At 46.0% G+C, this 144,179-nt stretch overlaps 1 protein-coding gene across 2 annotated transcripts; it reads right to left on the bottom strand.

Annotated features, from left to right (window-relative positions):
- Positions 1–77,538: 77,538 nt before the first annotated feature.
- On the bottom strand, positions 77,539–143,368 carry ATXN1L (ataxin 1 like). 2 transcript variants are annotated; one of them, XM_085639366.1, is made up of 2 exons: positions 143,226–143,368; positions 77,539–89,436 (listed from the first exon to the last, which is right to left on the bottom strand). In XM_085639366.1, exon 2 carries the CDS (start codon positions 89,314–89,316, stop codon positions 87,157–87,159), a length of 2,160 nt encoding a protein of 719 aa, XP_085495492.1. In that variant the 5' UTR covers positions 89,317–89,436; positions 143,226–143,368; the 3' UTR covers positions 77,539–87,156. The 2 variants fall into 2 exon arrangements, with proteins under 2 accessions (XP_085495492.1, XP_085495493.1); XM_085639367.1 differs by lacking the exon at positions 143,226–143,368 and adding an exon at positions 143,020–143,163.
- Positions 143,369–144,179: the final 811 nt, after the last annotated feature.

The following is a 144,179-nucleotide window of genomic DNA, read 5'->3' as shown; positions in this document are numbered from 1 at the left end:
AGTCACAGTTCGCCTGTCAGCTCAGATGAGGATATATCCCTTACTATGGCTGTCGATAGAGAAACTTCGCGAAAGGAGACGCAAGGGGTACAATTGAACACCAGCCTGGAAGGGGCTATCCCTGTAGGTCAGACCAACCAAGATCTCAGCACTGGGGGGAATGTGCAAAATGAGGTGAAAAAATTCCCTTTATTTGCTAAAAACCAAATTTTATTACCTCCTCACTCTCCTATACTTTTACAGCCTACTGATCTCGGCGTGTTTTCTCCAGCAGCTGGATTGGATCCCACTGGGACGGGGCGAGACGCATTTGGCCTTGAGCACCCTAAATTGGTACAAAAATCAAAAAGTCTTCAACCTCGTCCCATAGGGGAGACTGGGTCTGGTGGGCAGGCGAATATCTGTCAAGAATTCCTGTCATACAAGGGAAACACGCCCTTATGTAAACAGGAGAGCGGTTACATAACTCAAGGGAAACACGCCCTTATGTAAACAGGAGAGCTGTTACATAACTCAAGGGAAACACGCCCTTATGTAAACAGGAGAGCTGTTACATAACTCAAGGGAAACACGCCCTTATGTAAACAGGAGAGCTGTTACATAACTCAAGGAAAACACGCCCTATAAAGGGAGGAACCGGGAGGTACAAGGCTGTCGGATATTGTGTTTACACCGACGTACCTGCTTCGTGAAGAGCAGTGTTCCGGAGTGGTGCTCCAGTAAGGCAAGAACGGAGGTAGGTCGAGTCGTTACTCCCTGGGCCGTGTCTTGCCCCATCGTCACCTGTGAAGGACCCGGAAGCTCTACCGGTCAACCATTGAGCTTCGCTTTTTGACTCGGCTGAGTCCAAGCGCAGTGGCGCTTTTGCTGGTTGGAGTCGTAACTCCCAGCCCGACCAGAGACACAGGGACTGCCAGCTGTAACGCACACCAGGAGGTGTTTGCCGCGTTACAGACTCGGAAGTCCACAGGATCGATCGAGCGGCTGCTCTCGGTTCAGTCTTCTTGCTTGTGATTGGGGTATCGGTGACGCATCACCAGGAGGTGACTCCGCGTCCCGGTGCAGTCTGAGGAAGAGGTTGAGCGGCTGCTCCCTTCAGGTAGAGACCCCGGCTGGGTGTTTCCCTGACTCCTCGATTCTCCCCAACACTCTTCGTGCCCCTCACAGCCTACCGATTGGCATTGTCGGCCATTTCATTTCTGCCCTCTGTTGGCATACGCCGGGATCGGCGTATATGCAGAGGACGGTTAGGACCATCCGTGCTGTGGGCTGGTAACGTACTTAGCCTGGAGGATTCCAGTGACTATAACTTTTGTTTGTTCTTTGTATTTTATTTGCCTTCATTAAAAGAACTAACCCTTCACAAGTGGTTGCGTCCTCATTGTCGTGTCTGTTAAACGATCCTGAGACGTTCAGGGCGTTACAAAATATCCGACCTTAATAACACTAACTGTCTCCCGGTCGATAACAGACATGGCAACACTTGATGATGTGCTGGCTGCTTTAGCGGCCATGCAAGTTGAAGTGGCTGCCTCTAGGCAAGAAACAGCCGATGTAAAAGCCAGACTGGATGCTATCCAATTGGACCCGCTCACGCCCAGCACCTCCCTCACGAACCAGACCCCTGCGGTAGTAGTGGAAATGCCGGTAGCCATCCCCTTGGCAACACCAGAGAGGTACAGTGGGGATCCTAACACAGTGCAGGTATTCCTCACACAAGTGGCGCTACATTTATCGTGCAAACCAAAGGCGTTCCCCACGAGTCAGGCTCGTGTGGCTTTCCTTATATCCTATTTGGCTGGAAACGCGGCACAATGGGCCGTTCCTCTGGTGAGCAGGGACGACCCCCTCTTATGTGATTGGGGTGCTTTTCGCGAGGAATTCCTGAAGGTATTCGACAGAAGGGCTGACTCGTACACGGCGGACCGTGAAATGCTTGAGTTGAGACAGGGATCCAACGACCTGGTGCAGTATCTCAACGCGTTCCGAAGGCTGGTTGCGGAAACCAAGTGGCCTGTTGCTAAACAGACGGCGCTCTTCCATCAAGGGCTGTGCGATGAGCTCAAGGACGCCGTGGCTCATATTGACCCTCAACCCAAGACATGTGAGGGCCTTATCAACCTGGTATTACGGCTGGAACATAGGCTAAGTGAAAGAAAGGGGGATCATGGGAGAAAAGGAAAATCCCTTCCATCCTATGTGACGGTGGGAAGTCCTGAAACTTCCACCGCATCCAAGGGAGAACCCATGGACATCAGCGCAATACGAGCGAGCCTCACAGCCACGGAGAAAGAGTCACGCCGTAAACAAGGATTGTGCCTATATTGTGGCAAAAAAGGCCACTACGTACGTGAATGCCCTGCCAAACCGAAGACGTCACGTTATCGGGCCAACCGGTCGGTAACAGCCGTGGTGGACATACCGGCGGAAAACTAGAGGACTCCAAGACCAGAGAAGGGGCATCTCGGAGTCACTCATCCATCCCTTCACTTTCCAACTCGGTCACTAAGGGACAACGACACCTGTTTATCACGGTGCACGTGGGAGTGCATGACCAGTGGATACCCGTTGTGGCCATGGTGGATTCAGGGGCCACTGGCACGTTTATGGACCACAACGAGGCATGCAGGCTAGGGCTAGTGCTTCTTCCCAAAGCAGTACCCGAAGACGTCTATGCGGTAGACGGAAGGCGATTGGTGACGGGGCCCATCGGACAGCACACGGGGTCCTTCCGATGAGATATGGGAGGAACCATTTGGAACAAATCGATTTTAACATCATCCGAGCGCCCCAATATGGCGTCATATTGGGATTGCCGTGGCTACAGAAACACAACCCCTTTGTGGATTGGCCAACACATCGCATCGAAATGACGTCACCGTATTGCATCCTGCATTGTGGAATAAGAACGGAATCCCTTGACGCAGATGAGAGCGGGAGTCAGACGGTGGCTACAGCGGCAGAAAAAGATGTGGCTCTCCCCCAGGCTTATCACAGTTTTGAGGATGTATTTGATGAGGTGAAGGCGGAAGTGCTACCACCACATAGACAGTTTGACTGCCAGATCGACCTGGTGCCAGGGGCCAGCGTTCCCAGCGGCAGGCTGTATGCCCTGACGGAGCCTGAAAACGTGCATCTCCGGGGGTACCTGGATAAACTCCTCAAGCTAGGATTCATCCGCCCGTCCAAGTCTCCGGCCGCCTCGCCACTCTTCCTCATCCCGAAGGCTAATGGGGAGCTGAGAGCCTGTGTGGACTTTAGGGCATTGAATGCGATAACCATAAAAAAATCGGTTCCCCTTGCCTCTCATCAGTGTACTTCTGGAACAGGTCAAGAAAGCTCGTATCTACACCAAGTTGGATTTGAAAGGGGCATACCATCTGGTGCGCATGAGGGACAGAGACGAGTGGAAGACCGCCTTTAAGACCAGGTTCGGCCTTTTTGAGTACCTCGTCATGCCGTTCGGTCTGTGCAACGCCCCGGCAGCCTTTCAGTACTTTTTGAATGAGGTATTCAGAGAGGAGTTGGATATCTACGTGGTCGTATATATCGACGACATCCTCATCTATTCGTCCAGTGTGGAGGAGCATGTACACCACGTCAAAGCTGTGCTCCAAAAGCTGAGGGAAAACATGCTGTTTTGTAAACTCAGCAAGTGTGACTTCCACGTCACATCCGTGGAATTCCTCGGAGTGATGCTGAGTCCAGAGGGACAGGAGATGGCAGAACGAAAGATCAAGGCGGTGAAAGAATGGCCGGTGCCCCAAAGCGTGAAGGACGTCCAAAGTTTCATTGGCTTCGCCAACTTTTACAGGCGGTTTATAGATGGATTTTCAGGAGTGGTGGCCCCAATCACACAGCTACTGAGGAAGTCCAAGGAGTTTGTCTGGTCCCCTGAAGCGAACAAAGCCTTTGAGGCCCTGAAAAGCGCCTTTGGTAAGGCGCCGGTGTTGGCTCACCCCGATCCGGATCTCCCCTACGTGGTGGAAGCGGACGCGTCGGATGTGGCGCTGGGGGCTATCTTGTCCCAACGCAACCACGACACAGGGGTGCTTCATCCCGTTGCGTACATGTCCCGCAAACTCAACGACGCCGAACGCAACTACCATATTGCGGAGAAGGAGCTTCTCGCAATCAAGGACGCCTTCACCGAATGGAGGCATTGGTTGATGGGGGCAAGACATGTGGTATCGGTGTACACGGACCATCGGAACCTACAGTTCATGACGGCCACTAGACACCTTTCTCCCAGGCAGCTGCGGTGGATGATCTTCTTTGCGGGGTTCAACTTCCGCATCACATATCGGCCGGGGACGGAAAACCGGAAGGCGGACGCCCTGTCCCGTCAATCTGCAGTTAAGGAACCATTGCCTGCAACCGAGCGTTCCATCATTTCCCCGAGGATGGTATTGGGGGTTATCCAACCGGATACTTTCCTGAGGGGAATAAAGAGAGGGATCAGGTCATTCGCATGGCGGAGTTGGCTCCTCAGTCACAGAGAATGGCAGCTGAAGGACGGGATACCCCTGAAGGGCAGGTGCCTATTGATACCCACGCCTAGGCTAAGGAAACAAGCATTCATCTGGTGCCATGACTCTCCATGCGCAGGTCATTTGGGCTTTGAAAAAACGGTGGCTAGCATGGGACGGCATTTCTGGTGGCCAACCATGAGAGTGGATGTCAGGAGGTGGGGACAGGAGTGTCCTACGTGTGCTACCATGAAGGCCGACCATGGCCGAACCCAAGGGCTCTTACATCCACTTCCGACCCCGGATAGACCATGGGATAGCATATCACTGGACTTCGTGGTGGGCCTACCGGTAGACCAGGGGATGACGGCAATACTGGTGGTGGTGGATTACTTGACGAAAATGGGGCACTTCATCCCCTGCAAGAGAGTCCCTACGGCCGGGGAATTGGCGTCACTACTCCTAAAGAATGTGGTACGACTGCATGGATTACCTGGGGTGATCGTGTCGGACCGGGGGTCGCAGTTTACTGCGCAATTCTGGAAGACTTGGTGCACTGCGCTGCATGTTAAGACCGCCCTGTCCACCAGCTACCACCCTCAAACGGACGGCCAAACCGAGCGCCTGAACCAAACGCTCAAACAGTATCTGCGATGTTTTGTGGACCAGGGCAGGGAAGAATGGGTCGACTTGCTATGGGTTGCAGAGATCGCCTATAACAACGCCACTCACAGCTCCACACAGTCATCTCCGTTCTATAGCAACTATGGCCAACATCCCAGGTTCTTGCCATTTCTACATCCGTTCAGAGAGAACAGGATTCCCGCCACAGCGGACAGGGTGGCACACATAAAAGACACGTTGATGCGCTCAAGGGCTGTCCTAATAGAGGCCAAGAGAAGATACAAGGCTGCGGCAGATAGGAAGAGAAGGCCCGGGCCACTGTACCGCACTGGAGACTACGTCTGGATATCCACAAGAAACATGAGGTTTCGAAAGAACAGTGTGTTCCATCCCAAGTACATGGGCCCCTATCGAATTACCAAGTGTATGGGTCCCGTGAACGTGAAGGTGTGCTTGCCCCAGTCATTGCGGATACACCCTGTCTTTCATGTATCATTGCTCAAACCAGCACCCTCCAAGCCGTCTGGGACACCTAGGCCGGTATGCGTGGAGTCGGAGATGGAGTATGAAGTGTCGGGCATACGGGCGTCCAAATGGCGCAGGGGGAAGCTGTGGTACCTGGTTGCGTGGAAAGGCTATGGCCCGGAGGAGCATTCATGGGAACCGGCTGAAGGGGTTCATGCTCCGCGCTTGGTCTCCTTGTTCCATCGGCGTTTTCCTGCCAGCGCTGGACCCGTGGGGAGCCGCTGAGAGGGAGGATGTACTGTCAAGAATTCCTGTCATACAAGGGAAACACGCCCTTATGTAAACAGGAGAGCTGTTACATAACTCAAGGGAAACACGCCCTTATGTAAACAGGAGAGCTGTTACATAACTCAAGGGAAACACGCCCTTATGTAAACAGGAGAGCTGTTACATAACTCAAGGGAAACACGCCCTTATGTAAACAGGAGAGCTGTTACATAACTCAAGGAAAACACGCCCTATAAAGGGAGGAACCGGGAGGTACAAGGCTGTCGGATATTGTGTTTACACCGACGTACCTGCTTCGTGAAGAGCAGTGTTCCGGAGTGGTGCTCCAGTAAGGCAAGAACGGAGGTAGGTCGAGTCGTTACTCCCTGGGCCGTGTCTTGCCCCATCGTCACCTGTGAAGGACCCGGAAGCTCTACCGGTCAACCATTGAGCTTCGCTTTTTGACTCGGCTGAGTCCAAGCGCAGTGGCGCTTTTGCTGGTTGGAGTCGTAACTCCCAGCCCGACCAGAGACACAGGGACTGCCAGCTGTAACGCACACCAGGAGGTGTTTGCCGCGTTACAGACTCGGAAGTCCACAGGATCGATCGAGCGGCTGCTCTCGGTTCAGTCTTCTTGCTTGTGATTGGGGTATCGGTGACGCATCACCAGGAGGTGACTCCGCGTCCCGGTGCAGTCTGAGGAAGAGGTTGAGCGGCTGCTCCCTTCAGGTAGAGACCCCGGCTGGGTGTTTCCCTGACTCCTCGATTCTCCCCAACACTCTTCGTGCCCCTCACAGCCTACCGATTGGCATTGTCGGCCATTTCATTTCTGCCCTCTGTTGGCATACGCCGGGATCGGCGTATATGCAGAGGACGGTTAGGACCATCCGTGCTGTGGGCTGGTAACGTACTTAGCCTGGAGGATTCCAGTGACTATAACTTTTGTTTGTTCTTTGTATTTTATTTGCCTTCATTAAAAGAACTAACCCTTCACAAGTGGTTGCGTCCTCATTGTCGTGTCTGTTAAACGATCCTGAGACGTTCAGGGCGTTACAATATCCCAGTGCCGGTCCATGACTTGCCAGAATTAAGACGAACTTTGGATAACCCACAGGCCTCTGTGCCGTTATTACTAGATCAGTCTCCGAAATCACGAGAATTACTCTTAACTTTACCATCATGCTACGCCGAAACCTTACCGTCAGCAAAATTTGGCATGGAGAATCCTGAAAACTTTCAAATTGATATCAGAGATATGCTGAATTTAATTTTAGGAGTTTTGATTAACTCAATAGGTTTTTTGGGACGATGTTTTGCCTGGTCTAGTTGGTAGCTGAAGAAGTCTTCTTTAGTGCGATTGATCTTTCTGTGATATGCATTTCTCTTCTTCCTTGGTATCTTGAGGTGATTGGCGGATGGAGCTGATCTGCATGTGCGCTCAGTTGTTCTGAGAGATCGTCTGTCCTCGTTGAGTTTTCCATTGTGCCAAGGCTTAGAATCTTTTGTGGAGACTCTCTTTAGTTGAAGGGGGCTACCTCATTTAGTATCAAGTTCATGCAATTGAGGTAGTGATTGGTGAGATCATGAACTTCGGAAATCCCTTCAGGGGGAAGAAGTAGGTTATAGCTGGAATTTGAGATTATGTTAGGGTTAATGTTTTTCAAATCCCTCTTCCATAACTGAATGGAGTCGACTTTAGAAATTATTATATCGAGGATTGACCCTTTATCGTGTGTAGGGCTGTTACAAATTTGGGTGAGGTCGAGGTCAGCGAGGAAGTTTTTGAGACTATTGACCACTGCATCATTGTGGTTGTTCCAGTGGAGATTGAGGTCTCCTAGAAATATTTGGGTATTTTGATGTCCGGTATTAGAAGAGACAATATCCAATGAGTGTTCGGTAAAGGTGAGGTTGTCACCTGGTGGATGATAGAGGGTGTGTAAAGAGCATACTGGTTTGCCATTACTAGTAATGTCGAAGCATATGTATTCGCAAGAAGGGAATACCAGGGATATGGATCTGTTTACTGAAATATTCTTACTGTGTATGCAGGCGATACCGCCCCCTGTCTTATCAATCCTATCTGTATCTTACCTAACCAGATCAATCTGGGTCATGTTCTAATCATAGAATACTAGCTGTTTCTTTCTAAATGAAGGAGAGAGATACAGAAAGACCCATACAATTAATACAGAGGGGTTTAATCCCCAAAGAAATGTTCAAAGGCGAGGCATGCTGAAGATTAGGCCACACATACAGGTCTAGTTTCCTGATGCACAAGGCAATCACGCCTCTTCAAATACGTCCTCTCCCTGACTCACTCTGTCAGCGTGGGTGGGACCAAGTGCTACGGACTTAGCTGTTGCTTAAAATATGGGAATCTGAAATATAAAAAACTCCTGGTGAATATAGGATACATGGTGGCAAAAAGGGACATAGCTCAGAAATGGGGAAGTGAGGCTGTCTCCCGACTTCAGGAATGGGAAACAGGCATGGATAGGTGTAGGCTATTGAAGAGGGAAGTATACAAAGGTAGGATTTGCCTGTAGAAATGTGACAAAATATGGGGAGGATGGGGCTCGGGTGGTGAGAGCTAAGGTCGTCAAGAGTGCACAAGAGGACATTACCATCAAGTTAGGGGTGGGGGGCACAGGAAGACTCTGGTATAGAAGGGACGTGAAGGAACACATAATCTATTCAGACGAGGAGAAGACTGATACAAACTGTATGCTCAGTGAAGTGATACCGGTATTGGACACAGACTGAATTTAATCAACGGATTATTCACTCTCTGCAGGGGGGCGAGAAGGTGGGCCTGGTACGTGGGGATTCTGTGTAAGTTGTGTCAGTGCACGGTTTATGACTGTTGCTTACTTCTGACAAAACAATTTGTTGTTTGCAAGGTCTATTTAAAAAACAGACTGATTGATGTAACACGGTTCGTCCTCCATCCAAGCAGAATTCAATGATAATAGGGTAGGATGGAATCATTTTGCTTTGTTTTTCTCCAACACCTCACAAGTCCACCAGTGCTAAAAGGGGGTGCTGGTGAACAAGTTACTTACCTTCGGTAATGATGTATCTGTAAGAGACATACATTAGTTATAGATTCCTTACCTTAGAATTACCACCAGGCGTTAGTCTGGATCCAGAGAATTTTTTTTGTAGCAGTACCCCTACGCGTTGGTAGGTGGCGTCGGTCGACTCCGCGTTCGTCATCGTGGTCGCCGGGATGACGTCACGATGTCCTTCGATGCCGCCCCTGCGTGCTGACGTCAGTTCGGACACGACTTTCCATGCCTGAAGCGCAGAGCCATGCAAGACACTGACCAATGGTGCACAAAACTAGGGCCCAGGAACGAAGTCTCTATCCCTAGAAGTCAGTTTGCAGAACAGGGAGGATGGGTGGGGCGGTAAGGAATCTATAACTAATGTATGTCTCTTACAGATACATTGTTAACAAAGGTAAGTAACTTGTTCATCTGAAAGAGACCATAAGTTATAGATTCCTTACCTTAGAATAGATACGCCAGTAATAACAACCCCCGAAGACCTGAGGAACAGAACGGCCGAAAAAGCCTTCTCTCCGGACTTGGCTGTCGAGGCAGTAATGCTTAGTAAACGTGTGCAAGGATCAGTCGCGGCTCGCATGACTCGCGGGTGGGGGGTTTGCGCGGGGGTGTAAAATAAAAAACTTACCATACTGGATCCAGCGCCGCCTCCGCTCCTGGCCGGGTCCCGAGTTTTCCTGCTGCTTTCCTGTTCTCCTGCCTCCGGCAGGCACAGGAAGCAGATAGCCTCCCTCCCCTCTCCTAAGCCAATCACAACGCTGCAATGCGTTGTGATTGGTGGGGACAGCGCCCAGCCGGGTGCCTATGGGGAGGCCATTTTCTCTATGTAGGCTGCATGCAGCATACATAGAGAAAATGCAGAGTACGCTTGACTGGGCCGACCAAACTGTCAGGGCCCACAGCATTGGGCAAGCCACTCCCCCCGACCCGCCCACCCACCAGTTATACCCTTCTGCTTTCTTGCAGTGCGAGAAGCAGAAACATAAAATGGTATTTAAAATACCATTTTATGTTTCTGCTTCTCGTACTGCAAGAAAGCAGTGGGGCGACTCTCCTCCGCCCTAATGGAGGAGCCGCCCCTGGCAGGATGCCCACGTGGCTGCCTAGCAGAAGTCAACTAGTGGAACTCCACATCCCAAAGCAGTAGTGTGCCGTCACCGTTGTAGAGTGGGCGTGCAGTCCTACTGGAGGTTCCTTTCTAGCCAAAGAATAACAGATCTTAATGCATAGGACGACCCATCGAGAGATGGTACGTTTGTGCACTGCCCGAACTTTCTTGGCACCCACATAACCCACGAAGAGATGATCGTCCACCCGGAAGTCTTTAGTGCGGTCAAGGTAGAAAGACAGCACATGTTTTGGGTCCAGACATGGAGTCTCTCCTTCTCTTTGGTAGGGTGCGGAGGCGGGAAGAAGGTGGGCAATGTGATGGTCTGGCCTATGTGGAAAAAGGTAACCACTTTGAGCAGAAAAGAGGGCCTAGTATGGATGACTACTTTGTCCGGAGGGACAGCAAGAAAGGGAAACCTGGAAGATAAGGTTTGAAGCTCCCTCACCATGTTAGCAGAGGTGATGTCAAGCAAGTAAGCAGTCTTCAAAGTAAGAAGAAGAGGACAATTATGTAGTGGCTCAAAGGGAGCACACATAAGATAAGTGAGGACAAGCTTCAAGTCCCACTGGGGCATTATGAAAGGAGAAGGAGGGAAGAGAGGAGTAATGCCCTTCAGAAATCTATTAAAAATAGGGGACTTGAAAAGAGAAGGCTGATCAGGAAGGTGAAGAAAGGCCAAAATGGCCGAAAGAATGAAGAGAAGAACCTCTGAAGGAGGGGCAGAAAGGGGAGCCACAGCCTTTGCTGTGCACCATGCCTCAAATTTGTTCCATCTACAGGCATATACCGTTTTAGTGGAGGGATGCCTGGCCGCCAAGATGACATTACAGACTTGGGGAGGATGGTCGAAAGCTGTCAACTGTCGCAGCTCAATCTCCACGCAAGGAGGTGCAGACTGGACAGGTTCGGGTGGAGGACTGTCCCCTGCTGCAGCAACAGAAGATCCTCCCAAAGAGGCAGTCTGATCAGAGGATCGATGGCCATACTCAAGAGCTCGGGGTACCAGACTCTTTGTGCCCAGTAGGGACCCACAAGAATAACTTGGGCCCGGTCACGCTTGATCTTCTTCAGCACTCTGGGTAGAAGTGGTACAGGCGGAAAGGTGTACAGGAGGCCGCAAATCCACTTGTGACGAAAGGCGTCGCTGAGCGAGTGCCGCCTTGGAAACTCCAACGCCCAGAACTGCTGACATTGCGCGTTTTCTTTGGTGGTGAATAGGTCTAACCAAGGCTCTCCCCACTGCTGAAAGAGACCTTGGACCACCTCCGAGTGAAGACGCCATTTGTGATCCATCATGCACAGGTGGCTGAGTTCGTTCACCTTGGCATTCAGGGAACCTGCCAGGTGTTGAACCACCAGTGATACGCCCTGATGTTCCAGCCATGTCCAAAGGCGAAGAGCCTCTTGACATAGGGTCCAAGACCCCGGCCCGCCTTGTTTGTTGCAGTACCACATGGCGGTGGTGTTGTCCGTGAACACCTGCACCACTCTTCCTTTGATAGAGGGAAGGGATGCCTTCAGTGCAAGACAAATCGCCCGAAGCTCCAGGAGGTTGATGTGGAGTCCGGACTCTGCTGGAGACCAGAGGCCTCTGATCTCCATCTCCCCCATGTGTCCGCCCCATTGCAGAAGTGACGCATCCGTCACTACTGTAAACTCCGGTTGGGGAAGGGAGAGGGATCTGCCACTGACCCAATTCTGGTCTGTGAGCCACCACTGCAACTGACTAGCAGTCCTCTCCGAGATCTGGATGACATTGGAAAGATTCCCCTGATGCTGTGCCCACTGGAACTTCAGGTCCCACTGCAGAGCCCACATATGCCATCTAGCATGATCCACCAGCAGGATGAGGGAGGCCAAGAGGCCAAGCAGCCTCAGGGGCATTCTCACCAAAATCCAGGATAGAGGCTGAAACATCGGTATCATAGCCCGAATATCCAGGACTCGCTGCTCGGGAGGATAGACCCGAAACTGTGCTGTGTCCAGAACTGGTCCGATGAAAAGGAGCTTCTGAGAGGGAATCATATGCAACTTCGGCACGTTGATAGTGAACCCCAGCGAATGCAGGCGATCCACCGTGGTCTGGAGGTAGGAGACAACAGACTGGGGCGAGCTCGCCTTCAACAGCCAGTCGTCGAGATAGGGGAAGACTGGAGCCCCTGATCTGCGCAGATGAAAGGCAGACTGCGTGGGACGAGAAGTGGGTGCGAGGCCCAAGGATCTGGCTGTAGCCCTCGAGTCCTTGAAATGCTCAAGCGCATTGTCCGCCTTGTCACCAAACAGGCGAGGGCCATCAAAGGGCATGTCCAAAAGGGTAGATTGGACATCCCCAGAGAAGCCAGATGTTCTCAGCCAGGCATAGCGCCACAGGGATACTAACGTGGAAAAGATTCTACCCAGCGAGTCGGCAGTATCCAGCCCACACCAGATGGGGAACTTTGCTGCATCTCGACCCTCAGCAACAGCGCTGTGATCACGGCCCGAGCCTCCTCCGGGCACTGTGGCAGCACTTGCGCCACCGTATCCCACACTGATTGGGTATAACGGCGCAAGAGACATGCAGTGTTCATCGACCACAGTTCTAAGCTGGTAGAAGAAAACTTCTTCTTCCCAAGATGGTCCGTCTACTTGGATTCCCTATCTGGGGAATGCTCCCTTTGAGGATGAGGCTTGGACCACCAAGCTCTCAGGTGTAGGGTGTTGGGAGAGGAAAAGTGGGTAGCCCGGGGCTGGCCGGTGGCGTCGGGAATTCATCCTGTGCGGGGCTTGGACCAAGTGCCCAGAAGGATGTCAGTGAGGGCTTCATTAAAAGGCAGCAGGGGCTCCGAAGAGGCTGCTGCCAGCTGAAGCACCTCAGTCAGGAGGTTAGTCCTGACAGCCACCGTAGGAAGCTCGAGGCCCAAGGCCTTTGCCGCATACGCAACACCACAGCGTAGGAAGCTCCCTCCTCTGTAGCCACCGTAGGGGGGGAAGCATACCAAGGTCTGGGGAGGTATCCAGACCACTGGCATCACCCAACTCCTCTCTCCAGTCCGGTTTCTCGAGTTGATCTGCTAATGGGTCAACCGACCCCACCCAGTCCTTCTTACCCTCCTCTGTTTGCCACTCAGGGTAGTAGGGAACACCAGGAATGAACAATGGGACAAAAGTACCCTTCAGCACCGGTACTGACATCGGTCGACATTGGTTCGGCGTCATGTCCACATCGGGAGTGAAGCTGGGATCGACACCGGGTGGGGGCACAAAGGTGTCGGGGGCATCGTCACCGGAATCGGAACCCGGGAATGTACCGTGAGGTTGACTGCCACCGATCTGGATCCAGGCTTGGATCCATGGGGGCCCTGTGGCACCGAGGCCGGAGCAGCTGTCATCGAAAGCCCAGGGCCCCCACCCGAGTTCACGGGGCCCGAAGGCGCGCCGGCGGAGTCAGGCTGGCCAAAGATGCTGTGAAGCTCTTCGAATAAAGCTCAAAGCGTGGCATGTGACGCTCCAGCTCCGGGAAAGGGAGAGAAGCGCGGAGCCGTCCCAGCGGGCTCTGTGGAAGGAGCCGGAGAGCGACGTCGTTCCAGTTCCGCATCGCGTCGGCCCAGCGACGGTGTTACTTCACCTTCTTCTTGTGCTTCGACTTACTCAAGGAGTGCGAAGACTTCGATGACGAGTGGTGATGGCTCCGCGACCAGTCCTGCGACCTTCCCCTCGAGCGGCACTTTCGGGACCGCTCCCGCAAAGACTTTGGGTTTAGGGCCCGGCAGTCAGAGCACGACTTCGGGTCGTGGTCGCACTTCAGGCACCAAAGACACACAAGGTGCGGATAGGTGACAGACATCAACTTGTGACAGGAGGCACAAGGCTTGGAACCGGGCCGACAGCTGGACATCTCTCGTGCACCAGGAGTCGTAAGACTTCAAAATACGTCGATAAAAAGTCGAAAAAGGTTAGTGACTCTCCGGATCTGCGCTGGCTGGTGTGGAAAAAGAAAGAACTGACATCAGCGCACAGGGGCAGGGGTACTACTACGACAACATTTCTCCGGATCCAGTCTGATGCTTGGGGGTAATTCTAAGGTAAGGAATCTATAACTAATGGTCTCTTTCAGATAGGGACACTTACCTTTCTGTTTATGTCTTAGGATAGCAGAATGATCCTATAGCAATGTCTCCACATTGGCTGACTTTTCCTAAGCTGTGTGTACCATTTTCCACTGCTGTTGAATATGTTCTGAGGTTTGATAAACATGAGGAGATGGTCTAGATTAATTAGTATATTCTGATGGATACGTCTACCTACAGATTCCTTTTGAAGAACCCCAAGCTCTAGCTTGGATCGGAAACTTGTCAATAGCTTTCTCATGCCGATAGGTGATGCCAGTATAAATGGCTCTGCACGCGGCCTCACATAAGGTCACTGGACCCATAAAGTGCCCCTGTCGCCATGATGCTGTCAGCTAGCATTTTTACATAACTTTGAAGCATCACGGAGCCCTTCAACTCTCCCTAGGAGATCTGTCAATATTTTGAAGTTTTCCTCAAGAAGAAATACTTTAGGTGCAGTTTTCTCTAGTCATGTCTTCACCAAGAAAGTGAGGCTTAAACCATGTTAAAATTGTGAGAGTCAAATGTCCAAAATTGGCTCCCACGAAAATTTGTTTAGTGGGTCAGCAAACATCTCATTCAAAATCGAAATATTCTTTTCCTCACTCTTCTAGATCTTTCAAGAAAAAGCACAAGAAGTGACACCATGCATCCTGTCATCGATTCTCCAAAGACAGGTCTCTGAAGTCGGTGACTCTTCTGCCACATTCTGATGAAGATCAAGAAGAGGTCACCCCGGTATCGACTCTGATGACCCCACCTCGACCGATGCCCTCGGAGCTAATGATTCTGGTACCAGAGACACCACATCCCATCTCCAATAGATCCACTTAATCCTGTGGCATCAGTTCTTTGACCCCAGGAACACATTGTGTACCCTTCCTTTCCAACTCCAGGTAAAGATCTGAGCCGACTCATAAGTGTTATGTCCCCTATATTTAACAGAATCATGGTGCCATCTGGTGAGCCGTGAGGCCCCATGGGTCCCTTGGCCTATACACTGGGAGGCATAATGGCACCATACTAGCAAGCACCTTTATTTGGCCTTTATGCTGCTGTCCCAGTATCCTTGGCTGACTCCGGCACACGCGTCTCTGATGATGCCTCAATTGGTTCTTCCTTCATCAGTGGAGGGAACCTCTCTGCCTGCACCGCTCACACAGCCGCCGACACCGCAATAGACTCCACTTGCACTGAGTTAGATGCCGCCAGAGCCACAGCCTTTCTCATCGACATCATTGTTGACACCGTCCGTTGACCCTCCTCAAGGAGCATTGCCAATCCATATATCCCAGAGAGAAGCAAAAACATTGTTCAAAGAGGAACGTTCCCTTCTTGAAGATGAAATTTCCCAATAAGGTGAACATGACAACCAATTTTCCATTGATCATTTTCCAGATTTTGGGTGTAAGGGAAACTAGCGGTCTGGGCACATCATTTTCCAGATTTCGAAGGTGTAAGGGAAACGAGCGGTCTGGGCAAATCCCAAGAATGGGAACCTTTGTCCCCAACTGGTCTTCCACCTCCAGAGTTGACTTTGTATCATACAGTGGTAAAAAAAGCAACTCAGATGGTAGACTTACCTCTCCCAAATACAGAAGTAAAGTCTAATAAATTGACGGAGATTTTACATTTAACATAACATACCTCAGAACCTTTGTTACCTTTTAATGAAGCCTTGACCGAACTCATCCTAGCAATGTAGGACAAACCTACCACTACTACAGCAGTCTTCAGATCAATAGATAGACGCTACTTACCTGCCTCTGGAGACCCAGTATTTCTCTCGTCACATCTGTATAGAGAGCGCTTGGTAGTTCAAGCCTCTTACTCATCAAAGCGGACTCCTGGTTCCTTCCCATCAGCTCCCTCTGTCAGAGAATTCAAGAAAATGGAAGTCTGCAAAAAAGTTATTCTCGTGAGGTAGCTTTGTACTGAAATCTTTAAACATGACATGCCTCTTACACAACTACATTCATGCATGGCTAGACTCAGCACAGAACATCATTCCAAAAATATCTCCAGAAAACCAGGCACATTTTTCTGAACTAATTAGTGATTGTCAAGCAGCGCCTGGTCAAGTTAGGCCTGACACCGTTAACTCAGTCTCGAGGACTATGGGCATATCAATATTAGTCCAGCACCAAACATGACGATGAAACTCTGCTTGTTCTCAACATGTCCACTCTCATGGATTTACCATTTGATGGTTCCAAACTTTTTGGAGCAAAAGAAGATTCTGTGTTGGAACGATTTAAAGAGTGCAGAGCCATAGCATGCTCACTTGTCCTTCAAACACAGACAAGGCTTCAGCAGAGGGGTTCTCATTTTAGAGCCAACAGCAATATTCAGCAAAACAGCCGACTTCAAATCCCTTTATAAAGCTTACAGAGGACGTACTAGAGGTCGACAGAGAGCCCGCCAACCTCCTCTGTCTTCTACTGCCACCTCCTTTACCAGTGGGAGGAAGGGTGTCTCAATTTCAACATCTATGGAAACCTCCAGGTTTAACAAATTTTGGAAAATTAAAATGCCCTACCCTTCCAACAATTTCCCTTCCTTTTCTCCCCCAATCACATCCACTGCCTCAGGAACATCTACAGCTTTTACAACAGGATGTCCATCTGAAAAAACTGGAAATCAGAGGCCTTTGCCTCCGGAAGAACAGATTTTACACATCAGCCTGTTGGAATTGCAGACAAGCTGTCTGGCTCTCAAGGCTTTCTCCTTTCACAGTCAATTTGTCAATGTTTGAACGAACAATATGACAGCGATATAGTACATCAACAGGCAAGGGTAAATGGGGTGGTCTCTTCTCTGCAGATAAGCCCTGTGACTCTGGTCCTGGCATTAGGACTGTCAGATTTGAGTAGTAGCAAATTATCTAGCCATAGTGCTCAACATATGTGCGGACAGTCTCAGTCGGCGTTACTTTGCCCAATCACGAGTGGCGTTTCTAACTGGAAGTGGTGTTCTACATCTTCCAGCTATGGGGGACTCCCCAGATAGGCCTCTTTGCCACTCGAGACACTGTGCACTGCCCATCATTCTACAACCTCCAGTTTCCGATGCATTGGGAGACGTGTTTCAATTGAGCTGGAGCCCTTGGCTTCTTTGTGCGTTCCCTCCAATAGCCTTGATTGCTAGAGTGCTGAGGGAGATTCGCCTAGACCGGGCACAAGTCATATTAATTGCAGCGTACTGGCCAGGAAGGGTGTGGTATGCAGACCTTGTCCATCTGTCCTCTTCTTGGTCTCCCTCATAGGACTGACAACCTCTTGCAGATGCAGGTTTTACACCCTCGCCTCCAGAGCCTGCACCTACATACCTGGAGATTGAATGGGGGCAACCTGAGTTTTTTTTCTCTAAACCCAAAGTGGTAGTGATTATTTATGCTTCCGAAACACTCAATAAAATCTATTTCTGCCAATAGATGGGCTAAATTTGTCAAGTGGCCTGAGGATAATTATGTACATCTTTTTAAAACTCATCTGATATTCTTCGTTTTGCTCTTTCATTAGCACAAGAGCTGCGCCTCACAGTTGCTACAACTAAAAGGTTATTTGTCAGCTCTTTCAGCTTTTATTTGTTTGCCTGATCAAACTTTACTGTTCAAATCTCCTATTGTTCTGCGATTTATTAAAGGACTTACAAATTCCCTCCTAAACTACTTATAATACCTCAGTGGGAACTTAGTCTTTACATTTCATATGTGTTCATCATTTGAACCTCTTCACAGTTGCCCTTTAAGGATACCCACTTTCAAGATAGTCTTCTTAGTAGCCATCACCTCGGCCAGATGAATTAGTGAACTCCAACCCTTAAGTGTAAAAGCTCCTTTCACCACTTTTTTCCCCAAAGATGTTGGTGTTGAGAACCAAGGATGCTTTCTTACCACAAAGTGGTCACTCTGTTCCACTTAGGTCACTCTATCCAGGTATTACCTAGGTTTTACCTTCCTCCATGGTCTACCAAAAAAGAATAAAGGCTTTGTCTTGACCCCAAGAGGGCTGTAAGCTTAATGTGGATAGAACTTGCAAATTCAGAGTGATCAACTCTTCATTGGATATGTTGAGAAAATGAAAGGCAAGACAATACACAAACAAACCATTTCAGATATATTATTCTTTGCATCAAGATCTGCTATGCTATGGCCCTCAAGAAACCTACAGTTGATATTCGTGCACATACTATTAGAGGAAGGTCATCTACATCTGCTCCTGCAAGAGTTGTACCAGTAGTCAATATTTGCAAGGCAGCGACCTGGTCTTCCCTTCACACTTTTGCAAAACATTATTGCCTGGATTCTGAAGTGTGGAGGGACATACACTTCGCACGTTCTGTATTACAGGACTTATTGGTATAGACTGCCAGGCACCCACCTCCGAGTGTGCAATTGCTTGAAGAGTCTATTCAAAAGGTGAGGAATCCGCAGGTAGACATATCCATCAGAAGAACCAATTATTTACTTTTGGTAACGCTTTTTCTGGTGGATACACTGTCTTGCAGATTCCTCGTGACCCACCCTCCTCCCCATTGGATGGCTGGCAGTCCCAAAATAATGCTGTACATAAATTCATCTCTTTTTATGCGTCTGTTTGATACAATGAAAACTGCACCTACACATTTGATGATAGTTGCATTCTTTCACCTCGAAGGCATGTTAATAAATTAATAGAAACTGACATATTCATCCAACAGGGGAGCTTTATAGCTCCAGCTACGTCACGCAAGGCTGTATCTTGAGCAGTTTGAGACTGGCACCCCCTATCGGCATGGGTAACTATTGAAAAGTTTCAGGCTCAAGCTGGCATATAGAAATGTTCAACAGGTGAGGAATCTGGAGGTAGACCGTGTATCTACCAGAAAATGAAACAGTTACCGAAGGTACGCAATTTGTTGTTCACAATATCCAAGTTTCCCAAATGTTTTACTGAAAACTCAAATTTTTCACTATAAAGTTGTAAGTTGCTAGGATGCCAATAACTCGTTTTTAACACTGCTAAATTTTCTGACATAATTGCTGGATCTGGTACCACAAGGTGATTTCATCATTATAGCCTTCTGCAAATCTCACTGGGTTATGACTTAAGAAACCTTCAAGGATGAACGGTCAACATGGCAGGAGCAATCTAGAGCAGCTTCATGTTGTCCCCACCAAACAACTCATATTCTTCTATAATCCTACCTCACCAAGGCTGTTAGAACGGCTGCCTTAGTCCCGCGATCCCCGCCAGTGCCCTTTCTGGTGGAGTGGCCCCACAGAACCACCTGTGCCGGACACAAATACATTGATACACTCTTATCAGAAAGGGTTTATTCCACGCCGCAAAGCACATTAACCTCGGTTGGCTCCTTCAGTTAACCGCTGCTGTGGCCTTTCTCGATATAGAAATGTTCTTCTGACATGATTTTATGGCCTTTCCTCTTTGCCGTACTCCGCAAAGTGGAGGTAGAGGAGACATTTTTGCGATGGATTTAATTATTATATATGAAACCGCTAGTGTGGGTTCTAACTAGGCAGATGTACTCACGTCACTAAGAAATCCAAAGGGGCATGTGGCATGGATGTCCCCTCTAGCCGATACTTTTCGCTGTGGTGATGGAGCCCTTGATTGTATGATGAGATCGAAGGCCTGAGAATAAGTGTGAAACCACAAAACACAAGACCTGGTTACTAGAGAACACTATTCTTCTTTAAGATACCCGGGGCAGTCTGAAACTAACTCTGCCCAGAAAAGCTGGCTTTGCCAGAATGCCAGTCATATATCATTCACAGGGCTCACATTTTTTGATTCTTTGTCAAAACACCAAAGGAAACTAGAGACAGGTAAAAAAAGGTGTGAAAGGAAAGGTCAGAAAGTATCTCATATAAGCATCACCAAGGGAGCTGCTGGTTGGTACTCACCAGTTTGCTCATGCTATTATCACTGGTAACTTTCATGACCGTGAAAAAGAACCAAAGATAGTGTCCTAATTTTGAAGGTGAAGAAAAAGAAAAGAGGTGAAGGGTGAAAGAGAATGCAGTATTATTATTACTGTCATTCTTAATCAATCGGGACCCCGTAGTGAAAAAGAAAGAGTTGCTTCTCCAAGCTAAAATGAGTTGTGACTCACTTGCAGGTGTACCTACTTTATTGAGCGCAGTGATCACACTCAGATTAAAAGAACAGCATTTGTTAGATCATTTCACTTAGAAAGGCCGACATGTTGCATTGCCACTTATTTCTGGCAATTTCATCAGGGCTAGGGGACCAGTCTCCACCTTACTGATATTCCATACACCTGTGGTGAATGACAAACAATAAAAGAAAGATGGTGCCAACCACTTAGACACACATTCGAATTGTGGTCTGCTAGCAATATACATATGGAGCCATATTTACCCGGTGGTTGCTACCAAAGTTCGTACCAGCAACCCACCAATAGGGAAATACGTCCAACTGTTAGCCACGCATCCCTTGTAAAACAAAGCAGTTGCCACTTGTCAACCTGTGAGGACACGTGCACACACTTTACTAAAAAAATCTCATTTATACTACGTGAGTGCCTACCTCACATTCACAAGCCCGTCCGGCTAGGAAATATTCCAACTTTCACAACCTCGCGGTGTACCGCATTCAGCATTAAAAATTACAAGTTATTGCCTGTGTATTTCACTGATCCAATCTCTATAATGAGTGAGAGCCCACCTTACATTCATAACCCATCCTGCTGTGAAATATTCCCATCTTACATGGCCACACGGTGCATCGAGTTTAGCATAAAAAATTGACTGCGTGTTCCAATCACTCAATTTCTGAAGCTTTCACAGTTATGGTCTCCAAGCACTCTACCATCCTGTACCATGCCCGGTAACCTTTTGTTAGTTAACCGGACCGGTCAACGCACTCACCACAGTCACGCCACCATACCCTTACCACACTACAGGTCGTCTCTGTCGGCAGCTCGTCCAGGACGCCGGAATCCTTGTGCGCTCCTTAATGAGCATGCCATGGGCAATGAAGACCCCGCCTCCTGACTTCAAAAAGCACATCTGTCCTGTGATGTGAGACAGGACGCTGATACAGGTCCTGCTCACACACAGTCACCACCTTAGAATGGTCATACTTGGACGCCCTAGTTCCTAAAGTGTAGCGTTTTCAAATCCTTCTCATGGTTTAAGAGTTTTTGTAATTGTTCATTATTCTTATTCTAATATACGGTGCTGTTGTTTAATGTAAAGATGGGTGCTTTTGTCACACCGGCCCATCAATGTCAGGCAGATGCACACAAACGTGACAGACTACCATGCCATAGGAGCACCTACTCTATTGTAAAAGGGAGAGGGGTTGATAATATGCCAATGTGGCAATAAAACATGTCAGCCTTTCTAAGTAACATAGTCTAACACATGCCGTTCTTTTAATCTGAGGGTGATCACTGCGCTTAGTAAAGTAGGTACACCTGCAAGTGAGTCACAACTCATTTTAGCTTGGAGAAGCAACTCTTTCTTTTTCACTGTGGGGTTCGATTGATTAAGAATTACAGTAATAATAATACTGCATTCTCTTTCACCCTTCACCTCTTTTCTTTTTCTTCACCTTCAAAATTAGGACACTATCTTTGGTTCTTTTTCACGGTCATGAAAGTTAACAGTGATATAGCAGGAGCAAACTGGTGAGTACCAACCAGCAGCTCCCTTGGTGATGCTTACGTGAGGTACTTTCTGACCTTTCACACCTTTTTTACATGTCTCCAATTTCCTTTGGTGTTTTGACAAACAATAAAAAAAAAAATTGAGCATTGTGAATGAGATATGACTGGCATTCTGGTGAAGCCAGCTTTTCTCTGCAGAGTTAGTTCCAGACTGCCCCGGGTATCTTAAAGAAGAATAGTGTTCTCTAGTAACCAGGTCTTGTGTTTTGTGGTTTCATGAGTGGATGGCGACCTTGCTACTTTCCCTCTTTTGCTTCTTCTTGTTTGCAGAGAATAAGTGTGCCTGAGATGAGACATCCATGTATTCTCCAGACCCACTTTAGTTTTTGAGAGACCCAGGCACTAGCATACCAAAGGTATTGTAGGTATTGAAGAGGTTTGGACACCTGTCTGGATAGTGGAAACAATTCTGCCTAGGCACTATTTCTTATTTTTTATTTATGAAGTTTTATAAAGCACGAACAACACCAAAATGTTGGTGTCAGAGCGCTGTACAAAGTAGCAAATAGGATAAAATATACAAGGAGCAAAATATAGAATATGCAGCGTGAAAAGATAATACAAAGAGACATAGTGAAAACACTAGCAATAAAAAACAAATTGGTACGGATAGTGACCTCAGATAGGAAGTAGATTAACCAGTGGTCTGATTTTTACTTTGTTTTTGAAAAGAGCGAATAAGGGGATGTCCTATACACTCGGTATCGGATTTGAAAGTGATGCAGTTGTGCATCTGACTGCTTAGAGTAGAAAGCAACACTTCTAAATACCTCAGAGTACAGGTACCCCTTGACAACACCAGACTGCAGCAAGGTTACTTGATGAAGGTTCTGCTATCTATCAGGGCTTCAATTCTCTTTTAGAACAGGCTCCCTTTCTCACCGTTGGGGAGAAATGCCATTGCAAAAATGTTGATTTTGCCAAGAATTATATACCATTTTGTAGCCTACCACATAGTATTACATAGATTATTCTTCAAAGAAGTAAAAGGTTTCCTGCCTGATTTGATATGGGCCTGAAGTTGGAAGAGGATTGCTATTGATAAAACCATGTGACCTCTGGGGGAAGGAGAAATGGAAAACACAAATCTAGAGGAATATTATATGGCAGCACAGTTTTTGTGGTCAATGTAATAGATGGGAAACAAGTCACATCAGGAGGGCTGGGAGGGGAGAACCATACTTGATTGGAGGACGATTCTCGAGGTGCTGCTAATGAAACTCTGTGCCCTGGTTCATACACTAGGACTCTTTGAGCGGCAACATATTGCTGGAAAGTATATGTGGTTAGGTCAGACTTGGGGCAACTGTATGCCCCAGAGATCCCTCAGAGGTGCTTACGAAAAGGTGGTGATTTGACCAGATCATAAGATAAAATCCCTTGGCAGAGAGACTTGGATGAAGAGGGCCACCTCCTCATTTTTGAAGTAAGAGAGTAATACAGATTAAACGTGTGACTATTTATGGCATATAACGCTAGAACAACAAAAAGACAGACAAGTGCATCGGAGGATGCGGAACCCGCAAGTTCGGAAATACTTACTATATGGTTGATGGTAAACGTGCTGTGAAGATGTTAGTCTGATATTGCACCTGTGTTTTACACCAACCTGTCAAAACTAAAGACAGAATTGGGGACCGAAGTTTGAAAAATTTACTGACAGACAAAGAATCGAATAACACTCTGGAATATACAAACGTGGTCACCACAAATTCTACGTTCCTGTTTACTTAATTGAATCATCTACATCAGACATATCTGTCCCCAGCATGCATAGCAAAAATGTATCCCGGGTGATAGGGATGTGCGGACTTCCATCATAAGGTCTGGGAATGCACATGTATACGGCAATACTGGTCAGAAGTGGCTGAATTGATTACGGAAGTCTCAGGAAGGGTGATGTTGCTTGACCTTGGGGTTTGCTTGTAGGCACAGATGGTGCGAACCAAGGAAACTGAACAGCTTTGTTGAGTCTTGATCTGGCACCGACATTGGCCAAGCGCAATACAGCCATGGGCTGGAAGGCGAGTAAATTCCCGGACGTGCATAGTTGGCTATCAAAAATGGATTGTGAGGTTAACATGGTTTTCACAGGCAGGGTGGTAAGAGGACATCTTCTGATATTTGGGATGTGGCTCTGCTAGCTACTAAAAAAAGTCTGAACCCATCATGAGGCACGGGTGTTGATAGTGGACAGGGTTATCTGCCAGCAAAGTGGAGGACTGGCATCCCCCCTACACCTGTCCCCCCCCTCCCCCCGGAGATGGGAAATCAAAGACTCTTGATAACTTCTCAGCCAATTAGGCATATGTAAAGATAATAATATAAGCTAGAGATCAATATACAGTGATGCAGACTGGTAGACAAAAGTGTGTTTGCCTTTAAAAGGCAGGTCTGGGGCTGCAGGTGTCAAGAAATAACGACAAGATTTACTCACATCGATAGGGGACGACTGTATGCTATAGGGTGAAAATATGTGCTTTTGGGGTGGGTGGGTGGGTTAACTGTTAGCCAGGGAGTGCTGCTGGGAATGGGTGTTGGTTGTTTGTATTATTTGTTGCTGGTTTTTCTTTCATTTATTACCAGCATCTGTCTTAAAACAGCAGAATGCATAACAGATATAGGCTCATGTATCATTAGATCGAGGTTAGTAATTGTTGGTCGCTGGAAGGATCAATGGTATGTATGCCCATATTGTTGAAAACTGAATAAAGAAAGATTAAAAGAAAGAAAAAAAACAAAAACTTGTACTGGGTGTGGTGGGCGTGGCCCAGAAGCTAGTCGGTGATAGGCCAGTGAGGGCAGCATTGGTGTACATAAAGCAGTGCAGGAAGCAGCTATGGAGAAAGCAGGTTGCCAATCAATGCAGGCGACTGTATCTTCCCGGGCTTCTGATTTGGGGGTACCAGCCCAAGCACTGCACACAGTGCAGTAGGGTGCGGCAGCCCCTGAGCTACGGTGAGCAGCATGTAGGCCTTCGCCAAGGCCGCTAAAAACTGCTGGGGCAGTTTGGGTGTTTCAGGGTGCTCTCCGCTTCTCCCCCGCCGGCCGTCTCTCCACCTTCTTCGTTGCGGGGTGGAGGTTATGCATCCACGTCTGGCAGCGGCAACGCAAACAGGCGCAAGATCATGTGCCCGAAATGAAGTCAGCCGAACATGCCATGCTTAGGAGAGACCACACTGGCCCAGACCCTGCAGTCTATGAGACTATGGAGGGGATAGGGAGTCAATGGAGGGGATAGGGAGTCAATGGAGGGGATAGGGAGTCAAAGGGGACAATCAATGGACACGAGCATCGGTGTTGAGGGCATCCTCTGCCTCCCGTTTCCTCCCTTTCTCTCCCCCGCAGGATTCCTTTGCTGAGTGCCTGTTTGAGCCGATACAGGGAAAAATGGGATGCATTATATAGTGACCCACACAGATCTAAGACCTGAGACCCCCATGTGAATCTTTCAGGTTAGAGATAGTTTTAGACCCCTGTAAGTAACACATGCCTGTGCACAGAAGTAAAGACTTGATGAAACCCAATGTGTTCAGCAGAAATTATACAGGTCACATCACACCTTTAAGGTCAGGAAATTTCTTGTGCTTATTTAGCTAAGCTCCTGCACAAAATATCTTCCTCCAGACTCAGGAAACCAGACAAAACATCAGTGATCAGCGCAGATGTCACAGAAATAGGTCACCACCATCCCCATCTGCTAGAAAGACTAGCTGAGGTATGCCAATCACATTAATGTTGGTTTCCTTTCTAGGTGTGCTGTGAACATACAAACACCCCTTGAATAAGCATTCACACAGGATGGAACACTAGATGTGCATCCTGCCATAGGACATAATGACGCACATGCCCGCTTCTGCCGAAGAACCACACTTTTTAATGGCTAGATAACTTTGGTGACAGAAACCTCATGTAAAAGGGCAGATAAGCTTGGCCCATTGGGCATCGAGCAAGATATAATCACTCTCTGTGCAGAAAGACAAATATATCTTTAATGTCGTAAATGTTGCTAAAGTCCAAGAACCAGAAACCCACATATTGGGGCTTCTGCTAATCATGTGAGACCAGGCCCACAAACATGCGCTTTTTCTGAGAAATTGCTACATCTGTTGATATTATCTTATATGTCCTGTTTTTCATTGCTTGAGTCAATAATGAACTTGTGACCTTTTCTGTTGTGGTTTAGCAGTATAAATACGCCTGCCTTTGAACTAAAACTTCAGACATCAGGTTGCATCTTCGCGGAAGTGAACTAATCTCTCCTGCAGTGTCTGATCTTCACTGCAGTATTGCAATAAACCCATGTTACTTTGTTATTGGCGAGCTACAGGCCAGGAATTCTACTTGTTCTCGCTGATTGCCACATCCAGAATAACACCTGTCCCCGTACTCCACTGAATGCGGATTTTAAAAGAAGGGTAGGAGATGCCTATGTTTAACTAAAGTCTCCTCATTACTCAGGAAAGGTAGGACTCTGAAGTTGACACCATTAAGGTGAGAACAGTGCGAACTCTGTTCCTTTTTTCTAATAAAGAAAACAAGGTGAAATTTTGACACTATAATATGTTATATGTTGGTAGTCGCATGCAAGATTGTGTATGGATTTATGACACAATATTTAAGTATTCTGCTGTAAGTCTGGAAGATACAGGGAACTCGACTAAATAGTCAAAGGTGGTCAAAATAGAGTAGGCGATTCGAGTCTGAGTAACCAGTGCAGGTCAGCATATTACCCAGACCATAAGTCTGGAAGCCGCCTTTCTGTAAAACACAGAACATGGAAGAGTATACCCAGAAGGAGGTGACCAGTAGTCTTTTTGCCTTAGTATGTAGTTTAGAATTGATAAAATTATGTCTAGAAATGTGGCCACAGATTAATGTCATTTCATTTTATGTTATGTTATGTAGCGTATAAATTTAGGATTTCCTATTTTGTGAGGAATGTTGTAAAATAAATCTAAGTAACTGACTGAGTTAGGCAAATGTCTCAAGAGTTTGTGAGTGATCTTCTCACAACAGGTCCCTGAATTCATTGTCCATCTTTATAACAGTCTGGTTGTAGATTCCTCCAACAGCACTGAGCCCAGTAGACTACCAATACCAGTACCACCTAATAATCTCTTAATGGAAGAAATTCTTGAACGCCTAGGTATGGACACCACATCACGTTTAGGTCTAAGGACAACATACATGGTTATAATAACGTTAGATACTTTAGAAGATTAGATAAGCGTTCCAAATTATTTAGAAACTGTTTAGAACTTCTTACAGGGACATAGAGGAATATCTTGAGGGTATACAGACACTACAGGAATTATTAAAAAGTATAGACAGGGACCTGCACACTAACAAATATTGACAAAGAAGAGGCACAGCAAGACATTACTAATATTTTTGACATATCTGAAGTAAGAACTAAAACATCTTGGAAGTGGCGATAATCTGCCTGATACACGTGACAGGATAAACACCAAGTGAACCATATTCCAAAACCCTTCATGTGTGACACTGATGCCACCTTGTGACCAGTGACCATGATACTGAGATAATATCTACATTTCATTGGGACCACGGGCAACTGGTACATGATTTCCCTGAAATAATAACAGACCCGTCCATAATATTAGACCTCTTAATGTACGCACATCTCAGGGACCTTCCAGTGTGAAATTTAGGATATGAGTAACCCACGAAACACCACAAATAGTATTACACATTTATGACAGTCACACTAGAATTATCAGAAATAGAAGAATTAGTTGAATTGACTGTGGTCTTTGAATAGCCACAGAGAATTGAGTGGTTCAGGGCCAGCAATAGTAATAAACTTATAAATAGTTAGGGCAGCGTTAATAGCAGCATTATTGACAGATTTATGGATAGCATTCTCCTATCTCAGGACTAAGCAGATCAAAACTACAGTATAAAAGTATGTAATTTTGGGACTGAAATCACATTTTAACAGATATAAAAGTAAGAGAAAATATTTGCCTCATATATCTAAATGTGTAGAGAGCCTAAGACATTAGACTAGTCTCTGCTTATAGATTCACCAGCCAAAAGAAACCGGATTCTTTAGAAGAATGTATGAGAATCAGTGAATTGTAGGGGAACTAAAACTGGATTTATTTTTGGGAAAAGTACACCAGGAGTAGGCGACGGCCAGGATAATGAGAAATAAATGGAAGGATATGGATCATATGAAAGAAATTGAGGAATATAAAAAGTTGAAATAAATACATGTACTAAGTCAACAGGCCTACCCACTTGTCAGAGGTAGGGGGGTTTGGAGGTTAGAGAACGAGAGAGATGGATGATCTATTAATGGAGTAAATATTGATGCATTGTCCAAAGCAACCACCCTATTCAAATTTAAGGGTTTGCCAAGGAGACATGGGGTCCCCTTTAAAACACATAGTAAAGGTGTTCCCTGGAAACAAAGCCAGGATAGAAAAATACTGTAAAAAACAGCATAAGGCAACATTAGAACATGCACATGCCTGGCCACAAGATGGCACATTTGATAACATAACATTAGATCACGACTATCTTCTTGCAAAGTGAATACATAGGGTCTAAATTGGAGAAAGGAAGGCCTCTTTGGCCCTATGGCTGTTTACCAAGACCGTATACCCTTACTCACCACACTAGAGACAAGGCCTGCGAAGCCAAGAACTGTCGCTGGCTCTATCAAGGATAAGAAAAAGGGTTTTGCCCACAACTTGGGAATAGATCGATGCCGCGAGGCTGTATACGAAGTGGCGGAGAGGCCTGGGAATTTACACAGCTGACAGGGCCTTATAGTTTGATGGTGTTAATAAACCAGTTAATACAATGTTCTTTGGAATTATTATAATGTGGAGGGGAATAAGACTTAGAACGCCCAGATTATGCGGATGTACTAATAGAAATGGGGGGCGCCCCCATAGTATCTAAGGGACAAGGAGGTGCCCGCGACCGGATATAAAGTGGTTCACATGACATTGAATTAGGTAGGATACTGCATCCAACAGCCCAAATTTGAATAGGGGTTGGGATATCCCTGCACAATAGTCTCGGTGGTGCGAATCTTCAGATATCAGACTACCTACATAATGGTGACTATTGAGCGTCTTGATGGGGTAACTAGGATGTCTTTTAAATGTTTAGGATTCAACTTTTAAAATTATTTTATGAACATAGACCTAATTCAAAAAGGTGATGTCCGAGCACGGACCATGCCCGTGTCGGAGTGAAGTAATGTGGCATGAACGTCATTAGCGGTGAGCGGGACTTTGAGTTAGGTAGGATAAATCATCTAACTACCTCAGCACGAATAGGGTTATTCATACATAGTAGGCTCGGTACTGTGAAATAAGAAACACTAGACCCCCTATTAAATACAATTTTTACATGTGTTTCATGTTTTATAGGAAATAATTATGTTTTATGGTCTGTAATTGATTAACTGATATATGTTTTTATTCAACTTAGAACGTTTGTATGTAGAATTGTTTTATGTGTTTATGGTTTACTGCCGAATGAAGATGCTTTGACTGATATGGTGAAGATTGAGCAGCACTGCGGGACAGTTGAGATGTTATTTAATTCATTTATGAATGCAAACATAGTTCAGGATGGCGATGTCTACTTTTAACGACGACCACGTCAGAAGGAAGTCATGTGACGCACAAGTCAGAATGGGGGTGAGTGTTCATAGACGCCCACAAACACTTGAGCATTTCACGGTTTCCTTCGATGTGCTGACACGAGACACGTGCTCCTAATTAAGAAGGTGAGTGTGTGGTACAGATAGCTGTAGGGTATGTGGGATAGTGCATTAGCTGTCTGAATAAGAAGTTGCACGCTGGTGGCCCTGGGTTTTTAATACAAGCGGTGCAGAGACTAATGCACCAAATGCATCTAAACTGGGTTGTATTACGGAGTACAGAAGCTGGCGGCATCTACGTTTGGCTTTCCCTGACCTAAATGTGATGAGGGTTCAGCCACAAGTGGGGTTGCGGTAGAAATGAGCATTTAGTCTCCCTCACTCTAAACGTACCGGGACATGCACTTGAGATGTAACTAGACACAAATAGAGTTAGTAACACCCAGTTGTTCTCTGTTCTGTCGTGAATAATCCACGTCGGAAGTAAGCTGATAAGAGAAATAGTTTTATTGTAAAAGTACAAATGGACATACAAGCAAACGCCACACATGCGGTGTTGCACAGGTGAAGTAAAACGAATAATGAACAAACCAGTAAAACATAACGCCTCAAATTAGAATATGAGAACGTTCCGACATTATGACGTTGTTCATGACGCCAAAGGATGAACATCATGAACATGGCTGCAAGAACCTACCCAATACAACACCTCCTTACCTTAATAACAAACAAACACAAATTATAATAAATAAAAATAAAAGAAGAACACTGAAAATATTTAATAGTTCAATACAATATGTAATCATTTAATTTAGCAGGTAAAACTATTTTCCTTCTGCTACTTAACATTACACTGTCTTGAAGTTGCTGTGAATTTTCATTCGTAACATCTTCACCTGTCTCGTGTAACACACTTCTCAACAATATCAGCGTTAGTATTCTCTGGAGTAACATTACTTTGTTGGTTAAGAACATTTTCTCCAGTATGACACAGATCTTCTGGTATTTTTACAAAATTGTGCACATCAAGGTCATTATCTAAGTGTTCCAGGTTATTGAACAAAAGTTCCTGACCGGGTTTAAGTAAAACAACAGCGCTGTTGTTCCACCAGCCTCTATCTTTAGGTAAAACAGCACTTTTTCAGTGACTAATGATTTGTTTAGGTGGATAGAAAACAGAGTTGCCTTTCTGCACTTTCATAGGCTTCCTGACAAGAACCCAATCACCAACTGCAAACTTTTTAGGTCTCGCCTTGCTATCGCGTAAGCGATCGCAAAGCGAGACTATAGAATACGGGTTTGAAAAGTGCTCCCAAAAAGCGGATTGCATGGCTAGCACGCGCACAATCACGCGCATCGCGCCACCATGCAATCCGCTTTTTGGGAGCACTTCAAAGGGTCCGCTCCCCCGCCCCCAAGCGCGCGCCCGCCACGCTCCGCCTGGCTGGTTTCCTCTGCTCCAGGGCTTCTAATTAGCAGGTAACCCAGACCAACGAATAGAAATCGTTAAGCCCCGCCCACCGCTCTTTTAAACGCCGGCGTCTCGCACCACCGTTCTTTTTTTAACTTTAAGCGCGAGGCGCGCGTGCGGCCAATGCTTGTTCCCTCCAGTTCCTACGCTCTTTTTTCCCAAAAGCAATCCCCGTTCCATCTGTAGATCCCTAGTCTGTTTTTTTCCCCTTTCCTTTAGCGGTCCTCCCCTTTCCTCGTCGGTTGTTACTGCCTGTCTTAATCCTTTAGCAGATCCCGACACCCTCTTCTACCGAAAGCAGAGCATTTTATCTCCCACCCTCTTTCCCCGTTTTTGCGTACTATTTTACCCTAAACGCTTCTTGCGGTTAAGTATCGCTACACCGTATCGCTCGCCCGAGGTAGGCCCAATCCCCGTCCTCGCGTAGTGGGTCAGCCCGGCTGAATAAGCAGCTCCCTCTTGAGGTTGGTAGTGGAATACCTCTCTCGTCCCCTCACCCCCTTCACTAACTCACCTGCAGGTGCTTCTTGAGGTTGCTGGTGGAGGTGCGAGCCGTGGAGAGGAGTTTGACCTTGGGTTGGCACAGTCCGCACTGCACCGTGATGTTTTTGCCTTACTCCTCCCAGAAGGTGAAGGCGCCGCGGTACTTCCAGCATTGGAAGGCGGAACCCGAACCGGGAGAGCTGGTGCTGGCGACTCCGGGAGAAGGAGCAGAAGAAGGGGGCCCGGAGGGCGCCTCTGTGGTAGGCGGCTGAGTTACGGGGCTAGTAGCCTGCGGGCTCGGGCTCCCCCCGGCCTCCATCATCGACGCCCCACTCAGTCCCACTCCGGCGATGTGTCTACTTACTCCCCCGTTCCTCACCGCTTTCAGTGCCGGGCCTTTCGCAGTCTTACTTCCGTTCTAGGCAGGGTGTAGATCTCTCTGGCTGTTTTCTACCCGATTCTCGGTCGTTCAGCCGCCACGCTCAGCAGGAAAAGCCGTGGTTTCTCATCTACCTTCTCTGAAAAGGGCCCGGACCCACCCCCAGCGCCGGTCTATTTCTTTGGGATCCCCAGCTCGTCTCCGTGCTTTTTCGGGCAGGACCCCGACTCCGCTGGCTCTCACCGGGCTTGTTATAGGTATCTGGCTTGCAGACGGATTTAGGTTTTGAGGTTAGAGCTTGCCCCAGAATTTGTGATAACTTTGCAAAATATTAACATTGACACAGTGCCTTTTCCTGGTGTGGAACTCTCTTGCCTCGTGTTATCACTTGACGTTCGCTTCTTTTACAGGTCAGCTGGCAGTTTCACTTCTTGTTCAATATTATATACAAGCCATAGTTGCGGCTTAATTATCTTATGCAACTAACAACTATTGTCAAAGCCAATAATCCGGACGTGTTGTAGGTATGATGTTACTTGTTGTATCATATATCTAGAAATTTTAGATGCAATAAAAGAAAAAGAAAAAGTCGGGCGGCGCACTATGCTAAACACAGATTTTTAGGTTAGGTGTTTTAAGCCACGCCCTTAGTTACAAAGGCAACGCCCCTTTGAGCCGCACATCCCCCACCCCCGTTTTTTCGCCCCTCTTAAACCCTGATTAACACACAGTGACACGCACAGAACTAAGTCTAATGTCACAAGATAAGAAGCCTGAAAGACAAAACCTCAGCTGTACTTGTAACTTGCAGTGCATCGGTATTCGAACAAGGCTCGTCCCTGGGAAGAAATTCAATCATCTCATTGTATGCGAACACATACCCAACGTGGAGAAAAAAAGTGCAGAATACATGAAGACACTGGTAACACAACAGACAAAAAGGCATAAACAGGAAAAGACATAGCACAAATGGAAATAAGGCACGAAAGTATTATCCAACCACAGTTATGGTCAGACAAAACATAAAAACACTGCTTGAAGCGCAGGCACAGGTTGCGGCGCTGGCTCAAAATTCTCGAACTTTGTACAGGTATTTTTTTAATGCACTTTCGGGGCCGAACTTCACACTTGACTTCAAAACAGCACACTGTACCTGGGGTTTCAGCACCACTGGCCATAATCGAAACGAGCTGCTTACTTCAAAAGATATTATGTATTTCTCATAGTTTTAACAAAAACAGATGCCGTGCGCGGAAAGGACTCGGCACTACCTCCTACGAGAAAACGCCAAGCATTGCTCGCAGAGCGAGCTCCGCCTACTTAGTGTAAGTCATGTGAATGAAACAACCTAGGATCAACCTGGACGGCAACCGCTCTTAGGAGCCACCCTACCGTGTTAGCACTCAACGAGAGTAGTATTACGTAGATACATACTCAGACTACGGTACACGCTGGACGATTTGTATACTTATTGCACAGAATTGATGCTTTCAATGGAGAATCTACCTGGCCCTAAATCCGTAAAGGAGAGCACTTGGCGGGTCTTTCGGGGCAGCATCTGCGACCTAGAGATGGGCGGAGCAGGAAATTAAGGGGGCGGGGCCGAGCTACAACCTAGGCATTTATATCATGCACCAAACCTAACAGCATTTGCAATGCAATAGATCTCGCAATTGCGAGATTTTGAGCGAATGGCATTGTAAAAGGCAAAGCCTTTTCTTTACGTGCTTAAAAAACGTGCAATAATAAAAGGCATTGTCATTTACAATACCATTAGGTCAAAGTTTCGAAAATGCGAGACCTATTGCATTGCAAATGCTTGTTAGCTGTAGTTCTGTGTAAGCTATCATGGTAGCTTTTTACCTTTAGCTGTTTTAATGTTAACCTCTTCTTAATCTCTAAATCCACATCTTTTAACACAGTGAAACTATCAGATAGTCTCATTTCAGGTGTTAATAAATTGCAACCATTTATCCCTCTCATCAAAAAGAAAGGAGTCTGTTTGGTTACAGAGAGAGGAGCATTATTGTGTCCAGAAACCTTATCTCTCAAGAAACCTAACACAGAAACTTGAAGCTACCACCAATTGAATGCCCTCCTTAAGAAACCTGTTTACTCTCTCAACCAGGCCGTTGGAAGAGGGACTATACAATGGTGTTTTTTCTTGTTTAACACCTACTTTGTTCAGATACTCCAACGTTTTTTAGATGCAAGCTGGGTTCCGTTATCAGATACTATGATGTCTGGGAAACCCTCAACAGCAAAAATTCTACTCAAGAAATCAATTACAGTTTCTGTAGTAATACAAGAGCTAAACTCATGATGTATCCATTTCGAATAATAGTCAGTAAGCACCATCAGATAACGCATTTCTTCCTTTAGCACACTAAAAGGTCCTGCAAAATCTAGTCCAAGTTACTTCAAAGGACTGTCTGGTATTTTCACCAAATGCATATCTTCTTTACTGTCTTTCCAGTGTTTATCCAATCTGAGCACACTCCACACACCTGTCAATCCATTAATCAACCTCAGTGTCCATTCCCGGCCACCATGTTGGGCTAACTCACTAATTTATTTCTTACTGTGGACGTGGTATAAACAAATCATGCCTAACTAGAACTTCACCCTCCATACTCAACTCATCTGCTACTTGTATGTAACTTTTCATAGTTAGATTCAACTTACAGATAGGGGGCCATCCACTCATCACAAGCTCACACACACACTGTAAAGTAGTGTCCTTTTGCATTTCCTCATTCCATTCTTGCTCTGCAATCACACCTTCAGAATAATTAATGGCATCTAAAGCTGCAAAAACATTCTCATCTTCAGTTGTAACTCTTTCCTCTTGCAAGCCAGAAAAAGACGTTCTTGACAGCCAATCTGCGCAGCTGTTCAATCCTCCTGCTATAGGTCTAACCTCAACCTGCAACTTTTAAATTAATCGAATCAATCTGGATGATGCCATATTGGATCCCCTGACACAACCATCAAACATATAAAGTAATGGTTTGTGATCAGTCACAATCTCAAAACTCTTGCCCCATAAGTAACTCCTCAACAGCTCATACACTTGCCACAACCTCCCTTTCTATTGTGCTGGATCCCTTTTCAACATCTTTAAGGGCTCTTGATATAAAAACCACAGTATACTCTTTGCTGCCATCAACAACTTGACTGAAGACAGCACCTAATCCAATTCCGCTTGCATCCACAGTTATATTGTTCCTACTACAAGGATAATATGGCCTGGGTGCAGGTGCGTCCAAAATTACATGTTTTACTTCCTCGAAAGCCAGCTCTTGGTCTTTCCCCATCATGTATTCCTCTTTTTTCTTGAGTAATCTACTAAGAGGCTCCACAAGAAAGGCAAATCTGTGTTTGAACCAAACATAATACTCACTCATACCTAAAAACAATTTTAATGCATCTTTAGTTTTTGGAACTGGTGCTTCCCTAATCGTCTTCACTAAATCATACTTCGGTTTTATACCAGCTGCTGACACACAGTGTCCTAAATATTCCACCTCTGTTTTTAGAAATTTGCAGTTGGACTTGCTCACAGTCATACCTTTTCCCTCAAGGATACTCAATACCTCATCCAACAGTTCATTATGCTCTTTCACAGTTTTAGCATGAAAAAGTTGAACTCCCTGCATACCATCAAATAAAATATCCATTAACCTCTGGAACACACTGGCAGCTGATGCCAAATCAAAAGGTAATTTTAAGTAGCAAAATACATCAAAGGGTGTCACAAAAGTAGTTAAATCCTTTGATTCTCCTATCAATTTTACCTGATGGTACTCAGACTTCAAATCAACAATGGAGAAGAATGACGAACCACTACCCGAATTGAGCATTTCTTGAATTCTAGGTAATGGATGACAGTTCACGACAAAGTTCTTGTTAAGCGTTCTTGAATCGACACATAGCTTGATTTCACCACTCTTTTTTTGGCAATTACAAAAGCCGAAACCCCACAGATAATGTAACCTGCCTGACTTTATGAACCACAGGAGTGGCATTGTCCTTCAATTTGATATGATGCTCAAACCCTTTTACACAACCAATATGTTGTGCAAACACCTTACAATGTTTCTTCAAAATGCCATCCACATTAGTCTTCTCAACCCCCTCCTCTATGCTTAGCACTGGTAAATCTCCCCATATTATCGGTTTCAGTGCACCAGGCTTGAGCAAAATACCAAGTTTTCCAAGGTTCTTACTATGTCCCTAATTCTAACTGCAACATACATTTTAGTTTTTATGCTGCATCCTTTAAATTCAAATATGTCATTGAAATATCCCAGGATATCAATGTTAAACTCTCCAAAAGCCTTTGGATTTACATCAGTTTCAATGAGTTTAACATTATTCCATAATTCATAAAAGGTCTTATCAGCAATAATAGAAATGGGAGAGCCTGAGTCAGCCCTAATCATCGTCTCTTTTTTTCCAATGTGCAAAATGCTTGGTGGTCCTCTAAACCTTCCCTGTTTACTGTCAATAGTAATCACTATGTTAGAGCAAATTTCTTCGTCAAAATTTTCTATTGCGTTAACCTTACCTTTGCTGTACATTTTACCATTTCTACAGACTGCACCAAAGCGTCCAAACTTTTGGCACTTTACTCATTTTTGCTCTTGCGCTGGACATCTTGCAAAATTCCCAACGTGAGTCTTTGAACCACACCTGTAACATACCAAATTATTCTTAAAATCAGGTTTGCTAAATCTATTTGCCGAGGCATTAGTACTTTCATATTTCAAATCATCGTTTTTCTCTAGTACAGAACAAATACTTGCTTGACTCGAAGTGCCCTCCTTTGCCAGTAGCTTGCTCGATACCAGATATCTCTCAATCCCTTTTGCATTGTCCAAAACCTCATTCAAAGTTGGGTTTATACATGCAAGAATTCTTTCCTGTACCTTTTTAGAGTAGCAGTGGAAAACAAATTGATCCCTTAGATATACATCCAGCATGTCCCCCAACTCATATGACAATGCTAAAATGTGCAAAATAGCAATGTACTCCTCTACTGTTTCGTGTTCCTGTTGCTTTCTCATGTAAAAGGTATGTCTTTCCACCATTACGCTGGGTGCTTTTGTACAATGTTTTTCCAACCTTTTAACAGCTTCTTCGTATTTAGTTAATGGCATGAATTGCCCACAGGGCACCTCATATTCTGGCAAATGGTTGAATATTTCTTGTCCAGCAACACCTAGCAAACCATACATCAAAGCAATTTTCCTTTCAGGGTTGAACTTCTTTCTATCTATTGCCACTAAATACTTTTCAAAACATCTATGCCAGTTTTGCCACTTTAAGGTTGGTTGCCCTGGTACTTGAAGAAACAGGTTTGGCTGTTGAAATGCACTAGAGTTGGCCATATTTTCCTAACCACAAAAATATAACCCTTTTTGTTTGTCAGACTATCTGTAAAGTTATATATAATAGAGAGAAAAAAATTATAATAGGCAGTCTCTTGAAGGATAAATGAACTCTCTTTAGCTCTTGAAACAGTGTGCTTCTCAAGCTGATAAGATCAAATTAAAGGTATTCCTCTTATTAACTTTGTACACCTTAAAATGATCCTCTTTAAGGTTTGTATTTGATATTTTTTTCAATTTACTTTGTGCTTGAAAACGTTTTAAACATTGATCATTTTTATTCAAAAATACTGAGTCTGTCCCACTGCCGCTTCACGTAAAGTTGAATCAGCTGCTTTGAGGCCGCACTGGCGTTTCCCTGACGACGGCCGTGGACTTTTCTTCTGCCGCTCGCTCATTAGTTACCATAGAGACGGCAGGGAGACGGCACAATGATTCATAAGCCAGCTGCTCGTAAAGATGAAAGCACGTTCGTCTAACGTCAGGGCGTTAAAAGACTTCGGAGCAAGGGGAATAGTGCACGTAGATGCTTGTGCTCCCTGAAGTCCGTTAAGGAAAACTGTAACTTTCTTTGCTGAAACAGCGGCAAAATCTAATGTGCTTAAACAGAGTAGGTATTCCCAAGCAGCCTCTGTCTTTTGCAAGTAACGCGCTTAAGCACTTGCCTTGGGTGTCAATGATGAAGTCCTTAGGGTGATTAAACTTAGTGGGCCCAAAGCATGGATAGGTTTCCTCAGATCGTCGCCAAACTTGTTGTGTTGTGAAGAATCCACGGCGGAAGCAAGTTGATAAGAGAAATACTTTTATTGTAAAATTACAAATGGGCCCACAAGCAAACGCCACAGGCGCTGTGTTGCGCAGAGGAAGTAAAACGAATAATGAACAAACCAGCAAAACATAACGCTTCAAATTAGAATATTAGAACGTTCCGACATTAGTACATTGTTCATTACGCCAAAGGATGAACGTCATGAACATGGCTGCAAGAACCTACCCACGAATAGAGTTAGTAACAGCCATTCGTTCTCCCCATATATATGATCCCAGATATATTGAGAGCTTGACTTCCTGTGAAGTGACGAAGCAGGAGAGACTCCTGATAAAGAAGAGTACCGTCAGGGTTGCGAGTGATCAAATTATCCCACATCTAGGGTAGTGATTGGTGCGAACTCACCAAAGTTTGGAAGGCAAGCTGTGGATTAATCCCAGGCAAAGGTTAGGATGGTAAAAATAGGGGAGGGAGACGGAAATTGATCCCCCACCTTGTGTTTTTTTCGTCTCTGAACCCCTTTATCCTGACCACTTGATCCTTTATGATTCTGAGTTTATGTAAGACCTGTATCCTGGGGTCTCGTTGAAATATAAAAACTGAACAGAAGTGAAACTAATGAAATATTTGAGATCTGGAGGGTTTATTTATCTAAAAGGATGTGTGGTATAAATCTGACTAGTAAGGAAAGAGTGAGAATAATGGGGATACTGGGTGAATAGGCGACTGAGATGGATGGGTCCTATTAGTTTTGTGACCCGGACAAGATTTATGAATGGCAATGCGAGTGATTGGAATTCTCACCTCGGTTCATGGGTTTGCGCTTACACTTTTTATCTCCTGAAAAGAATATATTCTGTGGAGATCTTTAATAAGGGGATTAATAAGCGACATGTCCATATATGTATATAGAGAATGCTTTTAGGAAAGGAAAGCAATGTGTTTCCATGTAGTAATTTTAGGTCTATTTCTACATAGGGGCAACATGTTTTAATTTACATGTCCTGTGGGAGACTTTAGTTTATCTGTTACCCACCGAAACGCATCGACACACAGTGAAACTAAATCTGACAGGCACCTGGACAGAGTAAATGATGGTTATCTAGAAAACCATATGTCTGCAGGAGTGACCAGAACATATTAGTAATCATAAAGACATATGTTGTTGTCTTATGTGTGCTCCCTGTTTGAGATTCATTGTGATGTATTGCTTACGATTGTTTTTATGAAATATATTCTTTGCATTATTTTTTTAATATATCTGGCACTGTTTTAAATTGCTGTTATACATCGACATAAGTCTGTTTGGATTGATTGTAAAAGAACAACTGTCATTCAAAGTGGATGTGTTTAAGTAAATTGTATTATTAAAGATCTAATCTTTTGGAGATTAGTGTGGCATCAAACTTTTGGTGGACTGAAGTTCTGATACCAAAAATTGAATGAAGTTTAAATGTGTACAAACAGAAGACACTTCCTTTAGAAAATCTTGTCGACATTGCTCCGGAGAGTAGCTCCGCCATGGCGGAAGGCGGGCAAGGTACAGAACAACCAGAGGACGCCTCTACCCAATCCAAAACGTTGCTGCAGGAGATGAAAGAAGGCTTTCGTGCGCTGGATGGTCGATTTGACGCCCTTGACAAGAGTCTTGCAGACATGGGGGCTAAAATTCAGGTTCATGATCGATGCCTGGATTTAGCTGAGGCCAGCATAATCGGACACCGAAGATGGCACTGCCCAATCCCTCAAAAGACTGGAGCGTGTGGAACGTATTCTTAAGGACCTGGCCATTAAAAACGAAGACCTCGAAGCGCGCAGTAGGCGTAACAACATTCGCATTTTGGGAGTTCCAGACTCCACCGCCACTGGCCGTCTGGACACCTTTGTAGAATCACTGTTGGCTGACATGTTTGGAAGAGACTCCTTCACACCAGGCTTTGTGATAGAACGCGCCCACCGCTCGTTGGGGCTGCGTTCCAATCCTGGATGCCCTCCAAGGCCCATCATTGCATGAGTCATGAACTATCGGGACCGTGACACAGCTCTGCACCTTGCGAGGGAGCGTGGCGACACCGTCTGGCAGGGTTCCAAGATATCGCTGTTTCCCTACTTCACTATCATGGTACAGGAGGCCAGCCGCAAGTACACTGGAGTCAAATCCACCCTCAAGAACCTTGGTTTAAAATACGGCATGTTATACCCCGCTAGAATGAGAGTGGATATAAATGGTAAGGCCCGCATATTCGATAGTCCAACGGAAGTTCAGGAATTCTGCCACACATACAGACGGAACAGTCAGACGGCTGCAGATGGTGTTCGTCCCTCACCACCACATAGTGGGTCCGATGCCAGCATGGAACTCTTCTCAGGAACTGGGTCTGGCTGAATACATCGAACATGTCTCTTTTCATCGCTATATAACTGTTTTAGGATAATGATTTTCATTCTTGCGAAATGTTTCAAGTAGCTGGGTAACTGACGTGGTGTTGTCACCCCCGCTTTGGTGTACACCTTGGTTTGGTTTTATGGATGTACCACTTCTGGGTTTTCTTCGGTCCACTGTTAAGCCACTTGGTATTTTGTATACTGCTACCAGTTTTGGGTAGGCCTTGCTTTATTAGTAGTGAGGTTGGGTGGGGGGGGGACAATTGCTTCCACATAAATGTTGTTGGAATTTCACGAGACTGTTCACTGTCACAGATAATATTTGCTTGAGATTAACCTCATCAGTCATACATGCCATAACCTCCAGATGGCCCAGTTAGGTAATGTAGTGGGTCCCTCTGGCCTATCCTTAATGTCCTGGAACATTCAGGGTCTTAATGATAACCGTACGAAACGACATGTCCTACACTATTTACTCCAAAACAAAATTTAAATTGCTTTCCTACAGGAGATGCATTCGCCCCGATCAGACTCCACGCGCTTTGCTTCCAGCTGGGGTGCACATAGGTACTTTGCCAATCATAGCAATGATGCCAGAGGCACAGCTATTCTCATACACAAAATACTTCCCTTTAACTCCTGTTCGATAGTAACCGATAGCGAGGGAAGATACACCATTGCAGCGGGGTCGTTAATGGGACATAAGATGACTCTAGTATGTGTCTATGCCCCGAACACTGACTCCCCGGATTTTTTTCCATACTCTCTGCACTCAGCTCACGAAATTGGGTCCCACATGTTTCCTCGTGGGGGGTGATTTCAATCTACTCCCTGACCCAGCACTAGACAGCATCTCCGCCTCCCCCGATTCCAAACCCCGCGCACGCCGGGCGCTATTAGACCTTTATGAGCAACTTTCCTTACTAGACATCTGGCACTCGCACAACCCCACCCACACTGCATACACGCATTATGCTGGCCAATACAACACCTGGACTAGGATCAACTATTGGTTGATTTCCCCAGGCGTCTTCAGTTGGTTGCACTCTCTCATGACGCTTCCGAGAACATACTGTGACCACTCTCTCATTCTGCTACACCTTAAGGGTTTGAGTGTCAATAGCGCTTCCCAAGTCGGGCCCTTCTTGATGACCTTTTTAACAATGAAGTATGGGAAGCCATTGAAGAATACTTCACCATCAAACCGGTTCGGTAGACACCTGGCCGGTCCTGTGGGAGGGATTCAGAACATGCCGGAGCGCTCAAGGACCTGTGCAACACGCCATCATCGGGCGCTCCCTTGATCCGGAGTCAGAGGGGCGATGTCTCACCCTTCTCGCCGACTACAGGGAAGGGGCGGATCGCGACATTCTCTTTCTGGGCAGACACCAAACCGCTAGGCGGTACGGTGAGGGTGAAAGGTCAGACCGTGTACTAGCCCAGATGCTTCGCCCCCGTACAGTAAGGCCTACATCACTGAACTATGCTTTTCCACTAACCAAGTACTCACCACCACCTTGGACATTCGGGACCAATTCCTGGACTATTTCAAAGCCCTTTACACTGCCAAAATAGGACGTGATCCCACAGACCAAGAAGCCTATTCATCTGAAATAGGGTTAGTATAGCTTGAGAAACACATGCAAGATTTCCTAGCAGAACCAATTTCCGAAGCTGACATACTTGGGGCCATTGAAGCCCTTCGAACCTCCTCTGCCCCTGGGTTGGATGGCTTCACAGGAGATTTCTACAAGATGTACAAAGATCTTTTGCCACAGCAACTCATTGAGGTATACGCGGAGGCCCTAGAGAAACAGATTCTCCCTCCAACTCTGCATGAGGCTGTCATTATTCTCCTTCCTAAACCGGGCAAAGACCCAAGCTATGCAGGTCATATAGACCTCTGTCGTTATTAAATCTGGATTATAAAATCCTGGCCAAGGTTATCGTCATGCGCCTATCTCAATTGATGGAATTCATTATCTCCCCAGCTCAATCCGGTTTTGTTCCCACAGATCTACATCGCTCAATCTGCGGACTCTCTTCTCAGTTCTCCATAGAATCAATCCAGATACCCCAGCTGCTGCCATTCTACTTGACACAGAGAAGGCATTTGACTCCTTGGAGTGGCCCTTTTTTGTGTCCGTCAAGCGCCGTATGGGAATGCTGATGTGTTTCATTGCTACTACTGCATTGCTTTACTATTGCCCTACAGCACGACTCTGACTGAACGGCACACTCTCTCAACCCTTCTCACTATCCTGAGGTACACGACAGGGCTGCCCTCTATCGCCTCTGTTATTTATCTTGGCTACGGATCCCTTAATTCGCCATTTTCAAGAAAAACATTTACAACGAGGCCTACAATTCAACACAGGCCCTCTTCTAGTTTCGCTCTATGCGGACGACACTGTCCTTTACATGAGAGAGCCTCAGGCCAATTTAGATCCTCTCATAAGAGAAATAGTCAGATTTGGTCGACATTCAGGTCTCGGCATTAACTGGCACACATCGGTGATTGTCCCCTTGACTTCCAGCACCAAACCGTGGGAGTGTGGAATGGTGCACAGATTCTGTTAAATATTTAGATATCGACATCCATCTGGACACAGCTTTGATTATACGCCTCAACTGTGGACAAGCAATCAGCACCCTAGAAACACAAATAGAGCAATGGCTGAGACCATCCTTGTCCATCGCTAGCAGAGTTGCGATCCTTAAGATGGTGGTCCTCCCCAAGTTCTTGTATCTTTTTAACAACATCCCGATACCCCTTCCTAATAGCTTTTTCCTGACGTTAAGATTCCTTCTTATTAGATTAGTATTGGGGGGGGGGGGGGCAAACAAGCTCACGTTCGATGGCAGGTGCTTACTCTCCCCTACAAGAGAGGTTGATACGGAGTGCCAGATCTACATTTATACTATCTTTTTGCCCAATGCAGCCACACCTACGCTTGGTATCACCCTGATGCCAGGATCCCATTTCTCAGTCTGGAATCTGATTTTGTCCTTCCTGAGAAATTATCCATGATGCTGCCCAGGGGCGTTCCCAGGGACCCAAATGACATTCAGACTGTATCCACCACCAGCTGGGCTTGGGAGAAGATGAGAAGAATCACCGGAACTGCCACGCTGTATTCCACTTCCCTTCCGCTCCCCAATGCCCGTTGGTTACCAATTACTGTGGAGAGGATTGTACAGCGCACATTAACTAAATTTGATATAACAAAAATGGGAGACCTATACCCCGATGGCCAGGCCTTCTCTGTGCAAGACGATGGCTGCTTCCCTGATGCCACGTTCCTGGATAGCTTAGTACTGAATCGGATACGTTCGGCTCTGCGCGCTATACTGCCTGGTTTTCCAATAGAACCCGAATCATTTGCTCCTTTGTCCCTGATCATAGAAAGTGAACAAGGAGTTCACCTCATCTCTAAACTATATAAAGCTTGCTCAGGTATCACCCCGGTGAATGATGACGATCACCGATGATCAATGGGCAAAATGCTGCGAGGTCACGAAGGACATTTCTCTAAACAGTAGACACAAACTACTACATTATAAATTCTTGCGCAGAATGTACATTACACCGGCCAAATCCCATAGACTAGATCAGTCCAGGCCCAACACATGCCGCAAATGCGCAGCCCCACATGCCGACTTTGCACACCTTACATGGACCTGCCCACTCCTACAGCTATATTGGGAGGCAATGCTCAAGACCCTGGACGAAATGAACAATCTGTCCCTGGTTCCCACCCCAGAGGTGGCGCTGCTGGGCCATGTGGTCAACTTTCCCAAAAAGGTGCGAAAATTTGCAGCCCTCAGTCTGTTATTAGCAAAAAGAGAGATTGCAATCCATTGGGGCCGCAGATCAGTCCCCACATTACAGAGCTGGATGGGCAGTTTGGCATCATGCAACACGAATAGCGAGATATACTCCACCACTTTACCTTCCTCTTCTCTCCCCAGGAACATCCGGGGTCCATTCAGGACTTATATTGAGTCCCATAGGCAGCCCTCTACTACACAACTGGAGCAAGGCATAGTCCCGACTGGTGTGGGTTGATCGGACCGTCGCTTTTCAACATAATTGATTCATGATACAATGAATGTTTTAGTAACAATGATTTATAAGCAAAGTTTCTGCTCTTATGTTTATGATACACCAGGAGAGATGGACAACCGTTGGGCGGGTGGTGAGATCTCCTGCATTGTGGGGTTGACCATAATTATGGGACTTTGCTCTTCGCTATCAGACGGGACTCTTTGATATCAATATGCATGACATGCTTATACATCCTTGAATGCGTGTTATTCAATGTGTGAACTGTGACAGTAGATGATCATGTTTCTATTGTTCTTGTGAGAAAATTCATAAATAAAGTAAAAAAATTAAAGTTTGAATGTGTAGTAGCCGGAATGAATGTATGTTCTTCTGACTGAATGCCAAGGGGAGACTTTTTTGACTCGGTAGGCTTTCTAATGACCACCTGTACACAGCTTTTTTAGATCTGAGGGTCGATTTCGACATGGTCCCCAGACACAACTATGGCCCGACCTGGCAGGAATTGGTATAAAGCTTATTCTACTCGACACCCTTACCAGGTTCCATAAAGGGAACTCTGCCCAAGTAACAAAGTAAGGTGGGGGATGGGGGGAGCTCACAGACTGTATTTTCATCAATCGCGGTGTGTGACTGGGATGTGTGCTCGCACCCACCTTGTTTTCCCTCTAGATAAACGATGTGGTCAACTTCCTGCTAACCAATGTCCACAACTGTGCTAAATTGGGAGGTTTACTTTCTCCCGCATTACTATTCGCGGACAATACTGTGTGAATATCTCACTCTCCAATCGGGCTGCGGAACCTATTGAATAGTTTTGCCAATTACTGGGATTCTGACGGACTGGAAGTAAATTCCTCAAAGACAAAGATATTGGTCTTAAGAGCACATAGATCTTTTACAGGGGATTCCACATGAGAGAGACTAAACTCCAGCAAGTTGAACATTTTGACTATCTGGGAGTTAGAATCGCTAAATCTACCAAATAGAAGGCTCAAATATTAAAATCAGAACTGTCCCTTCTCCATAGTGCTTCTGCTGTCATTATACATTACAAGGCTACCACCCCAAAATCAGTCTCCCCAACAATCTAGCTATATAGGGCAAACGCGTAATCAGCAACCCTTTATGGCCCAGAAATTTGGGGCATAGGGAATTTGAGTGGGTTGATCTCCAAAAAAAAACAGTCAAATAAAATCATTGTGTAAATTGCCAAAAAGTACTGTTCCAATATTCTTTGATACGGGCTCAAAAGGATAGGAGATTTGGCCAGGTTAAAGCTGCTATTCTTGGGTTAGACTGTGGCCTACCCCGGAATTGGCCTCATATAAATCAGCATTGGAGCAGGTTTTTAATATAGGGAAAAGCGGCTCAATTTCTTAAGTCCATTATATTAAACCGAAATTGGGGACGTCAGGAATGGAAATGTCTTGGTCTAACCCTTCTCTAAGAAACAGTCAAATCAAGGCAGTAGTTAAAGAGAAATATTGGTTGATTATGACTCACAGACATCGTGGAGTTATTGCTACTATACGAGCTCTGTGGGACTTGATGAAAGAGTTGATAAGGAGTTACAGGCATGTCATTTGTGAAACTGCTTGTCATCGAAAACAACCCCACATCCATAAAACTTTACTGATCTTCCAAAGCGTTCAAAGGAGAAAATTGCAATTTATTTCTTTGGACCCCTTGACAAAGGACATCATTGACTAGTAATTGTTAATGAATATTTCTGGCTTCCCTCGTGGAAGATCTGTCGTCAACTACTCATGACAGTCATTGAGAGACTAGAAAGTATTTGTGCAACATGGGGTGTTCCTTCGATTTATAAAATCTGACAATATCCGTTTTTCAACAGTCGAGTATTTAAAGATTTTCTCACTTATCTAAATGTCAGCATCAGAATAGTTCACCTCTCTGGCCACAGGCGAATGGCGTTGGTGAGAGATTTATGAGCACCCTTAAGAAGACCGTTCAGCGTGCTGTGCTGGTCAACTCCCCACTCTACAACGGGTGAAAGCCCTGCCACCTTAATGTTTGTGAGAGCCATAAGACCCAAATTGGTACAACGGACCACTGACAGATCTATTGACATTGATAAACATGTGCAACACTAATCACAAACGCAAAATGAAGACCTATGCAGACAGACACCGCTGTGCTTGGAGCACTGAGTTCAAAAGAAGAGACCAAGTTATTGTCAGGCATAAAAGGAAACGCAACAAGAGTTGAGACTAGTAAAGAACACATGGTGACTGCTCACCGTCCCGAAAAGTCTAATCCGCGAGATTCATCACATTTCAAGCACTTCCCTTGACATTCGCCAACTCCAGATGTCGGAAGTAAGACTTATCCACCTGAGAATCCAGACAGCCCAACGACTGTACCAATGTCTCCATTGTGAGAAAGTGCCATCTTTCTTGCATGGTATGTCCCCACTTTTTGCTGAATTTACTTTGACTGAGTGTGCCCTGGGCTCCTGCCAATCAGGTACCCAGGGCCTATGTTCCTACCCTAAAACTGTGCTGAAACCTAAGGGCAGCAGCACTTATTGTGCCATCCTTAGAGGCCCTGTACCCTGACACACACACACACACACACTGCCCTTGCAGCCTGAGTCGACATGGCACACATCCCTGTGTGCCATGCCCACAACACACACTGCTCTGGCATACATCAGCCACCCCTCTAGCTGGGTGCCCTATGCCAGTGGTGTGGGTACAGGTGCATGAGCCCTGTGCCCCTACAGTACCCAGGTCCATTCTTGGGCCCTGTAAGTGCAGTGCTGCCATTTAAGAGTATATGGTGCTGGGAGATCGTCAACACGAACTCCACAGCACCATGATGGCTCTACTGAAGACTGAGAAGTTTGGTATCAAACTTCTCAGCACATTAAAACCGCACTAATGCCAGTGTGGGATTTAATGTACAATGCACAACAGAGGGCATCTTAGAGATGTCCCCTGAGACGAACCTACAATCCACGTCTTGTCTGAGGGGCTGCCTAGGCTGCCACACAGCAGACATGTTGCTGGACCCCTGGGTAGAGAGCCCTCCGCTCTCCCGGGCCTGCAACAATGCACATCCTGGACGAGGTGCTAGGTCTCCTCCCACAGGATGGGCAGGGGAAGCTTCAAAGGCATGCCACCTTTGTGAGCTTCTCCAGACCACTTGCTTTACTCAGCAACTGGCCCCTACCGGTTCTGACCCCCACTCTGGCGGGAAGACTGGCCGGAAACGCCAAGGAAGGAAAGGGGGTGTGCCAGCCTCTGCCAACCCCACCCCTCAGGTGGGGGAGGCGAGGTGAAACACATCTCCGGGCTCTCACCATCTTGAAGATGAGAAGCCCTGCCCAATCAGGACTAGGCTACTGCCCCCCACTCACAGGAGAGTGGCAGGATAGGGGGTGTACCCACCCCAGGGCAGGGACCCAGTGATACCTGCCCTCTACCTACCTGTAACGCCCCTAAATTTAGTATTTAGGGGCACCCTGAACCTTCTTTCCTTAGATCCCGATCCGAAACCAGCAAGAAGATCAAGAAACAAGAAGACCTGCCGTGCAGCTGCTAAGAAGAGGACTACACCAACTGCTTTGGCCCCAGCCCTACCGGCCTGTTGACCCTCGAACCTGCTCCTGCTAAACCCCAGCATCTCCAGTGGTCAGCAACCTCACAAACCCCGGAGGACCTGGCTACCTTGTGACTCTGAGCAACTGGGACTCCCACTAGCAGTGGTACTGCTCAAAGCAAGTAACTGACCCCTGGCATCAGCCGGTGACCGCGAACCCTGCACACGCGGCTCCGGCCAAGCCTGGCCTGTGCTGGAGTGGACAAAGACTTCGAGGACGTCCCCCCGGCGACTGCGACCCCGAATCCAGCACCCAAGGACCCAACTTGACGCTTCTGACGACGCCTGCAGCCTCAGAACCAGGGACCCCTCCAACCGTGACCAGCAGAGGGTAAGATTTCCCGACGCCAAAAGGCATCCCTGCACCCGGCGCCCTGCGGCCCCCTGTGCCCAACTCCTGGGTGCCTACCTATCCTCCAACTACCCAGCTTACCTCTCAAAATGGTGGTCGCATCTGAAGAATCTTCGTCCCCGAGCTTGCAGCCTTTGTTCGTTCTTGAGCTTCTCCATTGCAATCCATTGAGCGCCTGGCGGCTCAAAAGCACCCTGCACCCAGCCGCCCGAGTGGCCCTGGCAGTGCAACTTCTACTCTAACCTACTTCCCCATTTGCCCTGAGCAAGTGACCAGGAGCCCAGCTCCCACAGCCGCGTGGCCTGCTAGCCAGCAGCTACCAACCAAGGGCCCCCTGCCTCCCCTAGGATAACATTGGGCCTAACTCACTCTGCACCCGGCTGCCCCTGTGCCGCTGAGGGTGTAACAACTGTAGTTACCTCACCCTGGGAGACCCCCGAGTCTATGCCCAGAACCTTAACTCTGCCAGTCGAGTACTTACCTGAAAGCCGATAACTCACTTTTCTTCCATAGGGTAACATTGACTGGTTTCACATTGCATTTAACTAGAAATTCCCATTGAGCTCAATGTATTATTGTGTTTGAAATTGTGTTGCCTATTGCAACCACTGTAACTATTATATTCAAAAGTCTATTGCCTACCGAAAAGTATTTATCTAAAGCATCTCAATCTGAGAAAGTATATTTTGATACCTATTGTTGGTTCTAAAATAAAACAACTACATATTTTTATACAAAAACCATTGGCCTAGAGTTCAGTTCTTGAGTGTGTGGGACCATTTGCTGACTGAGTGTGTACAACAAATGCTTTACACTGTCCTCTGATACTGCCTTACTGCTTGACCAAGCTACCACTGTAGAGAGTAAGGTTATATCTAACTTTAGCCTCTGTCAAACCTCTGGGGACTGCGGACTCTGTATCCACTGTACCTATTTGGGAACAGTATATACAGAGCCACTTTCCTACATCCATCGCTAGTGCTAATCATAGTCACGTCTTTGGTATCTCTGGAGCCTCACATGACCAGATCTGAGAGATTGATTCGGGCACCAAAATGACTTACTGAAGAGATGTGATATATATATATGTATTATTTGTACTTTTTTTTCTGTCTTGTGAATTTGAGATGACGGTACCCTTTCAGCTCCTGACGGACTGCATAGAACAGTGATGTTATGTGCGTGGGTGATGGCATTTATGAGGTAGAATGTTCAGTTAACCGTTACACAATGAAAAATAAAGACGTGTAATACCAAGCTCCATGTATGGCAAAGATCATTGGCAAGTACCCGGGCTGGGGAGGATGCTACACCGTACACCTGTTTGGGAAGCTGCGAGTGTTCGGGATTCAATCGGATAGACCTGCAGGTAGCATTGAGCAGCAGCATTATTTTCAGTCTGAAATTTCAGAGTTTTCAGGACCGATCTAGTGGTTGGAACAAGACGATTGGGCCAGGAGGACAGTGTCAACAAGATGGGTAAAGGCTGAGTACAGGGCACAGAGCAACAAGGCAAGATAGTTAAGTTCAAAGAGCCCACTCACGCCAGATGAGAGCACCTCCCGGGAAAACATAAAATGGAATGTGTAACCCAGCCAAAGAGATTTTTTTGCCAGCCACCATCCTAAAAGTCAATTGTGACACTCACCACACCTTAATTGAGAATGTGTGGAGAGATCTTAGAGGAGGTGGTACTTCTTAGGAAGAATTTGCGTGATTTGTCAAAATGTACTAAGGGAGCTGAGAACCGCATTTCTACAGTGGAAGATGTGCTTTCCCTCAGTGATAATAAGAAACCAGCTATCACCATTCAATTGTGCGAAAGGGCCGAGGATGCAGAGGATAGATCACAACTAAATAATTTGAGACTGGTAAGCATCCAAATGGGATTGAAGGTCAAAAGCGCAAACAATTTCTTACATTAGGGTTTCAATCATGGATTCAGGAGGCAAACCTCTCGAAGTGTTTTGTGCTGCGGCCCTCGAAGTGTCTTGCGCCGTAAAGGGTGCACCAAGCACTCCTACACCTCCTCTGGGTACTCCATCACACTGAACGATTGTAAGACTCCTTAACAATGTCGACAAAGATGTCATCCTTAAGCAGACCCACCAAACATCTGACATCTGGTGCAATTCAGTATACAATAAAGGACCTGATCCCACAGTGAGCATTTGGTTCATGTATCCATAGCAGTTGTCATCTGATTTTAGACAAACTGTAGAGCAAGTGTTTTAATGTCATCTATACTCTTTCTAGGTATGGCTCACTATTCAAAGGAAAGACAAAGGTTATTCAAACGAGATAAGAAAAAGACTGTCTTTTTATCCAACAATAATATCTACAAACACCCACATGTGAAAAAAAAAAGAAAGTGTAGGAAAGGAGTGATGGCGCCTCACGGTAGCAACACCACAGAGGATAAAGCAGGAAGGTACTCGCCTGCTACCTCAAGATCTCATCATCAGCTGCCACCACTCCGCAGAAAGAAAATGTGTGTAAGAAAGTGTAGACAAGAGACTGTGTATTGACCCAAAACACAAAAACTGCTAGGGTGTGTAACAGAAAGAAGAAAAAGCTGTGCAGAGAACCGTGCACCGTAATAAACCCCACAGTGTATATACACAGATTTGAGTTGGTTCACACTGGCTTTCTACTTTTTATTCTATGCTGTGTGACCACTCATATATAAAATGCCGACATGTTTCATTGCCATTTGGAAAAACTCACGGCAACTTCTTCAGGGCGTGGGGTATTGTCATTTCACCCTTTAGCCTTGCTTGATCATTTAAAAGCAGTTCGGGATGTTGCCCATCGTGGGCATACCTTTACCCTCGAGCTTGTGTGTATGTGGCGGCGGTCACTCAGCACTGCCATGCCATGCCAGTGAATGCCGGACACGGACGTAACATCGACTCACGATAGGAGTCGAGGGGATGAGCCCTGAACAAGTGACCGCTGCCACATACACACAATCTCGAGGGTAAAGGTATGCCCACGATGGGCAACATCCCGAACTGTTTTAAATGATCAAGCAAGGCTAAAGGGTGAAATGACAATACCCCACGCCCTGAAGAAGTTGCCGTGAGTTTTTCCAAATGGCAATGAAACATGTCGGCATTTTATATATGAGTGGTCACACAGCATAGAATAAAAAGTAGAAAGCCAGTGTGAACCAACTCAAATCTGTGTATATACACTGTGGGGTTTATTACGGTGCACGGTTCTCTGCACAGCTTTTTCTTCTTTCTGTTACACACCCTAGCAGTTTTTGCGTTTTGGGTCAATACACAGTCTCTTGTCTACACTCTCTTACACACATTTTCTTTCTGCGGAGTGGTGGCAGCTGATGATGAGATCTTGAGGTAGCAGGCGAGTACCTTCCTGCTTTATCCTCTGTGGTGTTGCTACCGTGAGGCGCCATCACTCCTTTCCTACACTTTCTTTTTTTTTTCACATGTGGGTGTTTGTAGATATTATTGTTGGATAAAAAGACAGTCTTTTTCTTATCTCGTTTGAATAACCTTTGTCTTTCCTTTGAATAGTGAGCCATACCTAGAAAGAGTATAGATGACATTAAAACACTTGCTCTACAGTTTGTCTAAAATCAGATGACAACTGCTATGGATACATGAACCAAATGCTCACTGTGGGATCAGGTCCTTTATTGTATACAGATTTCTGAGTGGGGGATGACCTGTTCTCTGCCCCTCCAGCTCCTTTTTGTGATTTGATCTGGTGCAATTCAGCCAACATTCTCATCTTTTCAGACTACTTGGCTAATGATCAACAACATTGAAAATACTACAATGAAGTCAAACAAAAACTTAGGGCCATGCAAATTCAATATAAGTTGCCATATCCTGCCAAGTTGAAGGTTCTGTAACAGGTGAGATCCTTCGTTTTAGAAAGCCTGGAATCAGCTTAGGACTGGGTTGAGCAGTGAAAGTCCCTGCATGGGACAGATGGGATCAACCGAAGGGCTGCAAGACCATACAGATCTAACTGCTCTAGGGGACTGAAGAAGGCCCCACAGGAATGAGAAACAACAGGGCTTCAAGAAATGCAAAACAATGAGATGGAGAGACTTCAGCTACAGGGTCCAGCAAAGACAATGACCTGCATCCCTCCATTGTGTAATTCTTTTACTAGTTTCCCAGAAATATTCAAGATAAGTGAGTTGTTTGTAAAACAGAAGAGATCTACCAGCATAGACTGCCCTGTTTCAGTCTCACCTAGGGTCTGCCTCCAAATGACTTGAGATATTACATTGCTAAGGTACTAACATTTAATCGGTTTGGTGGGGGCCGGACCAAGGCTTAGATTGGTACTCCCGAGCCAGTTGTAAGCTTTTATTTTTCTAATTTTACTGCATTATGTGGGCTGCAGATGCTTTATGTTTTAAGTATGGGAGGGGGGGGGGGAGTTGTGGTTGAGACAGGGTTGTTTTCTTCAGTTGCAGCAAAGTACACGTCACCATGAGCAGGCCTGCTAGACTTCCGTTCCCTCCGTAATGACCACACAGGTAACATATTTTGAATAGAAGGGAGTCTCCTGGAATGTTAATGGTTAAAACAACAAATTTACAGGGAGGCAGTCATGATTTTACCTTGAAATAAACGTCTTCAAATGTTATCCTATGGGAAGCATTGATGGAAGTTATACGGGGAGAATAATATCCCACTTAGTGGGTCAGAAAAGAGACTGAGAAAGGGAAAATGTGTCCGTTGAGGAACAAAGTGCTCAGTTACAAATCCAATGTTTGAGTTCCCAAGCAGAAAAAAACTTTGTGTAAGTTGGAGGCGATTAGTTCAGATATGAAGCGTTGGTTGACCAATGTAGCTAGGGCAGCTTGGACTGCTTCCCAACATAATATTTATGAACATGGGGACAAGAAGAGAAAATTAATACATTCACTAGCCCACAGAGAAATTTCAAATCAATTTATACTGTGGATCCAGCAGGAGGGACTGTACATGACTCATGCAGACTTTTATGGAGAAATATAAGCCTCATACCTGCCAGGGCTCCTTAAAGAAACATCCTATAATACGGGGCGTGATGGTGCCAAGATGGTCCGCTGATGACAAAATTGACTTTGGTTACTCAATTACTGAGGAAGAATTGAGCAAGGCCATTCCGAGATGCCTGCGAGAAAATTGCTGGGCCTCAATGGGTTCTCTCTCGAGTTGATTAAAAAGAACGCCTCCTGGCTCGTCCCTCATGTACTGGCTATGTTCGGGGAAACCCTGCAGGGCGACAGGCTACCCCACATTCTCTGCGGAGCCACAATTGTAGCGATACCCAAGCCTGATAAGCGTGTCGTAGAATGTGCCGCTAATAGGTCGATATAAATAATTAATTTACTGGATAAATTGATAGCTAGGCTCATGGCAAGTTGGCTGGTTATGGTAATCCACTCCTTGGTGAACAGAGATCAAAATGGCTTTAAGCCTAAGAGGAATTCAAGGCACTGCCTGTAGAAGCTGCAAGAGGCACGTTTTCACGCACATTGCAGTAGAGAATCAACTTTACTGGTGAATTTCGAATTCAAGGCCTTCCAATCAATTGCGTGGCCTTTTAATCACAAAGTTTATGAAAAGATGAATTTGGGTTATATTTTCCCATTTGTGATAAAGCTCTCTACTGTCCCCCATGGGCCAGAGTTATCGCTGCCCCATCACTCTCCTGCTCACCTTAGTTATTGACCCACTGGCGGAGTGTGGGGTATCCAGTGGGAGATAGACCTGGAAGATCGCTTTTCTTTATATTATTATTTTATACCCTGGAGACCAAAATGTTTAATTCTGCATCTGATAAGGATACTGGAGAAATATGGGAAGAGCTTTAGTCTTTGGGTCAACTGGGATAAGTCAACTATAGTATCAGTTGAGGGTGGGACAGTAGTAATGATCCCAGGGGTCCCCACAATACCGCTTACCACAATTTATTTGAAATACTTAGGTATGTAGATCTCCCAAGACCAGCAAACATGTCTGCATCTGAACACAGTGTAACTGCAACAAAAAAAAAGTTAAAGCACACATGGCCATATGGAGTAAACTCCCACAGTACATAATGGGGAGAAGAGCACTGTTTAGCATGGTAGCACTCCCCCAATTATTACACACTACAAATGTACCCATACAAGCCTCTCCACGTCTTCTCAGTATTGCAGTCCTCACTGGCCAGCTTCTTGAGGGCAGGAGGGCCCCTAGGGTTGCTTTTAAGAAATGTGTACACTCACTTTGTGAGGGTGGGCTAGAGATAGTTTATATGAGATTGAATTACTGGCTGCCCAGCTCCTCACTATCACCGATTGACAGTTTGGGGACAGGGATGACCCGGCCACCAGACTGGAGGTGGTGATCCTGAAAATGGTGATCTGGAAGCACACTACTATCAATGCTGTAGAGGGGCAAAATTCCGTGGAAGATACCACCAATCACGGCCACTCCTTTCGAGTGTGTGTAGGTGCATTAGATTGGATCTCTTGATACAATTACCGGATGTAAGAAACGCTGCTTTGGCAGGGAACTTGGCTTTGGCAAGGGGGGGGGGGGGGGGGTTGTCTCGGCAGGCAAGTTTTCACACTTGAGATAGAATTGGAATATCTAAAATCGAGGACGTGAGGGTGTCGAACCATATGTTATCCTTTGAGCAGTTGTCATGGAAGCTTGAACTCCGTAGGTCACAGTTCTGCTATTTGCAATTAAGGCATGCACTAGAGGAATACAAAGAGAAGCTCAAGCCAGTGCCGGAATTAAAGCCTTGGAGTCAAAATTCATAACAGAAAGGCTAGAAACAAAAGGTATCTCTAGGTTATATAATGTTAAAAATAAATTTCTCAGATCCCCTCCTGACACTTACAGACTGATGGGAGCAGGATGTAGGCACAGTGAAGGAGGAATAACTGACTTCTGAAAAGACAGCTGTCTAATTTAAATATTTCCATAAGGTTGTGTGTGGGCATGTCCTGGGCAACCAAGATGGCGGTCAAGCTCTAGAACCGCTCCCGTCACCCGTTGACAGTCTTGCTGGTGGGGTGCCGGGACTCATTGCGGCAACGAGGGGGCACCTTCCAGGCCTGTGAAGTGTCTCCTGTGAGATGGATGCGACGCAGCGACCTGCTGAAGAGTTGGTCCGCCAGAGTGGTGCCCCACTCCCCCTGACACACCGAGCTTCGCGGTGCCACCAGCCTGCCTCCTGACTTCCGACTGCTCGGGCGTCTGGTGGCAGAGGAGCAGAGATCAGCCTGGGAGCGAGCTCTGCCCTCCCGGGCTTGGTGAGGCTTGGTAGTGGCCTGCGGTGGGCCTGACTGCCAGGCCTGGCTGTGGTCGCAGCGGAAGGGTTCCTGGCTGCTGAGGGCCGACCCTTTGGGGTGGTCCTTCCCCCCTCATCAGTCTGCTGCTAGAGGCTATTGATTCTGCCTGTTGGTGCCTGGCCTGCGGTGCTCCTTGGTGAAGCTGGGTCCGGGGTGGACGCAGAGGAGAGCACTGCTGTAGTCTGGAGCAGAGGTGAGAGAGGCGCTGCAATTTGGCTGGGCGGAGCCCCCCTCCCTTTTCCTTGCTTTTTCTTCCTTCCCGTGTTTTTGAGGTACGTTGGGCCGCTGTGGTGCAATTATTTATGGAGGAAGATTACATGCGAGGGAACCAGTGGCAGTCTGCCTGGCCTGGCCCTTGGGGCTGAGGCCGTCCATCTACTATAGCCAGCAGCGGAGTGACCTTGGGAGCCAGAGGTGGGGAGAGCAATTGGTGACTGCGGTGGTGCCCAGCGGGGTGCCCCAACAACATTCCTGGGAGCTGGGGGAGGTGTGAGCAGTCTCCCTGGTTGACGCTGGTACAGTGGTGGTGAGCTCACTGGAACCTGGGTGTAGCTCCCTGGCTGTAGCGTCCCCTGCCCTCGGTGGTGGGGCTGTGCGGGTTGTGGACCGGCCTCTACCTACACAGCGGATTAGAGCCCTCTGGGGCTGTACCTGGGCGTAGAGGAACAGCAGGGGATTGAGACTTACTTGTGCTTGACATCTCATCCTCCCCTGGACCCCCACGCCTGCTTACCGGTGGCTGGTTGCTGGCTGGGCCTTGGGTGGACTGTGTACCCCCCACGGGCCACCCCATGGCCCTGGCTTGGGACCACGGTTTACTCCCCTCCCTGCCAGACACCCGGATCCCTGGCCCTGAGAATGGGACAGGGAAAAATACCACCGCAAACCCCGGTCCAGACGAAATTGGACCAATATACGGTCCCGCCGATTGACCCTCACAAGAAAATGGAAGGCCCGGTGAACCCTTTGACCACCTTGGTGCAGCGGACTAGGATGTGGTCCTTAAGGCCATGCAGGTCTCCAGAGACGCCGTGAGGTCCAAGGTGGATGGCCTTCGTGCGGATCTCTTCCTGATGATCCAAGACTTCCGGAATGTGGTGGACAGAACTACGGAGGGGGAGACAGGAGTATCTAGTGCTGAAGACGAGATCACCTCCCTTAAGAGCTAGATGTCTAAGTTGTCTGCTTCTGTGTCATCAATAATGGAGAGAGCGGAGGATGCCAAAAATAGATCGCAGCGTAACGATCACCGCCTTATTGTTTTGCCTAAGTCCGTGGAGCAGTGGGTCCTCGCGAGGGTACTGGAGGGTGTTGTAGTCAAAGTCACTATGATACTTGTCAGGTTCAAATGTGTATTTTTATTAAGAGCGTCAGAGAAACATTGGTGTTCCCTGTCCAGACAACTGACAGGCAGGGAACACAGCTATGTCAGGGTGCATAGCAACACTAGAACATAGAATAGAATGTGGTATTTAAAGCACCGGATACAGTGATAAACCCCACATGAGAATACAACATATCCTCTCTCCTTTAAATAAAAATAAAACAAACAAATAAATGCATTACCATATAATTAAAAAAATAACATGTAGATCAACATGAACAAATATGAGATCCTTTGTGAAACAACATGTTTACAACCAAAAGTCTCCACATACGTAGTCTTGAAGATACCTGGGAGGACATCTGGTCGTTTGTGAAACACATCTATTGGTAACGTCTCCTGAGCCATCACCACTATCCCTTGAGTGATGAGGTCTTCTTATAATCTCTTCATCACTCATGAACAAGTGTGGATTGAAATTACTAAAATCCTTAGACTTACCTCTCTTCTCATGGTCACAGTTTTTTTTTAATATAACACAACTCTTCTCAAATTTCAATTTTCACCATTGCATAAAGTAACATACCCTTTATGAACATTTCTAACTTTATATGGACCACGAAATTTGGTAAAACCACTACTCACACGACCAGGTTTAACGAAATCATTAGGTTTTATAGTTCCATCATGTGTTAGAACACGTTCATGATCTTCTTTTCCATGATTTCAATTAGTTAAACCCATAAGATCTTTCATCCATGCTGGAATTAATTTAGTACTCGCACAACGTCCCCTCATGACCATAAAGGGAACCTTGCCAGAAACAGAATTTTCAGTTGTACGATAATCCCAGAGCAGATCATTAACCAACTTTCTAACATCACCTCTATTTGCAACAGCCATCTGGATGACACCCTTAACCATGCGGTTGGTCCTTTCCACTATTCAGTTTCCCTGTGGGTTTTAGAGAGATGTTCTGGCATGTATAACCCCACAAGATTTCAAATAGGAAGTCATCTCTGCTGAAATAAGTTGTGTACCATTATCTGTAATCAACTTAACAGGATAACCCTCTTCTCTGAAGATTTCACTAAGCACATGAATGGTACTCTTTGTAGTAATTTCTTGTACAAATGTTACAATTAACCATTTAGATGTCACATCAACCATAACTACCCCAAACTTCAAATCCAAATTTAAAGAAGCAAAAGGACCTATAAAATCCAAACACACCGTGTGCCATGTTAAACCTGGATCATCAATTTTACCCATCTCCAACCTTTAATCTCTTTTCACTTTCCACACACTCACCACACCTTTCCACCCACTCAGATACTTATTGATCCATGCCAGGCCACCAAAAATGTTCTCTTAATCTTTTCTTTGTAAGTGATTGACCCATATGACCTTCGTGAGCCAATTTAAACAAATCAAATCTCAACCCCTGTGGAGGAATACATTTATCCTCCTTCATTATAACATTCCCATCTTTATCAGATATAGATAAATCTTCCAAAACTTTTCCAAAAGGTCTCACCGCTAAGGGAAGTGTGCTTTCACGCCTATCACCTTTAATAATTAGATCTTTAACCACTTGTAAACCTACATCTTTGGACATACATTCTATCCACTTATTTTTCTCAATTGCTCCATTGCATGCTTCCATTAGTTCCTCAAGCATAGCAACTGCACCTTCACTCTCATAAGATTCCACTTGCGTTTTATCAACTTCATACCAAGGTAAGGGTACTCTTGACAATCCATCCGCTTGAAAATTTTTCCAGCCAGCAATATATTTAACCCTGTATAAATATTCTTGCAAACGAGCAGCCAACCTAGCAAGTCTTGCTGACCCTTTTACTGCCCCACCAGGAGATAAGATTTTGGCTAGGGGCTTATGGTCAGTGCGTAGAGTAAACTGAAAACCCCACAAATACATTCGAAAATCTCCCACGGCCCATGCTGCTGCTAAAGCTTCCCTTTCAATCACCGAATAATTCCTTTCCGAATTGGTGAGAGATCTGGAAGCAAAAGCTACTGCCTTTATGCCTGTTGTGTGTAACTGTGCTAAAACAGCTCCAAGACCTACCTCACTTGCATCAACTGTAAGAATGGATTTTAATTTGGTATCAAACTGGGTCAACACCTTCGATTCACATATCTCTTTTTTGATCTTTGCAAAGGCATTTTGTTGGTCATCAGCCCACACAAATGTGTACCCTTTCCTCAATAACTTCTTAATATGTTCTGTTTTCTCTGCAAAATTATACACAAACTTAGGATAATACTCTATAAGTCCAAGAAAAGACCTAAGTTGGTCTTTGTCTACAGGTACAGGAGCTTTTCTTATTGCCTCAAGAGGATCACGATTGGGTTTAATTCCTCCAGCAGACGTGTAACCTAGGTATTCTACCTCCTCTACACAAAATGTGCACTTTTCTTTTTTTAAAGCTTGTCCCGCATCATTCATTTTATTCAAAACTTCCTTCAGTGCTAAATTATGATGTTCTTTTGTGTCCCCAAACACTAACACATCATCTTGAAAATATACAAAAAAAACTGTACCTTTTAGGACCGAGCCCATCATCCTTTGGAAGACTCCAGCAGCGGACGCTAAACCAAATGCATTCTGTTAAACTGGAATACCCCTTCCGTAGTAACAAATGCTGTTAATGGTTTAGACTCCTTGTGTAATTTAATTTGTTGGTATGCACTACGAAGGTCTAATTTTGAAAAATATCTTCCCCCTTTTAATGACAAAATGAGTTCATTTATGTTTGGTAAATGAAAATTATCAACCACAATGTTTAGATTCAGAGTGCGCAAGTCCACACAGAACCTGTAACTGCCGTCAGGTTTGCCTGTGATCACCACCGGAGAAATCCACCTAAAAGTTTCAATTTGTTCTATTATTCCTTGTTTTACCATCTCCTCAAGCATACATTTTACCTCCTGTCTGGCAATGATGGGAACTTTCCATACCTTACGCTGCATGGGCACAGCATCCGGTTTGAGTACAATTTTGTGCACATATCCTTGGGGCTCACCAATCTCCTCTGAAAATAGATTGCCTACACTTTCAACAACGGTATCAGTGGTGATCTCATCAACAACTATAACCTGATGTTCAGCTCTGGGATTAAAGAGAATATGTAAATCATATTGGTGTGCCAAACCTAAAATTGGAATGAAATTTCAGTTAACATAATTCCAATAATATCAATTTTCTCGCCCGGATACCCTCCAGGATTGATATCTTTGGGAAGTAACTCAATATTTGTCCAATTGTATTTAAACAATTCTTGAGGAATTATAGTATAAAATGAACCTGAATCAACCATCAACACAATTTCTTTTCCTTGTACCTTAAAAGTTGCTTTAGGCCTGAATCTCCTTCCGGGAGTGGATGTCACGTCTTCCTCATCGACACATAGTATTTTTTCTGTACCTTCTACATCATTCATACTCATTTCATCCTCCACGTTTTGTACCACAGCCACCTTCGGCTTATTATATGTTCTACACATTTTAAAGAAATGACCCCTTCTTCCACATTTTTTACACACTTTGTCAATAGCATAACATTTCCTATAATCTGCTGTGTGATAGTTGCTACCACATCTCGTACACATTTTCTCGTCTGATTTGTTATAATCTATATTCTTCGTCACATTGTTATTGTTCTTTTTACTAGGTATACCTTTCTTTCCAAAAGCATCTCCACTTTTATTCACATTAACTGCATTAACATCCTCTTGTTCTATACTAGTGACTCCTGCTGTATTTTCTCCATTTCCTTCATAAACACATCTGATTGCTCCACTACCTTAGCTATTTCTATGGCATTACTCAATGTCGGGTTTTTTGCAGCCCATAATCTTTCCTGCATGTTCTTATTACGACACTGAACTATCAGCTGATCCCTGATCATTTCATCCCTCATCGCACCAAATTGGCATTTGATGGATAATTCATGTAAACGTGTTACAAACTGATCTACTGTCTCATCGCTTCTTTGGGGCTGCGTGTAAAACTTGTGTCTACACATTACAATATTTACTTCCTTCGCAAATTGTTTCCTTAATCTCGCTTTTGCTTCTAAATACACATTAGTAATAGCTCTTCCTTCACAATCTGTATACACTGGTAAATATTTAAATGCGTGCTGCCCCTCCATACCTAACGTACTGAGAAGTAATGCTTTTTTCCTTGCTGCACTGAAATCCTCACCATCTAGTGCTTCAATATAATTTTCAAATATTTCTATCCATTTATCCCATTCAATAGAAGGCTCACCAGCTTGTTGAAGAAATAGAGGTGGTGGAATTACAGCAACATCCATATATTTTTTTTTTTTTAACAATTACCACAAATTCCACAATATATTGTCCTTACTTATAAATGTTTAAAAAAATAAACATAAGGTAAGAGATATAATCACTATAAATTATTGTATGATAACCCCCACACCTTGTATGTCTATTGATGTGCTTATCACCGAAGATTGTCTTTTAGATTAAAGATGATAAACACTTGTGCTCTAGAAATTTGTTTTTCCGATCTGAGTGACGAATAGTGCAAGTAATGTTAATAAAATTTTAGAAAGTCAAATTATTAGTTCCATGCGATCCAAGAGAAATTATTAGTTGTGAAGTTATTAATTGCAGAGTTATCAATTCAAGCGGAATTATTAATTCAATCGGTATGCCTCGTCGTTTACCTCAACACCGTTAATAACTTTTTTTTTTTTCTTCCTTTCCGGTTTAATTAATTTACGCATAGTTGTTGTTCTTCCGATGTAAAACTCGTGAAGGCATCCAAAATGGCTGACAAAGCGTCACCATGTCAAAAACATCATCGCCTCTTGACCTTAGCGTGTGTCACCGTGCCGTTCACCTTAGCGTGTGTCTGCGTCAAGAATTCCAATGCGTGGCAAGCTTGCAGACATCACCACACGTCAATCTTGAAGAAACAATGGGTCCGAGAGAATGGAACGAGGGAACTCGCCCTGCAGTATTTTTGGGAAGGTAACTATTGCCATTTCAAATAACAATATTCTTCGAGTGCCAACTATAGTATGTGTTATGCACAACATACACTTTAAATACCACCAGGTTTACAAAAGAAACGATAATGTTCATCCAAATGTCAAAATGCGTGCACATACGTTCACACTCGTCCTCCCTCTTCCCTTAATACATTTTTTAAGTCCACGTATTCCACTTCAAACGAGCATCCAAGTTGTGCTATCCATCTAGATAGTAAACAAAAAACAAAAAAATTCTATCAGTTCTGTCACACTAAGGTCGATTCCTTACTTTCTCCGTTTTCTTCTTGTAGTCTTTTCATCCCGGTTAACTTCTTATTTTATCCATTTTCTTTACACACGTAGATTCTCGTTGCACCATTGGAAGATGATCTTCTCTCTGCGCTCCTTACTTCTACTAGCTAATCGTCGCCATCTGTTGTAGTCAAAGTCACTACGATACTTGTCAGGTTCAAATATGTATTTTTATTAAGAGCGTCAGAGAAACATTCGTGTTCCCTGTCCAGCCAACAGTCAACTGATGGGCAGGGAACACAGCTATGTCAGGGTGCATAACAACACTAGAACATATAATAGAATGTGGTATTCAAAGCGCCAGATACAGTGATAAACCCCACATGAGAATACAACAGAGGGCAGGTTTAAGACCTGGATGCCTAAAAACAAACTGTCTGGTTTCTTCGTCATTGAAAGAGCACGCCGCTGCCTGGTGCCGAGGTCACTGCCAGGGGCTTCTCCCTGGCCTGTAATTCTGAGGGTGCTTAATTAGAAAGATCAGGACATTATCCTGCGGGAGGTCCGCAATCGCCCAGATTTGCGGTTTGACAATTCTAAGGTTCTTCGGTTTCCTGATTTTGCGAGGGCGGTGCAGCAGAGGTGGCTCTCCTTGGCCGAAGTGAAGAAACTCTGTGCACTTGATCTGCCCTACATCCTTCTGTTGCCAGCTCGTCTTAGGTATTCTTCCAGTCCAGTACTCTCTTATTTGACACACCGGAACAGGCCTGGGAGTGGGCTACGGAGCAGAGGTTGCCTCTTGAACTGCATCAGTCGGGTGGCACAGTGGAGTGTGCCCGGTCGCTGCCCCACCTGCGGCGTAGGGGGTGGCCAGTCCCGCTCTTAGAAACCCCAAGTCGGGGTGGGGGTGGATGTGGAGGGTTCCGGCTCGGCACCAGAGGACACTGCCTCCCCCCGGCTTTCCCAGACTGCCACTGAGAACCTTTTGAATACTCCCATGATCTTCCATTCTGCTGAGGTGGACATAGGTTCTTCCTCTCAGCTTTCCGCAATGCCATGACTCAACTGTTACATATTTTCTCACCTTGCTTTCTTTCTTTTTTATTGTGGGAGGCTGGCCAGGTGAATCCAACTGCTGCGCTGCGGACATCGCCTCTTCCTTGGGGGGGGGGGGGGGCCATAGTGATTGCGGACCTGTCTTGGCTCTCCGCGTTGCTTCTGTTGTGTTCTTCACTGAAATGCCACTCGCATATGTTGAAATGCATTGAAATACGTTGTCCAGTACTAGATTCTCACAAGTGGGCGCATCTAGGTCACAGAATTTCCCCCCTAGTTTTTGCTATTAAGGGTATGGTTGTTTAGGCTGACAGATGCTTCCTGGGGCGAAATGTGAGGGTGCGTTAGCTAGACATACGGGTCTGGATCTTTTATTTACTGTTTTGTCTTAACGATGTTCTTTCTTTTTAGGTTGTTCAAGGCAAGCACACGCATTACTACAGTCATATACATAGGTCATGGCACTGTGGGGTCCCAAGATATCAGGTCTGACCTTGCCTTTCAGCAGGACCCACCTCCTGCTTACTGTCTATGTCATGAATACCCTCTAAACGGACGGTGTTCTCCTGGAGCGTGAATGGCCTGCTGGACAGGATTAAACATTCTGCAGTATTACGGTATATCAAGCGAGACATGCCAGGGGTAGTCTTCTTTCAGGAGACCCATTTGTTAGGCACGAGCTGCCCAGTCTAGGGCCGGTGCAGCTATGATAGAGTTTACCGTTCTAGCTTTATGCGTGGCTCTAGAGCAGTTGCCATACTGCTTCACAAATTCCTCCCCCTGGCTATCATGGCACAGCAAACCACACCCAGGGATGTTATGTGGCTAATGAAGGCTTCCTGGAATCAAGGAATTATAACTTTGTGTCCTATTATATCCGTTCTACTCTGCTGCAGCCCTCTTTGCAATCACAGTAATCCTTCCTCCTGACTACCTCTGGGCTTTACTGTGGTTGGGGAGACTTTAATGCAGTCCCCAATTCTGCTCTGATGCCTCAACTGCCCCATGTCCTGGTAGGCGTTCCGGTCGACCTGTCTGTCCTCTTGGGCTGATTCACTGGCCTCTGCAATGTATGGCGCTCCTGTCATCCTACCCAGCGTACCTACACTCACCACTTGGCGGAGCACGTAGCAGAATCTCGCATAGATATGCTGTGGTTGCCGGTGGCGGATCTCTTTTCGGTCCAATCTGTGCGCATTCTCTTGCGGGGATTTTCCAAACATGCTCTGCTTTTATTGTCTTGGGGAACCCAGCCCACCATCCTATGGCCCACCTGAAGGTTCAATGCCTGCCATCTACAAAGTGCTGAGTGTATTGCATTTGTCGAGGAGGAGCTACAGGAGTTCTTTAAGCGGACGATGTGTGGGTTTTCCAAACGGGTGGTCCTAGCGATTCAGGATTCCTTGGGTGGTCTCTGGGATGAACTCCCAGATTTCGCCCAGGCGTTTGCAGATTTTTTACCAGGGGTTGTACTCACAGCATCCCCTGCCGCCCACAGAGGTCACAAACCTGCTTCTGGATAGCACACCGCTGCCATCTATACCCACTGACTTGACCCAACCAGGACCTTACACTAGAGAGAGTGAATTCCGCAGTGTTGGGACTACAAGCTGGGAAAACGGCTGGCCTGATGGGTATCAAACTATTATAAATGATTCTGTGCCCCCATCTTCTAAATTTCTATGCATCTGCACTACAGCAGGGTTCCTTTCCCCCAGACTTAGACAGCGCCACAATTGTGGTCTTGCCTAAAGAGGGTTTCCCTAGACACCAGTGCACCAAGTATCGTCCGATTTCTTTCATTAACGTCGACATCAAGATTTACGCGAAAGTGCTAGAGGCATGGCTGGTCTGGGGGTTACCATATTTCATCCATTCAGATCAGTGTGGATTCATGTCAGGTTGCAGCATGCTTCATTGTATTAGGAGGGTCGACGCAGTGTTATCCCGGCCACAGGATCTTGAGGGTACCCTGGCACTCTTATTGGTTGATTTTACCAAGGCTGTTGATACATGGTCATGGGAGTTTATATAGTCCTTCGGTGGGCCGGAATAGGAGAGGGGTTCCACTTATGATCAGTCTTCTCCATCATGCCCGACGGCTCGGGTCCATGTAAATGGGGTCCTGTCATCTGAGTTTTCTATTGAGCACGGCACGCGCCAGACGTGTCCACTGTCTCTACTGCTCTTCGCCTTGGTGATAAAGACCCTGGCGTGAGTCATACGCTGTGACGCCCAGGTCTGGGGGTGGCATTGGGGGAGTGGCTTTGAGGACCGCATTGCATTGTATGCGGACGACATCCTTCTGTTTCTCAAGGACCCACAGCGTTCTGGCCCCGTTGTCTGCCACTTCTACGGCTGTACGGCGAGGTCTCCCGGCTTCGGATTAACGAAAGCAAGTCTTGCCTGGTTGAGGTGCAGGGAGACGCTCTGCAGCTGTTTGTTGTCCCAGTATTCCCTTCCGGCATCATTTTTTCAAGCATTTAGGGGTTCACATGTCTCACCTCCCAGATATGGCAGGGGCCCTCAATTTCCGGGGGTTGGACCTTATGGTTGACCAAGACCCAGGCCTTTGGGCTACCCTGCCAATGAACCCCATGGGGCGTACTGCCCTCTTTAAGATGGTGTGCCTACCGCATTACTTGTATATCGAGGGAAGCTATCCATCCCCCATTCACCACAAATTGTTTCACTCCCCGACTACCAAGATTACTAATTTTGTGTGGGCGGGTGGCAGGCATAAATCTGCCTTTCAATCACTGTGCAGATCCCCCTTTGGAGTTGGTTTGGGCCTATCAGACATTTACTTATTCTACCTTGCAATTCACTTGGTACCGATTAATGACTGGTTCACAGGCGGGTGGGATGATCCAGCGTACCATCTGGAGATTTACCTGCTAGGTCTGGATGGTCTGCTCGATCTTAGGTATGGAGTGCATCTGCCCACCACATTATCTTCTTGCACACGGGTAACCCTTACCTGCTGGAGGACGGCTCTTGTGCTAAATGGCTGAGACCGTCGTCTAATGGAGATGACCCTCTTTTGGTAGGGAACTTGGCTTAGTCAAATCTTGACCCTGGAGGGGTTTGTTCCTTGGAACCGTATTGGGATTTCCTATTTGGGGGATGCCTACAGGGGAAGTAGTATATTGACCTTCCAGGACTTCAAGGCTAGATACACCCGTCCAACTTGCAGTTCTTCCGTTACCTCCTACTGCACCATGCTCTGCAGGCCCAGAATATCCCAGAAGGCTCACTACCAGAGTTTATTCTACAGGAAGTGAAGGTTTTCTTTGGATGGACGAGTAAGGGGGAAACCTCTAATCTACCGCTCACTGGTAATCCATGCACCTGGTGGCCTTGAGGGGATTCGGCAGAGGTGGGAGGAATGGGTGGGGGAACTGCATGAAGAGGAGTAGAGGGAGGCCTGCATGGCACTATAAAAGTTGGCAATTTCGTCGCAGCTGCATATGGTTCAATTCAATAGCTTTCATGCAAAATATCTCACTCCTCGTTGCTAGCAGCATGTTCTCCCCGTTAATCAGGCAATCTGCGCACGTTGCGCACTTACAGCAGCAGATTTCTTTCATGTGGCATTGGAGTGTACAGTGCTGAGGCCCTTTTGGGAGGGGGTGGGTCGCATGCTCTCTTCTGTCCAGGGCCACACCCTGGAACTTACACCCTGTGTTACACTGTTAGGATTGATGGAGGAGATTGGGGGCCCAAGGGCTGAGCAAACCTTTTTAAGGGTGGCTTGTTTGGTCGCAAAGCGGCAAATAGCCCGTGACTGAAAGCAGCAAAAGTCACCGACTGTCAAGTTGGCGCAGGGGTATGAACTGGTGCGCTCACCAGGAGCAACTGATATTTGAGGCTCGTGGTTGCCCCCAAAAGCATATCCGTATACGGGGGAAATGGTGTAGCTTGTATGAACTGTTTATTTGACCCTGCAGTGCTATGCACTGCGAATATCTGTGCTTGTTGTACTAATGTGCATGTACATTGAACTTTCTTGCAATGTGTCGAAGCACGTTTTGCTGCAAAACGTTCAATTAAGTTGGTTATAAAAAAAAATATATATATACACATTTCCATAAGGTGTACTATATGCCTGAGAGGTTGTGGAAAATGTGGAGGGGACGTGATCCACACTTTCTGAAATGTGTTGGAAGCACAGACACATTTACGTACACTGTATGGGAGAGTCCAGTTACAAAATCATACAGAACCTGAAAATCTGCGACCTGAGGCCATGATTGGCACTCCAAATGAAAAGGATCCATAACTGTAGATTCTTAATTTACAGCAGGACTGGGATAGTACAAGAGAGCGGGCTTGCTGGCTGGAAGTGTCTTAGGGGTGGACAAGAGGGAAACTGCCCTTCAATGGATGTCCCTTATAGTACCACCAATTCCAGATTGGTTAAGAGGCATGGACTACTGTGCTCTGGCCTAAGAGTCGATTTACACATGGGTCCGTCCTCCCAAACATCTCAAGATTTGCTGTAGATCATGGAACCATCTTGGTAACAGGCAACTGGTAACCAGGGCTACTGACGCGGTTTTCTGTGCTTTGTGAGATGCCAGCAGGCACCTGCAAGGGAACAGAACAAGGGACGTGGTGATGTATGATTCTAATTTTGATTGGTCTGACCAGGTGGGTGGGTGTGCAGTTAACAGTGCTGTATTGTGTTTTTCTTTTCACATTCATTCTTGTTTTTTTTTTAAACGTGTTTCAGGTATGTCTTAATAAAAATGTGAATAAACATATCTTTATTTTTTTTTTTAAACCAAAAAAACCTGTAATTTGACATTGAATTAAACTCTGACGTTGTGTCCCTATCACAGATGCACACAAGAAGTAATTAGCAGACACTATTAATAGATGCTGCTGTAGACATCATGGGACATACGATTGGTCCATGAATTTTACAGCCCCCATATATAATCACAAAGAACTTGAAAACACAGAGTGGGTACAAAAATGTTTATACATATTAATCAGAGAAGAGTACCAACAAGAAAAATACAATTTCAAAAGACAGAGGCTTTAAATGGTAAAATGCCTTGATGGATTTCACCAGAGGTACACAGGTGCAATACAAATTGATTTATTTGAACGGTTACAAAAAGAACAAATAAAATAAATCAATTATTGTTATATTAATGCTTTGTTACAGATCAGGTAGGATAAGAGAATCGGAGGGAGCAGCAAACTAGTTCTAAGGCTTTCTTAAAATGCAATATTAACTATATGTTAGTACATCCTTTACATATCAGGTATAATACACAGAATTGCTGACTCATCAAGATTCAGCTCCTGTCACAGAGCTTTCATATTGCTTCGCCCATACTGGTGAGGCGCTGTTGGTACCCTATATGTGCACTACTGCACAGTAGAGCATCTTCAGAGACAAAATACAGTTGCCACTGCCCCCACCACAAAAGTATGAGCAATTCCCTAGAAGACTCATATGTAAAAACAGCAGCAGCATTAGAAAGGGTCAAAATCATAAAAGTGCTGTAGCCAAAGGAGAGAATAAGAGGTTTCCACAAGGTTGGACAAGGAGTTCTTATCACAGTAACTGGGAGCAAGATTGACCACTCTGGGGCTACAGAAACATGTTTTTACCAAAGAAGTGAGAGGTTCCAAATTTGGTTCTAAACGTAGACAATTTTCCGCAGGGAATAAAGCGCGCCCTGTATGATGCTACAGCTATAGAATTTGGCCATGGGAAGTGAGGTGAGACGTTAGTGGGATTCCATAGGGATGGCTCTGGCCACAGGGATCTAGCAAATCTCGCTTTGGCACTCCAGTAGAATGCGTCCTTTAGTAAATGGATTACCATACAAAACAAACAAACATGGTTAGCTTGCAACAGTGCATTTATGTTCTAATAGGTAACATTTTAGAGGAAGCAGATTAGTGCCCACAGCAACACAGAATGAACTTAAAACAATCCTTCTAGATTTTTCACTCCTTTTGAGGAATGGGTTACGAGCATTAGCTTAAAAACACAGGACATTATTTTGCATCTCTCAAACCTCACAGGTCACTTCTTAGATGGATGTATGGTAAAGATACCTTTATTTTACTTCAGGCATGTCTCATTAACATTATCTCTGATCCCTAAGGCAGATCTCATGGATGATTCTGATGCTGAATTTTTATTAAAACAGCTACTCTAAGATAAATGTTTTTTTACGCATTCTCTTGACCACCCTTGGCTGCCTGCACTTCGGTCCCTCAAATGCAATGAGCGAATGCCTCTAATTTTACTTTCTTAAAATCCTAGTATATTGATTGGCAATTAAATCAGATGAATGTGCCAAATTTGTTTGAAATTTGAATCCTAGTTTGAGAGGAGGTGTCCTCTGAGCACAAGTCCCTGCATTCCTGATCACACCATGAACATCAGGATTGTTGCTCACTGAACAAAGCAACCGTAGCAGATCTTAATGATCCCAAACGGACATCTTCCAACTCGCCTATATGTTGGTACAGCCCAAAACAGTTGGGTTTGCGTCAAGCGTTCCACAAGGAAATGTCCCTGCAACAATAGTTCTCCAAAGAAAGATCCTTCCCAGACTCAGATCCTTTGAATTATTCCCTGCTGCCAACCTGGACCTGAAAATACCAATTGTTTCTTCTGTTTTAATAATTATTTTCCTATGTTTCACATTTAAAATGTAAAGCTACAAACAAAAATGTATCAGAACTTTGGAAATCAAGAAATAGAGGTCTATGTCTTTTAAAATGTTTACAATGAGTAAAGACTATTTTGTGGAAGACAGATCAGCCTCCAGCACTTTTTGTACCTTGCTTCTTTTTTCTGGATTCATGTATGCAGCCAAGCCTCCAATGATGGGAGCATGGGTGTATTGGTTACAAATCTATTACTATGAGGTTAAGTAACATTTCTTTAGCAAGCTAGAAATTGTCTCTAGATTTTACAGCTGTGCCGTTCATGTGTGGTTGGCATTGGATAATCTGATAAAGCACAAATGTTCTTGATAAGCTGCCTGACCTATCTGAGCAACTACTCTAGCATCTGAATGCAAGCAATAATGATCACAAATGTGTGGCTTGATCTTTAAGTGGCCACCTCGGGTATCGTAATCAGAGGGACATTTTGAAAAACAGCGCCTGTTGCAGCCTAGCGTCCTGTAGAAAGAGCTCTCTAATGCACCAAAGTATCTTTTGGGCTTTTTTTAAATAACAAAGCCAGATATATTTCACAATGCACTTTTATATCCACTGTTTCTGGCATCAGTTTGGCATTGGAGGCCAAATCTTTTCTGGGCCTTCTCATATTTAATGATCCCCATGTAGTAATTCAACACTCATCTTTCATCCAGAGTATGGAGTGCTCCATCCTCGAGAGTTTCAGGGTTCAGGAAAAAAGCCAGCAAACTTGCAATCTAGTTAATGGGGAACGAAAACAACCTTAGGTAAGTTGAAAGAACTGTGCCACTTTGTCGTGGAGAAATATTGTACATGGTTGACAGTGTATTCCCCAGAGGCTGCCAGGATGTGCAAAGTTGACATTGGTTTCTTTCTGTAGCAAACAGGTCAATAACAAGTTCCGAACAGGAGTCAAAGAGGAAACGCACCATGTCTAGGTGTAATTCTCTTTTGTGCTCTACTCAAAAGTGCAGGCTTAAAGAATGCACCTGCCCACTGTAAATTTCTGTAAAGTGCTGAACTGACAGGCACACAAAACCTTTTCTCTTTAGTGGCTATGGGCTGATATAACTGATGCACGTCTAGATATCTATTCCATTAATAAGGCAGCCTATTTGGCCCTCATGAGGTTTCCTGTCCTCAGTGTACAGAGCATAAATAGCCAAAATTCTAAGCGTCTGCTCACAATATGTGGCTGCATATTGAACACGACTGTCTGAGAGCAAACTCTGATTTTGCGAAGTTATCTTTGTACTGATCACCATTGCAGTGAGTTGCAGATCGACATCCTTAATGAATATTAATTAGGGAGTTTGCAACTGAGACTACCCCACCCCCATCAGAGGTTGGCTACAAGCACAGAGGTGGTGGCCTGCAACGAGCAGCTGACCAAAGTCCTTTGTCTGCACTCCCAGTAGAACCTTTCTTTGTTCCTTATAGGAACCGGAGCCGTTTTAAAAAGTAAAAGTTAACCATTTGGGAAAACATCAGGGGAAGGATAAAGTGGTCTCCTGGATCACTGCCTATTTCCATAAAGGCTGCAAGCACAATTACCAAAATTCCCAATGGGATCCCTCCTCCATTGCACATCAATTACCACCTCCTTTGTGGTGCAACTGTTCAATGGTTTGCGACCTGAGCTGCTGTTGTAAACCACAAACAAACTGCCTATCGAATGGCAATTTGCAAGGAGCTCCCCTTTTATGCCCCTATGAAATTGTGATTCAGTAGGAATCGCAGAACACATTCTCCGAATCGGGAAAACTTTTCTGGTTTGTGAAATAGGTTTTGTACATTGTAAGAGGGTATTTTGCAGACACAAACCCTACGCTTTTGTGAATCACTGGCTTTGCAACAGCAAAATACAATTGAACATTGGTCCAGAGTCTGCTTCTCTGCTCGGTGAAATTTCATTGTCTGTAGAGGAAACAAAAAGGGTAAATGCCAAAAAGGAATGTTATTTACATGAAACTCAGCCTCAGGTCTGCGCCCCTGCATACTCGACCAGGAATGCCTTTACAGAGAGCCACCCAATGAGCCTCATGCCTGGCCACCATACCTGCTAGACCTGCAGCTCATCTGCTCTGTTGAGATGAAATAGCTTGAACTTCAAAATAAGAGGCTTCTGCCTCTACCCTATTGCCGTTAAGACAATCCTGTAAGAAATCTTCCATACCACTCCACCTCCTCTGGTATAACCTATTTAGGATGTATCTGACTTTGGTGACAAACAACAAAGTGCCTCTAGAAGTGCACTCCTATCTGAAGACACCATTTTGTCAATACTACCCAACAGGAAGGATGTCCTCTGATTCCCTGGAAACCTTGTCCATACAGACCCTTCCCAGAAAGGCATCCTCAAAGATATAATTGGTGTCTTACTTAAGGACCATGCAAGTGGAACCTGCCTCAATGGAGCTTAAGTCAAAGATGCTGATTCGACATGGCCCAAAATACCATTGCACTGGTAGGACACAGCCCTATAGAGACCTGCAGTCTCTTAGATCTGTGGCTTGAACCTTTGACTATCAGTTCAAACTTGCATGCTGTTCTATTCTTTAACTCAGAAAAATATGGCAAAAAGGGGAGGAGGGCTAATCATCTGGGTAGGAATGTGCAATGGCAAAAGGGACATCTTGAGGAACCTGCCAATTGCCCCCAAGAATTATCAACATCTTCACTAGAGCCAAATGCTAAGGGCATGAATCTGAGAAGGATCCCTTGAACAGGAAACATTTACTTTAGAGGAAATAACGCAGCATTAAATACCAAAGTAGCATCACGACTTGGGATCAACATAAACAAGACTCATTTACACCTCCAGAAGGTGTACAGTCTACGGAATCTTCAACCCAGCCTTCTGGACACCTGGCAAGAAGTGCTCCCTGGGAGATACCATGGAGGTGGGCAAGAAAAGATGTGGTCAGACAGGTAGAGCTAACTAGGTGGCACTGGGATAAAACAAGCTCTAATAATCAATAATGGACATATACTAGAGCAGTGCCCCATTGTAGTACAATGAGCATCCAAATGGTGGCAATGATGTGAATTTATAGTCCCGGATGAAAGTCTTTTTCTACAATGGATCATCATATTACATACAGAGGTGATAATACAGACATGTTCCGCCCCATGGCCCTACCCGGCAGACACCAGTAAAATCCGTTCTAAAATTGCTCCTACATTCTTTGCCACACCAGGAAGGCTGTTGCTCAGTGGGAGAGACCAACTTTTTGTGTACAAACATACAGACATAAGGGACACCATAGGAGAGCAACGGTAAATGGCATCTTCTTTCCGACAGGCTACTTTTCTTCACAATGGATTGCCACTTCAGGTTTGGGTGAAAGATCTTCAAAACAATATTTATGTAGTGATACATTTTATTTTCATAGTTAAATACTTCTTCTTGCAAACTGTTATGGCCTGAGGCACTTCCACCTCAGTGCAGCCTATATGTAGGTAGTCAGGGAAGACAGTTGAATGTTGCCAAAGTCTACATCATGTGAGCAACAGGATAGTCTGGAGACTTTCAATCTTTACAGGCATCTGACACTAATATGGTGTATCTGATAAAGCAGTGAAGTTTCTATGCAGTGCTCAAAAGTCACAGGGAGATATCAGTCAGAAGTGAATATGATCAAAGATTCTTCCTCAGTGCAGACAATTTGCTGAAGCGAGTGTCTTTGAGCATAGTTGTCCAGTGGCTCAGTGCATTACTCTTATAGCCAGCGCTACCGTTTTAGCTAACAAAATATTACATTTTGGGACTCGTAGTTTTGCTTTTAAAAATATACATCCGGGTTTGGTAGTCACTGTATGGAAAGTGCTGTTGACTAAAGGGACAGGACAGGTTGATGGTGTTACATACGGCACTGGGACACTTGGCCCATATGAAGAGGACCCTGGACCTGCATTCCCCTTCATGTATTAGTGTGGCAACAGACAGAGTAGGCAGTGCTAAGATCTTTCCATCAGCACAGATAAGTTATGAGATGCAGATGCACAAACCGGAACTAAAGGAACCCATGGGGTTACCAAAGACTTCTGCTTCTGGATAGCACACCGCTGCCATCTATACCCACTGACTTGACCCAACCAGGACCTTACACTAGAGAGAGTGAATTCCGCAGTGTTGGGACTACAAGCTGGGAAAACGGCTGGCCTGATGGGTATCAAACTATTATAAATGATTCTGTGCCCCCATCTTCTAAATTTCTATGCATCTGCACTACAGCAGGGTTCCTTTCCCCCAGACTTAGACAGCGCCACAATTGTGGTCTTGCCTAAACAGGGTTTCCCTAGACACCAGTGCACCAAGTATCGTCCGATTTCTTTCATTAACGTCGACATCAAGATTTACGCGAAAGTGCTAGAGGCATGGCTGGTCTGGGGGTTACCATATTTCATCCATTCAGATCAGTGTGGATTCATGTCAGGTTGCAGCATGCTTCATTGTATTAGGAGGGTCGACGCAGTGTTATCCCGGCCACAGGATCTTGAGGGTACCCTGGCACTCTTATTGGTTGATTTTACCAAGGCTGTTGATACATGGTCATGGGAGTTTATATAGTCCTTCGGTGGGCCGGAATAGGAGAGGGGTTCCACGTATGATCAGTCTTCTCCATCATGCCCGACGGCTCGGGTCCATGTAAATGGGGTCCTGTCATCTGAGTTTTCTATTGAGCACGGCACGCGCCAGACGTGTCCACTGTCTCTACTGCTCTTCGCCTTGGTGATAAAGACCCTGGCGTGAGTCATACGCTGTGACGCCCAGGTCTGGGGGTGGCATTGGGGGAGTGGCTTTGAGGACCGCATTGCATTGTATGCGGACGACATCCTTCTGTTTCTCAAGGACCCACAGCGTTCTGGCCCCGTTGTCTGCCACTTCTACGGCTGTACGGCGAGGTCTCCCGGCTTCGGATTAACGAAAGCAAGTCTTGCCTGGTTGAGGTGCAGGGAGACGCTCTGCAGCTGTTTGTTGTCCCAGTATTCCCTTCCGGCATCATTTTTTCAAGCATTTAGGGGTTCACATGTCTCACCTCCCAGATATGGCAGGGGCCCTCAATTTCCGGGGGTTGGACCTTATGGTTGACCAAGACCCAGGCCTTTGGGCTACCCTGCCAATGAACCCCATGGGGCGTACTGCCCTCTTTAAGATGGTGTGCCTACCGCATTACTTGTATATCGAGGGAAGCTATCCATCCCCCATTCACCACAAATTGTTTCACTCCCCGACTACCAAGATTACTAATTTTGTGTGGGCGGGTGGCAGGCATAAATCTGCCTTTCAATCACTGTGCAGATCCCCCTTTGGAGTTGGTTTGGGCCTATCAGACATTTACTTATTCTACCTTGCAATTCACTTGGTACCGATTAATGACTGGTTCACAGGCGGGTGGGATGATCCAGCGTACCATCTGGAGATTTACCTGCTAGGTCTGGATGGTCTGCTCGATCTTAGGTATGGAGTGCATCTGCCCACCACATTATCTTCTTGCACACGGGTAACCCTTACCTGCTGGAGGACGGCTCTTGTGCTAAATGGCTGAGACCGTCGTCTAATGGAGATGACCCTCTTTTGGTAGGGAACTTGGCTTAGTCAAATCTTGACCCTGGAGGGGTTTGTTCCTTGGAACCGTATTGGGATTTCCTATTTGGGGGATGCCTACAGGGGAAGTAGTATATTGACCTTCCAGGACTTCAAGGCTAGATACACCCGTCCAACTTGCAGTTCTTCCGTTACCTCCTACTGCACCATGCTCTGCAGGCCCAGAATATCCCAGAAGGCTCACTACCAGAGTTTATTCTACAGGAAGTGAAGGTTTTCTTTGGATGGACGAGTAAGGGGGAAACCTCTAATCTACCGCTCACTGGTAATCCATGCACCTGGTGGCCTTGAGGGGATTCGGCAGAGGTGGGAGGAATGGGTGGGGGAACTGCATGAAGAGGAGTAGAGGGAGGCCTGCATGGCACTATAAAAGTTGGCAATTTCGTCGCAGCTGCATATGGTTCAATTCAATAGCTTTCATGCAAAATATCTCACTCCTCGTTGCTAGCAGCATGTTCTCCCCGTTAATCAGGCAATCTGCGCACGTTGCGCACTTACAGCAGCAGATTTCTTTCATGTGGCATTGGAGTGTACAGTGCTGAGGCCCTTTTGGGAGGGGGTGGGTCGCATGCTCTCTTCTGTCCAGGGCCACACCCTGGAACTTACACCCGGTGTTACACTGTTAGGATTGATGGAGGAGATTGGGGGCCCAAGGGCTGAGCAAACCTTTTTAAGGGTGGCTTGTTTGGTCGCAAAGCGGCAAATAGCCCGTGACTGAAAGCAGCAAAAGTCACCGACTGTCAAGTTGGCGCAGGGGTATGAACTGGTGCGCTCACCAGGAGCAACTGATATTTGAGGCTCGTGGTTGCCCCCAAAAGCATATCCGTATACGGGGGAAATGGTGTAGCTTGTATGAACTGTTTATTTGACCCTGCAGTGCTATGCACTGCGAATATCTGTGCTTGTTGTACTAATGTGCATGTACATTGAACTTTCTTGCAATGTGTCGAAGCGCGTTTTGCTGCAAAACGTTCAATTAAGTTGGTTATAAAAAAAAATATATATATACACATTTCCATAAGGTGTACTATATGCCTGAGAGGTTGTGGAAAATGTGGAGGGGACGTGATCCACACTTTCTGAAATGTGTTGGAAGCACAGACACATTTACGTACACTGTATGGGAGAGTCCAGTTACAAAATCATACAGAACCTGAAAATCTGCGACCTGAGGCCATGATTGGCACTCCAAATGAAAAGGATCCATAACTGTAGATTCTTAATTTACAGCAGGACTGGGATAGTACAAGAGAGCGGGCTTGCTGGCTGGAAGTGTCTTAGGGGTGGACAAGAGGGAAACTGCCCTTCAATGGATGTCCCTTATAGTACCACCAATTCCAGATTGGTTAAGAGGCATGGACTACTGTGCTCTGGCCTAAGAGTCGATTTACACATGGGTCCGTCCTCCCAAACATCTCAAGATTTGCTGTAGATCATGGAACCATCTTGGTAACAGGCAACTGGTAACCAGGGCTACTGACGCGGTTTTCTGTGCTTTGTGAGATGCCAGCAGGCACCTGCAAGGGAACAGAACAAGGGACGTGGTGATGTATGATTCTAATTTTGATTGGTCTGACCAGGTGGGTGGGTGTGCAGTTAACAGTGCTGTATTGTGTTTTTATTCTCACATTCATTCTTGTTTTTTTTTAAACGTGTTTCAGGTATGTCTTAATAAAAATGTGAATAAACATATCTTTATTTTTTTTTTTTAAACCAAAAAAACCTGTAATTTGACATTGAATTAAACTCTGACGTTGTGTCCCTATCACAGATGCACACAAGAAGTAATTAGCAGACACTATTAATAGATGCTGCTGTAGACATCATGGGACATACGATTGGTCCATGAATTTTACAGCCCCCATATATAATCACAAAGAACTTGAAAACACAGAGTGGGTACAAAAATGTTTATACATATTAATCAGAGAAGAGTACCAACAAGAAAAATACAATTTCAAAAGACAGAGGCTTTAAATGGTAAAATGCCTTGATGGATTTCACCAGAGGTACACAGGTGCAATACAAATTGATTTATTTGAACGGTTACAAAAAGAACAAATAAAATAAATCAATTATTGTTATATTAATGCTTTGTTACAGATCAGGTAGGATAAGAGAATCGGAGGGAGCAGCAAACTAGTTCTAAGGCTTTCTTAAAATGCAATATTAACTATATGTTAGTACATCCTTTACATATCAGGTATAATACACAGAATTGCTGACTCATCAAGATTCAGCTCCTGTCACAGAGCTTTCATATTGCTTCGCCCATACTGGTGAGGCGCTGTTGGTACCCTATATGTGCACTACTGCACAGTAGAGCATCTTCAGAGACAAAATACAGTTGCCACTGCCCCCACCACAAAAGTATGAGCAATTCCCTAGAAGACTCATATGTAAAAACAGCAGCAGCATTAGAAAGGGTCAAAATCATAAAAGTGCTGTAGCCAAAGGAGAGAATAAGAGGTTTCCACAAGGTTGGACAAGGAGTTCTTATCACAGTAACTGGGAGCAGGATTGACCACTCTGGGGCTACAGAAACATGTTTTTACCAAAGAAGTGAGAGGTTCCAAATTTGGTTCTAAACGTAGACAATTTTCCGCAGGGAATAAAGCGCGCCCTGTATGATGCTACAGCTATAGAATTTGGCCATGGGAAGTGAGGTGAGACGTTAGTGGGATTCCATAGGGATGGCTCTGGCCACAGGGATCTAGCAAATCTCGCTTTGGCACTCCAGTAGAATGCGTCCTTTAGTAAATGGATTACCATACAAAACAAACAAACATGGTTAGCTTGCAACAGTGCATTTATGTTCTAATAGGTAACATTTTAGAGGAAGCAGATTAGTGCCCACAGCAACACAGAATGAACTTAAAACAATCCTTCTAGATTTTTCACTCCTTTTGAGGAATGGGTTACGAGCATTAGCTTAAAAACACAGGACATTACTTTGCATCTCTCAAACCTCACAGGTCACTTCTTAGATGGATGTATGGTAAAGATACCTTTATTTTACTTCAGGCATGTCTCATTAACATTATCTCTGATCCCTAAGGCAGATCTCATGGATGATTCTGATGCTGAATTTTTATTAAAACAGCTACTCTAAGATAAATGTTTTTTTACGCATTCTCTTGACCACCCTTGGCTGCCTGCACTTCGGTCCCTCAAATGCAATGAGCGAATGCCTCTAATTTTACTTTCTTAAAATCCTAGTATATTGATTGGCAATTAAATCAGATGAATGTGCCAAATTTGTTTGAAATTTGAATCCTAGTTTGAGAGGAGGTGTCCTCTGAGCACAAGTCCCTGCATTCCTGATCACACCATGAACATCAGGATTGTTGCTCACTGAACAAAGCAACCGTAGCAGATCTTAATGATCCCAAACGGACATCTTCCAACTCGCCTATATGTTGGTACAGCCCAAAACAGTTGGGTTTGCGTCAAGCGTTCCACAAGGAAATGTCCCTGCAACAATAGTTCTCCAAAGAAAGATCCTTCCCAGACTCAGATCCTTTGAATTATTCCCTGCTGCCAACCTGGACCTGAAAATACCAATTGTTTCTTCTGTTTTAATAATTATTTTCCTATGTTTCACATTTAAAATGTAAAGCTACAAACAAAAATGTATCAGAACTTTGGAAATCAAGAAATAGAGGTCTATGTCTTTTAAAATGTTTACAATGAGTAAAGACTATTTTGTGGAAGACAGATCAGCCTCCAGCACTTTTTGTACCTTGCTTCTTTTTTCTGGATTCATGTATGCAGCCAAGCCTCCAATGATGGGAGCATGGGTGTATTGGTTACAAATCTATTACTATGAGGTTAAGTAACATTTCTTTAGCAAGCTAGAAATTGTCTCTAGATTTTACAGCTGTGCCGTTCATGTGTGGTTGGCATTGGATAATCTGATAAAGCACAAATGTTCTTGATAAGCTGCCTGACCTATCTGAGCAACTACTCTAGCATCTGAATGCAAGCAATAATGATCACAAATGTGTGGCTTGATCTTTAAGTGGCCACCTCGGGTATCGTAATCAGAGGGACATTTTGAAAAACAGCGCCTGTTGCAGCCTAGCGTCCTGTAGAAAGAGCTCTCTAATGCACCAAAGTATCTTTTGGGCTTTTTTTAAATAACAAAGCCAGATATATTTCACAATGCACTTTTATATCCACTGTTTCTGGCATCAGTTTGGCATTGGAGGCCAAATCTTTTCTGGGCCTTCTCATATTTAATGATCCCCATGTAGTAATTCAACACTCATCTTTCATCCAGAGTATGGAGTGCTCCATCCTCGAGAGTTTCAGGGTTCAGGAAAAAAGCCAGCAAACTTGCAATCTAGTTAATGGGGAACGAAAACAACCTTAGGTAAGTTGAAAGAACTGTGCCACTTTGTCGTGGAGAAATATTGTACATGGTTGACAGTGTATTCCCCAGAGGCTGCCAGGATGTGCAAAGTTGACATTGGTTTCTTTCTGTAGCAAACAGGTCAATAACAAGTTCCGAACAGGAGTCAAAGAGGAAACGCACCATGTCTAGGTGTAATTCTCTTTTGTGCTCTACTCAAAAGTGCAGGCTTAAAGAATGCACCTGCCCACTGTAAATTTCTGTAAAGTGCTGAACTGACAGGCACACAAAACCTTTTCTCTTTAGTGGCTATGGGCTGATATAACTGATGCACGTCTAGATATCTATTCCATTAATAAGGCAGCCTATTTGGCCCTCATGAGGTTTCCTGTCCTCAGTGTACAGAGCATAAATAGCCAAAATTCTAAGCGTCTGCTCACAATATGTGGCTGCATATTGAACACGACTGTCTGAGAGCAAACTCTGATTTTGCGAAGTTATCTTTGTACTGATCACCATTGCAGTGAGTTGCAGATCGACATCCTTAATGAATATTAATTAGGGAGTTTGCAACTGAGACTACCCCACCCCCATCAGAGGTTGGCTACAAGCACAGAGGTGGTGGCCTGCAACGAGCAGCTGACCAAAGTCCTTTGTCTGCACTCCCAGTAGAACCTTTCTTTGTTCCTTATAGGAACCGGAGCCGTTTTAAAAAGTAAAAGTTAACCATTTGGGAAAACATCAGGGGAAGGATAAAGTGGTCTCCTGGATCACTGCCTATTTTCATAAAGGCTGCAAGCACAATTACCAAAATTCCCAATGGGATCCCTCCTCCATTGCACATCAATTACCACCTCCTTTGTGGTGCAACTGTTCAATGGTTTGCGACCTGAGCTGCTGTTGTAAACCACAAACAAACTGCCTATCGAATGGCAATTTGCAAGGAGCTCCCCTTTTATGCCCCTATGAAATTGTGATTCAGTAGGAATCGCAGAACACATTCTCCGAATCGGGAAAACTTTTCTGGTTTGTGAAATAGGTTTTGTACATTGTAAGAGGGTATTTTGCAGACACAAACCCTACGCTTTTGTGAATCACTGGCTTTGCAACAGCAAAATACAATTGAACATTGGTCCAGAGTCTGCTTCTCTGCTCGGTGAAATTTCATTGTCTGTAGAGGAAACAAAAAGGGTAAATGCCAAAAAGGAATGTTATTTACATGAAACTCAGCCTCAGGTCTGCGCCCCTGCATACTCGACCAGGAATGCCTTTACAGAGAGCCACCCAATGAGCCTCATGCCTGGCCACCATACCTGCTAGACCTGCAGCTCATCTGCTCTGTTGAGATGAAGTAGCTTGAACTTCAAAATAAGAGGCTTCTGCCTCTACCCTATTGCCGTTAAGACAATCCTGTAAGAAATCTTCCATACCACTCCACCTCCTCTGGTATAACCTATTTAGGATGTATCTGACTTTGGTGACAAACAACAAAGTGCCTCTAGAAGTGCACTCCTATCTGAAGACACCATTTTGTCAATACTACCCAACAGGAAGGATGTCCTCTGATTCCCTGGAAACCTTGTCCATACAGACCCTTCCCAGAAAGGCATCCTCAAAGATATAATTGGTGTCTTACTTAAGGACCATGCAAGTGGAACCTGCCTCAATGGAGCTTAAGTCAAAGATGCTGATTCGACATGGCCCAAAATACCATTGCACTGGTAGGACACAGCCCTATAGAGACCTGCAGTCTCTTAGATCTGTGGCTTGAACCTTTGACTATCAGTTCAAACTTGCATGCTGTTCTATTCTTTAACTCAGAAAAATATGGCAAAAAGGGGAGGAGGGCTAATCATCTGGGTAGGAATGTGCAATGGCAAAAGGGACATCTTGAGGAACCTGCCAATTGCCCCCAAGAATTATCAACATCTTCACTAGAGCCAAATGCTAAGGGCATGAATCTGAGAAGGATCCCTTGAACAGGAAACATTTACTTTAGAGGAAATAACGCAGCATTAAATACCAAAGTAGCATCACGACTTGGGATCAACATAAACAAGACTCATTTACACCTCCAGAAGGTGTACAGTCTACGGAATCTTCAACCCAGCCTTCTGGACACCTGGCAAGAAGTGCTCCCTGGGAGATACCATGGAGGTGGGCAAGAAAAGATGTGGTCAGACAGGTAGAGCTAACTAGGTGGCACTGGGATAAAACAAGCTCTAATAATCAATAATGGACATATACTAGAGCAGTGCCCCATTGTAGTACAATGAGCATCCAAATGGTGGCAATGATGTGAATTTATAGTCCCGGATGAAAGTCTTTTTCTACAATGGATCATCATATTACATACAGAGGTGATAATACAGACATGTTCCGCCCCATGGCCCTACCCGGCAGACACCAGTAAAATCCGTTCTAAAATTGCTCCTACATTCTTTGCCACACCAGGAAGGCTGTTGCTCAGTGGGAGAGACCAACTTTTTGTGTACAAACATACAGACATAAGGGACACCATAGGAGAGCAACGGTAAATGGCATCTTCTTTCCGACAGGCTACTTTTCTTCACAATGGATTGCCACTTCAGGTTTGGGTGAAAGATCTTCAAAACAATATTTATGTAGTGATACATTTTATTTTCATAGTTAAATACTTCTTCTTGCAAACTGTTATGGCCTGAGGCACTTCCACCTCAGTGCAGCCTATATGTAGGTAGTCAGGGAAGACAGTTGAATGTTGCCAAAGTCTACATCATGTGAGCAACAGGATAGTCTGGAGACTTTCAATCTTTACAGGCATCTGACACTAATATGGTGTATCTGATAAAGCAGTGAAGTTTCTATGCAGTGCTCAAAAGTCACAGGGAGATATCAGTCAGAAGTGAATATGATCAAAGATTCTTCCTCAGTGCAGACAATTTGCTGAAGCGAGTGTCTTTGAGCATAGTTGTCCAGTGGCTCAGTGCATTACTCTTATAGCCAGCGCTACCGTTTTAGCTAACAAAATATTACATTTTGGGACTCGTAGTTTTGCTTTTAAAAATATACATCCGGGTTTGGTAGTCACTGTATGGAAAGTGCTGTTGACTAAAGGGACAGGACAGGTTGATGGTGTTACATACGGCACTGGGACACTTGGCCCATATGAAGAGGACCCTGGACCTGCATTCCCCTTCATGTATTAGTGTGGCAACAGACAGAGTAGGCAGTGCTAAGATCTTTCCATCAGCACAGATAAGTTATGAGATGCAGATGCACAAACCGGAACTAAAGGAACCCATGGGGTTACCAAAGACACATGAAGTTGGGATGTACAGTGCCAGCAAAGGAAAATCCATCACATTGGGAACTGTGGCCAGTAGACACCAGGACAGTAATTAGGTGCTCCAGGGTGCAACTGTTTCAAGTCAACGTGGCCACAGAATAGGTAACAGTACAGTTATCTGGTCTTTACCAACAGACAGTAAACGATGCATGTGTCCCAAAATGAAGCAGTGCGGACTGTATGTAGAGTGTTGACAGAGGAACAGAAACCACTTTTCAGTGAGGTACAGAGAGGAAAAACAGCAGGTGCAGCTCAGTGGAAGAGGATTTATGGTATTTTATTTTTATTATAAGTCAATTTGCCACTGTAATGGAGTCTTATCATAGTACATGACATGTCAAAGGCAGCTGAAAGTTGCATGCCCAGAAAACAACTAGGGCAAGAAATATTCCTTACACCTTGCTCTCACCTGCAGTTGAAAATTGCTACCGTGGTAAGTAGCAGCTTAAAAACAAACAATGCATGAATTCAACACTGCTGAATTTGATAACAGAGATACCTGCACACCAGTACTCCCATGGCCTAAATGCCCTTGTAAGTGTATAGAGGTGCAGGAAAGGCGTTACCTCTACCCATATATCAGAAGACAGATTGTTTACATTGGCTTAACTATACACAATACTTCAGCATTATAATTTAGATTACTTGTTGCAATCTTCTCTCTTCTTGTGAACCAGCACCCCATGCTCAAATTTCCTTTCCCAAAAGCAGGAATGTAATGCTCTTTTTTGGTACTTCTGAGAACTTTGGGGAAGGTCATATGCACTTGTGCCACCAGCTGCCCTACAAATGAAGGCTGCGGGTATTCTTCTAGTAGTTCCAATGCCCCAAACAAATTAAGAAAAAAAAGAGATTAGATGAAAAAGAAAGTTCAAAGGACCAGAGAAAAGAGGTATAAAGTGAACTAACAATTCTAGTTCTTGCCAAGAGAATTACTAAATCAAACAATCCAAAGATCAAACAAATACAGTCCCTCTTCACTAAAGCAGCCACCAATTACAGAGCCTGACTTTTCTTTTCTATTATAATAGTCAGTGGCTTTTATGCTCCTTACTGGTAATATATTCTGGGACAGTAGCTATGCACTTCAATTTAAACCTTAGGGGGTGGGTAGGCACCCTTTTCATCTCTTCTGGAATAATGTGTTAAGCTGATATACTCTTGATAGAGTAAACGTTAATGCTCAAGTGCATGCTGTGCCCTAGGCATTCATGATGCTAAAGATCACCACTATTATTGTCAGAGACAACTAATGCCTAAGCCGATTCCACCTTATCGAAAACATATCTGAGCACTGGAAGTCACCAGAAGACCCACCACATAGTCAGTGGAAGACAGGTGTGTTCAGCTGGGTGGGAGCAGAGAAGACAACGTTGAGACTAGTGCACAGGAAACCATTGCCAGATTTATGGCACAAAGTAGTGGCCAGTTTTACAGGCAGGGGGGGGCGGGGGGGGGGGATGAGGCTTGATCACAGGGCAGCTGTAGCTAGCCCAACTCAGGTTCAGAAGTTCATTACCCCACTCCCATGTAGACACAATCCACACCTCTCGACATTCGCTGGACAAATGAACCCGACTGGGTATCTGACAGTTCAGACACATTTGGGAAAGTTGTTAGTTTAACTTGTTCGCAATGTGCCACAAACGGTGGGTCAAGGATGTCATTATTAACAGATGTTCTGTATGACTGATGTACATATTATGAAATCTTAAGCGAAAGATGTATGTAATAATGGACAATAAAAACATTTTTTGGAATGAAAAACATCTCTGCGGCCGCGTTTTAGCACCTGACGCACTTCCTCTTCGTCCGCTTCACTGCATGTCTTGTAGCATCTAGTAGGTCGTTTTCAAAATGAATTAAACCCTGCACTTTCTGGCACCCTATCCCCACCGTACCACCAGTTCATTTCGCACCACTTCACCCTTGCATCCGCAAAACTTTGCACATCCATCCACAGAACATCCCAGGAAAGCTCATAACCCCTTGTCTACCGTATCCCATGGTGACTCAAATCCCATTTTTAATGCATCGACAGAGCCTTTCAGACGCCATCATTAGTGTGTCCCAGGCCTTCACTTCAGTCACTAATGCATCCTCGAAGCCATCCACCGCACATTGCCTTACGACATCTCAGGCTCTTTACGTGACTTGATGCACCTGCTCTACTGCAACACTGTACCCATCACTATATTCCAAGGCCCTTCGAACCACATCCCCACTACATTCATTGAGTGCTTCAAACCCGATCTCCACAGCATCCATAACTCCTCAGAACCAGTCTCTACTGCATCTCTTGGCCCTTCACACCTCATCTCTTCCGAATCCAGAGCTCAACATGTCCCATCAGTATAGCAGCCATACACTCCATTGATCAGGTTTCTACTACATCCATGACCTTTGCACTTCATCTCTACTTGCTCCGCAGAGCTCTTCACTCCCAATCTCTATTGTACCCCTAAGTCCTCCACATCCCATTTTTACATCATTCACGGAAACCGTTACAATGAATCTCTACTTAATATATAAATCTCCTCACACATTGACCTCAACTGCATCCAGAGCCTTTCATACCCATTATCTTCAAACTTACCTGCGCTCCATCCACACATCCTGTCACACACATCTCTATAGTACACTGAATCTTCCCAGCCGATCTCAGCTGCATTCCAGAGCTCTTCTTATCATATCTCTACTGCATTCCTTGTCCTTCACCTATACTGCCTGGATCAAAGGACCTTCACACTCAATGTCTACTACATTCAGAGTACTCTGATCTCTCACTGCTACTGCATCCCTTGGCCCTTCATAGCCCATCTCTAATGCAGCCTTGGAGCCTTCACCTTTACGCCATCTCTGGGCCATTTACACACCAACTCTAAAGCAGCTATATACCTTTCACATCTCACATTTACTGCAGCCTTAGTCCCTTCAAATGCCATCTTTACTGCAACCATGGGCCTTTGCCAACCAGTTCTACTGAGGCTGTGGGCCATTCTTATCCATCTCTACTGCAGCGTTGGACCCTTCGCACCCCTGTTCTACTGAAGCCATGGGCCCTTCCCAACCCAGCTCTACTGCATCGTTGCGCCCTTCACACCCCTGCTCTACTGAAGCCATGGGACCTTCATACCCCAGCTCTACTGAAGCGTTAAGCCAGTCACACCCCATCTAGACTGCACCCAGAGAGCCTTTGATTGCATCGCAGGGTGCCTCACACCACATCTTCGGTGCGCTCCGTGGCACTACTGCTGCCCATCTCAGGTGCTATGCATGAGTCACCACAATCCCCAGTGGAACCCTAGGATGACCTGCCTCCCATTTTCAATACCAGTCAAAAGCTACTTGTCTTCCATATGGATTACCATATCAGTGGCAGCTTATCTAACTTCCGCATGGGAGCTGCAAGCCCAGAGCCTATTGCCAAAATAGAGGCAGGCTACTTTCCATATCGAATTTCATTTAGGGGACCAGTCACTTTCCATCTCTAGTTCCACCCTCTCTCTGCATCAGCTGTCACACGGGATACCATCACTCGCCACATCTATTGTCTCCCAGATGGCAGGTCTATTGCCACCTCGAAGGACCACCCATTTCAAATTTAGTGTCATTCCTGCAGCTGGCAACCAGAGGATCAGTTCAGGGAAGCGGCACATCCTGAGCACCAATCGGGCCAAGTCCCTTTCCCTCCCCAACTCAAGTGCCACCACAAGTCGTTTCAAGCTGCATCTTAAGAAAATGGCTTGATTATCCACAGCCATCTTTGCAAACTGAACTTTACTTGCTTGTGGTGGCTTCATTCTGCAATGCTCTCCACTGAAGGGATTTTCATTTCCCTGCATTTGAGCGCCCTTCAATGGAGAGCTTCACTTCCTGTGGAATGAAAGAGGGACGGGCAGGTGAGGGTCGAGGCCCCTCAGACTGCACATCATATCTTTGGAATCCAGGCGCTGGTCCTGCCCAGTGGGGACTATCAGTTGCAGGGCTTGAAGCATCATTATTGGAGGAATGGACTGTGCTATCTTTGCATGTGTAACTTTTCCTTTCGCTGTTCCTTTCCACTGAAGGGGCCTGTTCTTTTGGGTGTTGCACTGCTCTCTCATTTGGTGGTATTTGGCCAGGTTGAGGGTACTCAGATGGCGAGACAGCACCCTCACTCAAGTTCTGTAAGCTGATAGATATGCAAACATCGCCCACCTGCAACCTGTGACAGGGCAGTGCAAAAAGGTGGGTTGTTTGCCCAGGGTTACAGGAGGACCATCCCTGACCATAGACAAAAAAAGGGTGTTCAGGAGGCACATCCAGGGTAACTTTATTCTGCTGCTCACCCACCATGAAGTGCAATGTCACAAACCCTGGCCACTGACTCTCTTGGATGTCAACCACTGTGCTGGAGTCAATCTTCAGTCCTCCACTCACCTCTGCACTTCGAATAAAATCCTGAGTCTGAAGCTCTTCTACACGTTTCAACTCTCCAGTGGCTAGCTGAATTATTGCCCCCTTCATAAAGTGAGAAGGCAGAGAAGAAGGGGTCGGAGGTTGGACAAGAACAGGTTGAACAGGAGTGGTAGTGTCTGCTACTGTTGGAAAGGTCAGCACTTTTGTCGGAAAACTCTCAGTTGCTGGCATATCTGGTTTCTTTGCTTCCAAAACACCCTTTGTAAGTTCTGTTGCAGAGGAAACCAGACCCTGTCCTGCTCCAAGTGGCACCAGAAGAGTTTCCCCATTAGCAATCACCATGGCTCTCTGTAACTGGGCATGTGAAGCTTGATCCAAAGATGAGGTATACAAATGTTTAAGCTGGCCTCTTTCCACAACAGGTTGTGGGGGGTTTCTCTGTGCATGGTGGGCTGACAAGCCCCTTCGTTCCTCTTGGTGTTCAATGACATGTTGGGAAAGATTTAAAGGGCTAGAGGCATCTTTTCTGAGAGTCAGCAGAGTGTGGTAGTCTTGGGAAGCCAAACCACCTACAACTCGTTGAACCTCAAGGTCTGTGTCTGGTGTTCCTCGATGTGCAGTGAAAGCGACCTCGGGCCTAGTTTGGTAACCCTGAAAAATCTGTAAATTTACAATGTTTTCTCCTGCAGCTCCAGCTGTACAGTCATCTGTCCCTTGGCCCTGGGTGTCCATGGCCTGACTTGGCCTCCTTCCTTGGTTACATATCTGTTCCCTTTGCCCTCCATTGGCAGGGTTAACGTTCAACGGAGATCGGTCCTTTATGTTCTCAGGAGGCGAGCCAGGGCTGGATTCGGATGCCTCATGCAAAGTGTATGTGGCAGGAATCCGGGAGTTGGTGTGGTAGTAAACGGGCACTCTACCTTGGGCCACTGCTATAGGCAGAGGACTGGCATGATGGGGTGACTGATTAGCAGAAGCAGCAGCATGGTGGGAAGAGGGAGCTTTACTGAATGTGTGAGCATGTGAAGTTTGTGGGGGAGGGGTGGCTCCATCAGAGAGTATGGAATTGTATGGTACATAATGGGGGATGTGTGTGGGTGCCAGTGTGCCAGGAGGGGACACCAAAGAACTGGGCAAAAACCCAGGAGGCATTGCATAGGGAACTGCGTAAGAGCCTATAAATTGCACTGAGGTATGTGAGAGAGGAGCATACTGGATAGGGGAATAAGAAATGCCTGGGTGCTGCAGCACAGAGGCACCTACACTGAAAGGATGAGAAAGCGGACTCATATTTACCACAGGATGCAGAGCAGACGAGGCCAAGTTGCCTGCAGGTACAGCAACTCTGTAGACATTGCCATACTGATCCACAGTCACGCTAGTAAGTGCCTCACCCCCATCACCATATCTCAATCCCATATGATTCTGCCCAGCCGCCACCAGCACCCCTCTGGGCCACTCCGCAGCACTGCTCTGCGGTGTGTCATTTCCTGAGATGTTGGCAGCACTGGGAGTCTCCTCTGTGCTTTGTGGAAGGTCCCGCTTCTTCGGAGGAAGGCATTCCTGGTTTCTCTCGTGGACAGGTTTCATACTGACCGCCAATGTTCCAGGGACCACTCTTGGCGTGGCTTTGCTTTAAGGCCATCCATAGGCACAGTGAAAAGGCATCTGAAGACCTGTCCCCATCACAATTGGCTGGGGAGTCCTCATCTGTCAAAAAACAGAAAAACATGTATTGAGAAGAATGAAGTGATAGACTTGCACTACAATAATTTTGTTCAATCTGTAGCATATAAAAACCAAAAGTGGTTTTGAGTGAATTTTAAAAAGTTCTCTATTTGTGTGGATACCCATCCATTTTCTTCTCCGGTCCTCCCCTACCCCATCAAGAGCCACACTAGCCCTTAAGGCTGTGGTCTTCAAACTTTTTAATACTGCCCCCTCTCCCCCGTGAAAAAACAAAAATCATCAGCAATGATAATACTGTCTCCTTCGGAGGACTGACTGGCTAAGATGACAGGAGCTCTTGTTTGAAGTCCTGCCTGGCGCTCGCCTGATCCTCCCCGTTCAGGTTGCTGGCATGCCCAAACTCAGTCCAGATACCGTCAAAGGTCCCCTAGTCACTTGGGAGACCCGGTGTGCCTGGGCTTCTTGGGAGATTGCGGGCCATCAACAGCGGCCGAGCATGGCCATGACGGCGGCCGGGGGCATCGAAGGAGCTCCTGCCCAGTGAAGGAGAACATGACAAGCACCGCTTGAAGAGCCCTGGGTCCCGAACCGTAGCAGAGTGCAGCTACGCGGGAGAAACGCCTATTGGAGCAGCGGCCTCTCCACTCAAGGCATTCCTTTCCAGTGCCAGCTTTGCGGTGAAGATCAGCCCAACCTCTGCAGCAGTTTTGGACATAGCCTTTGCTCCTGCGCCCTACGGCGGTGCTTAAAGTGCAGAAGGGCCTACGGAAGTGATACCATGACTGATGAACTGGTGCTGCGCCCTAAAGGGAGTTAGATGGATTAGGCAACCCCCCCCTCCCTCCCACCCCAGGGGAGAACTCCCACTTCCCCTTACACTTTGGGAACTTTCTATTGCTGGCGAACACCAAAGGGCCGGACTGCTCATGTTTACCACGGCTCACGAACCTACGCGGTGCAAGCAGGGCGGGTCCACGCCAGCTAGCTTGGGGACTGCTTTCCCCCACCCCTTACCGGAGCGGATTTACTACGTTGCTACCAACACTTGCACTGGCTTGAGGCAGCTCCCTGGGTCAAGAGGCGGTTCAGACGCAATGATAATAGCATGAAGGGGTGCAAGAAAGCCCAAGCCCCACAGGCGCAGACAAAAATGGACAAATACATGATGCTGGGGAAGTGAGGGGGATTTTTTTTGGGGGGGGTAAACTTCTTGTTCACAGGGGGGAGGAGATACCCCCGTGATTCTGCAAGCTATTCAAGACTTGAAATCAGCATTGGAATTCGAGACTAGTGACATATGAGTGGATGTGGCTCTTCTGAGAGAAGATGTTTGCAACAAAGTAGACAGGGTATCAGAAGCGGAAGGCAGAATATACGAACTGGAGGAAACGGAGACAGCTTAAAATGGAGGTGCCAGACTAACTACAGCATTCAAAACTCTTATAGACCGTGCGGATAATACAGAAAATAAAGCCAGATTTAGAAATCTTTGCTTTATAGGGTTATCTGAGGGAGCAGAGGGTTCAGAGCCCAATATTTTCCTAGTGCAATGGATCTAATCATGAATGCTGTTAACAGCCTGTCTCCATATTTCGTAATCGAACGGGCGCACAGATTACTAATTAAGAAACCTTCAAAGGGTACCCCCGCCAAACAATTGCCAATTTATTTTTACTTTTGTGACAGAGACTCTATCCTGCATGAGGCACAGACCAAGAGGTAAGGACTATTCCAGTCCGGACGCATCATGATCTTCCAAGATTATACACATCAGGTGTAACAACATCGCAAATCCTATGACAACATCCAGCAGAACCTTCACGCTATGGACCTTCTACACAGGCTCCTCTACCCGGCCAAATTGCGTGTTATTCATACCTCCAAGTCTTATTTTTTTAAGAAATCCAAAGCGGCTCACAGGAAGGCGCCCACTACAATCTTTTAAACGTCTACAACACCCCACCTGCCCTAACTGATAAAATCTAAAATGTGGATTCTCAAACATCTCATTTTAAACATACCTCATAGTGTAACAATCATCGTGATGGATTTCAACTACATTATGGACTCCACCAAGTCATTCAGACCCCTGGGTAGGATGCAGCGGTCAGAGAGGGGATTGGAGGAGTAGACAATTAGCCTGGGACTATGCGACACCTGGAGGTTGTGGGATCAGGGATACACCCATGCATCTACAGCCCACGGGTCGCTTTCCAGGATTGAACTCTTGTTGCTCCCGGCTCAAGATCGCCTACACACGTCGACTATCTTGGATTTTGCTAGGGGATATATCAGACCATGACCCTGCTATGCTTCGCGTAAGTACTCTTGAGACTGGTGAGAGGCCAATGTGGCAGCTTCATGCTTGGTTCCTCTTCGATCACCAGTTTCCCTTGTTCCTTCTCACTGAACTTCAGGAGTTTCTCAAGATCAACGGAGGGATGGTGGACTCGCCAGGGATGTGGGCAGCCGGCAAGGCCATCATGAAGGGTATTGCCAGTTTCTATATCAGAGGTAGTGAGTGGGAGAAATATGTTCCTATCACAGACCATGAAACAGCTAATCTAAAATTGGAGCAGGGTTGCTCTCAGCATGAAACGGCAACTACCCGTTGATTGTGGATTTGCAGAGGCCGCGTATGATCCCCGCTGAACAGGGTGACCTCGACCAACCTATGGCGCTATAAGAGGTGGGGAGGGCCGGAATGCTTCCCGGTTGATTATATTACAACATACTTCATTCTATTATTCTTACCCCTCTTAAACTAATGTTCATCTTACCACCAAATTTCACTAACAGACATGAAGGTAAAACATTTTCACCAAAGTGCTGGCAGTGGGGCTTCTCTGTGTAGTGACAGGCCTGTTCTATCCAATGCAGCTTTATCCCAAACTGAAGTATGGTGTACTGCACCCAAAGAGTCCACCTGGCATTGGCCTGTTTTACGTCCCTGCAAGGATCTTCAGCACTTCTACTCAGTAATTTCGAAAAGGTCTTCGACTCCCTTGGCTGGGTATTTTTTTGAAGAGATACTACTCAAAATGGGATTTGTATCTCAGTTATGATTGTATGTGCATATCCTTTATGTAACACCGCAGGCCCAGATATGTGTAGAAGGAGCTATGTCCCCCAGATATCTGATTTTGAGAGAGACTAGGCAGAGGTTGCCTCCTCTCCCCTCTTCTTTTTGCATTGGCCATGGAAACACTTGTGACGTGGGTGTGCTGTGTTGCTCAAGGTTTAGGGTCTGACTGGTGGTTGGCGCTGGAGGACAGGGTCACTTTGTATGCAGATGACATCTTTCTGTTCTTCTCCCACCCAGCCGAGACAGGACACCTCCTCATTCACATTCTCGAAACCTTTGGAATGACAACTGGTTTAGGCGTTAATTGGACCCAGTTCCTTCTGGTCCCCCTGATAGTGAGATGAATCTTGGCGGATGGGTTTTCTGATCTGCCATCTCAGTTTCCAATATCTGGGAGTGCACATGGCCTGGAAACCAGAGTTAACATGAAGGCTGAATCTTTGGCCGCTCCTCCGTAAGGCTCAGAAGGACATTGATGGATGAACTAAACTGCCCTTCAACCTTATCATTAGACTGACTCTTTTCAATATGATGATCCTCTCGTGCTTGCTACACGTGCTCCAGAATTTCCCCCTTCCAATTTCACACAGCCAGATTCATGTGGGTGAATAAGCCTCCCAGGATCGCCTTTGGGAAATGTGTTCATTCGACACACGATAGCAGACTTGCCATGGCTGATGTCTGTCTTTATTACTGGCCAGCACAAACTCTGGTAGTGAATGACTGGATACACTGGAGATGAGAGGACCCCATGTTAAGGGGTGAGATTGCACTAATTGGTTTGAACAAGATCACAGAACTAATTTATGGTGCACTTGTTCCGGGGTCAACCCAAGAGGTGATCAAAGCAGCGTTCCGGGCATGGAGAGCGGCACTGCAGTGAACTGGGTGGGACTGGAGACTAAGGGCCTGATTTAGATCTTGATGGATGGTTACTTCGTCACAACGGTGACGGATATCCCGTCCGCCGAAATATAAATCCCATAGGATATAATGAGATTCATATTTCGACGGACAGGATATTCCTCACGTTGTGACAGAGTAACCCACCCGCCAAAATCTTAATCAGGCCCTAACCTTTGAGACCCCCCTTTGGGCGGGCTGCTAGCTGAATCAGGTGGCACGACTGTAAGGGTTGTGGAACTAAGATAGGATAGGCATATTTAGAGTGGGAGACGTTCGGGACAGTTCTCAGATAAAATTATTTCAGGAACTTCAAACTGAAATCTCACTGCACAGCTCCCAATTTTACCAATACTTGCAACTGAGACACCCCACTGAAACACCGACAGGCTCCTGTCGAAGTCCTTGAATACAACTAGCTTGAGACCATACTGCTTACAGGACCCTTGAGGAAAGGAGGGATATCCCAGATCTACAGGGCATTGGTCATTCACTCTTCCGATCTCATCTCAAGCCTCAAAGTATGGTGGAAGGGAAGGTTGGGTCCCCTGGATGATGACGACTGGAGGGAGGTGTGTATGGCACCCCACTCCCTGGCAATTCTAGCATGTCAACGACTTGTGCAACTTAAATACTTCCACCATACATGCCTTAGACCCCACCGGCTGTGGAAGACCATAATCTGCCCGTGCCTACCTGCTTCAGAGTCCCAGTCATCACACACTACTGGCCACAGTTATTCACATCATTGACAAAAGTCCTGGGGCACTCAGTAGAGACCTCACTGAGGGTTGCATTTTTGGGAATCTTGGATGAACTGGAGAGTGCCTGGGGAGAACGGATGTTAGTGGGACTTGGGATGCGGATTGCTAAAAGACATATAGCCAAATACAGGAAGTCCACCACAGCCCCCAAGTAGAATGGAGGGCGGGTATGGATTGGTGTACGAAACAAGGAGCTTATATATTCTGAAAGTGGGTGTTCTCGAAAGTATGCAAGATAGGGGGGAAAATGGTGGGCCTTCTAAGGGGGAGTGAAGGGCTGGGGTGGAACTGATAATTTCAAATCATTAGCGTACTAGGAGTTGTGCAGAGGTAATTATGGGTTTAATGCTTATCAAATCGTAGCCGCTCGTAGGCTTCGACAGTGCACATTACCTGCTGGGTTCTCAATCTGCTTGTGACCTGCGATCTGAGAGGACCTGCAAGGACGCTACGCTGTATCCAGGGGGAAGGCTGTTGATTTCCTTACCTTCGGGACTGCGAGGACCACGGTGCTCAGCGCCTAATTCATTCGCCACACCTGGCTCCTCTTCCCGACCCCGCCTCCATCACCCTTATAACGCCTCGTGGCCCCCGCTTCGCGGGAGCCGCTCGTAGGCTTCGACAGTGCACATCACCTGCTGGTTTCTCAATCTGCTTGTGACCTGCGATCTGAGAGGACCTGCAAGGACGCTACGCTGTATCCAGGGGGAAGGCTGTTGATTTCCTTACCTTTGGGACTGCGAGGACCACGGTGCTCAGCGCCCAATTCATTCGCCACAACTGGCTCCTCTTCCCGACCCCGCCTCCATCACCCTTATAACGCCTCGCGGCCCCCGCTTCGCGGGAGCCGCTCGTAGGCTTTGACAGTGCACATCACCTGTTGGGTTATCAATCTGCTTGTGACCTGCGATCTGAGAGGACCTGCAAGGACGCTACGCTGTATCCAGGGGGAAGGCTGTTGATTTCCTTACCTTTGGGACTGCGAGGACCACGGTGCTCAGCGCCTAATTCATTCGCCACACCTGGCTCCTCTTCCCGACCCCGCCTCCATCACCCTTATAACGCCTCGCGGCCCCCGCTTCGCGGGAGCCGCTCGTAGGCTTCGACAGTGCACATCACCTGCTGGGTTCTCAATCTGCTTGTGACCTGCGATCTGAGAGGACCTGCAAGGACGCTACGCTGTATCCAGGGGGAAGGCTGTTGATTTCCTTACCTTCGGGACTGCGAGGACCACGGTGCTCAGCGCCCAATTCATTCGCCACAACTGGCTCCTCTTCCCGACCCCGCCTCCATCACCCTTATAACGCCTCGCGCCCCCGCTTCGCGGGAGCCGCTCGTAGGCTTCGACAGTGCACATCACCTGTTGGGTTATCAATCTGCTTGTGACCTGTGATCTGAGAGGACCTGCAAGGACGCTACGCTGTATCCAGGGGGAAGGCTGTTGATTTCCTTACCTTCGGGACTGCGAGGACCACGGTGCTCAGCGCCTAATTCATTCGCCACACCTGGCTCCTCTTCCCGACCCCGCCCCCTCTTGGCCTCCCACTCATTAACAAGGCCCCTCCCTAACGCGCTAGCGGAACGCGCGCGGGACGCAGCTCGGGGCGAAGACCAGGCAAAGAGCGGGCCGTTTGTGGCCGTTCGTGGACGAGACGGGCCTCCCCTCCAAGTTTGACTTTTATTCATTTGCGTGATACAAATACCTGTGCAATTGTGAGCTCATGTTTTATCCTTATCTAGGTGACAGCCGTTCGCAGTAGCTGCTACGTTATTTTAGTGTTTTACCCTAACGCGATTTCTGGTACTAGCATCATTTTGTATTCTTAGGTCCTTTGTCACCTCCTCCGGCTACCCTCCCTACTGCTTGCTCTTTACCCTTGAGGATGACTTCCTTAAGGTCAGGTAGGAAGAGTGCGCAGGGTAGTATTGGGGGTCGTGTAACAGGGACTCTAGATAATTTTATCACAAGAGAAGCTCGGGTCCTTGAACAAGAAATTATTTTAACAGAAAAAAGACTGTCCTTAGAAATCTCAGCTAAAAGATCGTTCCTTGGTAACATCATGGCAGCCATTTCCCCCGAATGTAGGCAGCCCCAAACCGTTTCCGACTTGCTACCTAGTAACGTGCAAGGGTCGCCGGATATATCGGCACTGAGTTCTCTAGAAAATACTCCCGATATCTTAAATATTTCTGAACCTAGTGGCTTACCAACAAATACTAGTGTTATACTTTCACAGCCCACTATTGAGCAGTTACGCATAGACACCACGACTTTGGGTAGAAAGTCTCAGTCTATCCTTGGGAAAAGAAAACGTGTGGGAGTGCCCTTCAAGGGTAGACGTGCAAAAGTGTCTAAAGTGTCTAAACTGCCCAAACCTGCTAACTTACGTCATGCTCCCCATTCCCAGTTGCCTTGTACGCAGGTCCCTTCTAATCATGTACTCCCTGATATCTGGGTGTCGCACTTTGAGTCCCAGTTCTTGGACATTAATCTGGTCGAAGCGATCGCCCCTTCCCCTATTCGGGATTTGTCCACATCCCTGAATTTTAAATTCGATTGTGAAGAGGTTGAGATGGCTCTAACCAAGGTGCCTAGTGGCAAGGCACCGGGTATAGACTGTGTTCCTGCCGATCTCTTCAAATTCGATCTTGGCAATTGGGTGCCTTATATTGCACTCATGGCAACTGCTATAGCCAAGGGGGCTGCCATTCCCGAATCTTGGAAGGGCGCTGAGATTCTGCCCATCTTTAAGAAAGGTGATCGTTCCTGCCCAGGGAACTATCGCCCGATTAGTTTAATTGATTCAGTTCAAAAATTCATTGCAAGAATGCTCCTAGCAAGAATCCAGTCTTGGATCGAGCAGGAGGATATCATCTCGCCCCTGCAGGCCGGCTTCAGACCCTGCACTAGTACCATCGACCAGGCGTTCAAGTTTCAACTGATCGTCTGGAAAACGGTTTATCTATGTGGTGGTACTCTATATGCTGCTTTTGTCGATCTTCGGTCTGCATTTGACCTAGTCAATAGGACCAAACTGTGGGGGGCAATAGCGGAGCTGGGGATGCCTGCTGATCTTTTGAACATCGTCATCAGGTTGCATGAAAATAACTTTGCACAAGTTCGATGGGGGACTCAAGAGCAGGTTACCGATAGATTCAAAGTTAGTAGAGGTGTCAGGCAAGGGTGCGTCCTTGCGCCCACTCTATTTCTGTTATTCATAAATAGAGTCGTGCAGTATTTTTCTTCTACATCTACGGACGCCCCTACGCTGGGTGGTACCAAAATCCCACTCCTCATGTTTGCCGATGACACCCTACTCCTATCCCAGACTTTGTCTGGGCTACAGGTGGCTTTGAATGTATTTGCCAACTTTTGCTCCGACTTTGACCTCTTAGTTAATGTTTCCAAAACCAAATACATGGTCTTCAACAAAGAGAGATGTGTGAAAGGCCACGTGTTTATGAATAATGATTTACTTGACCGAACCAATGTTATGACCTACCTGGGGGTAGTCTTTGAAAATAAGCTGAACTGGAGGCCACAAATAGATGCCCTATCCCTTAAATTTGCCCAGCTCTCTGGGTGCTTGGTAAAAGAACAAAAGCAATCCCAGTCGAAAATGATAGGCCCTCCCATTAAAATTTATAATGCAAGGATTAACTCAGCAATCCTTTACGGCGCTGAACTCTGGGGTTTCGCCGATCTTTCCCCCCTGGTTAAGGCGCAACATAAATTTCTCAGAAAGCTTACGGGTCTCCCCTGTTCCACTCCAGTGAAACCACTCCTGCTGGATCTTGGCTGTCATTCTTTTGATGACATTGCTAGGTTTAAACCATTGGCCTTCTGGAGGAGATTATGGACGGTCCCGGAATTAGGCCCTTATGCAAAGGCATTTCTGGACGTCCGTTCCATCTTGGGAGCCGGTAACATCATCTGGTTCAGGCAAGTTAGCCAACTTTTGGAATCTATGGGACTGGGAATTCTTTGGACCGACCCGGTTACCAACCCTTTTCCCCCCCAAAAAACATTTTAAAAGTCTTTATTGGTCAATGGTGTTACAAAAACATCTATCCTCAGTTTCAGCTGAGTCCTTGTCAGGCAGGTTTCTCGAGTATAAAAAAGCCCCTCTTTTAGAAGCTTACTGGGACATTATTACCAGGCCTAGCGACAGGAAACTTTACCATCAATTTAGGGTTGGCACCTTACCAACTAAAGCATTTACAAAAAAATGGAAGGGTGTGACCTGTGATTCCTGCAGCTGGTGTACTGACTGTGTAGATTCAGTAGGTCACATATTTTTTGCTTGCCCGGCCTATGCTGCCCCCCGGGCCAAATGGCTTAAACCTATATGTCGCACATTGGGAACTAGACAGGGGTTTGAAGCCCTAAGAATTCTGAGATTTGATACTGGTGAATGTGTCGTAGTCGCAGTGGCCACATTTTTGGGTTGGGTCTGGATTATCAGAAATAGGAGGCACTAGATCTTAGAGCTGTGTTTACTCATGATTTTATTCTAATTGTGTTAATTTGGACTTGTTCTTAACATTTATTCTGTTTGTACTTCTTACTTTGTAATTGTCTTTTTTGATGAAACTTATCGATAATAAAGACTAACGAAGACCGAAGGCTTATCAAATCTGTATCGCCATTAAAATGTTGTTATGCCTCTACCAAAAATCAACCAAATTGTGTTATCCCCAAAAAATACTGACTCCTTCTCCCTACAAGGTTACAGGGGTGTGGAATTTCTATCGCTCAACATCCAGGACAAATCCCCTGAGTCAAGGGCAACAGGTTTTCAGGTTTACTTTGTCAAATGGACAAGTAGGCCCAACCCGCTGAAGGGCAAACCTTTTGGATGCCAATTTACAAAATGGATCTGTAAAAGAATTGTCTGCCAATAAAGTAAGACTTTAATTCATATGCGTAAATGGTTCAAACTTGTATGTATGAATCTGTAATGCAAAGCCTTTGTTATTAGAGCCAGCTTTGCAGGTAAATGCAGTGAGCTGACCTTTCATTACATTACAAAGGCTTGTACACGTGTTTGTAAAATGTAAACAATTTGACAAATATTATGCTTCCTGATTATATACAGAAGCCTCAATAAAAGATTAGTAACTGTTTGCTTTCAAACCTACCCACAAAAAACTGCAACCCAAAAAAAGCACTCAAACTGTTACAGAACCTTAACTACCATTTTTCTTTTGCATGTTTTAGTAAAATAGGTTTGATGAATGCCAATATTACAAAACAATTTAGAGTTAATCAGTGTAAAATCTTAAAAAGAATCATGAAATTAAGTTAAGGCCCAATTCTTAAACCAAGAAACACATGTTCACCCGCATACATATGTCCTCAATTTGGAGCAGATTTAGGACATTTTGAAATTCACCGAAACAGTTAACAGAAGTATAGGAAACTGACCTCGTAGCAAACGTTTGTGAATTACTATTTCGTATGAGCAAACCTGCATGGTCAAAGGTTTGAATCGAGGTGGGTCCTTTCACAGTTCATCCTTCCAAGGTCGAAAAATGAGTACCACTGAGTTGGGTAACAATACACATCTCTTATTTCCGTACCAAGAGACCTTAGGGTGAATATGTGCTATTCAAATTCACTTGCTAAGTTATATCTGTTCACATGAGAATTGAGTGAGCGGTTGCAAATTCACTTTTTCTACAACTCATTTTTTCCCCAACCTCAAAAGGTTCTACTCCTGTCCTTGAAACAAATAAAACTATCCTTTCCTATCTAGTGTGGAGAGGATCCGAATACCCTTCACCGTGCAAGTTAGCGGGTGTGCACAAACTCACTGACATTCCAACCCTGGAGCTACCGCTTCCCACCTATTTCCAGCCCTCGCACGTAGATTTGCAGAAGTGTGTGAAAATCAGAGCCTTGCTAGAACCCAAACCCCGAAATAGAACGAGGATAATCAGAGAAGCTGCCATAATTTGTCACCTCACTGCTTGCCACCAAATGGATTTTTTTCTTTTTCTTTTACAGGACAAGTAGATTTCTTATGTATCTCGTCTCTTAGACGCAGATATTTCATGAAATATGCTTCTCTGGAGCTACCCAAAGGTTGGTTAGAATTTTCTGCTGCCAAATATTCATTATGGCAATGTTCTCTTGAAACTAATATTTAGGTCTTCTTGCTGAGTTTCTGCGTGTGTGGATCTTCATTAGTATCCCTCGACAGTATGCCACAATGTCTAGAATCCAATCACACCCGGAACTTCACAAATGTGGTGTGCTGAGCAAGAGAAGCACTTCTACTTGGCGTATTGATTTCCAAAGTGCTAAAGTCTATATAATGGAGTTTAATAAAAGCTTCAGCTCCTCGAGCTGCTCTAGCGGCAAAATGGAAATAATCCTGAACTACCCCACAATACTGGAAGACTACTAAGAGCAATCTAGTGATAAAACGAATGGAGATTTAATCACTGAGAAAATTGTACCATAATTGTGCAATGCAAGAGTTCTCCACTTCATAAAACCAGTATTTAGCTAATGAGCTACTTCGACTACCCGTAACCATCTCTAAACATAAAAGAAAGGCAATGTAAGTTTACCAATAATGGAAAATAAGAGTTATTTTCCAGAGCAGGTGCCGTAAAATTCTTAAGACAGTTTTGTTTAACTGAAATAATGTCTGCAAGAAAACTAAGTTTAAATTGTCGAGTTTAAAAAAAGAATAAGGCAAAGGCGCACAAAGACTGACACTGGCCGTGGCTAAAGGAAGGTTCAACAATAACCCGGAATCTGACGACCTCACAAGCAAGCTTAAAAGGGTAGGGCAGCACAGCCTGTGAAGACAAGAGGGCTACCATAATTGTAGTATTTATTTGATGCTGGGCGTCTCATTTTAAAATTGCAATGTTATGGTGAAAATTACTTTTGATTTAAACGAAAGTAGGTCATGGAAATTAGGACAGGTAGAAAATTAATCCAATGAGAAATATGCCAAGTGACCTATATAAAAAGTCATCTGGCTCCCCCTTCCTACCCAAAAATCTAATTCAAGGTATTTTGTAAGATGATGTAGTTTAAATTAAAAGTAGTGGAAAATAAAGTATCATGCTTAAAAACAGATCTGCTGAGAAACGACATTTAATTAATAATTTGACTTTAAATTCTCTGCTATTGCACACTAAATGGAAAATCTGACATTTCGTCAAAGCGTGTGCCATGACCTAGTGCTGGGCAATTTCAAATTATGGATGCATTTCTCAGACGCAAACCGCTCCTCTCCAAAAACCTCCACTCACTTTAAAGGTCTCTAGCTGAACTTAGCCAGAAACACTGAAACCAGCATTAGCTGTTCCAGCAACAGCCCACGAATACATCAATCCTCTTCACCTTCTCCACAGTCTGAGCCAAAGTAAGGGATCATTCACAATAAGCTAAATTATATACCCACATTCAACTTCCTAACTTGAGAGTTTATTAGCGATGTTGATCATTATGCCCACTTGATCATATTTCCACCCCTTGCAACCGACTATCTACCATGAACAAAAAGGTACTCAAAGTCAGTCGATAGGGTAGCCTCTCGGCATACTGTTTCAACTTCTCATGTCACAAAACACCAAAAACTTACAGAACTGACCCAGCCTCCGCAACGCCCCAAAAAACCCCATGTGGGAATATCCACAGTTTCAAATACATAGAGGACTAGTATGCAAGTACTGCATACATAATCACTTCAAGGAATGTTAATAGCACAGAGAAATTTGTCGAGACAAGGCAGCTACATGAAAAAATAAGATTTTTGCAACCTTTCACCAGTGGTGACTGCTTTCAATATGAAGTGGTGGGGCAGAGGGGGAGGAATAATAATAAATTAATAAGGAGTCGCCTGCCATTGACGGCCGCTTCGGTGCTCCTCAGCTCCGTGGGCCACACAGACTCCCCCCTCCCAATCCGAAACTGCTCTCATGCTATTACCAAGCATGAGAGAAGAGCCGGGATTGGCCTTAGCGGGCTGGTTTGACGATCACTCAGTTAAAGGGAACCTGTGCCTTTTTCTCCACCGACTGTGCAATACAGCTGGGATGGAGAAATATAAGTGGGCATGTCGGTTTGGCAAGTCTAGGAGAGCTGGCCAAATTGACATGCACACTTACAAGTGCCCATCAATCCTCCTACCTGCCATGGCCTGGCCCCGCCCCACCCCACCCTACACTCATATGTCTCTGTCAGTCACTGAAAAACATGATAATAAAATGGTTTTATCATCATTTTATTTTTCCAACAGCTGGCTCTGAGAAGTGGGGTGACGCTCCTCCGCCATTACAAAGGAGCCGTTTCACTAGGCACCCAGAATGGAATGGAGGCAAATGTGGAGAAGAGCATCCCACAGTTTTGGACCAAACACATAATTCCCCTCGTTCCTCTAGATACAAATCAAGATGGTGGAATCTATAGGAGGAAGCCATTAAATCCCTGACTGCATGGATGTAGGAGGTTGGTAGAGGACAATCTTAGCAAATTTTATTTAAATTAAGACAACTTATTGTTTAATCACTCATTTTCCAGATTCACATGAGTGGGGTACTACACTACAATCCATCTTGGAGGGCTAAAGATAAACACCGTAATTGTCATACTCTGCTTTTGGCATGACAAAAAGAACCAAACCACTGGTGTTGTCCTGGAGACTAGAGTTTACCTCCACCCACCCTCGAACTCGAAATACACCCATACCTCCCTTTACCTCTACCCATCCTCAACCCTAAAATCATTCTTACCTCCCTTTTAACTCCCAGAACCTTAAGATCACCCATACCACTACCCACCATAAATTCTAAAATCCCCCTCCCTTCCCTTTACCCACCAAGTCCTCAAGTCACCGTCAGCTCCTTTTACCTTTACCCGCCACTGAGCTCTCAAGTCCTCCTCATTTCCCTTTACCTCTGCCCACCCCTGAACCCTCAAGCCAAACTCTCCTCTCATTACCTCTACCACCCGAGCCCTCAAGTCACCCTCATCCACTTTTACCTCTACCCACCCCGAGTCCTCAAGTCACCCTTACCTTCCTGTACCTCTGCCTAAACTCCAAAATATTTTTTTTAAGATAACATAAAAAGTAAGTTATGAAAAAAAAATACTTACCTGCATGGCAAAGTACTGCATCATAAAGGTACAAATACTTACCTGCGTGGTACTTACCTGTGAGGTAAAGAGAGGATGGTAAAGGCGCTGAGTTGTAAAGGCTGCATGTTTCCCCTCGGCAGGACACGTTAACGCCCTTTCACCCTAGGGCCTTAAATGTTTGCCCCTCTCTCCCTCCCAATTCCCTAAACTTTAAGATCTCGCCTGAAACATTGTATGCTTGTGAGACATTTTGTTTACTTAGAGGGAGCGTAGAGGGTGCCCATTGTTTACCACTGGTTGGCTTCATCTTCATTCATTTCCTTGCTTCTATTTGGTCAGCGAGTGCTGGCTTTACTTCCTCTTCGTGTGTTTGTCCCTACCCTGAAGTGTTGTCCAAGTACAGCTTCTCTTGCCCAGTGTCCTTCCACTGCTCAATGCTTCCAGAGATATTGTTTGCCTTTTAATTGCACTCCCTTACTCCTTCTCCTATTGTTGTTTGCCTTGCCCCCACTCAACTTCTACCGGTGTTGTTGCTTGTCTAGTCCGCCTTTCCCCTGTTATTGCTTGCCCCATCCCCCCTCCAACACCTCCATCTTTGTGGCTTGCCCCCTCCTGTCCTGCCCCAAAAAAGTTCCTAAAAGTCATACCAGTAGGTTTCAAAATGCTAGAAAGATGCAGATAGCACTGCTCTCCCTGCTCTGCATGACCTTTGTGGGATTGTCTTTTGTGCGGGGCCAACTTCATCGTTGACGTAAGATATGTAAAAGGTTTTCTTGTGAAGACAGAGAATAATCCCATACCAAGAAAAACAGATCACTGCCCATCATAGTCACTGTTGGCCACATCATAGCAATTGTTTTGTTCCTAACTTTCGGCCATGCTACAGAGCAGTTGCACAACATGGCTATAAGAAATTGACAAAGTCAACATCTCTCCCATAGGTGAGAGCTATTGGCTTTGCCAGTGATTGTTGTGTTTGCAATCAACAGTCCTTGGCCTCTAGTTCAGGAATCGTTTTATGTAGGCCCACTGATATATCTAGGATGATGTAGATGATACCTCGGATAATCACCAGAAGCTTTATTTTTACGTTTTCAATGCTGCTGCTTTTCATTTCTTCTTCACAATTACTTTTGTCCCTCATTCAACCTCATTTCAGTCTCTGGCTGTAAGAGTCTGATTTATTTTAGTTGCTCACTAACGTTTATTTATTTGAAACAAATAGAGAAACGTTTGCCTTTCAAAAGTTACCAAGGTCCTTGGAAGCGGAGGAAACCCCTATGAACTCAAACTAGATCAAGTTTTCCGGCAGCACAGTCCTAAATTTGGCCTTCCCATGTTCCATTCTCTGTGGGGTAGGGTTCTCTCGACCAAAGCCTCCTCCAAGGACGCGGTGAACAGGGGCCATCTCCCTAGGAATAACGACAGTACACAAAAGAACGCCATCTTCATGTAGAACAGCACATGTGAGGGGATTAGAGTCTAATCTCATGTATGCACTTCTAATACATGCATCCAGAAACACCTGGACACAGATTAAACATGGGCTTCGCACATAACACTGGCTTCTGCTTTACAAAACGGAGTTATCCAGTTCTTTTCAATAATAGCTTCCCAACGGTGTGCCGCCAGCACTCAAGCTCTCATTCTGGCCAATCTAGTGGGGTTCAGTTTCTTCTATGTTCACGTTACCTCTTATTTATTTAACCTTGTTTTATAGCACAGTAGCACCTAAAGGCGTTTAGGTGCTCTGCATCACACATGCAATCATAGTTTGGAAGCATAAATATACAATGCAAGGAAATAATGGAGCAACTGTACTTTCTTCTGGAAACCCATTACAATAAAGTTTAACAGGTAAGACCAGAGAGGTGCAATACTCACACGTGAGGGGAGCAATGAATGAAGTGTAACAGGGGAAGGCGAGGACACGTGCAGGAGGTATGCAGAGTAGGAGTAATAATCCAAGAAAAGACTTGTCTTCTGATTCATTATTCTTCCTGGGGTGCTTTTTCTCTCCATTTGCCTTTGCCGATTCAGCACCACTACTGCATCAAGCCCCTACAACTACAGACTGTAGGTTCTCCATTTAATGCTGCTATTTCAGCCTCCCAATGATACATCTCTAGAATGCTTCTTCCCCAGCTATACTACTTCGTCTCAGATACGGTTGAGTCACCCAACCTAGTGCAAACCCTGAACTCCCCCCATCCTTCTCTGTGCTGCTATCAACTATAACTTTTTACCTTCTCTGATCAAAATCATGTTAGTCTGGAGGTGGGAGACGACAGCTGGGAGCGAGTCCGCCTTTAACAGTCAGTTGTCCAGACAGGGGGGAAGACTGGCACCCCTGACCTGCGCAGATGAGCTGCGACCACAGGCATCACATTGGTGAACACCGGAGGGGCACTGGTAAGGCCAAAGGAGAGCACGGTAAACTGAAAATGCTCGTGGCCTACCGTAAGCCGTAGGTAGCGTCGATGAGCAGGCAGGAAGGGAATGAGAAAATAGGCGCCCTGCAAGTCCAACTCTACCACCAAGTCTTCTGGGTCCAGGGCAGACGAGACCTGAACCAGAGTGAGAACCTTTTCTTTCTGAGGAAGTAGTCGAGGCCTCGCAGATCTAGGATAGGCCAAAGACCCTTGTCCTTTTTCGAGATCAGAAAGTAATGGGAATAACAACCACATTCCACTTCTGGCGCTGGAACCCTTTCTATGGCTCCCTTAGCCAAGAGAGTCATGACATCCTCCTGAAGCAAAGTCAGGTGGCCCTCCATCAGCTGGTTGAAAGCTGTACGCATGTAGGAAGGGGTAGTCTCGGAGGGGAGGGAGTGACCCTTTCGGACTATCTGGAGAACCCACCTGTCCGAAGTGATGTTCTGCCAGTGGTGGAGATGATGGCTGATCCTGCCACCATGATCAGGAAGGGCAAGACTAGAAAGGTTAGGCAGCTGAGGCTGCAGGAGGGAGGGTAGGGGTCGGACGAGACGCCTGGTCGCCCGACTCACAGGGTCAGAACAAGCTGCACCCACAGCCGTGCAGAGGTTGCTGAACTTGCGCGGTTGGTGATTGGGGTATGGCTGGTGCGGCTGAAAGTCCCTTCCGTACCCATGAAAGGCAGACAGTGAATGTGTGGCCACTGAGAGGCCCAAAGACTTACCCGTAGCCATAAGTCCAGTGCTATGTCTGCCTTGTCTCCGAAGAGACGAGCGCGATCAAATGGCATGTCCATGAGAGAGGCCTGGACATCCCCTGAAAAGTCGGAAGTCCTGAACAAGGTGAGGCGAACAGCCACTGTCGATGAAATTGCTCTACCCAGTGAGTCAGTCATGTCGAGACCACAAAGAATGGTGAACTTTGCTGCATCTCTCCGGTCTGATACTGCTTTGGAGAGGAGAGCCCGGGCCTCCTCCAGGACCTGTGGCAGGACTTGTGCAACAGTTTCCCACAGGGAGAGTAACGGCCCAATAAGCATGCAGTGTTCACCAACCGCAATGCAAGGCTGACAGAAATAACCTTTTTCTTACCCCAACTGTCCAGCCTCTTGGATTCTCTGTTCGGGGGAGCGGAAGGGAATGCACTGTGGGAGGTGGAGGCTAGGACCACTAAGCTCTCAGAGGTATGGTGGTTGGTGAGGAAATTTGGGTCACCCGGTACTGGAAATGGCAGTGGGCAATTGTAAATATTCACAGGAGCCCCTGTGCTAGGCTTGGACCAGGTTCCCAGTGGGACATCCGTTAAGGCCTCGCAGAGGGCAGCAAGGTTTCTGAGGAGGAGACACCTGGCTGCCGAACTCTGTCAAGATATTCATCTTGAACGCCACGGAAGAGAGCTGAAGGTCCAGGACCTCAGCTACCCTTCGCACCACCATAGCATACGATGCTCTCTCCTCCATAGCCACAGTAGGGGGAGAAAGCAGGACAAAATCCGGAGAGGTATCCAGTCCGCTAGCCTCACCCAATTCCTTATACCAGTCCAATTTTTGGTAAGGCTGGTTTTGTAAAGGGTCCACAACCCCTCCCAACCTTCATCCATTCCTAGCCCTTCAGAATAAGGCTGAGGAAAAGATCTACGGGTTCTATCAGCGCCGGTATTGGCACGGATCTGGCTACGTCAGGCTATCCAAATAAGAGGCACATGGAGTCATAAAATGCTTTAAGCTAGGGGAGTGTCGCTCAAGCTCCCGGAAAGGAAGGGAAGCGCTGAGCCTCCCCCGGAGCTGGTTCTGAGCACCGAGACTCCTCCGTACTATCGGCCAACGGACAGGTAGAATATGAAGCACGCTTCTACTTCTGTTTTTTCTGCATCTTACCTTACCCACTCGACGACTTTGAGTGGGAGGACGAAGACTTAGGACTCCTGGAGCGGTGTCTGGACCTTTCTCTCGACCAGGAACGAGATATCAGAGGAGAACGACGTGGTGACAGGTTGCAAGCAACTTTAGGGACCACTCCCTCAAAGCCATGGCCCAGCAATCTGAGCACGACTTTGAGTCGTTGTTGCGCTCCAGACACCAGAGGCAAACTAGGTGCGAGTCGGTCACTGACATGGCGCAGTGACAGGCGCGGCACAGTTCTAAACCAGAAGACTTCTTAAACATGCTGAAAAAGCCAACACAAGGAGATGATGGACAGAGCGCTGAAACTTTTCAGACACTTACCCCCAGTGCGGTCCAGGGAAGACATGGCTTGGCAGTTCGGGCTGGACTGTTCCCATGAGGCACAGGGTCAAGACTGATTTGCATATAGCTGTGTATGAACTGGGCTTGCGAAGTGAGCTAAAGAACGATGATGGATTCAACCCAGATCTGTGACTGGGGGTGAGTGCCTGAAAAGTTTCAGCGCTCCGTCCATCATCTCTTTGTGTATGCTGGAAAAGCCTACACACCAAAAAGGGTTCGACAAAACGTCAAAATTTGACAGAGGGTAGCTCTCTTCACTGATCTCCACTGGCTGGCGCGGAAAGAAAATAACTAATTTCAGCTCACTGAGGGGGTACCCATAAAGGTGTCGCGGACGTCACGACGACGGCGACGATGTCAAGCAGAACGGACTGACGCCACCTACTGGTACGCAGGGGTATTGCTTTAAGAAAAATCTTCCGGATCCAGTCGGACTCCTGGGAAATTCATAAGGTAAGGAATCTGCGGCTAGATGTCTCTATCAGATGAAATTTACTCTCGATCACGCTCAATGTAAATGTTATTTAAAAAAAATAATACAAACATTTAGAAACATTCGTTCAGTTACAGATCATAAAGGTATGAACAAGTGTGCGTATGTGCAGTGGCAGAGCTATATTTAGTGAATCCGGTGCAGTGGCACCAGGAGTCTTAGGCGGCATCTAAACAACAGTTATGGCTTTATTTTTATAGCCCACCAGCAGAGCGGTTGCCTATCCTGTCTGCTTGCACCAGGGCGCCTGGCACCCTTACTGCCCTACATACATGGTCTGCAATAAAACACAGCTTATTGAATGCCATGAGCTGTTCCCTGACGTGCTGATATAATTTCTATGTGGAACTGCTTCGGTTATCAGGAATGAAAAAATATGTCAGACAGTTGTGTGTGAAACACTGAAAAATGTGTGACAAGGTAAGTGAGGATTGGCATGAAGGTTTTATTAGCGCTGTAAACCGGCGTCCTTATTTTGTGAATGCCATACAATCGCAAGACTCTATAAAACTTTATCACACAAAGAGAGGGAAAACCAATACTTAGATTTGATCTAATTGTTGAAAAACCAATGCCCCTGAACTTAAAAATGACTCGGAGTGATATTTCAAAGCACACAAGTGGCATGGTTTGTTGTTCTGTTTAAAGTGTGCTCTTTAATGACGTGCTGCTGAGACTTTTTTAAAGAGACATTCCTTTAGTGTTAATGCTCAGGTAACAGTGAGATTGGCTATCGATTCTGCTTATACACGCCCACGTGCTGCCTTTAATCTCGCTAATGGCCCAGTTAAGCAGCTACTTTTTGCAGTTTTACATAGTGCAACCTCGGCCCGAATGTTTTGGAGCGCTTTACATAAGCACCAATTACATTACACAAGAACACAAGCTTATATTACACAGATTTTACAAGTCATTTCAGAAGTAGAGCCCAGTCTACACTTTAAACTGCATGAGAAGGAGTGTTCTTGATATTTTATGCAGATGATGTTCACCCAGAACCTGGCAACAAGACCCCTGGTGGCCAGTGGTGTCTGGATGTGACACAAAGTCACTGTCCCTACAACAGGGTGAGGCAGTAGCTATGAACGAAAGACTACTGAAATCCTGATGTGAGGTGCTCCACTTTTAGGTTCTGCCAGCGCCTAATAAGGTTGACATCTAATTAGCCGCATGTACAACACACCTATGCAGATGCTGCTGAAACAATTGAGAAACATGAAGTACAAGCTTGCAAACTGGTAGCAGACGACATGCAGTTATATAATTTATGCTGCACATACTTGTGCAACTAAGATAACTGGCAGATGAAGAGTCCTGGAGGAAACCAGGAGGTACCCTGGCATTTACAAGAGGGAAATGGGAGTCACCTGGACCCAAAGACACCCAGATGGGTGCAGGAAGGCATTATTCTACATAACAATGAGCCAGAAGAGAGTATAAGAGTCAAACATGACAGCACCTTTCTGAACACAGGACAAGTGCAGTAGAGAGACTGCTTATAGTAAAAGTTGAAAGACATACTAGCTCTCCCTCCAAGATTGCAGAAAGCTTTCCTTCTATGAAAACAAAAAAAAAATAGTAATGTCCAAGAAAAAGTTAAGACACCTGCGGTATCACTCATGCCAGTGCAATATTTAGTCTGCAGCTATCAAAGCTGTGGGATTAGTGAAATGGAGTAGAAATTAGGAAAACTGACACCACCCCCACCCACAAGACAGGATCAGGGTGTTTTAAATCAGAGCCTGAGAAGACCCATCTGCCTCACAGCCTCTAGTCACATATCACAAAAAAAAAAAAAGACTGTTAGAATTGAACGCTGCTGAGCAATACAAAAAGCACTTGTTTTTCGGGAAATCACATGCAGCGTGATCGGAAGATGAAAAATGTAGAGTTTAAGTGAAAATATAGATCTAGGGAATTATTTTAGAGTGTATTTGATGAAAATGTGTTATTATTTCAGTTAAAAAAAAAAATAGTTTATTTTAACAGTGAGTAGCGGTAAAGCAAGTTAAGATCCGGCGAGGTAAGAAAACATGTAACCGGTGCAAATCACAGGGGTGTGCATGAGAGCGGTGGAAGCAAGAAGAGGCAGGGGACACAAACATTACCAACAGTAACAGAGATTCTACGGCCAGCCTCAAAGGACGCTATCAGAGTCACATGCACCTCAAAGAAGACAAGGACGTTCAGGCGCGTGGAAGGAAGGTGGGATGTAGGCAACTTTACAAAATGCTATAATATTTTTTTGTAACATGGTGGTTTTTTGTTTCCTGCACTGTATGTGCTCTGTTTCACTAACTTTTACTCCGTTCGCTCATGGCTCAAGCAGTACTGTTGTATAGCTCCCTCACACTGATTTGCCTATGCCTCACCGTTCCATGTGCACTGACTGACGATTATTTTCCTTTGAACCTGGCTGGAGTTCTTAATTTATGTGTGAGGACATTACCACTTCCATCACAATAGACAAGCACAGTTGTCATCAAGTACACATTGGGGTATATAATGTAATCGGTTTGTTTTTTTACACAAAGAAAACTGCCTGCATGCGTGAGAATTTCACCAATGACCAGTTAGAAGAAAGAAATGTAAATGACCACGCCTTCCCAGGTTGCCTACTCCTAACGTGACAACTTTGGGAAGTTGCCACGCCCACATTAGCCTTGTCACTTTTGTAAAGGTAAACAAAAGAAGGACTAAACTGGAGACGGTCTTCCTCGAAAAAAGGGCATGAGTGGCTATTTTAGAATGGTAATTATTAGGCAACACTAATTCACAAGATATTCTTTAAAAATACTAAAAGGGGGCTGATATCTAAATGAATGGCAATTATTTTTTCGTCCACTTCCGAAAATAGTTAAAATTACTGCAGTAAATTATTTCTTCAAAGCAATGTAAGTAAGCACTTTAATGTTCACGACATAATCTTTTGCTTTGTGCACATATGTTTCCCTAGTTACCCTACTTGTTAAAAATGCAGTGTTTCTACTACTTGCATGCTTCTGACAACCTACGCAGCTGTTTAAAGTAAGCTGCTCTGGTGATGTCACACCAGTGGCTAGAACTGTGATCTTGTCAAAAGGGAGTCCTTTCATTGAGTCTACGTCAGAAGACCTTTTAGTGGATGGTAAACAGCCAGACACGGAGTCACATTTTTCTGCAAAGGGACTGCCCCGCCCCTTTATGATGCCATGTATGAAGACATAGATGCACCATAGAGCAGGTGCCTGGTTATTTTTATTTTATTCTCCCGATTAAATATTCATAAAACCATAGCACAGCAGGGAGGTATTCTCCCGATTAAATATTCATAAAACCATAGCACAGCAGGGAGGGAGCTGAGCTGTACGTGGGTGGCGCTGGAGACAGCTGCTGTGGTGGCTGTGGGAAGGGCAAGGGGCAAAGATGGCGAGGATGCAGATACAGAACCTTGCAATGGAGGTTGTGGTGCAGAGCTCGAGTCAAAAGACATCGAAGACGGGCTCGAGAAAGGTAGCCCACACCCGAAGCTTTATATTCTGGAGTCCTTGCAATGTTGATGACCAGCATTTATATTGAGCTTGGCCCCTGCTCTCAGGGAGGAATAAACACTGGAAGAGACATGACGAATGCATGCCATAAATTAATGGTAAGAAAGAATAGGAGATTGACAATGAAGCCAGCAAATTGCAAGTCTATGGGCGGACTGTAAGCCCACAGAGTGAATACAGCATGTCACCTAAAAATATGAATGTATTTAAAGCTCAAAAGAAAGCAAGATTGGCCAACTAGCCCTAGCACTAAAGCAGATTACTTTTTAGGTGGGCATGTAGATGTACACAAGCAAATACTGTCCTGCAGAGTGAAAAAAGCCAATGGCTGAAATGGGCTGCCACACTGTCTCTCATACTTTATGCTATGGTGCACAGAAGGAAAGAGTGACTTAAGCTTCAGCAGACCAATGGATGAACAGGGCTGACTGAAAACTCTTTGCATATACATATATGTATTTTATTATGAATGTTTGGTGGAACATGAGATTGGCAAGGCGGGTCAGACCTAAAAAAGAGCACTACCAGTAAAACTCTCCACATCCCAAAGTAACATCACCGGAAAAGATTAGAAAACTTTTTTTGGATTAAAGAAAGAGAAACAACATGAAGCAAAAACGGAATTCCTGTGACAGAGGACCAAACTAACTTGAAAGGGAGGACAAAAGCAATCACAAAGAAAACTATGGGTGGTCTACAGAAGTGACCCAAGCCAATGACACCGCAAGAAATGAATAGCAGAAAAGGCACCTTGTTCATGATCATAAGTCAATTGATAAGAAATGGCACATATTTTAAATGGAAAGCAGTTACATGCAATTAAGTTACATGTAATTTATATGTTTTAAACTGTTGAGGTTTACATTGTCAAATATAAGGCAATAATACAAGGCATTTGCATCATTTTGAGTCAATCCACATTTGAGCTGGTATCTAGCTTCTCCGGATTAGAGTGGTGAATGGCAAAGTGTTGAGGGGGGGGAGTGTCTGAGATGTAGATGCATGCAGGTGTTATCCCGCCAGGGTGATATGCGGCAGCTCGCTTGTCATTCCCAGGGTAAGGCATGAGGGAGGAGGTGATATGATCGTAACGTTTATCTCTTGGTTGGGTCATACGGGTATGTCACAACTGCAGTTGAGGCTCTCGAAGTGGTAAAGGAGGGCATCCCAGGCTTGGGAAACGGGTCACTCACAAATGCGATGGACCTCTTCGTATCGTAGCGCCTACCCTTCGGCTTTCCCCCACTTCCATATCACCCCATACCATGCCAGCTTTGATGGGGCCTGTGTCGCTCTCCAGTACATGATAAGGGCTCTGTTAGCAAGCAGTAGAGCCATATCGGCAAAGTATGTTCTCACCTTGTGTCGCTTCCTGTGTTTACAGATGCCTAGTGCACTGGCCTCCCACTTGCTAAGGTCTGTGGGTTCAGTAACCTTCTGCAGTGTGATGTGAATAGAGTGCAAGTATGCAGCTATGGCTGGGCAGGACCACAACATAGGTTGCAGGTCCGCAGAAACCAGTCAGCTTCGGGGGTAGCTGAGGCATGCATGGGGGAAATATTGGTTGAGCTGCTCTGGCATTAGGTAGGCCCTGTGTAAAATTGAGCATTGAATACTCTTTTTTTTTTTTTTTTTTTTTTTTACAGATGAATACATGCTATTTTATTTATAACCATATTTAGTGTCAGGACCAGGCCTTTGCAGGCTCTTTCAACAACAAATAGCTGGAATTTTTTTTTTTTTTTTTTTTGAAACCGTTTATTGTAGTTTGCAAAAGTTACAAGTATGGGCCTACAACCACCCGGCCGGCCGCTAGAATGACAAAAGCATATTGCAGACATTCAGTAAAAGTCTCTCGGCAGTGCAGAGCAGTGAAACAGGAGTAATCAATGGTGCAGGCCACACAGCTCCAAGCCCACAGTACGGTTCCCTTTTCTTAAAACAAAACAACACCAAAAAACCACACCCGCAAGGCAACCCGCGATCAAAAGTGACAGCACGTGCTCCATAAGTGGGGGATCCAAACCAGCAGCAGAACTCTGAGGAGGGGAATGGGAGCAGATCAGGGACTGGGGGACCGCGCGCCCGCGGCCGAGGGAGGGGAGCCGTCTAGGGAGACGGAGCAGGCGAGGCAGCCGGTAGCAGTGGTGGTTCACAAATACCCCCGCGGTAGGCGTTCCAGGGGCCCCAGAGTTTCACCCACGCCCCAGGCTTACCCCTCGCCACATACACCACCTTTTCACGAAACATACACCAATCCATATGCTCTTTCCAGGCCGACACCGCAGGGGGCCTCTGGGATCCCCACAATTGAGCAATGTCTCGCTTAGCTATCATGTATCCCAGAGTCACCCACCGCGTCTGCGGGACCGAATAGTCATTCGGTTCCCATACATTCAGCAAGCATCTCCTCGCTTCAGGCAGTAGCGCGACACGCGTAACCACACGCAGGACCTCATGCACACCACGCCAGAATCGCTCCACCTTCGGGCACTCCCACAGTATATGCATGAAAGTCGCCAACGCACCACAGCCACGCTTACACATTCCGTCACCAGCAAAACCCATACGCAGAAGCCTTGGCCCCGTCACGTAAACCCGGTGAAGGATCTTGAGCTGGACGAAACGAAGGCGAGCCGGGATGGCCACCTCTTTCGGAGAGGCCACCGCGGAAATCCAATCCTCGTCGTCCAGCTCCAGCCCGTCGGCAACCCAGGCCTCGCGGAGACTAGTCAGCAGGCACGATCTATCGTTGATCAGTTTTTTGTATATGAGGGAGATCGTGCTGTCCGGTACATGGCCATCCAGCACTCTGTCCTCCAGGGGGGAAGACTCCGGAATGGATGCGACGTCCGGGAAGACGGAGCCCAGCGCATGGCGGACTTGTAGGTACCGAAAGTACTCACTGCCCTGCAGCTGAAACTCCGCCTGCAGCGTCTCAAAAGTTTTGAATCCCCCCCTCGTCCAGAGATCTCCCACCGTGCTGATTCCGATCGTGTCCCACTTCTCGAAGCCCTTCGACGTCCACAGGGAGCCCAACCTCTCAGACGCATACAGCGGTGACGCCCGGGTCAAACGGTCCTTCCACCCCATAGCTGCATTAGCCGCGTGCCAGACACGCACCATGACACGTGTCGGTCCCGTCAAACGGGAGTCGGGCGCGCCAGAGTAGAGCGCGCGATTGTAATCGCCACCGGGTAGGAGCATCTTATCCATCTCAAATGCCGGGTTCAAGGCGGGTCCATAAAGGCCATGATTAATTGCAGCTAGTTGGGAGGCCCAGTAATACCGTTTAATGTCCGGGAGGGCGACCCCCCCATCGTACCACGGGAGCGTCAATTTAGCCAGAGCAATGCGCGGCCTCACGTCCCAGAACAGGCGCCGCTGGAGGCCCTCCACCTCACGGAAATAGCGTGCCGGGACCAAGTCCATAGTATTCTGGAGGGCGTAGAGGAAGCGCGGCAGGGACATCATTTTAAACAAGGCCGCCCGGCCGAGCGGCGAGAGCGGCAGACGCCGCCAACGCACCACGTCCTCCTTCAAGCGCTGAAGGGGGGGTAGCAAATTCCGCTCATAGCGGGCCTCCGGGTCAAGTGTGATATAGATACCCAGGTACCGAAAACCTTGGGAGGCAATCTGGATCGGACAGTCCCGTGGTAGGGCCGGAGCCTCCCCGGAAAGCACATAGACACAGGATTTCGCCCAGTTGATGACCAGGCCTGAGTTGCGACCGAATGAGCGCAAAACATCAACCAGGACGATCAGTGATTTACGCGGGGAGGCGAGATACAGAAGGATATCGTCAGCATAGAGGGACACACGGTCCTCATGCTCGGGGGTCCAGCGGAGACCACGGATAGAAGGGTGCCACCGCAGCCACTCCGCCAGGGGCTCCAGGGCCAGGGCAAACAGGAGAGGCGACAGGGGGCAACCCTGTCGCGTACCCCTCCCCAGCGCGAATGGGGCCGAGACTCGCCCATTCACTACCACCTGCGCCAATGGGCCCGAATATAGCAATTTGACCCAGCTAATGAAACCCGGGCCAAACCCGAATTTCGCCAGCATCGCCCAGATGTATGGCCATTCAAGCGTATCAAACGCCATGGTGGCGTCCAAGGACGCCAAGATGGCCGGCTCCCGCACAAATGGGACACGCGCGAGCACCCCGTGCAAGCGCCGCAGATTGAGCGCCGTGTTGCGGTGCGGTATAAAGCCAGATTGGTCTTGGTGGACCAAATCGCCCACCACGCCAACCAACCGGTTGGCCAACACCTTGGCGAGGATTTTGGGCTCCGCGTTCAAAAGCGAAATCGGCCTATAGGATGTGACCCGTTCACGGGGCTTCCCCTCCTTGTGGATCACCACAATTGTGGCCAGACGCTGGTCCGGCGGGAGGGAACCCCGCGAGTGGGCCGCCAGGAACATCGCGCGCAGGTGGGGCGCCAATACATCCGGGCGTAGCTTGTAGAGCTCGATGGGAATACCATTGGGGCCCATGGCCTTGCCGGATGCAACCGAGCGAATAGCCAAGGCAATTTCGTCCGAGGTGGGAGGGGCGTCCAGCGAATCCCTGTCCTCCACCGCTAGGGAGGGCAGTGCGATGTCCCGAAGCAGGGCATGGGAATCTTCCTCCGAGCAGGGGGAAACCGGGGAGTAGACTTCGCGGAAATAATCCGCGAAGCAGGAGACAATGGCTTCCGGCTCAGTGACACACACACCATCAACACTCTCAATCAAAGGCACCACGCGGCTCGCTCTCTCCCTCCTATCCAACCACGCAATCAATTTGCCAGCCTTATCACCCACATCATACAATCGCCCCTGCTGCTCTCTACTGAGGCCCCTGGCCGCCTCCGTGACGAGGGCCCGATAGGCCGCCTGCTTTAGGTGTAGAACATGCAACTTGGCGTCTGTTACCCCGCTCCCCAGGTCACCCTCCAGTTCTGCAATCTCGGCCTCTACCCGGGTCACCTCCTCCCGCTCGCGCCGCCGGGCATGGGAGATAAAGGAGAGGGCCTCCCCTCTAAGGACTACCTTGAAAGCCTCCCACAGGGAGATGGCCGAAGAGACCGACCCCACATTCTCGTCGAAATATCGCTGTAAGGATTTGATCAAATCGGCACGAATGGTGGGGTCGCGCAAATACCATGCATTGATTGGGGCCACCCTGCCATCCCCCCTCGGGAAGACATCGAAATGCAACAACAATGGGGAGTGGTCTGAGATACCCCGCGCCAGATGGCGCACCTCCCCCACCCTCCCTGCATGGGCCGCCGGGACAAGGATGTAATCGAGCCGCGAGAGGCTACCATGGGCACCCGAGTGGAAGGTGTACTGTCGCAATGCGGGATGCTTTAATCGCCAGCAATCCACCAGGCCCAGTGTGTCCAGAAGGCCGGGCAGCCACGCCTGTGCCCGGGGGAGGTCCCTAGGGGGATGGCGATCCATAGACCCAGAGGCTACCGCATTAAAGTCCCCCCCAACCACCAGCAGGCCACTCGGAAGGTCCAGAAGGAGGCGCCCCAGGTCAGCGAATGTGGTGGCTTGTAGCCCAGGCGGGACGTACACTGATATAAAGATAAACACTCTACCCTCCATTCTTCCCACCAGAACCGTGTAGCGTCCCCTCTCATCATGGCGCACCTCATCAATCTCCAACGGGAGCGAGTTCTTGAGCATAATACCCACCCCCTGCGAGCCCGAGTTGAAGCCGGAATGGGCCGCCAAACGATATCCCCGCCGATTCATTGCATGAAAGGAGTTACCTATAAGGTGCGTCTCCTGCAGGAAGACAACATCCGGTGAAATACGTTTTAAGTACTGCAGGACCACACCACGCTTAATCCTATCCCCCAGGCCGTTAACATTCCATGACAACACAGTCAAATCCCTACCCCCCATCATACGTCGAAACAATCGGTCGTCCCCCATCGAGCATCCTAAAAACAACAACATAGTAGCGGGTTTGCCCTGCGGTGCTAACAAACAACACACCCCCCCCACCCCCCGGTCCCAACAGAACTCCCCCCTCCCTGCACCCCTGCATGAGCCCAGACAGCCCCCCCAAAGTGCAGTGTGCCTGTCGCCCCATAGCTAAAATACTAACTAGTCCCCCAGAGGAGGAGGGAAGCCCCCAACAGACCCCGCACGACCTCCATAGGAGGGGAACATACGCAATCAATAAATGGTGAAGGAACAACGTCCAAGCATTGAATACTCTTGAACGTGGCATTTCTGGACACTTGTTGAGGGAATGCTTATCCCACTCTTTGTTGTGCACTACCCTTCCTATGTCGTCTTCCCATTTACCTCTCAAAACTGTCAGTGGGAGCCAAGTGTGTTCCTGTATGGCTTTATATGACCATGTTATCAGGTGTCGTCCTGTACTCACATGAAGTAGGGTCTGTGTGACTGACTCTGAGTGGGGTTCTTTGTCTCGGGTGAACTAGATAGCTTGACGTGTTGCGCAGCTGCCTGCAAGTGAGGAATTGTCCATTCAGAAGGGCATGGTCAGAGACAAGCTGGTCGAAGGTGAGGAGGTTACTGTTAGCAAAGAGGTCCCCCACTGTGACTAGAGATTGCTCATGCCAGCTCCCCAAGTCAGAGGCTGATTTGAAGCCAGGAAATCATGATAAGCCCTGCAGTGGGAGGGTTGGGGCGTATCGAGGAGAATGGCGTGTGCGGTGATAAAGCCTGGCAAGGCATTTGCAGGCGATGACTTCTTGCAGGGACCAATTGTTCTGGGTGTGACCTTGGGGAGCAGGAAGCTACAGAGTTTTGACAGCACAAGGGGGCAAGACCAACTGCATGACTCTCACATGTGGCACCCATCTAGCCGTCATGAGAACCATTGTAGTTGTGCCGCTAAGTAATACACTTCAAACAACGGGGCTACCAGCACTCCCTTCCGACTGGCAGGTGTAGCTTTTTCAGTGCAAAGCGATGGCCCTTATCTCCCTAGATAAGCTCACCCAACAAGGTGTTCTGAAAAAAGCTGCGGGGGTGGGGGGGCATGACTGGAACATTTCCCAAGTAGTATAGCAGTCTGGGTAGCATTATCATTTTTGATCAAATTTTCCCGGTTGTAGCGAAGGGTAGATTTTTCCAGAAATGCACTTGAGGTTTTAGGACAGAAAGGGCTCTCTTTAGATTAACTTCATAGAGGTGGGCTGAGCAATGATAAAGGTGAACTTAGAGGTAGCGAACGGTGTTGCCTCTCTAGCTAAGCGGGGTGTCTCGAGTGGGCTTTCATTACCACTGCATGGGTACAAGCAAGACTTGGAATAGCCAACCTGTAGACCTGCTGTCCGTGCAAATGTGCACAGGGTGGTATGAATAGGGCAGAGATCTGAGCATTTGTCACGGTTGTAGAGAAGCCGATAATCTGCACATAGGGATATCACATGGGTTACATCGTCTAAGGGAATCTCCCAGTCCCAACTCTTCTCGCAAAGCCAAGCGGCTTCATGGCTATGGCAAGCAATAATGGGGATGGGGGCACCCCTGTCTGGTGCACGTGCCCACTGAGAAGGGCGATGAGATCAGCCAGTCTAGGCGGATTCTTGAGGTGGGGCAAGTGTTTAACAGCTTTGGGTATGCTAAAAAGCCGGTTGCCTATTCCCGGCCTGATCAGCAACCGGAAGAGGTAATCCCATGTAAGGGTTTTGAAGGCTTTGTCAAGACAGTATCAGGCAGGCAGCATGTGGGAAACGTCAGGGGCATGGTCCAGTCGTCGGATGTTCTGGGACGTGCTATGTCATTACTTTGGAGAACAAAGGGCTGATGCTTGATTTTCATAACTTTAATCTCCACAAAGAAAGAGGCGATTGCAGAGCTCAAGTAATGAAGAAACTCTCCATATGAAGCTCTTTGATTATCGAAAATCACATTTCTGTCCGCTATGAGGATTAAGGACCCTACTATGAGAAGTCTCAGGATGAAAACAAACAGTTTGGTGTATGGAACAAAAATCCAACTCAGCAGTTCATGTGAAATACACCAAATGGGAGAAGAGGGCTGACCTACGGTTTGCAGTACAATGATTCTTAGCACATATAATGAACATGCCAATTATATGCAACGCAATCACAGCAAGACAAGAAGGGATAAACTCTTTAATTTATGCAGATGACTACACAATGAATTATTGTTTTTGCAAAATATAGCAATGTGATTAAACAATGGCAACACAATGGTGCTACTCTCCACTGGTGATCTCAAAGATGACAACTGGAGTGCGGTGAAATTAATAACTGCAGTGAAATGGGCATCTTCAAAACATATAAGGATAGACTACTGCTAAAATCTACTAGGGTAGGAATCACTTGGGATGAGCCGCCAATGGATATGCTTCAATTTTGTTTGGCATCATCAGGATTAATTTGGAAGTTTGTGTGATTCACAATATGGCAGCCAAAAAGAAAATTAGCCTAGCAGCCAAACTGAGAGAAAGGGGTAAGGGGCAAAGGCTGCAGAGCTGTGGGAAACTTTGCCATGGAGAAGCTGATAACCCTAGTGAATAAGAAGGAAACGTGCTTTAAATGAGTTCTCCGGTGGAATGAAGTGACCCCAACACACTGCATAACTCAGACAGCCCTGCCACTTTCAGTATTCTTTGAGGCTCCGTGGACATGGGCGCAAAAGATTCCACAATACATGAGCTACAGAGCAACTGGCATTGGCTCCTTACCCAATATTTCTAACAATAAACCTTATGGGTCTACTCTAGGAGCGAATGCAGGCCTTCTCTGTTGATCTGCCTTGTCCCCTCAATATTGCTGCAGTCTTTAAAAGGTGGTTACCCGAGAGATACTGGGCTTAAAAAGGTCTTAAAGTATTTTGGCAACATGCTCTGTGTTGTGGCTTTTTCTTTCCCAATTTGTGGTTACAAATACAAGACTGGTAATATCTTACTCCACATTCAGAAAGAGGCAAACACTGAAGGACAAAGAAGGCCCCTAGAAAACAGAGCCCAAAAGGAAGGTTTGATCACTGAAGAATAATCATACCTCCCAGGGTAAACGGGAGATACTAGGTACCGACTCAAGGTAGGGGTCAGGGAAGCACGACCCAATCCTAGAGGTGGAAATGCACATGAACACAACTTTTCCTGACTATAACCTATACAAGAGCACTAATCTGCTTTTGACTTGCATTGGCAAGCAAGTCTGGTTGTAAACCCTAGCTATACAATTGTAATATTTTGGACAGGAATAAAATGTTCTAGTCCTGGACAGGAATAAGATTTAGTAGTCCTGATGTAACAAGCAGACATGATGTAAAACAAGCATTGGCATAGCCAATAGTTCTCCCCTTTGGGATCTTACAAGAGAGCAATCGCACTTGACACCCCCGTGAGGATTGTGTGAGACAGCCTGTGGATTTGGGGTGAGTCAAGCCTAGCATATCAGAAAATGGGTGTGGCGTGTAGCTGAAAGCACAAAGACCAAGCACTACATGCTGGAAAGTGAAAGAGACAGCCTGTTTAAGTGTGGCAGGAGGCTTGTTTTTTATTTATTAAATAAGCCGAATAACAGTGCACAGGTGAAAGCGATTAGTTGAGGCGAGTGCCCGACATCTGTTCTTTCAAAGTCAATCTGAGTGATAAAGAGCAACTGCCACATCGGTGTAGTTTGATATTGTGTCTTGCGTCGGAGGCACAGCACAAGGTGTTTGAAGACCAAAGTTACTGTGAAAGCGCGAAGCTTGGCAGAGTATGAGAAAAAGGATCGGAGACCGTTTCTGTGCTGATAGATATTGATGCAATCATATGCCGGCGAACGCTCATGACTCACGGACGAGCATAGTCTAGGAGTAAATGTCACTGTGGTGCAGTTCGAATTTTAAGGAACTGCAGCCGCGCAGTGAACGAAGTGTGGAAGTGAAGAGAAAGACGAAAGCGTTTTGAATTAGTGAAACAATCAGCACTGCGAGGCGCAGGGTAAACGTTTTGGTCACATTTTACGCTGCAGCTTCACAGCAAATGGCAATGTGAGGTGTGCAACGAAATGTGAACGTCTTCGGGGGTTTAACACACAGTGCTAAGCAAACGAAAGGAGGAAAAAGAGTAAAGTTCATATTCTAAAACAAACGAGTTCACCTTCAGAGGAGATCAAGAGCTTGCACCCAGCGCTGTTAAAAAAAAAAACTAACATATACAAAAGCGGGCGTCCCCAGATAGCAAGCCAAAGCACGGCGAGTTGTGTGTAAATAGTAACCTGACCCACGAGGAATGCAGCTGCCACCCTGCACGCCGCTGCTCGCTCCCAAGAGCATAACGCCGTTGGAGTGAACATTACAAAAGAGGTGGGACATGCACCTGCCTCTAGCCATTTGCGTGCTTTCATTATTGAAAGACACACGCAACAGCCAATCCAATGTGTGGGAACAGTCAGACCCACACGGAGAAGACACAAAAAGCCTCCCAGAGTAGCGCATGCGCGCTGCTAGGCTCGACCTAAAAAAGACGAGGAACTCTTCTAAAGAGGATTAGGTTTGCTGCGTGTTCTGATTTAGTCAAAGGAAAGGTTCCCAAACTTGTCCATTGCAGATTGGACTCTGATTAATTTTAGTTGTACACCCTTGGGCCACCAATTGATTTGTATGATTCAGGCTAATTTTTGTCCAATGGACATATTCTTGAACCTTAGAAAATGTGTTATCTACACTCCTATTAAATATCACCCTGTTAAATTGTGAGAAGATCCAAAACAATTGGGCCAGGTAATGAAATTGTATTAAGTATCAAAGCACAGAGCCTTGAATGTGTACCTCTGACGAAGCGGCGACGACAAACCATCCAGCTATGCCACTCGAAACATCCTTGCTCAGTTAAACACAGGGGGCACAGCCCTCGAGGGAACTACTAGGCTCCCGGCCCACCTTATTACTACAAGAAAAGCACCAAAGGCAACATATAACACCAACCTTTCCCTTCACACAATAAAAATTTCAACATTTACAAAAACGAAAACATTAGTAACAAAGACACAGATTCCTTGAGGCACCTTTAAGTCTGGTTGACCTCATGGAACCTACAGCATCACCACTACTGCCCGGATCGATCCTACTACCATCAGAGCGTTGTAATTTCACACCAAAACAACATCTGAACAGTCGCCACCGTCACTGGAGAACTGGACTCCTCGCTGACTGTTTAGCAACATCCCATCAACCAACCATGTCTCTTCAGCCTCTTTCACTGTAGCGATCTGAACCAGAATATCACGTACATAAACTGTTACCCCAAATATCACTCTCAGATGCGACACAGCGCCCAGGTGAAATCGCAATCTTTCCGCCACCTTGCTCGCCCTTTTTCGTATCAAAATGAGGTTTCTCTTACTCCACCCGAGACCATCCTTCACCTACACTGAACCATTAGGCACTCTAAATACTTTCGTAGTTGAAACCAATTTAGACCATCCTTTCTGTACCTTCCTAGGAAGTTTGACCTTTACCACATTGCCCAGTTCTACAAATAGCTGTTTGGGGCATCTCTTGCAATCAAAATCCACTTGATTGATCACTTGCTTAGGTGCTGCTCTTTGTCTGACCACATACATGTTCACTTCCTCATAAACCGATTGGTCTTAAACCATGCTGTCTTCATAACTTAACGCAGTTCTCTATCACTCAGCAACTCGAACGGAGAAACCCCATTGTTGATGGAAGAGCAAAATGATAGCTCCAAATCTTTTTACGAACAGTGTCTTTAACTACTTAACTGCTGGGCCTCTTTTAGGCTATTTGGGGTAGTGTGTGCTTTTGTCTCCATAACTTTTTGTCCGCATAAGGTATCCACGCTAAATTTGTGTCCATTTTTCTCAACATCTTGGTGATTCTAAAGGTACCCAAGGTTTGTGGATACCCCTGGAGGGGACCGAGAAATAGCCAAAATATAGCTCGTTTTTGAGTTTTGGGGACACTTAGGAAAGAAGTGCTCTGTACAAAAGTCTCTGGTTCTTTTCTCCCATAAAAGTGGCATCAACAAAACAGTTTGCTGTACTAAAGTCACCATCTTCCCAGCTTTCAGGAACATGCAAAGCCAAATCAAACAAACTAATTATTTACCACGGTTTTGACATTTTTCAAAGCAGGAGCCCTATTTACTTTTTTTTGTGCTAACAACCTATTTCCAGTTTGTGGTGGAAACCAGCGTGAAATCCATGGGTGATCCAGGAAAGATAAACATTTCTGAAAGTGGACAGAATCCTGAATTCAGCAAGGGGTCATACTTGTCCATTTCTCAAGGTTTTTCCTCAGTGTTAAACTAAAGAAATATTGAAAACCAGTAGGAAAAAAAGCCAATTGTGACAATGTTTTCATCTGTAACTTTTTGGGATGATTGCCAATTCACAAAAGCAATGTACCATTACGTTCGCTAGACCCTTTTGGTGGGGTTGGGGCATATAGGGCTTGTAGGTTCTCCAAGGGCCCGAGGTACCCAAAGCCAACAACTGAGCTGCATCGCACAATGGTTTTTCATTGAGTATACACCAATTCATTAGGTGAATAATGTAGACTAAAAAATAGGTTTGAAAGTGACCTATGTATTTCTGAAATGGACACAAGATAAGGAATTTAGGAGCAATGGTTATTTGTACATCTCTGAAATTGGGGGTACCCATAGAAGCACGTGATTTAGAGAGTATTTTTCTAAATGTCTTCTTTCTTACACACATGCTTACATTTGGAAGGCACAAATGCAGTGAAATCCAATTGATAATAACAAATAGCCTACTATTCTATGCGCCCACATGTCTTCTGATAAAATAGGTACCCCACTTGTGCAGTTAGGCCTAGTGCCTGTGACAGGAAATGGCCCAAAACGCAACATGAATACATCAAATTTTTCCACTCAAAACGACCCTATTTTTTGCAACGTAGGGAGCTGTGGATATTCGGCCCTAGCTCAGCTGGCACCCGGGGGAAACCTAGAAAACCTGTATAGTTTTTTTTTTTGTTTTTTTTAACTAGACACCTAGGGGAATTAAGAATGGAACTTGACTTGTGTGACTCACATCAGGTTGTTTTACCAAAAACCTTTGTAAACTTTGACTAAAAGAACTAATTTCTCACATTTCTTGCACCCTTCATTTCCCTAAGTCTTCCAATTAAAATGGTACCTCACTTGTGTGGATATGACTAGTGCCCGCAACAGTAAACAGCACAAAACCCAACATGGATACATCACATTTTTCCACTTAAGCCTGACCCCGTTTTTGCAAAGTGGGTAGCTGTGGATTTTGGGGCCTAGCTCGGCTGGCATCTAACGAAACCTAGCAAACCTGCACATTTTTAAAAAACTAGACACCTAGGGGAAACCAGGATGTGGTGACTTGCATGGATTCCATTAGTTTTTTAGGTCGCGCGTAAGCAGCGCGCATGCGCTGTCGCAAGACCTAAAGTAAATACTGTAATGGGTGTAAACCTGCCTGCAGCTTGCCATTGGAGCAGATCTCCCTTACGTATCCTTCCTGGCTCCTTAATGGTTAGTGCTGCCCACACGTCATTTCCGGGTTTTGCTGAGCAGCACCGACCAACTACAGTTTACTAGCGCTGTAGCTGGTCATGTCTTCCTGTAGGGACTACTTGCGTTTTTTCCTGCTAGTGATTCCCTATGGTGCCCGCTTCATCTGCTTTGGCGATCGGACGCTGATGCGACTGCCATCGGCTATCATATGCCACTACCAGCTGTAAAGAGGCGAAGTGCAAAGCAGCAGTATCATTCAAAAGCACTTTTGCCTGTTCTCCAGTGTTCGACTGACTAATTGTTCTATCTTTATGTGGCGCTGGCATATTTGTCTCCAGGTACATCCTTCCTCAAACACACATTGATGTCATTTTCATTTTAGTTAGTGATGCAGCAGTATTAAAATTATAGTGCTGAGGGGTCTCCCGCTCACCAAGGTGAACATACATGTTAAATGTATTGTCCCGCCACGTCCGAGCATAGAGCATCTCTGTGATAAGCGTTGCTTTCCCATGGTGCACTGGGGTTCCCATTCCATGTAATGTGACCGGACAGGCCCAGTCAGCTGTGTCTGGTGCCGAACTCGCACTGCCCAGAGGCCGGCAGGCGCAAGTTGCGAACTCAAGGTCAGACTTGTGTATCCGTTTTTTTGTACACTTTGTATGGCCCCTCTGCCGCTGCTTGTGTTAGAAGCAGGAATTAATTATTGAAAGGGGGGGGGGGGGGTCGCTATACAACATAAAATGGCAGATTGGCATCCGTGAATAATAGGGGTGCTATTCATCTCTCAATTCTAAGTGAAGTCATTGGCAGCCCGAGCTTCACTCTCAGCCATCAGATGTCTCGCAGAAGCTGTCGGTGAATAACATCCCGTTCTTCCCAGTTCTCCTGCTATAATTCTATATTTGACAGCCCTCCCTGGCTCCTTCTGTGCTGCGCCACCGTCTGCACGTTGTCTTTTCTTTTCCCTCTTCGTAGCTTTTCATGGCTTCTGTCGTCAGTCCCTCCTTCCCCCAACATTCCCTCCACTTACTTTCTACTCTTCATCCTTGTTTTTTACCATCTCCTGTTCTACTTTCTCTTTCGTCTTTCTTGTTTACTTCCCAGTAACATTAAAGGCACGCAGCAGGGTTCCCTTTACAATTTCCTGCTCGTTTTCACATCCTGTGGGAATTTGATTACCTTTTGTATTTAAGACACATGTTCTAGTTTCAGGGGATCTCATTAAATAACAAGCATTGGCATAGCTAATAGGTCTCGCCTTTGGGACCTTATAAGTGTTTAGCCATGCAACTCTTGATGTTGTTGCACCAAGGATATTGTGCTGGATAACTAAACACTTATAAGGTCCCAAAGGCGAGACCTATTGGCTATGCCAATGCTTGTTTTTGTTGCCCACAATACCATGAAAACATCAGACTTTGCCAGAAATCATGCATTTCCCTTACATTTCTATGATGGAGACTTCCGGAATTCGCAGAAATCCATAACATTTCTACCACCCAGCATTACCCTACATGTGCCGATAAAAACACTACCCCACTTGTGTGCCTAGTGCCCACGACAGGAACGGATTAAACCATGGTCAATAGGAGCCCTTGCGTGGGGATTGACCTCTGTTTGATCCATTCCTGTCGCTAGGCACTAGGCCCAACCAAACAAGTGATGCAGTGTTTTTATTGGCACAAGTGAGGAAATGCTGGGTTGTAGGAATTTTGAGGCTTCCAGCTGAATCTGTAAGTTTCCGTCACAGAAATGTAAGGAAAATGAGTGATTTCAGGCAAAGTTTGAAGCAGAGCATTGTCACAAATCCCGCAGCTACCCCTATTGCTGATTTCTGCAAGTAGCACTTTAGAGCCTTTTGTGTCAGGGTCTCTTAGCCCACACACACAAGTGAGGTACCATTTTTAACGGGAGACTTTGGGGCAATGCTGTGTGGTAGGAAAGTTGAGGCTCCCAGCAGATTCCAAAAGTTTTCCTCATAGAAATGCGAGGGTAATGTGTGTTTTTAGTCAATGTTTGAGGTTTGCAGGGCCTTGTGGATAAGAAAATGGAGTGGGATGCATGCGAAGCCAGCAAACCTGGACTCCAGGTGTCAGCCTACCCAAGCCCAAAACGTGCAGCTGTTCACCATTGCAAGTGGGATGATACTAAGAGTTAGCCAAATTACCCCATTTGCCCCCCCGGGGGAGGGAGGGGGCAGAAAGATTGGTGACTGATTTACTTGGGGTGGGTGCACGGCAATGCCCATGTGGGCAGCCCTCACCCCATTTAATTCCCTGGTGTCTAGTGGGCTTTCTGTCCCCCTCCACCCCCGCCCGTGGGCAGGTCGGGGTAATTACCCCATGTGCCCCTCAGAGGGAGCAGAAAGACTGTGTCCCAATTTGGAGTGGGGGCAAACCTATTTTATCATTGTATCAATAATCCCTAGCGTCTAGTGGGCCTCCCTCACCCCCCCCCCCCGGGGGGCCAGACAGACTTTCCCCTTTTATTTTGGGTGGGGGCAAGCCATGACAAAGCTGGGAAACCCCCACCCCTTATTTTCTTCATAAAACTATCCCTGGTACATAGTGGGCTTTCTGACATATCCTCAGTTATTGCCCCCATCTGGCCATGAGGGGAGCTCAGAAAGATTGAACAAAAAATAATTGGTGAAGGGTGAGCACCTCCCCCTAGACCAATTGCCCAAGGGGCCGCTCACCCTTTCCCTGGTGTCTAGTAGGTGGATCCCTGCCTGGGTATCGCTCTCCTGCAGCGATCCCTAAGCAGGGATCCACTGGGCAGAGGTACCACTGGAAAGGGAAGATTCTCCCCTCTCCAATGGTACCTCTACCATTAGAATCAGAGCTTGGGCGCTCACCGAGTACTGATTCAGTGAAAGTAAAAGGAGCCCATTGGCTCATTTTACTTTTACTGTAATAAAGTCAGTGCGCCCTGAGCACCAATCGTCATTGTAGTAAAAAATATATATATTAATAAATAATAAGCACCAGAGGGTCTTAGGTGCCTCCCCAGTGTTGGTCAAAGGCTGACACACATTGGGGTGGCAGTGTCCACACTTAACAGGCTAATATCCAATTTGGACTGCACTGCAAGTTGCACATATTCTTTAAAAATCCTGTTGACCCTCTCAACCAATACTTAAAACTGGGGGCAGGGGTGTGTAATTTAATAAAATATCCACTTGTCCATGGGGCAGGTTGCTTCCTAAATCTACTTGTCCTGTGACAAAATTTGCTTGTTCAGTTTGTGCTACGTAACGCAGCGATAAATTATGGCACCAATCTCATTATATAAGAGTTCGGATATAGCCTCTCTGATTATGCCAGACTTCAAACCATAGTAGGGTTTAAATATTAGCAATTCCCTTATTTTGCCATGTTTCCACAGAGCTGCATACTGATGCTTGAAGTTAGCGGTAAATAATGGTAACAGGTTTGGAATGAGTATCAAGAAGGTGTGCAGTTCCTTGTGAGAGGATTGGGGAAAGGGAAGTCTTTCTTCGTAATGCCCTCGCACACCCCAAAGGATGTCATGCTTCATCACTGGGCCAAGCTCCTCGTCGGGCCGGTGCTGCAATGCCCGACTGGCTCCCGTGAACGAGGCTCTTTGGCGGTGATCTTTTGAAGAAGCCGTAGCGTGTGTGCGGGTGTGGGGGCTGGGTAGTGCATAAGAAAATGGGTTAAAATAAGTCTAGAGCTGTCCTACTCTCATAAGTGTTTATTGATGTTGTAGCTCAGGCTTAAATATGGATATAATATTCCTAAAGGGCTGTCGTGGTGTAGTGGGTCAACATGTTTCGTGCCTAATTGCCCCTAACAGGTCAGGTGGCACTTCCTCAGGACTATGAACAGATAAAAGTGGAAGGTGCACGATCGACCGTCTAGTACTCGTAATTGAGACTGATGTACAGACGCAGTGGAAGGTCCCCTAGTAGGCTTGTACTGGGGTAGGAGACCTGTAGGGGTGAGGGGAGAAAACAACAAGAAAGAAGAACAACCAAAGGAAGCCATAATAAACAGGCTATGTTATAGTGAGACAGTGGGCACATGCTGGAGTGGTCTTAATCTAAATGATTACTGTGCCACATGCTTCGCTCGTATGTAGTGTATCATAGACACAGTGTGTTAGTGTGCGCTGCGAACGATTATCATGGAGGTAAGGCAACTGGACAACAATGGGCAGTTGAAAGTTAGCTGCATTGAATACCGTAATCATGAATCACGTGCGTCATAAGGTGCTTATCATGTCAATGTGCTGGTTGCCGCACAAAATTGTGCAAGTGTGACTCATTTAAAGGACCCCGCTGTGACGTGACTAGAGCCACAAGCATAGCAGAGTGCCTCGGCTGTGAGCAGGGCTGCTCATATTAACACTGAACTGGACTGGAGGGGTGCGAATGCGTCCAATTTAAAATACAAATGCCCCCCTGTGGCATGCCTTAAACCGAAGTGTAGCCGTGTGAACAGGTTTGGAATGCCCTTTTGAGTCTGTGCAAACCTACTAACTTGCATTTTTAAAGGGTTCTCACCAACTCTTCTTTAATCTTTTCCCATACTGAGAAAGGTTGGAAATTTACTCCTGACAAGGGTAGTCATTAAACTTCTTCCAGGTCTGGAAAAAAGTGGTTGGAGGGAAAGTGCACTTGCAAACACTCAGATTTTCGCATCAGCAAATCTACACATGCATATTTGCTCATGCTAAAATGCAGTTCACAAATATTTTCTAGGAGTATCATTTATGGGCCTACCTCTGTAAATTCTTGTGAATTCATGACAGCCATAAATCTGCATTTTGAGACCAAAAACCATTTTTGCTTTTGCCAAGGTTTGTAGTAATGGTGAGGGCCCGGCAGCTCCAACACCAATACGGTTTTACAAAAACCATGTCAAAACAAGGCACGCATTGATAAAACTGAAAGACTAACCACAAATTTCAAATTGGTTTCAAATTGGTTTGGGCCTACTTGTCCTAAGGACAAAATACACATGAAAACGTGTTGCCCTAGACCCCAACCAATATGTCCTGGTAGTCGGGCGATAGAAATTTCACGTCCCTGTGGGGGGCATAAAGGAAAGCAATATGTGAAACTCTCAAAGCTTCCAAATATATGCTACACTCAGATGAGACAAACTGTACCATGTTATCCTTTATGATCAATTGGAGAAAACCTTCACTGCTAAAAACGAACCACAAAAAGTAAATCCCAGTACTTGAATCAGCCTTCTCAAGAAACCTATAAAAACATGTAGAATGGTAGTCCATGTGACTAATCAAAGATTTTACCCCATCATAGAAAACTGAAATAGGGCCCATGTAATCAACTGCCACCTTCTCCCACGATAAACAGGGATTCTAGTGATGACAAAAGTGGAATAAAATATTGGTCAGCATGTATGTCCTTACATAGAGATCATTACCGCATCAATCAATCAAGGATTTGTGAAGCGCACTACTCACACACGAGGGTCTCAAGGTACTGGTGGGGCCAGGGGGGGTTCCGTGCAGCTTTGTCTCATCCGAAGAGCCAGGTCTTGACGCCCTTCCTGAAAGCTAGCAGTGTGGGGGTTTGTCTGATGCTGAGTGGGAGTTCGTTCCAGGTCTTGGCTGTGATGTAGGAGAAGGATCGCCTCCCCGCTCTGGCAATGCGTGGAATTTCAGCAAGGGCGAGACCGGCGGCTTCTTTTGTGTGCGTAGAAGGAGATTAATTCGTTGAGGCACTGGGGTCCGATGTTGTGGAGGGATTTGTAGGCGTGAGCGAGGAGACTGAAGGTCACTCCCTTTCCGACAGGGAGCCAGTGGAGTTCTCATAGGTGTTGGGTGATGTGGTGGTGTCGTGGGATGCAGAGGACAAGTCTAACTGCGGCGTTCTGGATTGTCTGGAGTAGAGATTTGTTTATTCCGGCATAGAGGGCGTTCCTGTAGTCTAGTCTGTCGAGTATGATGCAGAGGTTGCGAGTGTGGTCTGTGGGAGGTTCGCAGAGGGTGGTGGGCCACCAGGTGTTGTCCGATGCTGAGGGGGCAGATCCGAGGATGAGGACTTCCGTTTTATCCGAGTTGAGCATGATAACAACAAAAGCGTCAATGCCAGGCCACCAATAGTATAACCTCAACTTCTTCTTTGTTGGCGTCATTGAATGCTGCCTAACTCCTGACTGAGGCACAAGTTTATCATCTCTCAACAATAGATCCTTTTCAATGATGAGCTCATCTCTCACCTTGCACCAACCAATTAGTGCCTATGTAAACTTACTCTCTTCAGACCAGTCGTTAAAAATCAAATCTTTCACCTTTAATTAAACTTCATCCTCACCTCACGCTTTAAAACATTTCAAGCATAGTTCCGTACTTACAATCTCCCCATTTTGTTTCAACACATCCACCAAACCAACTACATTCATTTAACCTATCATCAACTCCAACATCTGCCTCAGAGGCGACAGGGAAAAGTGACAAAGAATCTGCTCTAGCATTCTTGCAGCCGGAAATTACCACATGTGGAAGTTGAACCCCTGAAGGCAAGACAACAGCAAACTCGACCCTGGGTTCATAAAGCCAGTGGCTCACTTTCCCAAAAGAAATATCAAAGATTTATGATCCGTAACCACCTTGATTATTGCGCCCCACAAAAAGGTTTTCAAATATTCAACAGCAACTTGCCATGGTTTCCTTTTCAATTGTACTGTAATAGTGTTCCGCTTCCTCCAACAACAGGAAGCAAACCCCACCGTTTGTTTCTTCCCGTCACACACCAGCACATTGCTTGCATCAAATGTAACAATGCAGCTCAACCAGGAACCAAATGGTTTGAGAACTGGGGCACACACAATCATCAGTTTCTCTCACTCAAATGCGCTGTTCTCATCCTCACCCCACATAAAAGGCTTTTTCCATAGTGATTTCTTTTTAACAGTTCAGTCACTACTGCGAACCCTGGAACACACCAGTGCATTAAGAACAACAACCTATTGAGCCTAGTTTGGGGCATCTTTTATGGCACATAGCAAATTCTTTTCTGGTTTGATGCCCTCGGGTGTAATGGTGTTGTTTAATCGTGTTAAAGTACTGTACACAGATCCCCTTGCATGCGTACGAGTCAATGGATATATCCCAGAACCCTTGCACATTCAAAGAGGAACCCGACAGGGCAGCGCCCTCTCGCCACTACTTTTCACCTTGGCGCTGGAGCCAGTTGCGAGCAAGCCACTCCCATGGGGGCATATTATTCCCTACAAGACATGCCCTGTTGTCTATGGACACAGACAAAACTATGCTCTTTATAAAAGACGCCAAGACCAATCTCATAGAACTCCTTTATGAAAAAATATTTGATTTGGTAGACTGTCTGGAGTCTGCATAAACTAGAGGAAATCTGAAATGCTACCACTTAGAGCTGCTGCTAACAAAACAGAATACCCACTCAGATGGTGTGAGGGACCAGTGAGGTAACCGAGGGTAAGGGCCCCAGAGACAGACAAGCATTGATACAGGACAATTGTGGAGTGGCCATGTTTGAGCTTAGAGAGCAGGTTGACCGAACAATAACATTACCACAGTCAATAGTGAGAAGAGTTGCTTTAATAAAAAAATTTAAATTGTTATATTTATTTTACAATAATCCAATGTATCGCAACTCACTCAACTGACATGGGGTGGCAAAAACCCTAGGCTTAGATGGGCCATAACCATCCTAGTTTATGACACAGAGGGTTCACTGTGTCTGGCTTCGAAGATTATCATCACACACAACAATCTCACTGTGCAAACTACTGGTTTGACTGAAGTACCGGTGCTTCAAGTTTATACATCAAAAAAGATCATATCACCACAGGGGCGCTAAACACAATAAAAGCAGGGAAAAAACACTCAACCTCTCTAATTGAAACAAACGGTATGATGCACAAGCTGGTCAATATGGGCAACAGCTAGGAAAGCTGAACTGCCACAGATCGCTCGTTCCACCTAGCATAGGAATGTCTGTTGATACAAACTTACCTAGAAGATACAACACGGGCAATTGGTCAACTGCTCCCTGAGATTGTCGCTGTTATAGTTAGGCTATATCAAACCGGTCCATAAATCCAAAGAACGGTTAACAGTGGTACTGTTATTGCTTGCCTAGAACTGTCTGTTGTTCATGGATGAAAGGCCCTTCCCCTTCTACAAATGTCTGACTCGGGATGCAGCCTGCTGTGGTAAACTAGCAGAGACGTTTGCGGAATCCCAAGCCCTCCAGGTCAGAACAAGAGGCATCTGGGGCCCCGCACGGACACTATCTGGATCCAATCATGGAACTAGACCCTCTACAGCAGAATGTCTGTTTGCCCACCATACATGCATAAGATGCTGAAAATGCACTATATATATTTATCTGTGTGCTACTCATACTTGTTGAATATGTATGTGAATATGATCTATTCATGATATTCCAAATATGTTGTCTTTACAAAGAGCAGAATTGACAACATGCAGAACGAAGCAGTGGGGTGTATTCCGAGTCCTGATTCATAAGCAGTTATTGTAAACAGTAGTGTATACAACTGGTCGACTCATGCATCACTAGGACAGAATCAACATTTTTCCTTCCTGACAGGCATACTGTGACAGCTGAGGATCCCTACAACCCTATATAATGGTGAAAGCTGCTCTTTCTTGGTTTTAGAAAATCACCTGGATCTCATCCTAGTACGCTAGTTCTCTTTTTTCATACCCAATGAATCTAAACATTAACTTCTGAGACACGGACGCTGCTGAAACAGTCCAAAAGGCATGCTCCAAAAGCAAAAAACTTAAAAAGGCATGACCAAAGTTGGGAGTGTTTTAGATTGTTCATAATGCCCTGTGGTAAGGGGTCCACAAATCTATCAAGGAAAATATTGAAGCCCCATTTAAGGATGCTAAAAGTTCTTGCATCCTGAGCAGAGGGCTGGAATCTATCAGGATGTTCTTATTCAGTGAACTCTGGCCCATACACAAATTGTTTGAACTCAACTTGCATTTGGCCACTACAAATGATGGTACCAATTCCGCTGAGTTAGCGTTCTCAAATACTCCTTCTTTCAGACAGCTCATCCAAACATGCCTTAAGTTCATCCCTTATGCACAATGAAACATTTCATATCTTATAAACAACTGAGCAAGATTTTTCTTTTAATACAATTTTGTGCTCAAAATCACGCACAAACCAAGTATCTCCTGAAACTCTTTTGCGTATTTCAGAAAAAGGCAGGGGTCATCGGCCATCAAAACCTCCGGCATATCACCATTCCCACAGCACCAGGATAAGGCCACCGCAAGATGTCACATCCTTGTTTCACAATAGTGACCCTCACACATAGATGTTGCCCTTGAAATTCCACAGTGGATTCAAAATACCCAACAAGATTAATCCTACTCGCATCATATGCAAAAGCCAATATGTCAGGGGGAAAACAACTCACTAGCCAAAATCAACCCCATACAAAGCAACTGAAACTAGTGTGATAAGTGAACTTGCAGACACTGTTACCTGTACCTCCATTTCCCCCCCAATCGTGACCATACAAAATCAATCTTTTGTTCGACTACCACAACCTGTTTTTAAGGACAAGGTAACCTTGAACCTTTCCAAACTATTAGATAGCTGTTTTCCAATCATTGCAATAACATGAACTTGTTATTTTTTGCGTCCTGATGCTTTTTCTAATTTTAAAAACATGTCCTAGTTTTGTGACAAATGTCAACTCATACAGCAAAGCAGAAATTAAAAGTATGCTCTGTGCCTCTAAAGTCTTTAAAAACTCACATAATTGTTCTTTTGTTTCAGGCAGCACAGTAGGTCAGCTGCATGATACATGCAGAGGTGGGAAAGAGTAGGAAGGAAGGCGGGGGGACACAGGGTGAAGGCCCTACCTGAGCAAATGTTATTTAAACTTAGCCTAGTAAATGTGTGCATTTACAAGGCTATGCTAAATCTGATCATACGTTACTTCAGACAATTCCGCTTTGCCTGCAGTGATGCAGTTAGGGAAAGATCAAAATATTGCTCACGCCCGGAGGGAGAAGCATAAGTAACTGCTCCCTGCGTGCGTGAGCCATGCCGGCTCCCGCTGCATGGGGGAGCCGGTTGGGGGCTGCGGGGGCCCTGGAGCTCCCCACGCAGCCCCTGAGTGTATGGTGGGTACCCTGGGTGGGCACTAGGCCACCCTCTTTTAATAATGTGGGTCCCAGGGAATGGAGTCCCTGGGCCGGAAAAGGCTTGGAGGGGGGCCCCACAGCCCCCCCTCCCCTTTAAAAAGAAAGGCGTGTGGGGATGGGCTCCCCAGGACTTAATAAGACTCTGGGGCACCTGGTTGCCCTCCCCTTAAAAATAAATAGGGATCTGGGGATGGGGTCCCCAGGGCCGAATATGGCTCAGGAGGGGGGCCATTTGCCCCTCTCCCCTTTAAAAAAACATATGGACTTGTGGGAGGTATGCTGCAGGTCAGGCAAAAACGCTAGAAATTTACTGAAAAAGGCAAAGGTCAAAGTAATGTTATAGCTACGAGAGATAAAAATGTTTTTTTTTTTTAAAACAGCGTATAAATTCACTGAGAAGAAAAGAACAAAAAGGTTAAAGTAAAATTAGTTAGGTGAATACATCAGTGACAACAATAAACTTTTGAACTAAACCCCCCCCCCCCACAAATTCACCAGTTATAGTTAGCAGAGCTAAATACAACGTGCGTCCTGTCATGCACTGCTTCTGAACTCACATCACCCATGTGTATCAAGAGGGCGTGCAGTTCCTAACTGGAGGTACGGGGAAAGGAAGGTCTTTCTTCGTGATGCCCTCACACCGCCCGGAGGATGTCATGCTTCATCATTGGGCAATGCTCCTTGACGGGCCGGCGCTGCAATGCCCGACGGGCTCCCATGAACGGGGTTCTTTGGCGGAGATCTATTGAAGAATCCGTTGGGTGCGTGCGGGTGAGAAGGCTGGGTAGTGCACGGGTCATTAACGTCATATTGGTTGTTCTTTTCTCCCCCCCCCTCTTCTTCCCACCAGGTCTACAATACCCCAATATAAGCTTACTAGGGTACACCCTACCGTGTCTGGTCACCAGTCAAAAATGAAAGAACCAGACCTACGGTAGTGCACCAGTCACTTTTTAGTTTTCTTTTGTTCCTGATGAAGTGCTACTCGACCCGTTGGGGGCAAACGGTGCACAAAACATGTTGACCCACTAGACTATGACAGCCCTATAGGAACATCACATCCGCTTAGGGCACCCACACCTTTTAATTGGGCTCGAGCTACCTAAACATTAAAACCAGAGTAGGACTGCTCCAGACCTATTTTATCTCACACACCCGTGCACTACCCAGCCCTTACACCTGCACGCACCCAACGGCTTCTTCGAAAGATCTCCGTCAAAGAGCCTCGTTTACGGGAGCCCGTCGGGCATTGCAGCGCCGGCCCGACGAAGAGCATGGCCCAATGATGAAGCATGACATCCTCCGGGGTGTGTGAGGGCATCACGAAGAAAGACCTCCCTTTCCCAGCACCTCCAGTTAGGAACTGCAGACCCTCTTGATACACAGTCCCATTTGGGAGCTAGTGTGCAGGACCTGTTTAAATATAGCTCCCGGCCCTCCCCTTTTTGATACTCACATCACTTATAACATGTTCTATGCCATCACTGATGACATCTCAAATGACATCACTGATTCCATCATCCAAGCTTCGTTTTTGCACATACTGCTCTTTAAATCAGTAGGACTTTGAAGGGCAGAAAGTACAACATTGCTCACAAGAAAACGAGGCATTATTAATGCCATATCAGATACAACTCCCTGTGGTGCAGAAAGCATGGGTTTTGTGCAGCACTGTAACTATACCATACAGTTCACGTGTAGCATAGTTCATATTAACTATCAACCACAGATACATGGGAAACCCCCATTGCATACGGTGTTTAATCTACATACAACTGTTTAGAGAAAGCCAAGTACTTAAAAATGCTGAACATCTGTTCAAAATGAATGCCCTACTATGGGCAGATTTAATCTGTATCAAACCCCTGACAGTCACAGAACCTACATTGAGAAATTACGTTGATTTAAGTACAGAAGTGGGTACTGTAAACAGTATGTACTCTATGGAGACTGTTTACTCTGTACCACACTGTTTGCAGACAGTGAAACTCACGAGGAATACACTACAAAGTATTAACAAGCATTTACAATGCAATGGTCTCGGCATTGTTAAAGTTAGAGCTATTGGCATTCTCATGACATTGTTTATGTTTTTAAAACATTTAAAGAAACGGCATTGTTATTTACAATGTCAATAGCTTAATCTCTCTCAAATGCGAGACCTATTGCATTTGCACCCACACACAGAGCCACACACACAAAGCCACCCACACACACACAGCCACACACACATAGCCACCTACACAGAGCTATTCACATAGCGAGCAACCCACACACAAATAGAGCCACCTACACACACAGAGTTACCCACACACAGAGCCACCCACGCATAGAGCCACCCACGCATAGAGCCACCTACAAAAAAAGCCACCCACACACAGAGGCACACACATACACACACACACACACATAGAGCCCCCCACACACACACAGAGCCACCCACACACACACAGAGCCACATACACAAAACCACACACACAGAGCGACACATACATACACAGAGCCACATACACACACAGCCACACACACATAAAGAACCAGACTTTAATGAAAAGATCCAGGCTATACCTTAAAAAGAAGTACCTGCCTGGGAGGGAAGCTGGAGAATTTGCATGAGGAGCTCTGCACCTGATGTGTGTGGGGTGGGACACCCTGCAGTTGCTGCTCTGTCTGGAGGAGATGAAGGACTGGGGACTGAGTTCAGTCCGAGGCGCTGGTGTGTAAAAGCGGTGTTACATGCACGTGTTCAAAAGCAATTCATAATACTTGCCTGGGGATATTGAAAACAAAATGTGCATACCGTACTGCTCACTCTTTCGGACGCGTATGAATCACGTGCATTTTATTTTTAAATATTGCACAAAATTCAAATGGGTTGTATGCATGTCTGTTAGTGAAACCGTTAGATTGTGCATTCTTTAACACTGGTCGACGGTGGCAAAAACAGTAACGGGTTAGGTAGGACGGTGACTCCTAACTCTGGTAGCCCAGGGCGGCGCATTCGCCCCTCAGGGGGGGAAGTAGGAGAGGGGAAATAGAACACCAGGATCTCTCAAATCCTAGGGACCACTTAAGACAGGAACACTAGACACACCCTTCAGGCGCACATTGTGGCAGCCCCGGTGTGGGACTGTGCTGAAGCCTCACCTTCTGAGAGTCCATGGCGACGGACACCGTGCTCCGCAGGATCCTCCAGTGACTTGGGTAAGTGACTCCAGCTGGGTGAGGACTGAGGAGCGGCGGCTGAGGGCCTGTCACCGCGCCCCGCCCTCTGCTGCTGTCACCCGTCCCTCCGCCCTCAGGGCCGGGAACCAGAAACAGGAAAGAAGGACTACAGAGGCAGGCAGGGCGGGGGCGGGGCTCCATTCAGTGAAAGAAGGCGGCCATTGCGCAAATGTTTTTTCTCAGTATGATCTGCCAACTCGAGGCAGCAAATCGGTAAAATATTGAGTTTGTCCCACGTAACTACTATTACCGTTTCAGTTGCTAACTACTAATAAATATAGGCGGTCATCACATTGATATGTATTGATGTCGCTTTGTTTTTCTAATGCTAACCTCAAGTAAGTTTACCAGCCTAATGACAATTAATATTCACACACTGTACTCTTGTACCTAATTTCCAGGGCTTAGCTTGTGTTGTGCACGTGACAAAACCAACCTGGTTTCTGTCTTCAGGTTCTGCCCTGTCACCGAAGACGAGCTAAATAATACTACACGTTAGATAGAGAGACGACCACTGACCGATCTGGTATCGTCTCTGCAGATAAAGGCAACGGAGGCCGCCATCTTGCAAGTTTCTTATCAGTTTGCTTTGTCCAGCAACACCCGTCACACTCATTTGTTTGCCATCAGGGGAACAAGCCCGAAAACAAATAGTCACTGGTTGCTAGACATCAGAAATCAGTGAGTGCTTTTACCTGAAAGGGCCGTACTCGAAACGCCGAGCAGCAAGGAAGAGGCGACCCCGCGTCCCGCTCCGTGTAAAAGGGGCGGAAAGGGGCGGGGCTTCAAAAAACCAAAAGAAGTGAAAAAACACGCCCCCGAATCGGAAAAAGACGAGGCTTGTTTGGAGAGACAAAGCTCTTCTCCAATGGCTGACCAGCATTTAAGAGGCCAGCCAATGGAGAAGAGGGGAAAAAAAGGGGCGGGTTAAAGCCCCACTCCTAAAACGTTAAATCTCGCGAGCGAGACTGCGCAAGCGCAGTCTTCGCTAGCCGAAACCTAAAAAGCATCTACTAAGAACAGTGTATACTGTGCAATACTTGTCAAAAAAATACATTATTTGCTTAAAATAAGCAATGTCTGAAGGTGCTAAAGATTATACTACCTCCAGCCTTCCTACTGTGGTGAAACTTTTACAGATAAACCATCTTTTGAAGCAAAACAATCCAATGTACATAGCTTAATACCTATTGCACACAGTCTTCTATGTTATGTAGAAATTCTCATGCTTAGCCAGCTGTCTGATAACTCAAGGCTACTTACAATACTTGGTATGCTGAAAATTTGCCCTGTTTCAAACTTTTGCTACACAGCTTAAAAACGTGTGTGAAACATGCTGAACATAAATTTTCAACTGTCCTCTGCACACAGGGTCACTCTTCAATGCAAACATTTATAACGTGTTTAATACCTATACACACCTATGATGTATTTGAAGTATATGCATTTCGTGAACATTTATACCCATTAGCTGGACACAGGCTCTACAAAATTAGATGATGAAGTACTATGGTAGCTACGAACCCCTATGTAAAGTATAGATTAACCTCACACACTCATTGGATGATGTCATAAATGATGTCAGAACACATCATGAGTGATGCAGTATGTGAGGTTATAAGCAGTGCATTGCTGGGGCACAAGTTATAGTTAGCTCTGTCATGAGTGATGTAGCATGTGAGGTCATAAACAGTGCATTGCTGGGACACAAGTTATAAGTAGCCCTGCTATCTATAACTAGTGAATTTGTGTGTATTTTTTTTGTCCAAAATGTTAATGTGGTCACTGACATATTCACCTAACTATAACGTTTCTTTAACATTTTATTTTTTTCAGTGAATTTCTGTCCCCCCCCCCCAACAAAAGCAGATGCTTTTAATACACATAACTATAATGTTACTTAAGCTTAGCTGCTTTCAGTGAATATCTCTTTCTCGCGTGTGCATACACATATATATATATATATATATATACACACATATACACACACAGGCCAGTGTTAATAAATGATGCGAAGAAAGAATATATTTGAACTGATTTATCAGTGCATCAAACTCTTGACATATACACTGTGGTTTTTTCAAAGACTAAGAAATATTCACTTGTGTGATTTGGTGTACCACAAATCATTCCTGTTTTTTTAACTACATATGTCTTTCCTCACTGTTGTTGCTTAAATTACTTATATACCAATGAAGTGACTACTCCCTGTATCTACATATGACTAAGACTCATGTACAGTCGAGACGCAATATACTATGAGCATTGATGAGATTAAAAGTCTGTCACTTATGATTGGCTGGTGGGCTTGTTTTATGGATCCAAAAGGTGAAGTATGTTTTTCTTTGGAATATTAAGGTACTGACGCACCCTACCAGGCCCGACCCGTTAGGATGGGCGTCTCTTTAACCCTACTTCTATGTCTGGACTGTCCCAGTTTTTACTTATCAAAATCTGGTCACCCTATTTAGATGATACAAATATCAGTGCTTGACTGGTTGTTGGGAGGCGCAGTCCTAAACGAAAAACTCCAAGCTCAGGCTCTGCCAAAAGCATACACAGTAATCAGTGCACCAACCAGTCTCTTCACCTCACTCCATGGACGTTTAGCAACTTGTCGCCAGTGTTAAACTGAGGTAAGATACAACTCAGCTGGGCCAAGTAATGAACGTTTACTAAGTAGCAAAGCATAGACTAAGCATGTACCTCCAAAAGAATGCCGCTGACAAACTGTCCAGCTGCACTCACTGGAACGTTCCTGGTCTGTTAAACACAGTGGAACACGGCACTGGAGGGAACTCTCACACTTGTGTCCCACCTAATTAATATGACAAAGGCAAACCCACTAAAGTCTACAAACTGCACACCCCTCTCACCAACCCCACGGAAGATCTGTAGTTCCTCCTTACTAAAGGCATCTTTGTCAACTATCACTAGCATTTAGGTTCCACCATGGGAGTCCTATCCACCCATGGCAGGAATGTCCCTCAGTAGTAGAATTATCCTATCTGAGCAGAATGTATCACCCTTGTCCTTATACTGCATATTCCCATGCTAACTCATCTACAGGAAAGACGGACCCAATCCAGAGATTATGAGGAATATTTTACGTTTTCTGTAATACAAGCTACTTGTATTCACTTACAATCATTCACAGGTACTAATATTAGTGTTGTAGTACTGACCACATCACACCAGCTTACATTAGTGGCCACCATAAGCAATATGACCAGCAGTGGTCACCTCAGGACATCAGGCATGGTTGCCAGCAGTAATGTAAAAAACAAAAAAAAGCTTTGGCAATGTGGCATAAGTCTATACATTTAAACAAAGCAATCATAGCAGTAATGTCCCTGATACCAAGGTAGTTACTAATAAGTCTTCGCAGCGCCACATGATTTATCACCCAAAAGTGAACTTTAATTGTATTTTAGAAATGCAACCATTTTTTTCCAAACATCAGCTTATGAGTTCTGAAAATAAACACATTTGTCTCGAATATAGACGTTTTAATTATGGTATACATATATTTATCCAACCAGGCAACATCTTCTGCTTTAATAAGTTGGAATGCACACAAGACAGACACTTGAAGGTAGCTGGAGAGCTACCTTAAGCTGACGAGCTATTCGTTGGAAAAGCCTGGATTCAACCTCTTAAATCAGATATATTTTCCACCAACCTGAAAAGATCTATAAGTCTCTAGCACCCTTCACCGCTTTAAAAGTACATCGCACACTTCTACTCAAGGGAAGAGCTCTTCATCCCGAGCAGAAGTCATTGACCCAACTCAGACCGATCTTGTTAACCCCACCAAGGTCATACCACGATATTCACAGTCATACCAGATCAAATATACCCCGCCTCGCCTCCTTCCACCACCCCGCAATCCATCGCGGATATTTTGCACTTTCTCTACACACCAGGTAAATGTGACAATACCTTACTCTGCCATTGCTTTTACAACTATATCTCTGAGTATATAAGATGACAGTATTATATGCGGCATTTTCTTTTTTTAATTTGATACAATAAATTATTTTACCCACCTACTAGGTAAATAACCAGATATGTTAAACTTAGGTGTCCAGGGATCCCGTTACCTTATCTAAAGGTAACCAGCTCGTTAGCCCCCGTAGCTAGTCCCTTGAACCCTAAACAAGGAACATACCTTTCTCAACCCTCTTTCCAAGGACATATTGGATCTACCTCTCCTTTCAAGAGGGTGATACCGTATTGCCTCCCTCAACAGTAAATGTCCGTGCTAAAGGTTTACTTCACATGTCCCGAGCACATCGCTCCCTTCTGCCCCACAGCTGCCCCGTCCGCGCCCCTCCCGGATCTCAGCAGACCCATCCCCGGGCCGCGGCTACTCACACAGCCGTGTCCAGGAGCCTGCCGCGGCCGCTCCGAGTGCGCCCGGCTCCGCATCGCTCAGACCACAACCCCTCCTGCGCACAGCAGCCGGCGCGCGACCCTGCGTCATTCAGCCCCACTCAGCTGAGCCGGCGCGCGACACTCGCGTCACCGTCTGGCCTACATTGAAAGAAATAAAGGAAGGACAACGCTTCTTGATTTTACAATCCGGGAACAGAAATCGATCACGCAAGAAGACACCGAGAACTGCATTAATAGCAGAGTCAGCAGTCCGCCCTCAACCAAAGAAAAGGAGACTTTAGAATACACGCTACGCTTTCTCTGAAGTTGCTTCTCTTGGGGAGCTTTCATTGTTGCCAATTAGATAAAATATACTGTGTGCTTTGACTCAGTCTACAACACTGGAACACGTTCACCTCATTCTGTTATGCAGTTTTTGGCTAATTTTTCCCTTTCCACAGAGTCCTTGCATTTTGATGGACTATCTTACATCTCAAAAGTAGCACACTGAATAAAAAAAGAATTCTAGCATCCGCAGTAAGAATTTTTAATTTGCTTAAGGACACGTAGGCAAGGCTTATCCCACCCTACCTTAGTGCCAATATCGGCAACACTCCCCATCCCTCCCACAGCAATAATATGGAGAAATAATCAGACAAGACACATTCTTAGTGGAGAAAATTGCTGCAGGTTTATTTGCATAACATATGCCAACATGGTGGGCTATCTTACGGGCGATCCTAGGGCAGGCAGCCCCTCGCCGCCTGCCCGCCTGATCAGCCAGATCACACCGTGGCCCTAGCCAACCGGTGTTTGGTAGACTTGGGGGAGGGGATAGCCCCTCCCACCGGTGGACCGCCAGTCCACCCCCTTACTCACGCCCCCCCAGCTAAGGGGGGCGGAGCGTTGCAGGCAACCCCCGGTTGCTCAGGTCCACAACCGCCCGTAGGACTA

This window comes from Triturus cristatus, chromosome 12, assembly GCF_964204655.1.
Source record: "Triturus cristatus chromosome 12, aTriCri1.1, whole genome shotgun sequence".
Taxonomy (NCBI): domain Eukaryota; kingdom Metazoa; phylum Chordata; class Amphibia; order Caudata; family Salamandridae; genus Triturus; species Triturus cristatus.
Note: the sequence above shows the minus strand (reverse complement) of the source record. Positions and strands in the feature narration are given on the sequence as shown.

What these genes read in the sequence shown, in the direction of transcription:
- ATXN1L (XM_085639366.1), bottom strand. Translation starts at nt 89,316, where the DNA reads ATGAAACCTGTCCACGAGAGAAACCAGGAATGCCTTCCTCCGAAGAAG.